The 144,179-nt window shown below is 39.5% G+C and overlaps 4 protein-coding genes and 1 long non-coding RNA gene across 18 annotated transcripts in view; 3 read left to right on the forward strand and 2 right to left on the reverse strand.

Annotated features, from left to right (window-relative positions):
- Positions 1-2,882: 2,882 nt before the first annotated feature.
- Positions 2,883-80,541, reverse strand: PIKFYVE (phosphoinositide kinase, FYVE-type zinc finger containing). Of its 12 annotated transcripts, none has more exons than XM_027122683.1 (43): positions 79,970-80,524; positions 76,754-76,934; positions 74,823-74,972; positions 74,537-74,569; positions 71,708-71,826; positions 70,661-70,832; positions 64,259-64,466; positions 62,365-62,454; positions 55,414-55,552; positions 54,110-54,267; positions 52,864-52,975; positions 51,741-51,888; positions 51,035-51,202; positions 45,264-45,323; positions 43,512-43,641; positions 42,904-43,084; positions 42,218-42,292; positions 39,041-39,148; positions 35,519-35,659; positions 34,721-34,847; positions 33,325-34,484; positions 31,278-31,378; positions 30,014-30,085; positions 29,171-29,342; positions 26,984-27,162; positions 25,238-25,351; positions 24,740-24,848; positions 24,481-24,635; positions 23,495-23,585; positions 20,019-20,079; positions 19,002-19,139; positions 18,054-18,174; positions 17,175-17,270; positions 15,541-15,624; positions 14,681-14,778; positions 12,876-13,040; positions 11,405-11,464; positions 10,542-10,718; positions 9,650-9,753; positions 8,620-8,748; positions 7,262-7,523; positions 6,765-6,839; positions 2,883-6,191 (listed from the first exon to the last, which is right to left on the reverse strand). In XM_027122683.1, the coding sequence occupies exons 2-43, from the start codon at positions 76,923-76,925 to the stop codon at positions 6,076-6,078; spliced, it is 6,330 nt and encodes a 2,109-aa protein (XP_026978484.1). In that variant the 5' UTR covers positions 76,926-76,934; positions 79,970-80,524; the 3' UTR covers positions 2,883-6,075. The 12 variants fall into 12 exon arrangements, with proteins under 12 accessions (XP_026978484.1, XP_026978473.1, XP_026978477.1 ...); XM_027122672.1 differs by having other exon boundaries at positions 74,537-74,572; XM_027122676.1 differs by having other exon boundaries at positions 74,537-74,572; positions 80,396-80,522.
- A 1,497-nt stretch (positions 80,542-82,038) lies between these two features.
- On the reverse strand, positions 82,039-84,405 carry LOC113628843 (uncharacterized). The gene is made up of 3 exons (XR_003436272.1): positions 83,990-84,405; positions 83,199-83,306; positions 82,039-82,088 (listed from the first exon to the last, which is right to left on the reverse strand). It is a non-coding gene; the product is annotated as an uncharacterized LOC113628843 (long non-coding RNA).
- Positions 84,406-84,546: 141 nt separating this feature from the next.
- Positions 84,547-104,092, forward strand: IDH1 (isocitrate dehydrogenase (NADP(+)) 1). 3 transcript variants are annotated; one of them, XM_027122781.1, is made up of 10 exons: positions 84,547-84,659; positions 85,675-85,740; positions 88,080-88,217; positions 91,572-91,863; positions 94,487-94,592; positions 95,875-96,052; positions 97,390-97,541; positions 99,970-100,051; positions 100,498-100,638; positions 101,333-101,449. In XM_027122781.1, exons 3-10 carry the CDS (start codon positions 88,096-88,098, stop codon positions 101,373-101,375), a joined length of 1,116 nt encoding a protein of 371 aa, XP_026978582.1. In that variant the 5' UTR covers positions 84,547-84,659; positions 85,675-85,740; positions 88,080-88,095; the 3' UTR covers positions 101,376-101,449. The 3 variants fall into 3 exon arrangements, with proteins under 3 accessions (XP_026978582.1, XP_026978566.1, XP_026978574.1); XM_027122765.1 differs by lacking the exon at positions 99,970-100,051 and adding an exon at positions 103,153-104,091 and having other exon boundaries at positions 84,551-84,659; positions 101,333-101,495; XM_027122773.1 differs by lacking the exons at positions 84,547-84,659; positions 99,970-100,051 and adding exons at positions 84,781-84,814; positions 103,153-104,092 and having other exon boundaries at positions 101,333-101,495.
- A 17,544-nt stretch (positions 104,093-121,636) lies between these two features.
- CUNH2orf80 (chromosome unknown C2orf80 homolog) lies at positions 121,637-134,161 on the forward strand. The gene is made up of 7 exons (XM_027114658.1): positions 121,637-121,677; positions 123,660-123,741; positions 125,862-125,944; positions 127,254-127,341; positions 127,730-127,801; positions 133,669-133,756; positions 134,045-134,161. Exons 1-7 carry the CDS (start codon positions 121,637-121,639, stop codon positions 134,128-134,130), a joined length of 540 nt encoding a protein of 179 aa, XP_026970459.1. The 3' UTR covers positions 134,131-134,161.
- A 7,072-nt stretch (positions 134,162-141,233) lies between these two features.
- LOC113624713 (gamma-crystallin A-like) overlaps positions 141,234-144,179 on the forward strand; it is a 3,178-nt gene continuing 232 nt past the window's right edge. The window contains exons 1-2 of the mRNA XM_027114671.1: positions 141,234-141,242; positions 142,302-142,544. Coding sequence (XP_026970472.1) covers positions 141,234-141,242; positions 142,302-142,544 — 252 coding nt within the window. The remainder of the gene's footprint in view (positions 141,243-142,301; positions 142,545-144,179) is intronic.

The raw sequence follows: 144,179 nt of genomic DNA on the forward strand, positions 1-144,179 counted from the left end.
AAGGCACATTGAAAAGGAAGAAGTAAAATGATCTCTGTTTGCAAATGAAATGTATACAAAAAACCTTAAAGAGTACACACAAAATAGTTAGAAGTAATAAATTCAGCAAAGTTGCAGATACAGAATCAACACAGAAAAATCAGTTGTGGTTCTATACACTAATAATGAACAATCCAAAAAGAAAATTAACAAAACAATTCAATTTATAATAGCATCAAAAAGAATAAAATACTTAGGAATAAACCTAACCAAAAGGTGAAAGACTTGTACTCTGAAAACTACAAAACATTGCTGAAAGAAATTAAAGAAAGAGCAAAAATGGAAAAGCATCTTATGTTCATGAATTGGAAAATTTAATATTGTTAGTATGTCCATATTACTAACACAATCTACAGATTAAACACAATCCCTATCAACATGCCAAAGACATTTTTTGCAGACATAGAAAAATTCACCCTAAAACACCTCTACAATCTCAAAGGACCCAAAATGGCCAAAACAATTTTGGAAAAGAAAAATGAAGTTGGAGATCTCACACTTCCTTATTTTAAAACATACTACGAAGCTATAATAATCAAAATAACATGGTACTGGCATAAAGACAGATATACAGACCAGTGGGATAGAATACAGAACTCAGAAATAAACCCTTGTTTATAGTCAAATGATCTTTGATAAGGACCACTCAACTGGGAAAGGACAGTATCTTTACCAAATGGTGTTAGGAAAACTGGATATCCAAGTGCCAAAGAATGAAGTTGGACCCTTATTTTACCCCACATACAAAAATTAGCTCAAAAGGGGATAAAGACCTAAATGTAAGACCTAAAACTATAAAATTCCTAGAAGAAAACAGGGGAAAAGTTTCAAGACATGAGATTTGGCAATGATTTCTGGATATGACACCAAAAGCACAGGCAACAAAAGTAAAAGTAGACCAATGGCACTACATCAAACTTAAAAACGTTTGTGCATCAGAGGATACAATCAATAGAATCAAAAGGCAACCAATGGAATGAGAGAAAATATCAGCAAATCATATACCTGATAAGGTGTTAATATCAAGAATATATAAAGAACTCCTACAATTCAACAACAAAAAAATCAAGTAACCCGATTAAAAAGTGGCCAAAACATTTGAACATTTCTCCAAAGATAATATTTAAATGACCAACAAGCATATGAAAATACACTCAACGTCACTAGTCATCAGAGAAATGCAAATCAATACCACAATATTATGTCACGCTCATCAGGATGCCTACCATCAAAATAAATAAATAAATAGATAAGCATTGGAGAGGATGTGGAGAAATTGGAACACTTGTGCACTGTTGATGGGATTGTAAAATAGTGCAACTACTGTGGAAAACAGTATGAAGTTTCCTCAAAACGTTAAAAAATAGAACCACCATATGATCCAGCAATCCCACTTCTCTGTATTTACCCAAAAGAATTTTTAAAGGAATTTGAAGACATATTTGCACTACCATGTTCATAGAAGCATTATTCGTAATAGCCAGGAGGTGGAAGTAATCTAAATGTCCACTGATGAATAAATAAAGAAAATGTAGCAACATACACACAACGGAATACCTTTCAACCTTAAAAAAAAGTAAGGAAATGCTACAACATGGATGAACGTTGAGGACATTATGCTAAGGGGCCAAATCCAGTTACAAAAAGACAAATACTGCATGATTTCACTTATAAGGATGAATCTAAAGTAGTCAAATTCATGGTAATGGAAAGTAGACTGTGGTGGTTACCACGAGCTAGGGTGAGGGGGAAAAAAGAGTTAATGGGTATAGTTTCAGTGTTTGCCAGAAGAAAAAGTTCTGGAGATGTATTGTGCCATGTAACAGTTCTGAAGTATATGCTTAAAAACAATTAAGATGATAATTTTTAAGTTCTTTTCTGTAATTAAAAAAAATAGGTTTAGGGACTTCCCTGGTGGCACAGTGGTTAAGAATCCACCTGCCAACGCAGGGGATGTTCAAGCCCTGGTTCGGGAGGATCCCACATGCTGCGGAGCAACTAAGCCCGTGCGCCACAACTACTGACCCCGCATGCCACAACTACTGAGCCCGCGCACCTAGAGCCCGCGCTCTGCAACAAGAGAAGCCACCGCAATGAGAAGCCTTAGCACCGCAATGAAGAGTAGCCCCCACTCGCCGCAACTAGAGAAAGCCTGCCTGCAGCAACGAAGACCCAACGCAGCCAAAAATAAATAAATTAATTGAAAAAAATAGTTTTAAAAACAGTCTCTTTTAGCGTTAACCCAGGAATTTTATAAGTAATTAATTTCTGACACGAGACTTCAAGATAGTGGGGACAGAAAACTGGTACTATGCATACGCCTTTTCCACCACTGTTGGGGGTTGAGAGGGAGCAGAGCCAGGCCACCTGGGCATCCCTGGGCACAGGGACCATCCCCTCCGTCCAGCGGTTCTCACTTTCGCCCTGTGAGTCTGGGCATGGTGAGTGGGAGTCGCTGTGCTTACAGCTGCGGGTTGCAGCACATTGGATCCACTTCAGGGATCCTGTGAAGGGTGGGAACAACTAACAGTGGAGGCTGCCCTCCAGGTGGACTCAGCCATTCCCCGATGGGCAAGGCCAAGCTTTCTAGAGCGCCCCATAAGGAAAGCAGAAACAGAATTGAAGAGAGGCGGGAGGACAGAAAAGGCCAGGCCCATACGGGGCAAAGTGAACCCAAGGATTTAGCACCCCCTTTCTGAGACCTAAAGAGGAGAGTTATTTACTGGAGAAAGACTTCAATTCTCCCGTCGGAAGGGGGAGAGAATGAACAGAAGACAACACTGCTGGGCCGGGGGCACCAACTCCATCTCCTCTTAATTTCCTCAAGCAGATTCAAAACAAAGTGAAGTTGATTCTCAGTTTATTGTAAGTCCTCTTTTTACAGTATAAGTCTCCAAAAGGTCAAAGCAGTTTTATCTCATAAATAACATGTCAATCATATAAAACAGCTGGAACCAAAGTAGAGAAATATATACAATATAATACATTAAGTATTTTCAATATTGTTAATTGAATTTTTCATATTAAATTAAAAGAGGCTATTTTGATTTACAATGTCATTTCTCTAGTTAAAATTAAACCTGTCAAAGACGTAATATACATTTCTTACAAAACAAGCAGAGCAGCATTAATAAAACTGCTCATGATTGTAATTTTTATTTTTCTATAATACAACTGCACCCGTGTTACAAAAACAAACAAAAAAGGCATTGCACTAGATGGTTTGAATACTGCTTAAGTCAGTATGTTAACACTTGAGGAATAATGAATGGCCTGATCTGTTTCACCACCAGGCTCATCCGCCAGCTAAGCAAACTTTCTATACAGGTAGATTATTTTCCTCAGCAGTTTTATACAAGCCCACGACACTAATGGGTAAAAAGCCAAGGAGAAGCTGATGCCACAAAAAACAATACAACCCTACTATTTACAATACCCAATAAAGGCCAAAGCCAGAAAACCACTCACTGCTGGATCAAGGAAAAAATTATAAGTAGGACATTCTGTAGGAAAATTTGAATATCTATAAATTTAAAATATTCAATAGACTACAAAAGGGCTTGCAACAGCTTATTCCCCTTATTTTTCTTAGGCTTGGGTAAGAAAAAAGTGAATCTTTTTTATTTTTAAATAAAGTTTTGATGGCATCAAAACACTTCACATTTATAAATAAGATTTTTATACAATGCAACATGTTCACATAGCTTTTTTGTGCTATCAATTATTCTCAGAATTCATTTTTTTATTCTAAAGAAGAAAGTATTAAGATTTCTTCCTCGTTCTTAACTTATCACCATCAAGGTTCTCCAGGCCTCAATGGGGAATTCAAGAGAGGTAAACAGCCATTCAGTGCCTGACACTGAGTACACAGTATTTGAAAAGCCTTATGTATCTGGTAGTGGCCTAAACAAGAGCAGCAAGAGGCCGGGTATATAGTTCTACCACTCAAAACAAATTAAATTTTATATTTCCCCTCCATTAAGACAGTTTTAAAAGGACAGATCACCCTTGCAAGGCAACAAGTATTGTTTCAGATTATATCATATGGGAATTTTTTTTAGCCACAAAATTACCTAAGCAGCAGCAGTACTTTAAAAAAAATCGGTTCTTCAAGTCATGGGCAAGGAAAACAAAATCAACATGACACATTATTGTCAAGAGCTATTCCAATGGAGCATTCAAGCTATACACGTGGTACTGAGACTGAAACAAAGAAACAACGTGATTACAGCTGCGGGAAGACACCTGCCCCTGGAAGTGCTCCTGACTGGGGTGAGGGAAATGGACAGGATAAATAACCCCAAGCCTCCTGACAGAAAAAATAAACAGATGCAAAATATGTTTGCATTCAATATGAGATGCAAAATCCATGTTCCTGACACATGAGAAGTGAATAATGTTCCACATCTTTCAGCCCTGTACAACTCCTTTACTGGCCTTTGATATCAAAACTAAAATCGTCATTGTTTTGTACGTTTTCAAAAGGCACATCACATGTTAAAAAAGAAAAAAGTGCTTATCATCAGATCAGTAGTAAGTCCTTGGTCAGTTTGTTTCTAGTACAGAACAAATCATGTTTCTAATAAGCACCAAACACCAAACTAATGCTTTTGTTTTCTCGAGCAAACTTTCCAAAATGTTCCTATTTTACATACTTAAGTCTCTGTAATTGGAATGTAACCAGATTTTCTTATTATGTGAAAGGTGCAATAGAAACGTGCTACTACAGGAAGCCTGAAAAGAGTGGAACCCTTAAAATTTTACAAACCCCAAATTATCCTTATTTGGGGTATTATCCGTAATAATAATCCTTATTACGGGAAAGAAACCAAGAGAAAATATTCGGGGTTGTGTTATTTCCTCAAAGACAGTTTAGTATACTTCTGATCACTTTTTAAATAAACAAAAACTCTAGTAAACAATAAGTTTCTCACTAAGAATATCTTAACTGTTAACATTTCTCAATAGTCAGAACTGGCCTAGAAACTGGTACAGAAAGTTAGAAAACAGGGATGTCCATACTGGAAACTTCTTAATTTTATAGATGCCACATAAATTGCTAGTTATATTGAAAAGGATACTTTACCTTTATAAAAAATAAAGCAAGTGCTTCCCTCACCCAATTTATTGGATCAGGCCTAATTTGTTTTTTATATTAAAAAAAAAACCTTCATTAATAATTATCCCTTTGGGGATTTAGTCACCGTAGACTAATTTACTAATGTTTCCCTGAAAGTGGGAGAAAAACCTAGAGTATGAGCATGTGTAGACAAGTGCAGTTCAGCATATTACTTGCTCAAAAGCTGTAAATAAGCTTAAAAAAACAGCTCCAGGAAAAGGCTTAAAGTTAATGGCTGTAGCCTCCTGTCACCCACAGACAAGTAGAGACAGAACTTGAAAAATATCAAACACACTTGAAAACAGGGAAAGATACAGAACATGACACGATTCTCAATTTAAGTCAAATTCCTCAGCAAAACAAGAATAGATTGTATCAATCTGTTTAACTGGCCATTAATAAAATAATTCAGAATTTTTTTAAGGTTTCAGAAATTCTGATAAGAGGTAACATTAAATTGTTACATAAGAAACACAAAACAAATTCACCAGCTCTACAAATGCTTTCTAGGTAAAGAATCTGTCCAATATGATGCCAGGAGAGTCATAATCTATGAGACACTGTTTTCTCAACAGGATTGTTAGCCAATATGACAACCGATTTTTTCACCGTATCTCATCTCTAACCATACATTTCTCCTCAGCCCTTTGAAATGTGCCTAGATTTCAGCTTAAGTGAACAAAATGTTCATGCAACGTCCCAGCCTATGGATAGCTCATTTGTAGGTTTCAAAAACCAAAGTGCAAATCCGCAGAGTTTTAACCCTTCAGGCTACAGATGGCCTCCACAGCCGCAGAACTGAAAGGGCTTTGCATACAGTGGTGAATGTGATGAAGGAATAAAACATGTAGCTTATTTTTGGTCCTTGGTTCCAGGCCCCTTTTCTTCCTGGTCCATTTCAAAATATGTGCTTTGTTTCAGCAGTTCAGACCCAAGCCTGTCCAGTGGTCTGGTACCATCAGGAAATACTTGTCCATTGCTTCACAAAATCTGGTCCTATACAACTCTGGAGAGACCACAGTCGGCATTTTACCTAGGATTATGAAAGCGAAGAGGGAAAAGGAAGCCGTTACATAATTGATAAGACAACTGACTTCAACGGCTATGTTCTTTCATGTCAACAGACATAAAATGCCATGGTCTGTAAGCAAACACACCACGGCGGGCTCAGAAAGGAGGGAGGGTGTTCACTGTGCCACATGACAAGGGACAGGTCCTTCTTGGTAGGAGGTTTTTTTTTTTTTATTTTAAAAGACGCTCTTGCTTAGAGATGAGAGAAGTCTAAAAGCACAAATGGCGCTGGCAGCTCTCAGAGAACTTAGAGGATTTCAAGTGTTAATTCAGGACAACCTCCTGTTCAGAACTTCTGGCCTTTTTAACTTACCATTTTGAGAACCTCTGGCATCTTAACACAAATTTAAAACCCCATATCTCCCCACCTAAACAATTCCCCTTATTATTTGATCACCTTGGAAATGATGATAAAATCAAAGACAACCACTTATGTTTTAGAATTTTTTTTAAAGTATCCATTTAGTATATGTTAACTGATGAGGAAGATAATGAGAACAGTTTAAAGAGTAAACAGAACAAAAATTCTGCTCACCTTGTCCTCCTAAAATTCCTGTTGATTTCACAACCATCTCAAGCTTTTTGTCCCATGTAAATGTTCGGATATAATCTGTTGCAGGGGGCGAGATTAGCAGTAAAGGTTCTCTTAATAAATATAAGCAGATGACAACCGCAATTACCATTACTATTACTTCTACAATAGCTATTGAGTGCTGGCAATACTGCAGGTACGGACAATATGCCATGGACTGTCCTAAGGGTTTTTACCATATTAATTCATTTAATCCTCATAACAACCTCATAGGGCTTCATCTTCAAGTGACTTTTGAATACAGATATTTTTGGTAAAAATAATGAAAATGGAAATGAGGAACCTGAATAAAAGGTACCAGAACAGAAAAACTATTATTTTTAAAATTTCAAATGAAAGTTTGTGAAATTATTCAATAAGCTATTACTACACCAGATAGTCTTCAAATTTTACTCTGGCTTAAATCATGAACTATACATAAGGCATGCTCATCAACTTACCTATAATTCCAACTACCAGCTCATTGCTGGTATCATCTCGCCCAACCAGCAAAGAATAATCTATAATGAGGTGGCTAGAAAGGAAGTGGGAGTCGCTACGGATTGAGGCTCTCAGCACAGCTTTGGAATGAGAACGGATATACAGAGGGTTGTCTCGAACCATTTTTAAGAGATTTTCATCCAGCAGGACTACATCACAACTCTCTTTCCCGGTATCGGTTTTTACATTTCGATTCCTAAGTGAACCCTTCAAATCAAAAACCTAGCAGAAAGAAAACTCTCTGTCATTTATGTGTGAGCTGTTACAAATGGTTAATTAAATTAAAAAGGCAGAAAGCTTCCTTGTAGCCACTACAGTTATAAACACTTTAAAATTTAATTTTAAAACCTAATAACTTATATGTCACTAAATGCATACATTGTAATTGTATAATACATAAAACACATGGTGATGTAATTGTATCATGAAATTAATAGCTAGGTACTCATTTATTGAAATATTTCAGAAATATACTGACCCATTTAATCAACTCTAAGAAACATTAACAAGTAACTCCAAAAATATATTGTTGAATCATAAAGCAGTTTAAAAAACAGATGCAAACATTCAGAGGAAACTTTTAAGTACTGATACCAAAACTGTGCAATTACTTAGGACAATGTAGAAGCAACAGCGTATCTCTAGGAATTTCTGGGCATTAGGAAAAGCAACGCACTCAAAGGTCAGGGACCTGGGTACTAGACCAGTGCGACCTGAAGTGTTATTCAACAGACCACTGCTAGACAGGCTTTCCTGGTTCATGATGACAGAGAGGCTAGTGCCAGAATGTAAATCAGTTACATCATTAAACCCACAATTTAGTACAGCAGGTGCTTCTGCCATAGCAAGACACTCTCGATGAAGAAAGCAGTGCATTAAATTACATTCTATTGATTAGTACAAGCTCTTATCTCACCACGGACTGGAAACAGTTCAAGGACCAGCACACTGAAGAGTACTGTTCTAGAATCTAGACCAACCTGAGTTCTAGGCATAGCTGTGTGACTTTGATAAAGTACTCAATGTCTCTGAGCCTCAGTTTCTTCATCTTTAAAACTGTTACGTTGCATCTGCCTTCTTTTTCTATAATTCTGTGTTTCTAGGATGTTGGATATGTTAAATTTTAGGACCAGTCCACAATATTCCTCTTTATTCTTTCCTACAGGGTTCAATAACTCAAAAGTTAAATTTTGCCTATTAACCAAAGTTTAATATTTACTCTCAAATATCATGTTACTCTCTGACTCATTATGTTCAGGAAGCAGAAATACAAAGGGTAAATGCTAGCTAAATGCTTTGCATAGTCCAGTATCCTTACCTGTGCCATCTTTCTCCCATAGAAAAGATTTTCCATGACAAGGAGATCTAGCTTCTTCTCAGTGTTGTTCTGGGAATTCTTATAACCAATTCTGTAAACTCCAAGAATCTTGGCCAATGCAGTGGGCCTCTAATCAAGAAAAAAGTAAACGCTTATCAAAAAGGACTATGTATGAATATTATGCTTAGTGAAATAAGTCAGTGAAAGATAAATACTGTATGATATCACTTATATGTGCAATCTAAAAGTAATACAAATGAATGTACACGCAAAACAGAAACAGACTTAGATATAGAAAACAAGCTTGTGGTTACCAAAAGGGAAAGGGAATGGGGGAGGGACAAATTTTTTATATGAGATTAATAAACTACTCTGTATCAAACAGATAAGCAATAAGGATATATTATATACACAGGGAATTATAGCCATTATCTTGTAACAACTTACAATGAAGTATAATCTGCAAAAATACCAAATCACTATGCTGTACACTTGAAACTAATATTGTAAATCAACTATACTTCAATTTTTCAAAAGGATTATTTATAATTTAATACCAATATCTGGATTATTCATGTATTACCCAAACATGATTTTCTATTAATATGATCAGTCAGAGGACCTTAAAACAAACTCAAACCTTTGAATCTATGAAGTAAAGCAGCAATGCCAACAAAATTATTAGATCTTTAACATTCTCCCAAGGGGTAATCGTTCTCAATTTCTCAAACTCACAAATTTTATTATGACATAATTCCTCCAATAACAGGCAATAAACTCATAAATGGAAAAAAAATCTATGTGACTCTTTCATACTCACGGGAGGCTCACTGCTTCATGACAAGTGGGTAATCTCTCTATATATATGTAGGAAAAAGAGTTTGAAATCCCTGCATTCTACCACACCTCAATAGCACAGCAGAGATCTAGTCATGTTCTGTTCACATATTACCACGGAGAAAACTGCCATTAGGACTCTCAGGATGTGAAAAAGCCCAGTAGACTTACAGATCAAGGTTTGGGTTTCTACCTTTTGTTGAACGGCATTTGTAATGTAATTGAAGTAGTGTGGTGCAAAGTCAAGGAAAGACTGGACTTCCAGACGAGGCATTTGCTTCAAAATGAATCTATCATCTAAAAGGCAAAAATTTCATGTTTATTCAATTGCAATATTTACTGAGGTATTCCAAAATAAATCATTCTAAAAATCCCAAATGATCTGTTTGCTTCACATTTTTAAGGGATATTTTCTGACACCACTGAGAAGATTTTGACCAGAACACAGTTCTTAAGTAATTGAAGGTTTGGAAGGGCTTCTGAGGATTTATATAGTCAAGAAACCTCTACTTTCGACAGTACCACACCTGAAATCATAGCTAAATGATCTATTTTTTTTTAACTACCAAGTAAAATGCTATAAATTCCTTTGTTAACAATCCAATAAGTAACAGTTATGAAAGTTCTTATCTAGCACGTCTTTCCTGATGCATTTTCTCAAATAATTTCGCTTTCAGTGAGTATGGAAAATGGAATGTGAAATAAAAATGCTCATGATCTTCTGTAAAACTTTGTAGGTTAAGAACTTGGCCTTCTGGTTTTCAGGTCAAATGTTTCTATTTTTATCTTTCTCTCATGAGCTCTGAGGTACCTTTTGAGTCTTCTAGAAGTTCTCTGTTATTATTTACATTTGGAAAACTCAGGACTAGAAAGAATTTAATAAGGATTTGATCAATATTTGTCTCTCATTACACACCGTACACCATATATTCTTTTAAATGTGCTTCTTTCATCCTCTCAAGCATAAAGAGAAAAACATGTTTGCAAAAAGACAATATCGTATTACCTCAGTTCAAGGGATTCAGAAATTATCCGAGGGAAAAAGATGGATACCGCTTAATTAGTAAATGATTAAAAAGACTTACCTTCAGTCGCGTAAAAGGCAGCTCCTGATTTGCCTCCTCGGGCCTGCCACGGAGAAGAGTGAGAAAGGGAACGAATAAAATCTTCTTCGCTGCTGCCCAGAATCACTTCTCGCATCTTATGAAACTCTCCCGCATAGTAGAGACGACAGTAAAACTTGGCGTTGGCATCGGAAAATTCTATAAACAGAAGTGTTTTTTTAAAAAAAAGCTCCTCTGGATCAGAAATACCTTTTCCTTTTCCTTCTTGCTCACTCCCCACCCCCACCAAATGCAATCATTTAAGTTTCTCCACGATAGTATTTTTCACATTAAGTCTACTACATCCCTGTTTATCACAATTCAGTTAAAGTTATCTTCAGGAAGGATTAAAGAGCATCTTATGACCACCCTTCATATTTCTAGAAAAATCAAACAGAAAATAAGACCCATTTCTAATTTTATGCTGGTCACTGTATTTTCATCATTGTACTTTTACATCTTAAATTTTTCTACAGTGTTATAATGCTGGATAATAAATTTTTGGCACTCACATGTACACACACAATTCTAGATGCCTTACTAAGGCTCTGTGGCTCTAGATTACACAAAAAGTAATTATTTAAACATCAGACATTGCATTAAATTATAATTTATAAATTAAATTATAATTTTAATTAAATTTATAAATAAATTTCCTTCTAAATTAAATAATGTATATTTTATAAACTAAATTTAGACTAAACAAATGTTCATCAGTACACAGACTTAATATTCATTTCAAGAAGTAGAATATTTATCTAGTGAGAAGCTAGAAGCTTCAAATAATGGAGTTTGCTCAATTATAGTCCTGGTCCCCAAACCAAAGGTATTTATCTCATACTTACGGAGCTCCACATGAGGATTTGTGAGTTGTTTCTTCTGTGTATCTCCTCCATCTACTTCATCTAAAAGATTTAACATCATTAGTAAAGCCAAAGTTTTAGATAGTTATCAGGTCATTTTGTCTGTTCTTTTTCCCCTGATATAATACTAAAAACAAGTCAATTCATGTTATCCTAGTCAAGTCACTCTCAAGCAAGCATCATGTATACAATTAACTGTGTAAATTACAATAAAAATCTATGTACCTTTTGAAAGATCAATTTTTAGATTAAAATCAGAGAATTCAGATTGAAGAATAATTTTTCTTATAGTTAAGTAATCTCTATGATAGCAATAAAATAACTCGGCTCTAACATCACGACTTTCTGTGGCTTCTTTATCAGAGTTTATGACCAGTTTTCCCTGTGTATGGAATAATGCTTCCCCAATAGTCTGAGATGCTTTCTTTATCATATACTAAGATATATGTGCAATATAGAAAATATACTAGTGTCTACTTCAGAGCTATTTTTTTTATTTGACTGATTTGTCTGGCAAACCTACTGCCAGATCCACTCTAATTATTGCAGAGTTGTGATACATTTTAATATCTAGAAGAACAAGTCATCCACTAAGTTTCACATTTCAAAATTATTTTTTTCAAAGCACCAATGCCTTCCAAGGATCACAGCCCAATAGCAGCCTATAGAATACTTAACGCATATCTTAATTACTGATGAAAACTTACCATGCAGTTCCTATTTTTTAAACTAATAATTCATGATCTAACCCAGGGGTTGCCAAACTATTCCTGTAAAGGGCCAGATGGTAAGTATTTTACTCAGTTGCAACTACTCAACTTGCCAATATAATGCAAAACCAGCCAGACAGTAAGTAAATGAAAGGGTGTGCCTGTGTTCCAACAAAACTTTATTAACAAAGACAGGTCAGCATAGTTTGCCAACTCCTGGTCTACTAGCCCCGTATTCAAACACAATCAGGTAGATATATTTTTTAAATATCCAAATGAAGGTGGGTATCAACAGCTTCCACCTTACAGAGACTGGAAAAGAAAGGAAACGTCTGAGGGGGTAGTGGGATGAAAACATTTGAATATATACTGTGAGCTACATAGTGAGACAGATGTTTTACATGTATAATGTCACTTAGTCCTCAGTAAAACTTAGTCCTCAGTAAACCCTAGTCCTCAGTAAACCCAGTAAACCTTGGAAGACACTGCTTTTCCAGTTTACGAGTACAGAAAGTAAGGATTTCTAATTCCACCACACAGTAAGTGATAGCAATGACATCTGAAACCAGTTGGATCCTCCAAGCACCATGCTTTTCCCACTCTACCCCCACCAAGATGTGAGAAGAGAGGGAATGCCCTGGTCTCAGCAACAGAAGCATCTACTTCAAGCTATAAGGAACATAACCAACTGAAATAAGTAAATCGAAACCTAGAATAAGCACATTTGGTCTCCTTTAACACACCTTGAGGCTCAATGCCTTGATTCTCCGTTCCCTCCTTGCCCGTCTGCCCAACCTGGTAGTAAGCACTATCTGCTCCACGTAAGGTCTCTCTCTTCTGGGAAGAGAGATCAGGGCTTTTCCCTGCTGTCCCTCGGAAGAAGGACAACATTCCAGAAGCCTTTTTGGCTAAAAATAAGAGGTAACATATTAAGTACAGGTCACTGCAAGTAGAAAAATAAAAATTTTCAACTCATTCCTTTCTTAGCAGTAACCATTATATGAGAGTAATAAATATGAGTAACACTGATAGTCTTATTTACACAGATTATTATTCCACATGTTTTATGGGATCTTTAGGGGGGCAGTCAAGCACTCTTATTATCAGAAACATGAAAGAAGAGCAATGTTCAGATAGCTATATATCAAAATGTGAGAAATTATATAGAAAGCCTTTTAAAAATATCTTTCCAAGGCTGTCAGAATATCTTAAGCAACAAGATTAAGTTAAGGCTGTGTTCTTACAGTATCACAGTATAGTTAATTAAACTAATACAAAACAGTATTCCAAGCTACAATGCGTCAAAGTTAAAGGTTTTTATATCATCTGTCTTCCTACACTTCAACAGAGCAAAATATACAATTTTAGTTTTAGCATTTTTCAAAAATAAGTAGTACAGGATGACCAAAACTATCACTAAAGCTTGCTCTATACTTTTATTCTTAGTTTTGAGCTTCATCATATCACTAATACACATGATCCTAATCTTGTACATTTACCATTAACAAAATCCACATCAAATGTCGATCATGAAGTGCTTATTCAGGGCAGCAGACACCATTATGGCCTTAATATCCTTAATATCCAATCCCACCTTGTTCCTTGCTAACAGAACTCCAATTTTGTTTGAGGCAGCAATGTGTAGAGTCCCAGGAAATGAATCATGATTTATGTAAGCCAACCAGGACAATGCTGCTTACCACATTATAAGTCTCCTTTGCAGGAAAGGGTGGCCATGAGACTCACTTCTAACCAATGAGATTGAAGGGGGAAGGGAATTTCCCAATAAAAGAGAACAGTTGCAGCTTGTACCTCCCTTCCTTCTGCCTCAAATGCAGACATTAAGTGGGACATTTTTGACCATGAGTAAAACAAGAGAATCAAACAGAAACTACCCCTATGTTGTCATTACAATGCTGAGTAGCTGAACCAATGCTAGCAACTGTCTACCTGCAGTTGCTATCTTAGAAAAATAAACTGTCATTCAAGACCCAACAGTCACTTGAGTTTTCTGCTACTCGCAGTGAATATTCCTGACTGACAAAGTCAAAGAGATCCAAGTTCAAATCGCAGCTCCCCATTACTTGTGTAACCTTCAGCAAATTGCATTATCTAAGTCTTAACTTACTTTCTGAAAAATGGAGATATGTCAAATAACTCTTACGGGGTTATTATGGGAATTAAAGGAGACAATACATGAAAAGTTCTTTTCACAATGCCAACAATGCTGCAAAAACAAACAAGCAAAAACTGCTGTTATATTTCTTCAGTTATATGCTTTAAACTGAAAGCTCTAGCCAGGAAGGCAGATTTTTGCATAGACCTATGAGTTTCTAGGAGTTTCAAACTCAATAAACTTAAGGTAAGAATCAAAGAAAAGTGAAATATGTACAAAAGAAGATATACAAAAAATTTTACATCCATACTGTATTTCAAAGACCAGAAGTAATATATCCTTGCCAGATGGCATTTCTTATTTAATGTGTTTTCTTCTTCAAACCACAATTACAAACAAAACTAGGAATTACTTCTCCATTTGTAATCTTACTTGGTTGTGGTTCTACTTCTGCTGTACGGTTTGTCTGTCCTCCACTGATCTCAGGTAATCTAATAGGGCTGCTACTCTTTGGTCTGCTGTCTAAAGTACTAAAATGAAAAACAAAAGGAAAGTTGGTTTTATATGATTCAGACACAAAATAGCAAGTACTCTAATTCCTGTATTAATCTACCCCCCACCTAACCCCACCCACAATATCAGAAATCTGATTCATAATTTATATAAACACAGGTTAGCATGGAAGAAAAAGGCTTGAAATGTCTACTGGGCTTAAGAAAAAGCAAAATGATAAAGCTATAAAAGCATATGGAAAAATATATGAAAGTATATAGGCTCTTATAATATTTTTCACAAGTCTATCAGAGCTATATTAGCATCCATAAGTCCAACAATGACGACAATTTCTGTCTCAAATGTCTAAAATACTGAACACACTTAAAGAACTGGTTTGGTGGGGGGCTGTTTTATTTTTTAACTGTTAAGATCTTTAATTATTATGGAAAATTCATAAATACTTTAAATTACAAAATCAAGCAGTAGTTTACTAATTTCAGAGTTATTATTTTTTAAATGAAAACAATAAAGAGAACTTAAAATGTTAAAAGTTTAAATCTGCAATACACAATGAACTTCTATGACAAATTGTCAGAAAACTGTATCCTAAAAGACTTCTTAAGGTCTTTTGCTATACCTGAATTTTGTTCTATCAACTATTGGCTAAAGGATGAGTGCCACTGACTATATTCTAGAACTTTTATATTGACAATAAGCTAAAATAAAATTGGAGTGGGAGCACCTAGAAAATGATGACGTAGCTCAATGAAAATAGATTTTAATCAATCGCAGATCACCTGTTTGTTGAAAGCCCTTCTTCAGCACTGTTCCGCAGAGTCACTTTGGACAATTCCTCTAAGGCATTCCGGTATTCTTTACAACTTAGGGTAGAAATAGGTTGAAAAATGTTAAACATTATGGTCTTCTTTTAAAGTAAATCATATGCTTTAGAATAAGCTTTGCATTGTAGAAACACAATCATTGTAAGCATCCATAATTAAACAAACACAAGTTAACTAACAAAAGTTATCAAGTACAAGCTTCATGAAGAAGGTCAATGTCTTCACAAAAAATAATACAAAATATGACCCAACACACCAACCAGGCTCAATATCCTAAATATGATTGTCAAGGCCTCCACACTAACATTTAGATCAAATGCCTTCAGGGGTTGAACAGCTAACTGAACAGCATGAAACTTCACTGTTTAGTATAATAGAGAGGAAAGGAACTTAGAGTACTTTTCAACTTAAAGGTATTGAACTTTAAGAAAAAGCATATTTTTTTAGTTTGCCTTGGCCAAAAACATCCAACTCTTGGACTAGCAGTCTGGAAGCACTGATTTAGATAAATCAGATGTTAGGGAACAAGGGAAGCATCTTAGCATGTTATTATTTTTCCAAGACATTAGAAAAAGGTGACCTCAGCTAGAAAACTTGCTTCCTCATAGTACAAAATATATGTTTTTCTTGGTTGACTTTCTTGCCTTTCTTATCTATTAATGTAGTATGTCTAACCAATAAAAGGAGAAGCAAATACTATCTTCATAAACGTCAAAAGGCAAAGATAAAAAATTTATCATATGGAATCTTCTAAAGGAAAAAAATTCTTCATTATCCAAATAGTAACTCTAAACTACATAAATGCTGAAGCCTATAAATCTCTCTTGTTTACCCCTGTATACCCAGTACCTAGTATACCACACATTGCAGACATTCAAATATTTGTTGATAAATGGACAACTTGTAACCAATATTAAAAATAAAATTTTAATTTCAATGTCTTCCAAGAGGAAAAAATTTTTATTAAACATCTTAGATTCTACTTAAACTAGGTTCTACCACTACCAAGATACCATTAAGATTAAAAAGCTTTATTCTTTTAGACATGATATATAAATATTTTTAAAGAGGGGTCCTTCTTTAAGGCACATGATAACTGTGGGCATGTAAATGGGTTAAGGCATAGGAACAGCATTACTCTAAGTAAGGAAACTTTACCTGCTATGTGTGGGAAGCAGGAAGGAAATGAATGAAGAATACAAAAAAGACATTCAGATGATATAAGGCAGATATGTTCCAAGTATTATGTCAATAAATAAAGCAAAGGAAAGGATGGATACAATGGATACATATTATAATACAGAGAATGGTTAAAGGATATTAAGGATTAGTAAATAACTTGCCTAGTTAATTTAATTATTAGGAGCTTAAGAATCATCCTGTTATTATTTGGGTAAAGCGTACATTATCAGATACAAAAAGAATAAGCTGTCACATCCAAAGAATACATTCTTTTACTTATATTTAATATTTTACATTTACTTATATTTTGCTCTACTCTATGTAACAGAACTCAAAATACAGCGATTAATAAATACACATAAAATATAAAGATACAACCATAGGTGGAAAAGCCCCATGAATAATACCTGAGAGCAAAAGCAATGATGGAGCTGGGCTCCTTCTCACAGACTGCAATGGGCACTCGTTCATGTTCATACATTAAGTAGTGTTTATCTGGATCACTGTTCAAAATTTTTAAATACATAAATCAGAACAAAATTAGCAGAAAATCACATATACAAACCATTAGCACTACTACAAGTAAATCTCAGGACAATTTTAAGTTAACTAAATAATGCACAATTACAAGAATATAATTAAGCCAAAATGTATGCAGAACTTGAACAAACAGCCAAGGAAAATACATCAACAGAGAGTTTTTGAAGACAACTGAAAATTATCAGAATTCTTTTTCAAATGAGAGAGTTCTGGAATCATCACTCCAAACAAAGCTTTCCACACTGGCAGTGTAGAAAGCCAGCCCTATGTTTTTCCCCACTCTGAGTAAGTCCAGTACAAACAAAATCACACGAAAACTTGTATAGCCATTGCAATTCATCATCACTATTAAAAAAGCATCACGTCCCAGTAAATTACTGGGTCAGTAATATCCTCATATACAATCAGTAATATGTTTTTATGAGATCAATGGATGTAGCAGTATATCTTAATAATATATATATATAAGCAATTCTTTTCAGAATCAGTACTCTTAAGCATTAAGTAATGTTAGTTAATGCTTTTTTAATCCACTCATTTACTATATAATGATTACATGTTCTACAAATTATATTATACCAAAAGATATCTTTTTTACTATGATGAAGTATAATTTTGGATTGAGAAATACATATATGCAGTTAAATAAACATATTTAAATATGTAGAGAGTATATCTATCGAGAGATTTTTTAAATGAAGTAAAAATAAAACCACCCAACAGCCACTGGCTTTTATAATACTTACAAAGGAAACGGAATAGGGTTATAGCTGTTTCCTGGAAGCAAATTTGCAAAGATGGCTTTCATGGTTGATTTTTCCTTCACCTGGCTGTCTGCGGATCCCAGCAAATGTCCATCAAATACATCTAGAATGAAAAATATTCTACTTATACATTAATATTCAGAAAGAGTAAAAGAAAGTATAAAGCGTCAACTATATTTCATTTCCTCTTTGGAACACAGACATGTGCACACCATAATTACCAATTATGGTGTAAAATTTTTGATCTAGGAATAATGACTATCAAACAGGAAGCAACAGTGAAGCATACATAGCACTGACCCCAAGTGGTTTCCAAGTTTTTTTTTTTTTTTTACATTTCAACATGTTTGAAGTTGAGATCATCCTGCAACCGATGGCCTCTTATCATCACAGGGCCAGGCGGCAGCCATGACATAATTACTGGCCAAGCATGCGTGAACTCAGTCACAGCTGTTCCTGTTGCCACTTCAAATCAGTTATGCACACTGTGGCTATTACATCTGAGTTTAATTGCAATTTAAAAGATATTTTTTAAGTTTACGCTACAATTAAGTAGTTGGTGCTTAAACAGAAAGCAAGGAAAGAAAGAAAAAAGGTATAAATTTGCTATTAGTGAAACAAATATTTGTTGTTAGACAAAGGCTGCAATTTCTCTTTCCTTCTTACAAGGCAAAAATCATGGGCTTTAATGAGACTTAAGAAAGTAATATCCCCAGAAAGTAGATGAAGCTGAAATAACATTTTGTTACTGAGATATTTACATGTCAAGCAGTGCAACTGAAGAAGGGATATGGTAAAAAGCTACATCTGAAAGAGCCCTTTCAATAGTAAAAACTTTAAATCCTAAAGGGCTAAGAAAGAATTGTGTCACAGCACTCAGAGTGTTTGTCTCTATTGGACGAAGTGCAGTAAAAGTGACTTGACCTGTACCTTCGGAACTGCTGGTGGTATCAAGTTCTGGGGGCCCTCCCACGGCCTGCTCAGGCACGCCTTCGGGAGGAGTGGGCAGCTGGAGGTGGGGGGAACTGGTGGAGCTCTGACTGGACAGGGTAGCTAAGAAGCGGTCCTCTAAAGAAAAACAGAGTGCAAATGAGTCACTTTAAAACATTATGTCCATTTCTATCTAACAGCAATGTTTTTAAAATGCCAACTCCTATTTCTACTTCATAAACCAAAGAATTTTAGCTTCTTAAAAGTTACATAGGCCATTTCAGTGCGTATTTTAGAAATGGATACAAAAATCCAGACAGGTTATATGACTTGACCCCAATCAGATCTTAGTGACAGCACTGTGACTGGTAACCAGTTCTGGCTCCTATGCCATATTCTTTGCACTAGACCACAATGCCTACCTAAATATTAGTTCATTCAATTTAATAGAGAATGCAATTATGACACTACTGGGGGGAAAAAATCACATGCTTATTCTCAGGGGGGAAATTCACTTACTTATGATAGAAAAATGCCAAGAATTCTGAGTTGAGCTCTTGTTCTACAAAGATAGTCTAAGTAAATTTCCCTACCAATTTTCTAGGATAGCACCTAGAAAAGTTACTCTACGAAATACTGAGGAAAAATTAAGTCTGGAAAGGATTTTAGTGATACAAAAATATAAATTAAACTTTATAAGTTTTTTTTCCATGAAACCTGGCAGTTGACTTTATAACAATCCAGACAGAAATTCAGTTTCCTTTTGTCTTTTTGTTCTTTCCCTAAAAGCAATCTTCTCTATTTATCATGTATTTCTATATCCTAACTTATCTTATGCAATGTACTTTATGACAATCTTAAACTTAGAGTGCTACAAACGTTTTACAGGAAGGAAAAAAAAGTCTATGTCCAATTGCATCAGAAAAAAATTCTCAATATTTAGTAGTTAAAAATAACTTATAGACTAAGAAATGTCTTAAATTCAATGACAGGTGATCACCAGACTCAAGGACCAACCTTTTTCCCCATTTTGAAGTCCTGGAGAAGCATTCCGTGGAGATGCATCCATTGCACTTATCTGTAGAGAACAAAATACTTTATTCTTAAGGAAACATTAAATTTAAAATTTTAAATTTAAAAAAAAATTTTTTTAACCCAGTGAATCTTAACCATTTTGTCCTCAAGACCCTTTCAACCTCTTAAGAATCATTAAGACACTCAGATAGCTTTTGTTTATGTGGGTTATATCTTCCAATTTTTCCTTATTAGAAAATCAAAACTGAAAAAGTTATAGAACGTACGTTTATTAATTTATTTAAAAATAACAATAATAAACCCATTACATATTAACATAAAAACATATTTTAATTAAAAATAGATTTTTTTAAAAAAAATTAAGAGTGGCATTGTTTTACACTTTTACAATTACTTTAATGCCTAGCTTAACAGAAGACAGTTAAATTCCTCTCCGACTTCTGCATTTAACCTGTTGAGCTATATTATTATGATTGAAGTATATAAAGAAAATCTAGCCTCACACAGATATACAGTTGAAAAAGAGAAGGCTTCCCCGGTGGCACAGTGGTTAAGAATCCTCCTGGCAATTCAGGGGACACGGGTTCGATCCCTGGTCCGGGAAGATCCCACATGCTGCGGAGCAACTAAGCCCATGAGCCACACTACTGAGCCCGCGTGCCACAACTACTGAAGCCCGTGCGCCCAAAGCCCATGCTCCGCAACAAGAAGCCACAGCAATGAGAAGCCCGTGCACTGCAGCAAAGAGTAGCCCCTGCTCGCCACAACTAGAGAAAGCCGGTGCGCAGCAACGAAGACCCAACACAGCCATAAATTAATTAATTAATTAATTAAAAAAGAAAAAGAGGAACCTTGTGGAGCCCTTGAAAGGGTCTTGGACCCCCAGGATCCTTGAACCATACTTTGAGAATACTGTTCTAAACAATAGCTCACAGACCCATTAAAGCATCTAGGAACTACTTATGATTATCCATTAAGCCTAGTAATCTTTGATTACCCACTGGACTTTCACAAGTCCCATTATCCATAGATAAGATACATTTTAAATGACTATCAGCCCTGAGTACAATTTCATTACAAAGTCATGTCTTAGACTGCTACTTAAAATGTTCTTTGATTTGTTCACCATACCAGAGAGACCTCCCTGGGCACCCTATGTAAAATAACTCACCATCACCTACTCCCCTAGCAATACTCTCCATTTCTTTCAATTTTTTTCTTCATAGCCTTGTTTCCATTTGTTTTTTAAATGTTTATTGGTTCATCTGTTTATTGTCAGTCTCATTAGACAAACGTTCCATAGGGACAATAACTATGGCCTTCATTCACAAACGTGAATTCCTTGCACTCAGAACGGTGCCTAAAAGCACTCAAGAACTATTTATCAAATGAATGAATACAAAGGCAGTGCTACAGATTTTCAATTCAACTTTTGATCTTTCAAAAAGATAATCATCGGGGCTTCCCTGGTGGCGCAGTGGTTGAGGGTCTGCCTGCCGATGCAGGGGACACGGGTTCGTGCCCCGGTCCGGGAAGATCCCACATGCCACGGAGCGGCTGGGCCCGTGAGCCATGGCCGCTGAGCCTGCGCGTCTGGACCCTGTGCTCCGCAACGGGAGAGGCCACAACAGTGAGAGGCCCGCGTATCGCACAAGAAAAAAAAGATAATCATCTACTGACTGATTTTGTATTTTCAATTCTATGTCTCAATATTATAATTAGAGGTCTTACACCACTAGCTTCACTGTTTCATCAGTAGGCAAACAGGCCACTAGCAGTTTGTGATAGCCGTTAATTGTCCTTAACTACTTGGCAAATACTAATAAATCATCTTCAGTAATTCTTATTCTTACTCTCACCTAAACTTTAAGGAAAAGTGATTCCTACACAGTTATTCATGAGACAAAAAGGAGGAATTCAGTTACACAGTGTTACTAAATAACACAAAGATCCAAGGCACTTGAACCCATCATTCCATGAAAATACTCTGCTACAAATACTACACACTTGTACAAAAAGATATTCTCTCAAAAGCCCTCATGATAACAGAATATTAAGCCCTTATAATATACTGACATTAATTCATCTGTTCATGGTTAGCATGGTAAGTAGAATTCTGTGATGGCCCCCAAGAACTCCACCCCCTGGCATACACACACACAGTTATTCAACCAAACATTAATCCAGATACTGTTGTGAAGGGATTTTACCACGTATGTAAGGTCCCAAAATCAGTTAACCTTAAACTACAGAGATTAACCAGGTAGGCCTGACCTAATCACATGTGTCCTTTAAATCTGTGTCCAGAGGTCAGATACAGCAGAAGAATTCAGAGATTTGAAACATGAAAGGATTCAGTCCACTGCTGTTGGCTTTGAAGATGAACAGAGCCACATGCAAGGAATCAGGCAGCCTCTAGGAGTTGAGAATCGCCTCTAGTCAACTGCCAGCAACAAATGGGGGACCTCAGTCCTATAACCACTAGGAATTCAACTCTGCCAACAACCTAGATGAGCTTGGAAGAAGATCCTGAGCCTCAGGTAACAGCCCTGGCCAAAACCTTCATCTCAGTTCTGTGAGCAGAGAACCCAGCCACACTGTGCCAGAGTCCTGACACACTGTGAGATAATAAATTTATGTTTTAGGTCACTAAGTTTGGGGTAATGTGCTGTGCAGCAAGAGAAAACTAATACAGTTAGAAAAGGTTAATTAAATCAACATGTAGAACTAACCTGGTGCAGACCCCTTAAGAAAAGCTTCTCACTTAAACACAGAGATAAGAACACCCAAAACTCACAGTAAAGTGAATTAGGACTCTATTATACACTCAGCACATCCACACCTTCTCCTTTATAGCATTTACTGCCTCTTTGATACTATCCTCAGTGATGCCAGTAGACAGTAGCTTTTGATAAATGTTTCCAATAAATGAATTATAATGTATTTTATTTCAGGCTAAGATAAAAAAAATTAATCCAGGTCACATCACCAAGAAACCTCATAACTTCAAAACTAAAAACTCCTACTATTATTAATAAAGTATATATTAAGCTACCACTTTATTTTTTTTTGGCTGCATTGGGTCTTCATTGCTGCACGTGGGCTTTTCTAGTTGCAACGAGCGGGGGCTACTCTTCGTTGTGGTGCGCGGGCTTCTCACTGCAGTGGCTTCTCTTGTTGTGGAGCACGGGCTCTAGGTGCGCGGGCTTCAGTAGTTGTGGCTCGTGGGCTCTAGAGCACAGGCTCAGTAGTTGTGGCACACGGGCTTAGTTGCTCCATGGCATGTGGGATCTTCCCGGACCAGGGATCGAACCCGTGTCCCTTGCGTTGGCAGGTGGATTCTTAACCAATGCACCACCAGGGAAGTCCCTAAACTACCACTTCTAAGTGTCATAAGAGAAATTAATTATATCTATACCAATATACATAGGCTCAAAGACAAAACTACATTTCATTACCTTGCTTTCTTCCCCTTGCCTCAGTCTTCCAGGACTTGGAGGAACTGAAGGCCGCTTTCTACCCTTTTCTTGCTGGAAAAGGTCCTGCAACCTATAGTTAATGAAAAAAAGGAAAAGAGAAAAGAAGAATATGATTTTCCTTCTAATATCCTGAATAATGTTTACACATATTCTCCTTATAGCTTTGAAACCACAAGAATTATATTTTCCTATTTCGAATGCAATAGATTTTAAAGCTGTACATAACTAAGACTAAATTTTTGTTTTCTTTCTAATCAGTTAATCACTTGTTACTGATATGACTATAGTAATAAAAGAATAGCAAGTTATAATGAGACAATACAAGATAACGTAAAAAATACGGGTGTTAAAGACCAACAGACCTGGGCTCAAAGCCGAGCTCTGACAATTAACAGCTATATAACTTGGGCAAATCCCTTAGTCTCGTACAGCCACAGTTTCCTCTGTAAAATGCAATCAGTATATATACATTGTAGGACTCAAAATCAAATAAAAGAGTGCATGTCCATCTACTGCCTTACTTAGTGCCTAGCGTGGTCCAAGTGCTCAATAAATGCTATAATAATCTAACTGAACTTTTCAATAACCATTAAAGGGAAATATTTCCCCAAATAAATATTTAAATAAAGGTACAAGATACACAAAATAATAGAGTTGAAAGTAATGGCCTGAAACCCAATAATCACTCCATGACATACTAATACAGATAAATTAGGTTCATTAAGCACACACACTGTATTTGCAACAGCAACGAAGGCTATTCTCATCTTTGTTTTTTTTAACTTCACAACCTACACTTTAAAGGATGAAAGAGGTGAAGGGTGGTAGTGGCAATAAAAATAAAGCTCCTACAACTTGAGAGTAAAAGGAAACATCCAAATTAATAAGGACATTTACATCAAAAACATGATAGCAGAGCAAATTTTGCAATAATGTAAAAGAAACACCGGACTGCAAAGTCACACCTGTTATTCCAAGCCTGCAGCACTTCGCAGAGGCTTTGCTTCTTGGCGATGAGTGACTCAAAGACCGACTGCAGTTGCTGAGGGGTCTCCACAGAGGAAGACAGGAGCCGTGCTTGCATCTTCTCAGTCCAGCTCTTGAACTCGCTTTCTTCCATCTACGAGGAACAGAAACCACTCCAGCAATCTGAGACACACCCCAAAAGGAACCTCTAACAAGTTCACAGCTAACATTTGGGTTTCTGTCAGAAAAATGAATTACCTCTTTTTGTGCAAAGATATCTTCCATTTTCTCCTCTCTTGTTTTGCTAAATGTATCAGTTTTCAAAGATGCGAGTCTTTCATCCACAGCAAGATATACCTGTGAAACTCTAACAATATAAACATAAACAATATTGAACACTTTAGAAAAGTCAGAATCAAATTGTCTAATCTCACACAAGTAGAAAAAAGATGTACACACAAAACTTTAACTAGGTCTTATCTAATTAAGAATCACATACAATTTTGCAGAACAAAAAAGGACGTATATCAAAATTTTAATAGTTGTTATGCCTGAGAGCGTTTGACTTCTTTGTTAGTACTTTTATGAACCGTCTACACTTTTCCTTTTTTACATCAGGCATATATAACATACAATTAGAAAAACAGGTTATTTCTGTTTTCGAAGAAAGCTAAAGGAACAAACACGGTATTTAAAATAGTTTAGATTTCAGGCAGTACTAAACAAAAACAGATGACCAAAGAAAATAAAACTTACTTTTGAAAGAAGTCCTTCAGATCCTGAAGAAGGGCCACTTTTAGTGGGACCTGACGTTTAATGAATATTTTGGGAAGTGGAACACACACTTCAAGAAGCCGAATGGGAGAATAACTGAGAGGAAAAAATACAAGTAATAGTAGAAAAGTGAAAAATATTTTAATATTTTGAGTAGAGATGCCAACTAAGTCCTATGAGGTGCAAGAGATCATAAAGTTTCTATGAAATGGCATTTTTAAAACAATCAAAAATACTGAAGGCAACTTTCAGCCATTACAAATACCCTCCCCAGTTTTAAAAAGATTTTGTTTTATTTTTCCCCTGCATTGTGATGTCATCTTTTATCCCCCGAGGCCATCCTCATGTGCTTTAAAAACAAATGACCGGGATATAAACCTCCATGAATGAGCAGAGGGACTCCTTCCTACAATTAGCTTAGACACACAGGTATTCACTACCTTCTCAGTTCCCAAGGATTCTTTGCGAGTTTCCTTTCCACCTGAAGTTCACGATGTCTAGTAAATGCTATATCTCACCTAGGCCCTAGGTTCATGGTTAATAGCTCTTGCTTAAAAAAGGAAATAGGGTTCAATTACAAGTATTTCCTATTTGTGTACCTATTTGTGCCTATTATGTGTCAGATGTTGTTTTCGGTGCTGAGATACAGCATGGAGTAAGGGCCAAAATTCTTGCTCTCGTGATTCAGGAATAATAAGGCTTGGGCGATAAACAAAAACAAATACTTAAAACATATCTTACGCCAGATAGTAGGTGCTACAGGGCGAAATAAAGCAGGAAAGGGAAGCAAGGAGTGCCAGGAGTGAGAGGGAGTCAGGGCAGGTGAAATCTGAACAAAGACCTGCAGGAAATAAGGAAAAGTAGGCAGATATCTGGGAGCAGGCAGCTCAGAGACGGAAGAGCAAGTGCAGGGCTCCCAGGTAGGAGCCTACCTGACATAGCTGAGGTCCAGCCAGGAGGCCAGTGAGGCTAAAGTATGGTGAGCGAGGGGGGCTGTAGTAGGGGGTGAGAAGCCAGAGCATGTAGGGGCTCACAGGCTCATAAATGGACTCTGGCCTTCACTCAGGGTGAAACAGACACCCACTGGAGGCTCTAGAGCACATGAGTGGCCTGAGTTGATTTTCATATAACAGGACCACTCTGACTGCTGTGTTGAGAACAGGCTGCAGCGGGTAAGGCCAAAAGGAAACTGATTGAGGTTAGTGCAATAATCTAGTAAAAGACAACAGAGGTTCAGTCCAGAGTGGTAGTGGTGGAGGTGGTGACACATGTTCTGGGTATATTCTGAAGGCACAGCCCAAAGGCTTTCTCAAATCATTTAAGAACAAGTATAAACACCCATTCTTTGAACTAGTGATTTTAGCTCTATCCGGAATATCCGATTACCCTTATGGCTAAGTAATGTCTTAGCAAAAATTCTGATAAGCTCTCAGATGCAAAAACAATGGTTAAGAGTAACAACTGCAGTAGTAAGAATCATGGATCATGACTTGCTAGCTCTATCTGTCAGCTATAAGCTAAGTTAGGGTGATAATAATACATATTTCTTAAAGGATTAAATAAAATAGTAACACTGAAAGCTCTTCACAGAGTATGGCCCTCTGCCTTTGCAAGAGTGGGAATGGGGAACAACACACACCAAAAATTAATTCAATCTAGTAATACTGGAAATGTTATAAAGCCTTCCAGGGAGTATGTGATTGTGACAAGGTCGCTCAGACTTCTTACCTGAAAGATGCCACCATCTGGTTATAGGAGAAATACTGGTGATAATCATGGTGGATGGAGTGACCACACGGCTCAGCATTGGCTCTACGGGTGTACTGGTGCCCATAAAACCTAAGTTCAAGGTATTTTGCAAATGACATGGACCAGGACTCATTGGAAAGAGCAACAACTGGTGTTACCTGAAATTCAGCATAAATTGTTATCTAATCACATATTGAGAATCTCTTTTTTAAAAAACAATGTATTTTCTTCTCTAGTACAAATCTAGTATATTCTGACTACAGAAAACTAGAAGAAGAAAAAAATGCTTCAAGGTGGGTGGAGTTAGGGATGGCTGGGGAAAACTCTCTTGCCAGTAATCCCACTACCACCATCAATATGCTAGTATGTTTGCTTTCTTTCTATACATGAATACATATATGCTTAGCTGGGATGTTTATAAATAAAAACTGTTCCCTATAATTAGCTTCATAACCTTTTTTTTATTAGCAATATATCATATTTTCCCACATAGAATATTCTTATACAATTTGATTTTTAATGGCTGCAGAGTATCCCATAATATGGAATTATTTAACCAATCCCTATTGATGTGCATTTAAGACATTACAAGTTTTTCACTATTTTGATGAACTTCCCTATTGTGTGTGTATGTATGTATGTATATATATACATATATATGTATATATATATATACACTTATAAATATGCATAATTATTATTTCCTTGGAATAAATTAACGAAAATGGAAATCGGTAGGTCAAAGGGCATGGACATTTATATGGTCTTTGATACTTTCTGCCACATTGTGTAAACCAGTACACCTGTTTTGGGAGACAATCTCCAACAGTATCTGAGAATATCAATTTCCCTACTTTCTTACCAATCTCAGGAATTATAAATCTTTGAAATGTACCTTCTTTAAAAACTAACTAAATAAAAACACATTCCATTTATTTTATTTATTTATACTTCTTTGATTATTACTAATGAGTAAAATGTATTTGCACATGTCTACTGGCCATTTGTATTAAATTGCTTTGTCACACCCCTTGCCCATTTTTCTATTATCATGGCTTACAGAAATTTAATAGTAAGTATACTAATATTTGGTCATATATAACTTTTTTGGACACCTAAAAGTTTTCATTTCTGTGTAACAAAAACTGTTTACCTTTTCCTTTCTAACATAACCCCAAAGGCAGAAGTTTTTGTTTTAAAATAAAGTGCATACACCAAACATGCAAGATATAAGGATCGAATTAAGTTATTCATTTAGTTCACTGGTCAATCTACAGAAGTTCACAACAAAATATTGCCAGCTGTCTAACAGCAAACTAAAGGCCTAGAAGAACAAGTATAAAAAGACCAATCATTGCAAGAAATGATCTCATGGCTCTTTGTTCCTACCGAAGAAGGCACTACCTTTGACTTTGCCCTCCTCAACCTCTGATACTGAAATGGGTTGCTCTATTATTTTATCTATAATTCCCATATGTGCCTCCAAACATACACTCCAAAATAAGCCAATTAAGATAACAATGAAGTTAAATTTGGCATATGCTCACTGTTAACAATTTGAATAAAAAGTATATATTAAAAACATAATATTGGCACCAAATATTCTCTGCAGAGTTAGAAAAACACACAGAAGAAGTAAAACACATGGTTCTTTCCTCAAGAATGTATATGAAAACCAGCAGAGATCAATTAAACATGGTCTCACATCTGTACGTCTTAAGATAGAAATGTTGACATAGACTTAAACTTACACAAGCATTCTAGCACACTGTAATCACTGTAAGTCTGTCTCCCCCGCTAGAGGACAGGAGCCTGACCTTCTTCTTCCTTCTTTCCTAGGGCCTAGCACAGTACCTGGCACCTAGGTGGTGCTCAATAAGCATTTACTGAATGAATAAACACACATAATGGAGAACTGTCAAGATCTATTTTACTGGGCATGGTACCCTATGTTTTATATAATGACTGATAAATCCTAAAATGGAATCTTTAGGAAACAAACATTAAAGGGAACATTCAGCACTAGAAGGTAAAATAAATAAGAGCCCAAAGACAAATACTAAATCCAAAAAAACAGAGGCCACCCTCCCCCCCCCAAAAAAGAACTATATAAATACAGAAATAAAAGATACTATGTGATATATTATAGCAACAGGGTACACTTACCTGTTTGCAGATTCTGCACCAGGAATAGGTGAGAATTGTATGCTGATATCCAGGTACTGGAGAATCCAACTCCTTCAGGATTATCTGCACACAGCCTTGGCCATGGACAAAGCGTCGAATGTGATGCACCATGGGGGTATCACAGAACATGCTAGGACACTGATAGGAAGGCCTTTGACAAAAAGAAAGTCCTCACATTAACCACGAAACCGAGGAGCAGTGTATAGTGAATCCTGGCTAATCAGGACCACTGTAGAGAAAGTGCAGCATCCTGTCAAGAGTAAGGACGACTGGTGGATGATCTGCTCGGGGTACCACTCATCCTGCTCAGAGCCTGCAGCTGAACATCCTGCCTTCAACCACATCACAGTGATAGGTTCCACTTGTTAAGCACCTTCTATTTGCCAAGTATTTCTAAAACATCATCTCATTTTACCTATTAAAACTCCTGACATTTGTGGAGTTTGTTAATACCTATAAAGGGGGCTGGTAAAGATTAAACTACTTGTTCTTTGTCATATTAAGTGGCAGGTGATAGCTCTAAGACTTAAACTGAGGTCCTTAGCTTCTCTTGCCTCCCAGTTGAATCACTGTAAAAACAGACATCCGAAAAAAAGTCTGTGGGATTGCAGGGCAATTAGATGGGCAAAGATCTGAGGAATGAACTGGAGAAGGCATGCTGGGTTGAAATATGAAAGGATTACTTCTCTGTATAGTAAACCCTGGCATGTGGCATGAACAGGAAGGTCACACAACAGTGCTCCAACTCATGTTTATATTTAGGTTGAAATTCTGGGCATCAAAAAAGCATAAATGGAACATAAGGAGAAAATTGGTTCTTACCGGAAACAGTATCTCTCTAAAAATATTCCTAATGTAAGATCATTTTTTCCATAAAATTCCATTGTTACAATCCTAAAAGAAAAGATTTCTTAGAAACATATCATATGAATTACCACCCAGCAAAAGATATTTCATGAGACTCCAAACTGATACCTGTTAGATCTGCTTATAATACAGTATTAAAACAGGTACTATGCTTTTGTTGTTACAGAACAGGTTTTACCTCATCTGATAAAACAGGTTTGTACTAGCCACACTACAGCATCATATCCATTCCCAGTCCATTAGTATCCTATGAAACTATTTAATCAGGATGCACAAACTGTAATATTAAATGAGTAAAACTGATTTGAGTTAGGAAGAAGTAGAAGTTTCCTTTACAAAGCCGTAAGCCCGGTCAGTATAAAATGGGACTCCTGTCTCTGCTCTCTAGTCCACACCATTACTGAGCACAAAGAGCAGCAGCTCACATTCCTCCAGGAAAGCCAATTCTTAACTTTATACCCAACTTATAAATGCCCACAAATAAGAGAGTTCAGCTATACATACCCTGTTGAAACCCACATCTTATATCAAGCCTTGACCTAAACTCCCAGAGAAAATCCCCATGGGCTCACCCAGCCCCAAGTCAGACTGCTAGAGCTCTACTGATGCTGGAAGAATCCCTGATCTCACTGGTAGAAATAAGTGTTTCTGGTGTCCAAAATTAAAATACGGAACACATTTTGTCATGGAAAGTACTCCAAAAACAAGCAGTTATGTTCTTTAGTACTTTTAAAACTGAACTATGTAATAACTAGGCTTTTGTGACTATCACTGGAAATAAATTATAACATTATAAAATGTCTTTCTATCAATCTACTTCGAATTAAGTTTTAGAATAAAACTTAAGACAAAAGACTGACCGCTTTTATGAAAGCGATGCCTAAAGAAAACCTGCCTGATTTGTACATGTTATCAAAATGCTTAAATCTAGCTTTTATGTATCAACTTTCTCACTTTTATAACTACAAATTTCTCTTCCATCCCTCACATCCGTTTTCACTCTCACTAAAGGTACTTTCATTTACTTCTACCCATGAACAAATACAAATTTCATACGTAATTCACAAGTTCAAAAGTTCCATCAATTCACATATGACCAGCAGCATGCCATGCACCTAAAAACAGAGCCTAATGGCTGAATTGTTTTCAGACTTGCTGGAATTCTATCCTCAAGTACAATAGTGGGAGGGTGCGGGGGGGGGTGGGCAAGGAATCCTACCACGGACTGACACAGGCACTGGGAGCGTTGCTGGACTGGGCAGAAGAGCTGCTGAAGAGCACGCACAGTCTCTGGTGGTTGGCAGGGTTCAGACAGTCCACCTGGAAGAGAAGGAACATCCAGATGAGCACCGCAAGTCATAACGCACTCCAACCCCAGGCCTGGCTCCAACATCCAACACACTCCACTCGATCTGTAAAGCCTCCGTCATCACTACAGGGGTTTCAGTGAAGATTCAAAACTACAAGACACTAAATATAAGGAAGAAGAGCAGTTAGTTTTTGAGGTAAAACAATCCAAAAAGTTTAAGTGAAACGTAAAAATACCAATAGATGTCTAAATAGCTTGTTTTCTTAAATACTCTTATTTTTACAAAACTACATTAAATTATCTTGGAAGTAAATAGTTAATTAAATATGAAATAGTCTGAATTGATAGCTGGCTATAACATCAACCTGTGATACACAGAAATCTAAATCCTGAGGTATTTATTTATTTGTACTTTATACCTGTTTTTGATCATAACAAAGGTAACACCTGTCTCTGCTGAAATTCAAACAGTACAGAGGTATATGAAGAAGTTCATGAAGTACTTAAAGCCTCTCCTCCTTTGATGCTGCCCTACCTCCCAAATTGACAAATTTGACTGTATGTTTAAAAACCATGTACTTTCGCTAGCTCATACACATAAACACACAAAAACACTCACTTAAGTATACACAGGTGATTTTGGTTTTTTACAAAAATGGTTTGATGCTACATATATTAAAACACAATTTGCTTTTTTTTTTTTTTTGTGGTGCGCGGGCCTCTCACTGTTGTGGCCTCTCCTGTAAGGAGCACAGGCTCCGGACGCGCAGGCCCAGTGGCCATGGCATGCAGGATCCTCCCGGACCGGTGCACGAACCCGTGTCCCCTGCATCCGCAGGCGGACTCCCAACCACTGCACCACCAGGAAAGCCCCAATTTGCTTTTTAACACTAGAAAATATATCATGGGTTCTCTCTGGGTCATTAAACGAGATCCAACTCATCCTTTTAACAGCAAACAATTAGAAATAATGCTTCAGTAAACACCCTTGTACATATATTATAATAAAATGTAAGCATCCTTATACCAAATGCTTACTTATCTGCAGAAATAAGTTATAAAAGATGGGAATCCTAAATCAAAAATATATATGTACTCATGTAAATTTAAAAGACCACCCTATCACTTTTAATAAGTTTACATAAATGTATATAAACATAAATTTATTTAGTTTATTATAAGTATTTTTCCATACCTCATTAGCCATGTCTCTTATCACATTCTTTTTTGCCAATTTCATGTATTAAAAACGGTGTACCATTATTAATCATTCCCAGACTTGTGAAAGCAAACATCTTTTTGTTTTATTAAAAAACTGTATTTCCTCATCTAGAGATAAATTTGTTCATTAGTTTTATTACCACCATTATCAATAATGTATCCATGAATAAAGCTTCCTTATTTTTTTAAAACACATCCGTTTCCTACAATAAACTTCCAACCCTTACTGTCCTGCTCACTGCCATTAAAAGGATCAAGGACACATCACACTAAACCCGAGTCATCATGCCAGAAATTTTAAGCAGCTCCACGCCGCCGCCCTACCTCAGAGCTCCTCCTGAGTTTACTGTGAACTTAGCCTGAAACCCTCAAAATCCAGTTTCATTACATTACACTCCTATTTCATACATTTTAAAGCAACACATAAGCTGAAACACCTAGACAAAAAAAGCATAGAGGAAATATTTAATAAATCTGCATGCAATTTGTCATATTTGATTATTTTTACCCTGCCATAGCAGAGATTTTCAACACATTTTTTTTAAAGACATGTATGTTACGTAGATTTATTTATTTATTTGGCCGCACCTCAAGGCATGTGAGATCTTAAGTTACCCGACCAGGGATAGAACCTGCGCCCCCTGCAGTGGGAGCGCGAGGTCTTAACCACTGGACGGCCAGGAAAGCCCCCAACACATTTTAAATTTACACAAGCACACAAAGTGGACTTGCTCACCTTTGTTGACCACACTGCATCACTTGTAATCAACCCTTTCTCTTCGTCACCTTCACTTTTGCTTCCGGATTTGCCACTTGAAGTACCTGATGCATCCTTAGAATAAGCGAAAGGGTCTGAATTTTTTTGCTGAATTCTTCCTCCTCTGGCCCGATAATCGGCCAGCATTCTCCCCAGGCTCTGGCTATCACCCAGGTGCTCGGCAATTCTGGTGCTCACTAGCTCGTGTGAGGGCAGGACTTGAATAGACTTGGCCTGAACACTTCCATTCATGCCCTGAAGGCCAGAGAGATCCCTGAGCATCTGTTTCTTCCGCCTGCTCTCCATTTCTTTGAACTCTTTATTGAGGAGAGGAGACCAGTAAACCTGCTCCGCAAAATAATCTCGGGTAGAGCATCTCATCCCCTTTTCAGTTAAAAGGAAGGGCTCCCTGAATGTGATTACTGGGGAGATACAGAGGATCACATCTTTCAATTCCTGTTTAAAGGTCAAAGAATAAGTCTTTCGTTTATCTTCAGAGGAGGTAACTTCCTCAGTAATATACAGGCCAGTGTCATCCTGTAGAGGGTCTCTAAAGGCTCTCATCTGGCTTTTGGGATCCTGTAGCTCCTCTGCTTGCTGCAAAGCCTCTGGCTGCTCACTGCCTATGGCATCCTGTTGGTCATCTATATGGAGCGGCAGCAATGATTCCGGTACCGATGGAAAGAGAGCACAGGGGGCACCTGCTGGGCAAGCTGCTGTGGCATGCTCTTGATGCTTCGAAGAGGCAACATCCTGTGGCACACTTTTAGTTTCCTGATCACCCTTCTCAAACAGAATCCTTGATTCTAGCAAACTGCTATCATCAGAGGGCAGAAAGTCCGGAGGGAAGTCAGGCTCCCGGGGGAGGGGACTTCCGCTGAATGGCTCTTGTGCAGCCCCTTCATCCTCCTGTCCCTCAATCAGAGAATGGAAGGAGGGGTTTGGTGTTAATGTAGGAGGCATAGCAAATTCATCCATGAGGAAGGAGATTTCTAGTTGAGAATGATAAGCTACACAGATCATAAATATTAGGATCTCCTTAACTCGAGCCAGCTCGTAATCAGAGCCTCCTCTAAGCTTGATTGTACAGCCCAAGTGCTGTGGACAGCCTTCAAAAAACATCAGTGTTTTGGTTTGTTCTACAAATAAACAAACACAAGGTTAAGAAGGCTTAGGTGGCAATCCAGAAGTCCAGACAGAATTCACCATCTTAACATCTACCAGAGAAAAACCCTTAAGTAAAACAACAGTTGCCTGTCCTCATTTAACCACTGCTAATAGCTATTTCCTACTAAGTCACCCTTGTAGTACTGATGAATTTACTCATGTCCTCAGGTCCCCAATTCCAGGTAAATCTATACTAGAGATCACTCACCATTAGGCAACTGAAACATCTGCATGTAAAATTTGTGACAGGTGCCCAGGTGAGGTTTTGTAAGCAGCTGGTCCATCGACATCACCAAATCACCTTGGGTCATCCGACTGATTCGTTCTAAAACTTGCTAGAACACAGAACAACATTATATTACAAAATTTGACAGAGAAGAATAAAATTCTTAGAAAATTTAATATGAAAAAATAATAGGAACATATGAAAATGCCCTCGCAATGAATTTCCTTGATTTTAATAATTAAATGACTTTTACTGACTCTAGATTAGTCTACACTTAGAAATCAATATAAGCCTACTAAAATAAACCATACTCATATTAATGACATTATCAAAACACATTTAAGCATCATGCACTGGCAAAAGGTACTGATTCAGGAGCGGAGGGTGGGAAGCTTCCAGGAGGGTGGGAAACCTCCAGAACTGACCTCTATTCTGAAGAGGGTAACTTTTCAAGGGAGAGAACATTTTCTACTACAAAATGAAGTCTCCACAAATACTACTTATTAACTAATGTCTATTACACCTTTGGTCTTGTAGAACCTATGATGAGCATTATATAACTCGTATGAGTGCTATATGAATCGTACTTTCTTCCAGGCTGAGTTCCTCCAGTCTTATAAATAATGAAATCACTGCCATGCCTGTCCTACTTTCAATATATATGGCACAGCAAAGAAATAAATAATTAAAGATCCCTGCATATCTACCACACATGCATATAAATTTACAAGCCGTGATTATTTTTAAATGATATAAAAATAGAAAAATAAGAACACTCACTGATTTTACATTAATGACCAAAGTAATGCCATGTTCCAGTAACATATCCTGGGCAATTCGAGATACCGTTTTCTCAACTAAAACCAATGTGGGCCGAACATCAACTATTCGCTGAACGTAGTTCTTCAAGAATTCCCTTTCCTAAGTAAGATAAATCAAAAATATTATGTGTGGTACAATTCAAGATCTAGACATGTAAAAATATCAGGATAGTTTGACTATTAATATCAAACTCAGCCTAAGTTTTCTTTGCCCACAAACCACTACTAATAAATATTTCCTACTAAGTAAACACTGCAGTACTGATGTGTTAACTCATTTCTCAGGTCGCCAATCTCAGGTGAAACTATGCTAAAGATCACTTACCACTGCTATAAGCAAATTAACTCAAACACAACCAAGAATATTTTTCATCACTCTAATCTGCCGATTATGCTGAAAAGAGTTTCAGGAGAAATTTCATTCTCCAACTCACTACCTTTACTTTGAAGGATTTTGAATTCTTAATAACCTATGACATAAAAGCCAAGAATCCAATTAGCTAGCTCTCAAAGGTTATAAATAAATAAAAACCCTAACCCTAAATGAAGGCAATTTCTAAACATTTTTAATATAGTTATGAATTCCCCCTTTCACATTCTGAAACTAACCAGAATATCTCTTCTTTTGGGTATCTGAATAAATAACTCTCTAACAGATGCTATTTCAGCTACTTCCTAATTTCAATCTCCGAACAGATAATATTCTATCTAGAACAGCTATAGTTAAAAATTAAATCATTTTTAATACAATTTCATGACAAAGGCTTACTTTCAAAGCAAATGAATATTGTAAATAACAACCAGAGTTAAAACAATATAATTAATTAATTGTTTCATAAAATTTCTGGGCTCAGAGAGGTGACAATGGAATGCGGGAGCACGTCTGTCACTTCTGCTCCCTATGCCCAGTGCTTTCTGAGTAAGACTGTATTCATGGTCAGTGCCACCAGCAATGGACGAGCCTATCCCCTGCAATGAACCTGCCCTGTTAGATGGAGTATATTTCTTCTCACCCTTCTCTGTTTTACTGATAGAAATTGTACATTTTCAAATTCTCCCATTATTAACAAAATGGAATTTTTTTCCTTGAAACGTGTTAATTTCCTTCTCTGCTTAATAAATTGTTATTTAATGACATTTTAAATGATTTTATTTGTGCAGCTCTAATAAAGAATAACTAAAATAGGGCTTCCCTGGTGGCGCAGTGGTTGAGAGCCCGCCTGCCGATGCAGGGGACACGGTTTCGTGCCCCTGTCCGGGAAGATCCCACATGCCACGGAGCGGCTGAGCCCGTAAGCCACGGCCGCTGAGCCTGCGCGTCCAGAGCCTGTGCTCCGCAACAGGAGAAGCCACAACAGTGAGAGGCCCAAGTACCGCAAAAAAAAAAAAAAAAAAAAGAATAACTAAAATAAGTTGATTTTTTTTTAAGTTTCTGGCCTCTGATATAGGGATAGCAAATACATTTCCTCTCAGTTCCAGCTCCAGTCAACTATTATGATTATACATGAAGCACCATGCTAAAAAGGGGTCCTGAGAGAGGCTCAGCAAGGAAAGAGTATCAGAACGTAGGCCAGGAACACAATGGAGCAGTGGCAGACCAACAGATCTTGAGGGCTGACCTTGCGAAGACAGTATGGCACCACAGGCTAATGATCTCTTTGCCCACTGTTTCTCATCCTCCTTTTTTATTTACCTTTCAGCTTGTTCTTTGATTGGTTATTCCACAATGAGTGGACCAAAAAAAAAAGGATTAAAAAAAAAAAGTCATATCAATTGATACTTTCTATCAATTCAAACTAAAAACTTTAATAGGTCACTTAAAGATATAATAAACTATGTTTTATAGCACTGATGAACCAGATGCTTTACATTATATGAATTAAATTTAATGTTTACTAATATACATTGCCCAGAGCATACTTCTCTAACATAAAGTTTTTAGTCTGTTAACCTGGTTCTAAGGATGGAGTTAAAATAAAGCAGATAAACTTAAGTATAACTTTTTTGTAACTAAGTATCTATGGATTCTGATTACTAGTTCATCAACTCCAAGACATGAAATTGTACACATTTTAACATCTCTGCAATTAGGATGCATCTTGCAATCCATGTGGTTGTGATCTAAACCTAGAAAAGTCTTTCACTGACACCTTCAGTGAGATCAAGAAAAGTCCCAGCATCACAGTACCTTAGATTCCACGAACGATAATTGTGTTTCCCCTTTTTCCTTATTTTAGTTGTCACTGAAAAGTCATAGTAAATAAGAGCTAGAAGGAATGGTATAAATCTAGCTGAAACCCCTCACTTTTACTGATACATAGCTGAATTCCAAAAAGAAAACAGTCCTAGTTAACAGAGTTCCTTAAGCAATAGAGCAGAGTTTCATGACCCGTGGTGCCTTTCACCACAATTAAGTTTTTTCTGTTGCTGTCTATGAATTCAGAACAAAAGTGATTGCTCTTACCACTCTTGAGAAAATGTACCTATCACCTATGAATTTTCAAGCAATGCTTTTCCTAAATGTTTCTGGAACTGAATGTGTTTCTGCTATAATAGGAATACACATTCCTGAAAACTTCGCATTTTGAACAACTACAAATTAATTAATAGCATTTATGGGAGAAAAGAGGTTGGGGCAGACAACTTAAAACCTATGTAACTTCATATTCAGAGCACTAACAAGAATAAAAATTGGTACCTTGACAGAGAACTTGGGACAGCCCAGACAGGCAGCTCAGTGTAGCTGGAGGTGGCCTCAAGGGAAATTTAAAATGTACAAAAGCAAGTGCAACAGTACAATTGGAAATGGAACTCTGAACAGTGAACGCCTAAGAGCCATCCAGGACCAGGGGTTGCATCTCTCTAGGGAGAGAACTCTTCGAAGAGGAGCTCACTTCTAATTTCTTAAAATAGAACTAAAAGGGTTCCTGCCTTTATAGGAGCTGAGCTGAGGCTGATTTTCTTTCCAGCTGAGGGTTATAATCCTACCACAGTTATTCTGGGCCTCCTCACTTAAGCAAAACCAGACAGAAACTGACACAACTTCCATTGGATGTTATTGTCTTTTACCAACTGTGTGTAAGCTACTCAGTGTTCTAGAAACACGTGTTTTAGTAGAACAGACCGTATTAAAAAATCAGGTATTATCATTGTGAACCTGATAAAGTTAGAGAAATCCTTAAAGTAAATCCATGACCCAGATGGGAAGGAAAAACAGGATTTGGATTGTCACATTTTCTTCATATATTCCCAAAAAGTCATGTGTTGCCTTTAACACTTTGAAACTAAAACTAGTGACAGAGGTTTTGGTAAGCTTCTAAAGTGTGATACATAAAAGCACCTTTTATAATAAATTTTTTAAATGAAACAACAGCAATTAAGTTTGTCTGTCAAATTTAAGCAGCTGGAATGCGTTATAAGAGCTGGCAAGCATCATAGTACCCAAACATCCCTCCAGATTACTGTTTCAGTAAGTTCTTACCTGAAGCACAATAGGATCGATGCAAGTAAATTTAGTTTCTTCTCTGTAGAGATACTCAATGGAACACTTCAACAGAAGAATTTTGGGGTTTTTAATAGAAGAATTCATCTAAAAAATAAACGAACAGTTTGTTAAAACTCTGAAGTTTGCACCTTATAGTCCTCCTTTAAGCACAACTTTAAATTCACACTGTTCATAATTCCTCTTAAATAGATGATCTCATTACATTCATATTAAAATACTCTCATTTAGTTCTTTTGTGGTATTCTCTTACTTTTTTTCAAAGCAAATTAGTAGTTTAGGGCTATGCAAAATTCTTCAAAAATTGGCTTCTTTTCTACTAATGCTATTTTACCTAATCTTCTATACTCTTAAGTATTTTTTTTTTTAATTTCTAATGTTGCAAGAAAAGCTATCCAGCCCTGGGTAGGGCAGAGAGGGGCTTAAAGACAGTCTACTCCACAAACTCCCACAAATCAGCAACTCTGAAGGCAGAATTTAACTTTTCTGAAATTCAAGAAGGGTAGATGAGGGAGAAAAGATTTAAAACACCTGCTGAATATATTTTTAATGGAATAAATTTCCAAACAGTCATAAATTTGCAAGCCAAATTGGGTAATAAGAAGTTAAAACAGAAAACCTTAAAGCATATCCTGAAGCAGTGACTCAAATAATATATCCTAACCATGCAGCTAAAGCCACAAGCAGAACAGCCAGGGTCTTGCAATCGAAGTTTCCGACTGACCAAGCTTATCAGGGCCAAACCGGTAAATGGTCCTGAAAACAGTGACTCATCAGCTGGGAAACTACATTCAGGGCTCTTTTAGCAACTACAAATTAAACACTACCTCTAAATATGGTCAGTGGAGCAAGACAGTCATTCATGCATATGTGTCTACCACACCCACATAACAGTTTTTAATTCCGGAGATGAGCACAACATACCTACCTCTGAATTCAACAAAGACCATTTAATTTGATTTAAAGTACTACTTTGGGGACTTCCCTGGTGGTCCAGTGGTAAAGAATCCACCTTGCAATACAGGGAACTTGATCCCTGGTCAGGGAACTAAGATCCCACGTGCCGCAGGGCAACTAAGCCCGCGCGCCACAACTACTGAGTTTGCTGCCTCAACTAGAGCCCGAGTGCCGCAAACTACAGAGCCCATATGCTCTGGAGCCCATGCACCACAACTGGAGAAGAGAAAACCTGCATGACACAACAAAGATCCCGTGTGCTGCAACTAAGACCCGACACAGCCAAAAATAAAAAAAAACTTTTTTAAAAAATATAAATAAAATAAAAAATAAATAAATCTTTAAAAAAATAAAGTACTACTTTGATGGGTAAAATGTTTTAATAAGACTCTATGTAGAAATATGAACTCTGCATCATTGCCATAATATCAAATCCAAACATACTTTTATTTCTCTTTGGTCACTAACAACTTTCAGGAGGCTTAATGACTTACAAAAAAAAATTATTAGACTCTGCTTAGAAAAGAGTGAAAACAGGACTGCAGTTTCTCCATCTAGTTGTTCAGGCTTGAGATCTGCCTGAGGTCTCACTGTAACCAAATCAGGTGGGGCCAGGGTGTCTCTATGTTTAATAAGTTCCCTTAGTGATTCTGAAGCACAGCAAGGTTTGAGAACACTGTACAGATCAATGGTTTCTCAAAACGTGAGAACCCATAAACGACACTGGAAACACCCACAGTGCCTCCATTAAAAGCAGTCCCAGCCAAATGTGAATTGGGGCAGCCACTATGGAAAGCAGTATGGAGGTTCCTTAAAAAACTAAAAACAGAGTTACCACATGACCCGCAATCCCACTCCTGAGGATACTTCCAGAGAAAACTCTAATTTGAAAAGATACATGCACCCCAATGTTCATAGCAGCACTATTTACAATAGCCAAGACACAGAAGCAAACTAAACATCTATTGACAGATGAATGGATAAAGAAAATGTGGTACATATATACACAATGGAGTACTACTCAGCCATAAAAAGGAATGAAATAATGCCATTTGCAACAACGAGGATGGATCTAGAGATTACCATACTAAGTGAAGTCAGACAGAGAAAGACAAATATTACATAATATCACTTATATGTGGAATCTAAAATATGACACAAATGAACTTATATACAAAACAGAAACAGGCTCACAGACATAGAAAACAAACTTATGGTTACCAAAGGGGAAAGTAGTGCAGGGAGGGATAAATTGGGAGTTTGGGAATGGTAGATGCAAGCCACTGTGTATAAAATAAACAAACAACAAGGTCCTACTGTACAGCACAGGGAACTATATTCAATATCCTGTAATAAACTATAATGGAAAAGAATATGAAAAAAATATATATATGTGTATAAAAAACTGAATCACTTTGCTGTACACTGGAAACTAACATAACATTGTAAAGTAACTAAACTTCCTTAAAAAAAATTTTTTTAAGTAGTCCCACCCTTCCCGTACTCACCCCCCAATTCCCACCCCGCTAAACCTACTGAATGAGAATTTCCAGGGTTTGGACTTGGGGATCTACATTTTTAACAAGGTCCACAGGTGATCCTGATGCACACTACACTTCGCTAATCAGTAGCCTTCAGAATAAAGTGAGATACAAAGCCTCTGCCTGCTTCCTCGAGCCCCATCTCCTGCCATTTCCCATCTTGCACCTTAGGATCTCAGAGTTTCCTTAGTCCACCAGGTTATTTCACCCTACTCTCTGTGCTAGTGCTAGAAAGAGCCTCAAGGTTGAAGGTAGAGATAAAAGGGGAGAAGGATAACAGAATTCCAGTGATAATTCTGAGCTCAGCCCAAGAACAAAGTTGTCAAATGGTAGGCCTCTGGAAGGACTCCAGTCTGTTAGAAAATCCTGTCTCCCTGAGATGCGGTGGGATGAAGGGAGAAATGATATCAGTGTCCTGTCAGCCTGCTGGTTGGGAAGCCTTCTTCTGTCTGATGAGTTCCCACTGTACAAGTCCCCATCATCATCGGCTCTGGGAGACTCTACCTCAACCCCCAAAATTTCACCCCTATGGGACACACTGCTAGTCACCCCTCAATGTCCAATCTCCTTTTCTTCCATGATTAAGGTACCCCCAGCTTGTTAGCTTGGCACACAGTCATAGTTTGCTGAACTTCACTGTTGAACTGAATCACATTACCTTTTTATGTGCAATATTCTTGGTACAAACAAACCCATTGACAACCACAGAATCAAACTTCTTTCCACCTGGGATCTAATGAAACAATTAAGAAAACAACAAAATTCAATGATACATCCTTAGAATCCAGTCAAATGAATTCTATTATTTATTATTTATTTCCAAATAAGTACAAAAAGTTCCAGGATGCATTTCTTCCTTTCAACCAATAATCAAAGGCCTCTTAGCATGATCATCAACACTCTAACATACTACCTGGTACTTGATGCCAGATGTCAATTAAGACCACTATTAAGTTACATATCATAGGCAAAAAATACAGGCAAAACTCCACTACACTCTAAATAAAGCAATTACCCACTGCTTTTACTCAGAACACTGACAGTAATCTGTAGGAAGAGGACTTCTCATAGATGACACATCAAGAAGAGGAAGCACGAAAGTTTGGGTTCGCAACTCATTGCAAGCCCAACTTACCCCCCACCCCCATTCACCTCTCACTTCCTAACAGTGGCTTCTATGACCCTTAAGTGCACTGCTAACAAATAGAGCAGGCAGAAAAACTTCCCCCTCCTCACCTAGCACCCCTCCTGGTAATGACCCTTTCAGATTACCATTAAGAGACAAATTATTATCAGGCCCATCTCATCAATTCCTAGCATTAGGAAAGCATTAGCAGAGCTCACTTTTTTGATGTGGACAAACTGACGGACATCCATGTCATCATCCCGGTTCTTGACATCAGGTCGGACTGTCTGAACAACCTGGCAGACTAGTGATACAATGATGTCCCTCCAAGATGGTGACAATGACTCACTATGGAGCAACTGCTGAAGTAGTGCCATCATGTGGTTGTGATTAGCTGAGCTACAAAAATGTTACAGGAAAGAAGTCTGCATAGTTAATACTGCCAGAGACAACAGTTTTGAAGATACAACACAGTCTACAAAGAAATAAGCACACTAATTATGGCTCACAGATGAGATTTTCTTGGTCAATTTTATTCTTTCTGCATATCTGCACCTTAATGATTTTTCACATAAAGAAAATCTGTGAATATTCTCAACTAAGATGACCCATTTAATTTGATTAAACTTTAACACATAAATGACAATGGGGACAGACAAGGACAATTTAGGACACTTTGTTTTATAAGAAATTTCATCAGAACAGGCTTTATTTCCTAAGTAATGTTAGTATTTTTGACTTTCTAAGGAAGAACTATGCACATGCCTATCAAGTCATTGAAGATTATAAAAATGGAGAATTAAAATTAAAAAGCTCACTGCCTTACAGCAACCTCTCCATGGCTTGTTTCTCTCCATTCTCCTCCCTCAGCAGCTCCAGGTTGTTATGATGCCAACCCAAAGGTGTGAAAGGCAGCTCTTTGGATTTTTCCTCAACTCGACGGTTAAATAAGGATTCTAAGTGTAAAATAAGAAATTATACTTCATTGTCACGTTTTATACCATCTACTCGTAGATTTAGAAATTGCCAACTTAACGTTTTTACATTTTTTAAGTTAGCCAATTCAATTGTTGGTGTAAAAAAAGCAAGGACATGTTTAAATTCGTAAATAAAAAAATGAACTCTGAGTTAGATCATCAATATTCTCAACAGACAAAATCAGAGACAGAAGTGTGAAAAGTAAATTTACATAAGCAACCAGGACTCTCAAGAAAATAATTATAAATACAGCTTCTGAAAAGCAAATGAGATTTTTTTTACACTCTTTTTATTTATTTGGGGACATTAACAAAACGAGGTGGTTTATTTTTCCTATAAAATCACAAACTGAAAACTGCATTCAATAGAAGTCGGAATGCAAGCAGAACACGTGATAGTGTGGGTGCTGAACTTTAAAGAGAAAAGCTCAGCCCTTATATGTCTGAACCAGTACATGACAGTATAGAAAGTCTACTCAGACAATCCTTTTAGTGTTTCTTTTTCAATACAGGAACAAAAGGCTTTCTTTTTAATTGGCAAAACTTTTACAAGTCAGACCTAAAAATTAACTGTAAAGAAACTAAAACACGGTAAATAACAATTTATGTAAAATTTTGTTAATGGATCGAGACCAAAAAAATAATAGATAATACTACATGCTTTGCAAAAAAAGATGCTCACTAAATGTTGAAAAATGTGATTGAATAAATGGAAAGAAAAGAGGTGAGAAATGCTTACAGAAATGTCAAATCTTTCCCCTCTTAAAGCAAACTAAACAAACAAAAAAACTTTCAACTAAACATTCCAGCAGCTTACACAGTAAAGCAAGTGTCCATGACAAGTGAAGTACAAAAATGGCACATTTCAATTATTTAAACCCCTGGTCTATAAACATCTAGTTGAATCACATGCTTGGAGGTGGATTTAGAAACACTGCTAAGTTATGACAGCTGCAAGTGGCTGCCTTTGTACCAGTTTGCCCTACCTTCTCTCTTTTATGTGAAACCCTCCCATTATCTGAGGCCTAAGCTGTAGAGTGTTATGGACCAATTAAGTAAGTGTGTCTTCACTCCACAGCAAGCTAAGTAGGGTCACGGTTAGAAAAGGCTTGTACTTTCTCTTGTCTCCAGGGAAATGATCAGCAGAATTAGTTCTTTATCTCTTTATCTCTTCTGTCCACTTGTCTTCCCAACTCCCCAGGGCAAGCAGCATCCTCAATTGGATGAGATCTGCCTGTAGGCTTTTTGATAAGCTTGACAATCACTGATGATACGTATATCAATACTTAATACTATACTCATGATATAGGAAAGCATAAGCTATTCATGCCTTTAAATGAATAAAATTCAAAATCTATTTAAAAGCTTTTAAACAATTACTTTTCAGATCAGAGACCTTCTTTCAAACCAAGTCCAAGTTTACATTTTTGGTTCTCAACACTCTCAAAGTTACTACACATATTAAAACCTGTGTTCCCATGATACTAAAATAATCAAATACATTGTCAGTACCTAGTCTGCACCTATCAATGTGCTAAGCCTCAAGTATATCCCCATGAACAAAGAGACACCATCCCATGTATAGCTTTTGATAAAATTACCTTTGATGAAGGCGTCACTTATTGAGAGCTGTTGTCCTCCGTTGTCAGAAATCAAATACTCTGCATAGCAGGGAGAGAGGAGAGAGAGGAGGAAGGAAAGGAGAAGCTTATGACTATAACATGCCAGCATAATTATACAGAAAACACACCCACACACGAAGTATTACCCATACTAAACCCATCAGTACACAGCCAAGTCACAAAAACTTTGGGCTAAAATGATGCTTTATAACTTGTTCTGCACACTTCATACTAAACTTGGTAGACTTAAATTAATAACTCAACAGAACCTTGAAACAGTAATGACAGATAATCTTTAACATATCATTTTTCCCTTATCAAAACTGAACTTGTTTATGAAAACTGAGATTGTCAGTAATTTTCATGACAAGCCTAAAAAGTTACTTTTTCTCATGTACAACTGTATTATTTAACAAACAATGAGTTCAGATAGAGAAGCCACCTCATAACACAATATAAGGTGGGGTTTTTTAAATTTCAGAATATAAGCTATAAAATAAATTAATACAAAAGTGACAATGGCAGGGAATAAAGATGTAACTCGTAAGGATTTATATTAGTTTTTAGAGTTTTAATTTTCAAAAATTCTAACCAAATACTTCCAAATAGTTGCTGAAAGGTAACTTCTGAACACACTGTGAATGTGTTCTTTTAGAACTTTTAGAATAGTAAATATATTTCTTACAAGTGAAACTTACTCTTTACTTCCCCATGACCTTTTCTCTAGGTCTGTGACCAAGCATAGCTCAAATGAGGTTCTTTCTACCGTGCAAATTTAACCACAATGCATTTTAAGCCCTTTAAGGTAAAGGTGCTCCACAAAATTCTTTGCAGGTAGAGTTTATTTATAAACAAATAGGCTTCAAAAGTCAATGTGTCTATAAGCCAATATGCTCATTCTTCAAACAAGAAAGTGGAGGAAAAAATTTAGAAAGTTGAAGTGTGCCATGTCAAATACAATAAAATCAAGTATTATATGGACCAGTGAAAACAGATGTTATACTTTATTCCTATACCTCCCGCACAGAAATTAATGTTCAACTAATGTAGAGGCTTTACAAGCTTTACTCTTCATACTAAAGGATATATATATATATATATATATAGATATATATATATAAAATTCCAGAAGCGATGGATTTTCCCCATTTTATTATGAAAAAATTTCAAACATACAGAAAATCCTGTATACCCTCCACCTAGACTGAACAATTGTTAATGATTTGCCACAGCTGATTTCTCTCTATATGTGTGCTTTTTTCCAGACCATTTGAAATTATACATATCATGACATTTTACCACTAATACTTCAGCATGCATCTCTTAAAAATAAGGGCATTCTCCTCTATAGCCGTAACATTTACACACTTAAGAAAACTGACAATTTCTTAATATCATTGAGTTAGTCCATATTCAAATTTATCTAACTGTTCCCAAAATGCTTTAATAAATGTTTTTATTCCCCCTCAAACCTGGATCCATTAAGGTTCATACATTACATTCTCTTTATTCTCTTTTAGTCCAAAGTAGACTTCCTACTTTTTTTTTTTTTCATGATATTGCATTTTGAAAGAACCCAGGCCAAATGTCCTGGTGAACATCCCACATTCTGGATTTGATGGATTGTTTCCTCATGGTGCTGTTTAAATTGCTTATACCCCCTGTTTCCCTATAAATCGGAAATTAGGTCTAGAGGTTTGCGGAAGCCACGATTTTCACCTTCTTCTCTAGGTTCTACTTGCTAACTTTCCAAGAATGGTTCAGAATCCTGCATCCAACACAGAATAAAATATATTTTAATTGCATAACTCTCCAAGACAATAATGAAAAATTAATCAAACCAGAAGATCGCACTGTCTCAGTTTTACAAGTTTCTGAAAATGAGGGGTTTGCTTATGTAACATAAAAAACATGACCGGTTTTTTGTTTGTTTTTGCGGTACGCGGGCCTCTCACTGCTGCGGCCCCTCCCACCGTGGAGCACAGGCTCCGGACGCACAGGCCCAGCGGCCATGGCTCACGGGCCCAGCCACTCCGCGGCATGTGGGATCCTCCTGGACCGGGGCACGAACCCGTGTCCCCTGCATCGGCAGGCGGACTCCCAACCACTGCACCACCAGGGAAGCCCGACCAGTTTTTTTTTAAGTATAGCTATTACAATCAATTTTATAAATTCAAATTTCCTCAGCCTTAAAAGCTAGCAGATGATCCCAAAGAAAAGATTTAATAATACCTTTAACTTTAATGGAAAGATAAAAAGCACCCATTCTCATTTTTATTTAAGAGAAATGAAAACCAGAAGCAGAGGAAGTCTTTCACTTCCCTAACTAGGTCACTCTGACGACCTTTATTTTCTGGCAACCAGTGTTCCTTGTAATTACAGTGAAGAAAAAAATAATTTATTGTATCTCAACTTCACAAGAAAAATTCCTGTTAGTACGCTAAAAACTAACAAGAGAGAACTGTGAAAGCCAGAAATGTTTATTAAGGGATTTATACGGTCCTCAAATACAGGCTCTCAAGGTTGCAAATGACCTAAGAGGTCAATCTAATAATTACCTTCTTTCTGGGGTAGGTGGGTATGTGAGTGTGAGTGTGAGTGTGTGTGTGTGTGTGTGTGTATGTGTGTGTGTGTGTACACATATACAACGTAATAGTACTCAGCCACAAGAAAGAATAAAATCTTGCCATTTCTGAAAACATGGGTGGAACTAGAGGGTATTATGTTAGGTGAAATGAGTCAGAGAAAGACAAATTCTGTATGATTTCACTTATTTGTGCAATCTCAAAAACAAAACAAATGAAGAAACAGAACAGAAAAGAAAGAGAGTTACAGATACAGAGAACAAACAGGGGTTGCCAGAGGGGAGGGGGGTGGAAGGAGAAAAGAAATAGGTAAGGAAGATTAGGGGTACAAACTTTCAGTTGCAAAATAACTAAGTCATGGGTGTAAAATATACAAGGTGGGGCATATAGTCAATAACTATGTAATATCTTTGTACGGTGACATACTGTAACTAGACTTAACTGGTGATCATTTCAAAATGTATAGAAATATGGAATCACTATGATGTGTAACAGTTGGAGGTCAATTATACTTCAAAAACAAACTCAGAAAAAGAGATCAGATTGGCAGTTACTAGAGGAAGGGGGTGGGGAAGGGGAAATTAGACGAAGGCAGTCAAAAGGTAGAAACTTCCAGTACTAGGGACAACACAGTAAATACAATTTACAGTATTGTATTTACAATATTTACTGTATTTACAATACAATACAAAAACACAGTACAACACAATAAATACAATTAACACTGCTGTATGTCATATATGAAAGTTGTCAAGAGAGTAAATTCTAAGAGTTCTCATCACAAAGAAAAGAATTTTTCCTATTTCTTTAATTTTCTATCTATATGAGATGATGGATGTTCACTAAACTTATGCCGCACACGTTAAACTTACACAGTGCTTTATGTCAATTATATCTCAGTAAAACTAGAAGGGAAAAAAAACAACAAGGCATTCTCTAACTCTTCATTATTTTGGACTTCACGTCCTCTTAACAGAGAGTGTTCTTTCCTGGTTAAGATTATCTTGACAGAGGTTAAAAAAAAAAAAAGGTCAATTAATATTGTATCAACTTCTCCAAATAACTGGCCTAATTTTTCTTTCTTTGCATCACAATTTAAAAAATCTTTCCCAAGATATCCTTGGCATTTCCTCCAATCTTCAGTGCAGTCTGGACTTCTGCTATCCTGCCACTTTTCTAAAAGCACTGGGCCCTCTTTCAGACTGATCCTCATATGAAGGTTTCCTCTCACAATTTTTCTAGAAAAAAATTTTTAAAGGTTGAGATCAGAAAGTTGCCAGAGGAGTCATGATGGGTTTTTTTTCAACTGCAGGTGCTGCCCCTTTAATTTTCCTTATAAATGCAGTTTGAGGTTGTACTGTAAAAACGTCATTATCGGAGCCTTCTATTCCCATTCTTCCCCCAACATTATGAAGTTAGGTTTCCTAAAGCAAGTGCCTGACTGTGCTCAGCAGTCCACCTTTTGCTATTATCAGCTGCGTGATGACAGGTCACTTTCTTCATGATTTTCAAAAGTTCCTTAACTTTACAAGAGATGAAATCACCAGCAAGTCAAAAATGTATTTCACACTCTTCTTTCAGCACAATGAAATTGCCAACAGAAGTGTCCAGAGAACAGATATCCTCCACAGATCATCCCACCTCTGAACCACATGTCATTTATATTACAAAAATCCAATATCCTCCATGTGACCACAGTCTACAGTTAATTCTCCCACAAGTGCCACGTCTGCTTCACTGTCCTTTCATACTCACCCAAATGTCTGCCATCATTTTTCCAATTTCTGCTTTGAGGATTCCCATAAAGATGTGTCTCTTACTTGTGCTCAATGCTAGTCAGGTCTCCTCTTTTCTCACACCCTCTCTAAGTTTCTATTCTTAAATAAGATATACCTTTTTATTACTATAACCCTTAAATGCCATTTTACCACATCTTGATGATAGTGGCTAATATCAACAATTATGAGAAATCTGTTGTAGAAATGTGAATTTGTTTCCAATTATTTTAGCATAGAAGTTTACATTCAAAAGCTTCTATCTTCTGATAATATTCTGAGGCTCAAAGTAGGCAGCAGCAAAGAATTACGCAGGAATTTCAGATCTAAGTAAGGAGACAATTCAAATTTAGAGGGCTAAATATTAAAAATTCAAAGTACAGGTGAAATCATGGAATAAATTGCTTCATCTGTAGAATAATGTTTTTTCAGTTACTGTAACATAATGAAATGCCACAGTTACTTATTACTTATGTTTTTTTCCTGTTTTTGGCCGCACAGCATGTGGGACCTTAGTTCCCTGACCAGGGATCGAACCCGTGCCACCTGCGGTGAAGTGCAGGGTCCTAACCACTGGACCGCCAAGGAATTCCCAATTATGTATTTTTTATTTATTTACCTTTACTAATGCCACTTTAGAGCTAAAATTTAAATTTCCTTTTAATTATATCCAACAAAGTAAACATCATCAGCCATTTTTAAAGAAAGCATTTCATTTCTATGTACTGCTATGTTAGATTTTAGTAATGGTTTACCTTATTTTTCCTTTTATACCGAATGTCTTTGAATTATTATTTTTCAGTAGACTAAAGCCTCAAATAAGACAGCTAAAAGAATGAATTTGTTTTGCATTAAAGAAGAAACCTTTTTTATAAATATAGCATATGCACAATAAGCATTTTAAATTAGAGTAGAAAGATGTTTTGGAATGTGTGAATGTTTTTCACCAATCTAGTTCAAGCATCTGGAAAGGTTTAGTGGAATACTATGCTACTGGGTAATAGCATAAGCAAATAAGCTTTAAAATATTAAATGAAGAAAGAGAAATGAATAGAGCAGAACATCCATGTTATAAATGCAAAGAAATGCCACCTTGGAAGTTGCACATTATGCTAAGGGAAAAGCAGTCAGATGTAGTTTCCTTTTAAAGACTACAAGCTTTAAACTGGGTGTGGTGGTACTGAGGTAGAAAACAAAAAATAAAAGAAAACAGAACCAACCAAAAAAAAAAACAAACATGTGGGGAAGAGGTGTGGGGAAAATGAGAAGGGGTGGACCAAAACCCATACCAAATCCCCTCAGCCATAGGGGTCAGAGGAAGCCAGAAGGACAAGTTGGCTTGAGATCTCTCCAGCCTGTGTTTGGATTGCAGATGGTGACTACCTCCTACCTTTTTGGTCAGCAGGGTGAGGGGGCACATGTGGGTACTTGGAGGGCTTCTTGATATGGAAGTTCACGTTGTCCAGCTCCACGTTCAGGCTGATAGAAGCGGCTGAGTCACTGTCCACTGTGGACTGGAAACTGCTTACTGATGTGCGCTTGCTAGGACTGGCAGAATCTTTTAGTGTTGGGGAGGGGAAAGAAATATAGGGAGAGGAGGGGAGTAAAAATGGGTTTCATCAGGGTATTGGAGGAAAGGAGAAAAATGTTTTTTTTAATATACAAGCCCAATGTGCAATACCAAAATGGATACAGTATTTTCATGTACTTCTGTGTAGACTTAATAAAATTTGAGCAAGTTAAATATAAAATGAATTTTTAAAATGAAGAAATATGTTGGAGGTTCTGCAGAGAGAAGGTCTGATATCATAGTGAAGAGGTGAGAAAGTTGTCTACTGCAATATTAGCTTGGAGTTATTTTTAAGCTGCTGCAAACTAAAGACTACGGCAAAATCTGAAAACACCAGTAGCCTAACAAGTTGGTTTAAGAAAATACTGTATCTAGGACAAGGATTGCCATCAGATGTTGTTACATTTAGTTGGAGCCATAAATCTTAAAAGTAGGACTGTTTCAACTACATAAACAAAACACTCATTTTATCATACGTACACAGTAATGATTCATAAAAACTAAAATGTCAGAAAGTGAAACTCACTGGTCAAATTATCGTCACCTTCTTCAGCTATCTGCTCTGTGTCGCTGTCATCAAACTTTATGTCTTTAAACCAGGATGGCTCAGAGTGTCCTTCCACAGAGTTCACTGAGTCACTGTCCGGAGAAGGGGTCTCGGAAAATTCTGTACTCTGAAAGGGTCAAGACAGGATCCAAGCAATTGACCCTCAATGGCAACAATGTTGAAGCTGTCACACTACAAATAAATTCTAGCCCAATATTTGTACAAGGCTAACCACTAAATAAATTTATGTAAAAATAAGCAAATTAATAAAAGCTAAGTTGTAAACCAGCATCATGCTGGCAACTCCACTCTTACAATTATAATATTTATGAATCAGTAAGCTTAAAGGCAGCATATTACGAACAAAACATAATATACAGATTTTATAGTGTTTCATTTCATCTTTTATTCCTGAGAGTAAAGACAGCTTAGAATTTATCCTAACCCTGTGCCAACATCCTGGAAAACAACTGTTAGATTTTAACACATAACACCACACTAGTGTTTTGGGTCATTTGTCTTTTCTAATCAATCACTGATTTTTCAATTTTAGTTCACAAAGGTGTTACTGAATATTATTTATATCAAATTAACATAAACCAAAAGTGAAAGTATATCTTTTTTAAAAGTTCTATCTTTAAGTAATTTCCAATTTCCTAATTAAAGTAAAAAAATAAAAACCAGAAAAGAGAATATTCACCGTTTTACCATTACTATACATTTGAATACTGCTATAGAGTCAAAATCTACTGCAATGGTACCATTAAGTTTTTTCAATTATTTTACTATATATACTCCCTCTTAGTCCTAAAACTACAGACATAGTAAAACTGAAAACCACTGAAGATAAATGACAAGCAACTACAATATCACAAAGCCAAGCCTAAGAGAAGCCACACCAACTGAATAGTGTTTGATTCCAATGGGTTTTTTAATCACCACTACCTATCAAGTAAAAATGTTTAACTTTCCTCAAATGGCAGGGAAAACATGTTAGAAAAGTGTATCTTTGGGTAATTCAACTAGTTTTTATTCCCACTGATGAAGAAGACTTGGCAACAAAGCTCACTATACTCTCATTGGCGGTACCACTGAACACTACCTGCAGCGGTCTGTACAGCGCATACTCATCCCTGAAGAGCTGGTCGTGATGACTGACACAATCCAGCCAACGTCCATCCACCATTGCCTGTCCAATTGCTATAGCTTGTGCCCTGAATCAAGACCAAGAGAAAAGAAAACTTTTAAAAGTCAGTCAGAATAATTTTACAAGTACAAGATGAGACACAAACTGAATTTTTTTTCCATTCTAATCAGAGTTGGAATTTCAAATGGTCCTTGGATAGGTGAGGGATAAAACAAGAGAGACTTGAAGCTAAATTAAAAGATCTTCCCATGTACCATAGTAAAGGAGAACCAGTCCCAAGAAAACCTAATTTCAATTACACAAACATTTACAAGTACTCAGTGCATGCATACCCCTGTACTTACTAGGAGTAAAAAGTGTTGAGAATAGCATGGCTCCTGTCCTCAAGGAGCTTACAGTCTTTGATGAGAAGACAATACCAAATATTATAAATATAGATATAAAATGTATATCTATATATATACACGAAATAGACACTTATTAACACATTACATTTATATGGCAATGTACCAAACACATTAGCCCATATTATTTCATTCTCACAGCTTCTTCATAGGATCACAAATTGTCCTCATATTAGAGCTGAGAGGTCAAGTCTCTAAGAAATTGAATAACTTGACGAAGGGCACAAAACTAAAAAGAGATACAACCCAAACTGGAACCCAGGGCTTCACTGCTTACAGCTGTTTCTTCTCTTCCTACATACTTGTTTCTTCTAAGCAAGCAGAAAAGCCAGGTGACGCATTACCCTGAAAGGCAACAAGACCTGTCTGTCTCTTTCTCACAAAAGATTTGTGAGGCAGGGTAGGACACTCCAGGTGTGGTTAATGGACCCAATTCTCAAGACAGGTTGAAAGTTCAGATTAGGGAGCAGTAGCAGGAGAATCTACTGTGGCCTTAGGATCTAGCTGCATTCCCCAATCCGGCTTAACTAGAGAGCTCTGGGCTTTGGGAATTAACTGCACATTTCTGCTTTTAATAAATAATGTGAACTGTGACCCCATTTGGCTCCTTGCATCTATTCTTTACTCATTACAACTCAGAAGGGAGGAGGGTTGAGTAATTAGCACCCCAAACACCAAATGCAGAAAACAAGCAGCACCCCACTCACAAAGAAATTTGCTCCCTTTATATCTACATGATATGTCATTAAAAATAAATTCATAAATAATATCAAAAAGTCTTTCTTAAGCTCCATTACCTTGTAGCAATGTGTCCATTTCGGATTAACCAGTTGACTAACTCCTTTCCTACAATGCAGTTGGGATGAGTTCTCAGCCAGTAGCGGTGATCCTGAAACTCCATTCCGCTACTGTGATGGCAGATTTTTTTCCACAGGTCTTTTAACTGAACACTGTCCTGAAATCACATTATGAGGAAGTAATTACTCCTGAGAGGATGCTATATACCTTTTCAGACTGCTTCTTGTGATTTTTAGATTCATAAAAGGAAACTCAATTCAGATTTTTTTGTCATAGCTACCTGACATGATTTAATAGAAATGACACATGCATGGGGAACAGCTTGAACTCAGCTCATCTAATTGCAAACACAACTTTTTCTCTTGAGGAAAAAAAAAACAAAACTATCCCAAATAATTTTTTTTTTCAGTCAATGGCACATACTACAGTCTCCTGATTATCTAAACACAGAATGTCACACCCCTCTTTGGAGACAGAACAAAAGAGAAGGCGGGAACAGTGAATCACATTAATCTAAAGTAACTTTCTGTAGCTTTTACCCCACCCAGATTCTTACCATTCTCTCATATACCCAACTGCCAGGTGAATTTCCTAGAGAAAGGCCATCAACGAATTACTCCCTGCTCAAAAAAACCTCAACACTGCTCAGCACCTACAGGTTCAAATCTAAAACTTATAGAGACTGAATTCACCACCTTCCACCAAGTAGCCCCAAATAACTTTCCATTCTCATTGCCCACAGAATTGAACTTAATATCCCTCCCAACATCTCCCAATTAATAGACCTCACTTCAGTCCACAAAAAATGCCATGCTTATTCTCATCTCTATACCTTCTGAATTATAAACCTGAGGACAGAAGCCATATCTTCCATTTCTTTGAGTCACTCTTATGATTGAACACAGTATTTTACAAAGATAAATTCAATAAACAACTGATTACTACCTATTTAAACATATAATATTAAATCTCTGAAAAGTATTCCATGTATATAAGAAACATGTTCCAAAGTTTAAACAGCGATCTGGGACCTAACTCAAAGTTAAGCTCTAGTATTATGTAAGCATCTGAATTCTGATTTTGCCAGATGAAAGCAGTCAAGAAAATATTAATGTAGCATATGAGCATGGAATGCTTGACCAATTTCAGGTCATCCTAAGAAAAACTTAAGCAAATTATTTCCTCTATTTAATTTACATGATAACTGGCTATTTCATTTGTATTTGTCTTAAAAAAATAATTAGTGAGATAAACATTCTTTATGCTCAAAAGTTGCAATGGGTCAAAGACACTAGACCGGTACCAGAAGAATTTTGCGTTCATCCTCAGTGGTCTCTGTCCTAACATATGTTCGGTTAGCCTGGGGACTGACAGATGTCTCATATGATGGTACCATGGGAGACCCAGATCGATCCAGTGACAGGTTAGTAATGCTGGCTGATCTGGAAATAAAAACAGAAAGTGAAAACACAGTTGTAAGTTCTTCATCAATAAACAGGATTACAATGAAAGTTCATTTTTAAATAAATGGTTACTTGCCAATGTTAAGGGCACTTTTAAAAGTAGTTATGATGGTTATGTATGATACTATCATTGGGGAAGTTGGGACAAGAGTATCCAGAAATTCTCTGCACTATTATTTCCAACTTCTATGTTAGTCTGTAATTATTTCAAATTAAGTTTAAAAGAAAGTCATTATGGACCTAAGTGTCCATAGAGAGACGAATGGATAAAGAAGATATGGCATATATATACAATGGAATATTACTGAGCCACAAAAAGAAACGAAATTGAGTTATTTGTAGTGAGGTGGATGGACCTAGAGTCTGTCATACAGAGTAAAGTAAGTCAGAAAGAGAAAAACAAATACCATATGCTAACACATATATATGGAATCTAAAAAAAAAAAAAAAACGGTTCTGAAGAACCTACGGACAGGACAGGAATAAAGACGCAGACGTAGAGGATGGACTTGAGGACACGGGGAGGAGGAAGGGTAAGCTGGGACGAAGTGAGAGAGTGGCATGGACATATATACACTACCAAATGTAAAATAGATAGCTAGTGGGAAGCAGCTGCATAGCACAGGGAGATCAGCTCAGTGCTTTGTGACCACCTAGAGGGGTGGGATAAGGAGGGTGGGAGGGAGATGCAAGAGGGAGGAGATATAGGGATATATGTATATGTACAGCTGATTCACTTTGTTATAAAGCAGAAACTAACACATCACTCTAAAGCAATTATATCCCAATAAAGATGTTTAAAAAAAAGTCATCATGAAAAAACTACAGAAAAAAAATTATAGATTTAGTTCATACAGCAGTAATATCTCAAAGGAATAAATACAAACTCTTCTTAAAATGCTGAAAATTAGGGTGTTTTCTTTTTTTTTAATTGACAAATACAAAGCATCACAGTCTAAATGCAGAAAAAATCTTGCAGATCAGGCATGGGAAATTATGGCCCACAATCCAAAAACTTTTTGCATAACCACTGAACTAACGAGTTTTTTTTTAGTTGAACATCTATAATATTCTGATGACAAGAAACCCCCTAATTTTGAACCCCAACTCAGCAAAATCATCCCCCGAAAAAGAATTCCTTTCTTCTCATTAGTAGACCTATGTTAAAAATATTGTCCTCAATTATTATTTTGAATTTGATCAATAGAAAAAGTAGTGAAAATTTATTTCCTCTCTTGGTATATAAGTACTTACAAAATATCCTTTTTTTTTTAACACAGGAAAAATTGTATTTCTAAAGTTTACAGTCAATCATTAGGTAAGTGTAATATCAATAAGTTACCAGATAAGTGACTTGCAAATGAAATATCAACAGCAGCAAGCATTTACTTATAAATAAATTTTAACTAGAAATTTAGTTAGCTTCTACACAGAGAAAATGAAACCCAATTTAGCTTCTATATAAAGGATAAAAGGCAGAAGCATCTACAATGTGTTCAAGTCCCTCCCAGGATGTATTTTCCCTCATTTGGTCTCACAGAATCCTACTGAATATGTACAACTAGATCCATTCTACAGATAAAGAAATCAAGAGTCAGAGATTAAGGAATTTGTCTAACTCAGCTAATAAATAACAGGACTGCCATTCAAACCAGGTCTCAATTGAAAACCTATGTTCTCCTAGCATAAAGATACTCGTAAAATAATTTAAGAAATTATCCACAGGTCTGTAACAGGTTTAGGCAAAAAAATCATTCTTAATAAGAAACCCTGATATCAAATAAATATAGTCTATAAACAAGACTTTTTAAATAACCAGTTCTTCATGGGTTTTTTTCCTCTTTTTTTTTTTTCTTCTTCATGACTTGGCATGTTCTTTTAGTGAAAAGTTGCCACTATGTCTTATTCAACCAATTAAAGTCTCTTGTCCAATATGTGCTTTATCCATGCATTCTTCTTCTCTAAAAGTCCATCATCCCTACACATATTCTGATATAGTGGCAATGAAAGTAAAAGAAAATAAGTCAATTTTGTTGTCAAATATTCAAATAAGTAGCCTAGTGGTAAGAATGCTAGCTAAAATTTTATTTAGAGACAGTACTCACTGACTAAATTACATCTTTCCTAAAGACATACATCAATATTAGCACTAATTCAAAACACACAGAGATACACTGTAAACTAGCAGAGCTATCTCTACATTTGTATATGTGCCAACAGGAATCTTGGAAATTGTCCCATCTTTTAAAAAACTGTCTTGACTTCACATTCTTCTAGTGCATTCCCCTGCTTCAGTATAACAAAACTCGTCTCCAATTCTTCTTCCACTTTCGCCAGATCCCCGAACAACCCACTGAAATGGCCTATACCACTGTTATTGTTAAATCCCATAATCAGTTTTTACTCCTCATCTCATTTGACATATCAGCAGGATAACTCCCTCTTCCCTGAAATACAATACTTTCTTCACTTGGCTACTAAGACAACACACTCTCCTGACTCCCTTTCACCTTATCACTAGTCTCTCCTTCTCAGTCTCCTTTTCTGGTTCCTCCTCATTTCCCCAGTCTCAGTCCCTGGTCTGTACTTCCTCACTTTCCACACTCACTCTTTTGATTATCTCCACACAGGTTCATAGTTTTAAATACCATCCACATGATAACAACACCCAAGTTTATATCTCCGACTTATACTCCTCTCCTGAACTCTAGATGTATACCTCCAACTATTTGATATCTCAGTTGGATGTCTAGAAGGTATCTCAAATTCAACATGTCTAAATGTTCCTCCCCTCTTCCCCATATCAATAAATGGCAACTCTGTCAACTGCTCAGGCAGGAACAAGGCAAGGATGTCCTCTCTTAACACTTATTTTCAAAATCATACTGGAAGCACTAGCTAATGTAATAAGAAAAGGAAATAAAAGGAATACAGAATGGGAAGGAAGAATTAAAACTGTCTTTCTTCACAGACGGCATGGTCATCTGTGTAAAAATCTGAAAGAATCAACCAAAAAAACTCCCAGAACTATAGCAAGGTTGCATGATGCAAAGTTAATATACAAAAGTCAGTCACTTCCCTATATAACAGCAATGAATAAGTGAAGTTAAAAATTAAAACACAGGGCTTCCCTGGTGGCGCAGTGGTTGAGAGTCCGCCTGCTGATGCAGGGGACGCGGGTTTGTGCCCCGGTCCGGGAGGATCCCACATGCCGCAGAGCAGCTGGGCCCGTGAGCCATGGCCGCTGGGCCTGCGCGTCCAGAGCCTGTGCTCTGTGGCGGGAGAGGCTGCAGCAGTGAGAGGCCCGCGTACCGCAAAAAAAAAAAAAAAAAAATTAAAACACATTACCATTTACATCAGCACCCAAAAAAATGAAATACTTAGGTATAAATCTCACAAAATATATACAAGATCTGAATGAGGAAAACCACAAAACTCTGATGAAAGATATCAAAGAACTAAATTAATGGAGAAATAGTCATTGTTCATGGATAGGAAGACTCAATATTGTGAAGGTGTCAGTTCTTCTCAACCTGATCTACAGATTCAATACAATCTCAATCAAAATCCCAGCAGTTATTCTGTGGATGCTGACAAACTGATTCTAAGGTTTATATGTTGAGGCAAAAGACCCAGAATAGCCAGCATAATACTGAAGGAGAAGAACAAAGTCGGAGGACTGACACAAGTCTTTATGGTAAGTCTTTATTAAGACTTACCATAAAGCTACAGTAACCAAGACAATGTGGTACTGGTAAAAGAACAAATAGATCAATGGAACAAAACAGGGAGCCCAGAAACAGATCCACATAAATATAGTCACTAATCTCTGATGAAGGAGAAAAGGCAATACAATGGAGCAAAGACAGTCTTTTCAACAAATGGTGCTGGAACAACTGGACATACACATGCAAAAAAATTAACCTAGACACATACCTTCTACCTTTGTAAAAAATTAACTCCAAATGAATCACAGACCTAAATGTAAAACGTAAAACTAACTCCAGAAAATTACATAGGAGAAAATCTAGATGACCTAGGGTATGGAGATGACTTTTTGGATACAACACGAAAGCATAATCCATGAAAAATTGATAAGCTGTACTTCATTAAAATTAAAAACTTATGCTCTGCAAAAGACAACAGCAAGAGAGTCAGCAGACAAGCCAGAGACTGGGAGAAAATATCTGCGAAAGACCCATTTGACGAAGGACGGTTATCCAAAATATACAAAGAACTCTTAAAACTCAACAATAAGGAAACTCAGTTAAAAAATGGGCCAAAGCCTAGACAGACACGTCACCAAAGAATGTATACAGATGGAAAGGATGGAAGCATATGAAAAGATGTTCAACATCACATCGTTAGGTAAACGCAAATTATGAGACAGCATTATACACCTATTAGAATGGCCAAAATCCAGAATACAGATGACACCAAATACTGCCAAGGATATGTAACAACAGAACTCCCATTCATTGTTGGTGGGAATGCAAAATAGTACAGCCATTTTAGAAGAGAGTTTGGCAGTTTCTCACAAAACTAAACATACTCTTAACCACAGGATCCAGTGATCACAATCCTTGGTATTTACCCAAATGAATAAAAAACATATCCATACGAAAATCCGCACATGGATGTTTATGAAGCCTTATTCATAGTTGCCAAAACTTGGGAGCAACCAAGATGTCCTTCAATAGGTGAGTGGATAAATATAACCGTGGTACTTCCAGACAATGGAATATTCTTCATTGCTAAAAAGAAATGAGTTATCGAGCCATAAAAACACAAGAAGGAAACTAAAATGCATATTACTAAGTGAAAGGAATCAACCTGAAAAGATTATATACTGTATGACTCCAACTATATAACATTCTGGAAAAGGCAAAACTATGAAGACAGTAAAAAGATCAGTGGTTGCCACGGGTGAGGCAGGGAGGGAGGGATCAATAAGCAGAGCACAGAGGATTTTTAAAACACGGAAACTATTCTGTACTTTACTATAATGGTGAATATATGTCCTTATATATTTGTTTAAACCCACAAAATGTACAACACCAAGAGTGAACCCTAATGTAAGCTACAGACTTGGGTGACAATGCTGTGTCATTGCAGGTTCGTCAGCTTTAACAACATGCCTCTCTAGTGTGAGATGGTTATAGTGAGGGAGGCTGTGGGGAGCAGGGGGATATGGGAACTCTCTGTACTTTCCCGTCAATCCTGCTGTGAACCTAAAACTGCTCTACAAAGTGAAGTTTATAAGTTTTTTTTGAAGTAAAGGATGATGTCTGCAACTTACTCTCAAATAGTCTAGAAAAAAAAAGTAACAAAGCAAATGGGCAAAATGTAAATTAGTGAACCTTAATGAAGAATATGTGAAAACTTATTTAACTCTATTACTTGCGACTTTTTTGCAAGTATAAAATATTTTCAAAATAAATAAAAAATGAAACTCGCCAACGGCTTCCCATCTCACTCATTAAACGACAAAGCCCTTACAATGAATTGTAAGAAGGTTCTACTCCTGGCACACAGGACTCTTTGTTATTCCCTGCCAGGCATGTTCCCTCTCAGAAATTAGCGATTCCCTGTTTGCTTGGTAAACTCTTCTACAAAATTTCCACATGGCTTACTCCCTCATTTCCTCAAGTCTTTGCTTAAACATCACCATCTCTGAGGTCTTCACTGACCACACTATTCAAAATTCCAACCTTGGGACTTCCCTGGTGGTCCAATGGTTAAGACGTCACCTTCTAATGCCAGGTGGCGGTGCGGGGGGCGGGGGGGGTTCAACCCCTGGTCGAGGAGCTAAGATCCCACACACCTCACCACCAAAAATCCAAAACATAAAACAGAAGCAATATTGTAAAAAATTCAAAGACTTTAAAAATGGTCCACATCAAAAAAAAAATCTAAAAAAAAACATAAAAATTCCAACCTCCTCCCCTATTCCTTATGTTTTCATATGCTTTAAATTTTTGTTTATTTGATTCACTGTTATACAAGTACCTATTAATTAGTTGTTGAAGAATAAACTGAAAGTATGTTAAACCATGGTGAGTCAGATATCTAGTTCTTCAGGTTTATAACCACTTACCAATTGATTTTGTAATGACTATTTTTGGTGGGGAGGTGTGGATGTTAGTAACACTCTAGTAAGTTGAAAAGGAGAAGGAAGTGTGCAGGTATAGAACAGTTATGGGCTATTATTTCAAGGAATTTGCCTAAGAAAATAAATTGAGACTACAGATAACTAGAAGTAAAACACAAAGGAGGGGTTTTGTTTGTTTGTTTTTAATAGGTAAGACATGAGTTTGTTTAAATGCAGACAGTAAGGAGTCAGCAGAGAGAAGTGAAAGATAAGGAACACTAATAGAGTAACTAATAAAAACTAGTAAGGGATGAGAACCAGAACACAAGTGGAGAACCAGAAGTAAAGAGAAAGCATGAGCTGCAACTGTAATCAAGTTGGTAAGTGATGTTAAGAGTTGAGGACATCCTCGTCTGTTATCTCCCCTCTTTGCTGTGTAACTGAAAGAGAGGTCACCTGTTAAGCGTGAAGAAAGAAGGAATGAAGTTTCCGAGATCTGAAGCCAATAGAGAGTAGTAGAAATGGCCACTGAGAGAATGCAAGTGACAGCTAACTAGCAAAAAGGAAACGATAGTTTAGTTCAGCTTTTAGAGCTAAGAAAGTGTATAACAATCAATCCCCTCCATTTTATGTCTGTTCTTCTCATTACCATAAAAAAGAAAAACCAGACACAGAACAGTGTTTTCATTTGGCAGTTTACCTATTTCGAGCAGGAGATTTCCCAGCGTCCTCTTGAACAGATACAAGTCTTGTTGAAAGAGCATTATTTGAGGAGTCTGGATGAATCAAACTATAAAGAAAATAAGAAAATACTGAGATGATTTAAGAGAGTTACAGGCAAATCCAATTTCAATAAAATGCTTTAACATTTAAAAGCAGGTTGTTTTTCTGCAATAATGAGCTTATGGGTCATTTTTGTTCTCTTCTTTTAGTTGAAGTGGAAATAGGATGGTTTTTGTCTTAAGGATATCAAATACCAAAAAAGCGATAAAGAGAGTTATATTAAGTATAATGGGTGTCAATAAAATAATAAAATTGGCTGGATGAGTGACTTGTAGAACTCCTTCTCACATCACATATACAAAATTGAAGTGCTTTGAAGGGGGCCGGAATCCTGAGTTCAAATACGTTATTCTCAGTCCCCATAACTAGGTGGAATAGCACTGCAGAGTCACACAAACCTAGGTCCAAGTGCAGGCTCTACCTCTTACTAGTTGTGTGACCTTGGGCACGTTACTTAATCTCTCTGAACTTCAGCACCCACATCTGTCAAAAGGAGAAAGTAGTGCCTACCACAGAGATATGATGGCTAAAAGAGAATGAACATTAAACTATTAGCACAGAACCTAAAGTTATTCTGCCTTTGACATCTATCCGGCATCTCCCAGGAAGCTTTCAAACCTGGTTTGTTTTATTAAATCACACTTGCCAATTCTGGGCTCACACAACAGGGCCAGGCATCCACATGGCATTGCTTACTGAAGTAAGAAATGAAGAATCCCTCTCCTTTCTTTCTTGTTCATTAAATGCAGAGTCAATCTTTAAAACTTATAAAATATATGTAAGGTATAAAGAATCAGGATGCCACAAACACCAATGCACCCATGGAGCAATTTAAGAAAAAGAACATTACCATCGACTTTGAAGTGCTTGTTCCCCTGACCCAATCCCATTCCCTTCCCTGCCCTCAATGAAACTACTGTTGTAAATTTTATATTTATCATTCTCCTCCTTTTCTTTAAGTTTACCATGTTTGTATCCCTAGACAGTGTATTCATTTGTATATTTTTGAACTTTCTATAAATAATCACTGGCTATATCATATGTGACTTTCTTTTCTCCTCCACATTATATCCCCGAGATTCATACATGTTGAATGTAGGTATAATTCATTCATTTTTTACTTTTGTCTAAATTCATTGGTTACCTATTAATTCCTCACTCCATTAAGAGGTAACTGAGAAAATAACAGAAAGATGCTACTTAAAACTTCAAGCACTCTGACGTGGCCATATTTGGTACGATGCATGAGAAAATTATTTAGCTAACGAAAAACAACCAGAAACTGATGAATCTAGGATTCTAATTCAAACAGTTCCAGGTAAAGAAAGAGTAACATCCTCCACAACCAGACAGTGTAGCATATTTAGACATACAAGAAGAGATGAAATGTTCCTCAGGAAGGAAAAAAATCTAATTTCATTTGCAAATATTATGAACACAAATCTTATGAGCATCCTCCTTCTCAAAGAAGGCTACGTTAGAAATTATTAATGGAAATAACTTCTGTTGTTTATTCAACAAATATTATCAAGATCATATATAAGCCACACACTGTTCTTGGTGCCAGGTGTAGAAGAGCAAACAAGAAAAAGTCTCTCCTCTTGTGGAGCTAACATTCTAATTAGTCAACATTATCACTATCCATAAACATCTTCTGTGATCCTTCCTAAGGCAAGCTGAGAAAAAAGGAGAAAACGGTGTATTTTCAGGAAACAATTCAAAGAAGTTAAATGTTAACTTAAAGCACCCTTAGGTCACAAGACTATCAGTATTTATCAAATATAAATAAAATTACATGTAAGTGACAGTACCTTTGCCAGGCAAAATCATCCTCTAAAAATATGTTGCGGCTGGCTTTTCTACTCCCTACAGGTGTTCGGGGTTCACTCGGATCAAGTACAGACACAGAGGAAGGAGAATCTGAAAGAGCATTCAAGTCTTCACCAATGGAATTACTGTCTGTGGAATGAGCATAACTTAAGGCTATTTTTCTACAGTATGTACAGGCTCGGAGGTCCCCTAGGAGGAAAAAAAAAAAGAAAATTAAGTAAAAGATAACTAACATATTACTTACCAGAACACATTAAACCCTTGGGTTACTAGTTAATCTAATAACAGGAACCATCCTCAAGTAAAGACTACCAAAAAAGACATCTTTTAAAAGTAAAGTAACTTTGTTAGCTCTGTTATATATTTTAAAAACCATCATTATGCAAAATCCATCGAGGTATCCAAATTATCTCAAATATTTATAACAAGAAAATATGACTCAAGGTACTAGAAAACTCTGCTAAAAGAATATTCCTCAAGGTTCTAAAAATGAAGTAAGGGATCTATCAGAGACAGAATGTTCAAGAAAAAAAATTTTTTTAATTGAGTATATAAACCAATACAAATAGAAGTAACACTTTTTCCCTAAATAACAAGTAAGGAGGAAAATGTTATTTAGCTATCTATATGAAGCCATGAAGAGTGGTCTCCACAAGGGGGCACAGTTTTAAAAACAAACTAACAAAATTGGCTTACAAGCAATATGAAATATAGGGGGGGAAGTATAAAGGAAATTCTTATAGTGAAAGTAAGGGTGGAAATGAAATATTCTTGGGAAGACAAACAATAAGGCTATTTAATAATTTTAAATGCATCTTTTTTCAGGATGCAGTCCTGCCCAAATGTAAGTTTTCATTTCTACCCTTTTTCTGTTACAATTTTTGTGTGATTCTATAACAATTTAGTGTACTAAAAAAGGAGGTAAGATAATTAAACTTTACTAATAACATGTTACGTAACAATTCTACCATAATTCTTTTTACCATTAACATTTAGAGAACTGAAGTGACATGAACAAAAGACTTCTGAAAGTCAACTGTACTGTGTTTTTACCATAATTACTACCAAGTACAATAAAGGGTCTTTTATTTCTCATTTTAAGAAAACTATTACATAGTACTCAGCTTTATTAAATTATGCATGTATTTTAAGCAAAGTTACATATCACTTGTTGTGTTACTCATTTTTAACACCATGATTCAACAGATGAATCTAAAGAACGATATCTCCAATCAAGAGCCCCCCCAAAAAAATTGAATTCCAGTCCAGGATAAATGAGAGTGCTAGGACATACTACCACCGGCTGACCAAAGTAGAATTGTAGTAAGGAGATGAAATTACTTCCTGCAGAAAGGTTCTTAAGTTGCCATAACAAAGGCTTGGTTCTTACACTGTAAAGGAAATCTCCCTTCATCGTTCAGCTGTTAGAATGAAAATGATCAGATCAATAAAGGGAGCCAACCCAGACCAGAAAAGTTCTCATTTCCTGAAGAATCCTCACCAGCAAGGGCCTACTGAGCGCATGCCTAAATTAAAGGATGTGGTAAAAAGGTCGACGAGATACAGCCCTGCCATCAAAGAACTCAGTCCACTGGGGACAAGAGACACATATAATCAGAAAGTTGCACAGCAGATACAGAGATAGCACTGCTACACCACTATAACTTAACATTCATTGATCTGTTTCTATGTGCCTAGGTATTCTAGGTATTTATTCGCAGCCTGGATATACAATTGTGCCCAGAATTCATTGTCCCATCTGCAACAGTTAATTTTATGTGTCAACTTGGCAAGACTGATTATTTGGTCCAACAATGGTCTAGTTGTTACTGTGAAGGGTTTTTTTTTAAGACATGATTAATATTTACCATCTGCTGACTTTAACCAGATTACCCTCCATAATGTGGATGGATCTCATCCAATCATTTGAAGGCCTTATGATCAAAGACTGAGGATTCTTAAAAAAAGGAAAAAATTCTGTCTCAAGTCTTATTTATTTATTTATTTTTGGCTGCGCTGGGTCTTCGTTGCTGTGCACGGGCTTTCTCTAGTTGTGGCGAGCAGGGGCTACTCTTTGTTGCGGTGCACGGGCTTCTCGTTGCGGTGGCTTCTCTTGTTGCGGAGCACGGGCTCTAGGCACGTGGGCTTCAGTAGCTGTGGCGCGCAGGCTCAGTAGTTGTGGCGCACGGGCTTAGTTGCTCCATGGCATGTGGGACCTTCCCAGACCAGGGATCGAACCCGTGTCCCCTGAACTGGCAAGAGGATTCTTAACCACTGCGCCACCAGGGAAGTCCTGTCTCGAGTCTTTAAGACAGAAATTCTGCCTGAGTTTCCAGCCCGCTGGCCTATCCTAAGAATTTCAGACTTGCCAGCTCCCTTAATCACTTGAGCCAGTTCCTTAAAATAAATCTTTCTTTCTATATAAATGTGTGTGTGCTGGGGGGGTGGCGGGGAGGGGCGTAAATACCCTATTAGTTCTGTTTCTCTGGAGAACCCTAATACAAATTTTGGTACCAAGAGAAGTTCTAGAGCAACAAAATCTTAAGGTTGAATTTTCTGAATTCGTTTTTGGGTTTCTGGAATTGGTTCTCTAATTAGATTTAAAGGCAATAAGGACTCTATTTCCAGTGGTAAAGAGAATGCTGATAGTCCACGGTGTGATGGGGCAACAGAGTCACGTAAGTATCACCTATGGATACTCCTAATCAAATACTTATAAGAGGCAAAGACCTGACTTACCATGTACTGCACATCTTAGAACATTTTTGTCAAACTAATGAGTATGAGATCAGCTGCTCCTAATTGCACTGGACAAAAAGGGAAAAGAATGACATCAGGAATTCAGATTCCCAGCTCAAGAACTGTACAATGTACCTCAAAGTGTCTATGTCTTCCCTGAAAGAACCATACACAGCTGCAGAACTGAGACTGCTGAAAATCAAACCAAGAGTCTCATCACGCAAGTGACTGAACCACAACACACACTGAGTCACTTAACCTTACGGTGTGTCTATTAAAGTTAGGGCATTGATTAGAAAGGAACGAAATCCTGAAACCTGGAAGGGGATGTTTGGGGAAGCTGGGAACACTGAACTGCCAACTTCTACTTAGTCTTCTTTGCGAGTAGAAGTAGCCTTTCCACCCTGTCTGAGATTAACCCTGCTTTGCCTGAAAAATTCACAACGGCCTCCCATGAGTTAGCTGCCTTGCAAGACCCTGCTTATTCTCCTCAGGACCCACTCCCACTACCCTCTTTGCTTCTAGGCCTATAATAAGACTCAGGTCCCCTGAAAGGAGAGTTATAAAGTGTGACCCATGAGGAAGTACACCACACTCCAAAAGAACTACATGATTTTTCCAATGTAGACAAACAGAAATCCAGGGAATATGTGTGGGAATGGCTACCAAGGGTATAGAATAATACTGGAAAGAACATCAGATCAAACTGGATCTATTGATATGGACCCACTAAGCAGAGATTCTGGATTTAATGTTATAGCTCAAGGTGTTCAAAGGGGCTCTAACAGTCTGGTTAATTGGTTGGCTGGCTAAAACATGGACCAAAAGTGTCCTATACTAAATGAAGTTGAAATGCCAGAATTACCCTGGAATGCTATAAAGGAAGGGATCCAAAAGCTTAGGGAGACTGTTAAGAGCAGATTTACCAAGTAAGATCTGCTCGCTTGCCCCAGGAGGATCCAGGGGACATACCTTTCACCATGACTATGACAAAAAAAATTTGTGAGGGGAGCCCCAGCATCCCTGTAGAGCTTTGCAGTCACCCATTATAGTGGGAACTGCTGGTGCTAAACTGGGAAATCTAAATGCACTGGGGACCACTGGATCCCAGGTTGGCAGGGGCAGAGTGGTGGCATTTAATCGACAAAGACAAGGTAGGCATGTTACCAGAAGAGACATCAGAGTCAAAGCTGTAAGCAGAATAGTGTAACATATACAGAGATCTATGACACATCTGATCATGGTGTTCCTAAAAGTAAATGGGCAGTCTTCTAAACTCTTACTGGATTTGTATAAGAAAAAGAGTTCTAGATCAAGTGAACAAAACTCACACTTGAATCAAAAAGAGTCATGACCCCTCAACCAATTCTCAGACTTAAGCCATTTACAGACCCAGAATTCCTTGAATGAAGGGAGGCTGGGTCACCTTGAGGAAGGGCCCCACTACACTGCCAAAAAATATATACTGTTTATCTTCCTAAAAGGCTTCCCCAAAGGACCTAGAGCCTTTCACCAGAGTGACAGTGCATTGAGAAAAAGGTAATAGTCAAACTTTTAGGAGATGACTGGACTTTGGCACTGAATTAACACTAATTCCAAGAGGCACAAAATGTTACTATGGTTTTAAGTCAGAGCAGGGGCTTACAGAGGTCAGGTGATCAACAGAGTTCCAGCTTAGGTCCATCTTACAGTGGGTTCAGTGAGTCCCCGAACCCATTTGTGGTTATCCCTCAGTTCTAGAATATATAACTGGAATAAACATACTCAGCAAATGACAAATCCCTACATTTGTTCCTGACCAGTGGAATGAGGGCTATTATGGTAGTTCTGGCCTCCAGAACTGTGAGACAACAAATTTCTGTTTGTCCTAACCCATTCAGTTTGTGGTATTTTGTTAAGAAAGCCCTAGGGAATCCATACACCAACCATATTAACAAGATAGGATTTTATCCTATAGGTAATGAGAACTCTGAAAGGGTTTTATGCACGGGAATTTGACATGATCAAATTAGCATTTAATAGGATACTGACTAGAGTATGAAAAATGAATTCGAGATAGGGAAAAACTAAAGGTAAAAAAATCTTTTAAAAGCTGCAGCCATAATCTGGATGAAAGATAACTGGGGTCTGAACTCTGAAGCAGTTTAGGTTAAAAAAAAAATCTTTTTTTTTGAAGTAAGGCCAAAAGGAAGATCTACATGATAATAAAAATAACATGAGAGAGATACTAACAGTGTTCTCAGACTTCCCTGGTAGTTCAGTGGCTAAGACTCCGTGCTCCCAATGCAGGGGGCCTGGGTTCAATCCCTGGTCAGGGAGCTAGATTCCACGTGCTGCAACTAAGAGTTCACATGCCACAGCTAAAGATCCCACATGCCGCAAGTAAAAGATTCCCACATGCTGCAACTAAAGACCTGGTGCAGCCAACATAAATAAATAAAAATTTTTTTTAAATTATACACACACACACACACACACACACACACACACACACACACTTTAACAAAACAGAAGTGTTCTCTTTTTGGTAACTTCTGCCCACCTTCCACTTCCACTCCCTAATCACTACACACACCGTTTAGTTTTTTTCTGCTTCAACAAATAATTTTAAATCTCTGTATTACTAAAATTTAGGGAAGAATATGAGTAAATGCAATTTGCTAAAGCACACTGTCACATAACTCAAGGGATATCTGTATTTTGTAAAATAAAAACTCTCATAGGGCTTCCCTGGTGGCGCAGTGGTTGAGAGTCCGCCTGCCAATGCAGGGGACATGGGTTCGCGCCCCAGTCTGGGAAGATCCCACATGCCGCGGAGCGGCTGGGCCCGTGAGCCATGGCCGCTGAGCCTGCGCGTCCGGAGCCTGTGCTCCGCAACGGAAGAGGCCACAGCAGTGAGAGGCCCGTGTACCGCAAAAAAAAAAAAAAAAAAAAAAACCTCTCATAATAATATAAATTAGTGATCACTCCAACCAACTTGTCTAATAAACATTAATGGGGCTTACCTGGTGGCGCAGTGGTTAAGAATCCGCCTGTCAATGCAGAGGACACGGGTTCGAGCCCTGGCCCGGGAAGATCCCACATGCTGCGGAGCAACTAAGCCCATGCGCCACAACTACTGAGCTTGCGCTCTAGAGCCCACGAGCCACAACTACTGAGCCCACGTGCCACAACTACTGAAGCCTACGCGCCAAGAGCCCATGCTCCACAATAAGAGAAGCCACGACAATGAGAAGCCTGCGCACCACAACAAACAGTAGCCCCCACTCACTGCAACTAGAGAAAGCCCATGCACAGCAACGAAGACCCAACATAGCCACAAATAAATAAATAAATAAATAAATTTATTTTTTTAAAAATTTAAAGAAAAAAACAACAACAAAAAAACCATTAATGGTCCCATGGTTTTTTAGAATCTATGATACACTGTCTTTTACTCATGTTATTTATGAATATCCCCATCTACTTTATTATTTGACTATAAGGTCCTTAAAAGCAAAGCCATGTCTCCCTCATGTTTGTGCACCCCATAATTCACACATGATGTCCAAAATTAAAAAATGACTTAACATGGGTCCTGTATTATAACTATCTTATTGTTATGATCTTTAAAAATTGTAAACGTGTCAATACAGCCCATTTACCTGTATAACCCATAAATTTTCCAGGGATTTCTTGATTGCAGCAACGACTGCAGAAAATCTGCCCACACAGTCGGCAGTGGTGTCTGCGTCTAAAAGTGGTAAATTTCTCATTACAGTCATAGCACTCTTTACACTGGCTATCTGGCATCCAATATTGCTTCAGGTCACTATCCTGTAACAACAAAAATGTGTGAAGCCTTCTTGAAACTACTGATTATTAAAATGCAATGGCAAATGCATTGCTAATCAAAATCCTAGAAAATTTCTTTTGCAGAAATTAACAAGCTATTTCTAAAATTTATATGGGAACGCAAAAGGTCAAAATGACCAAGACAATCTTGAAGCAGAATAAACTGAAGGACGTGTAATGTCAGCCATTAAGATTTATTCCAAAGCTACAGTAATTTTAGACGGAGTATTAGTGGGAGGAAAAAACGGAGCTGTGGAAGAAAAAGGAGAGCCCTGGACATATATGGACTCACCCTCACACATATAAATGGATTTCTGACAAGATCTGTAATGCAGTCAGTGAAGGTTGTCTTTAAAAAAAAACGGTGCTGGGATTTCCCCGGTGGTACAGTGGTTAAGACTCTGAGCTTCCGCTGCAGGGGGCACGGGTTCGATCCATGGTCCAGGAACTAAGAACCCGCATGCCATGTGGCGCAGCCAATAAATAAATAAATAAATAAATTTTAAAAAATTAAAAAATGATACTGGGTCCAACTGGACATCCATGGGGAAAAAAGTGAATCTTTATCCATATACTTCACACAAATAATAAAGCTTCTTAAAGAAACCATGGGAGAATATTTACTACCCCGGGCTAGAAAAACATTTCTTAAACAGAACACAAAAAGCACAATCCATAAAATGAAAAAAATTGATAAACTAAAATTAGAAACTTATGAGTAAAAAATATGGTGTCCACAGGTGAAGTTAGTATTAACTGAACTTTCTTTCAAGTGGCATTGTACCATTTTTAGTGAGTACCACATGGTCCCCAGGTAAGTGCTTAATAAGTAATCTTCTAAAGCCTCTAGACAGTACCTGGCTCTTCCCCTCCATGATTTCCTTGAGGCGTTTTAATACTGTGCTGAGGCTTCGGAGCTGAACAGCTGTACGAGGGTCATGACCTCCAAAGGCAGGTTCTGCCTTCCTTCTGGTATCTGAGTCAGATTTACAAAACAAAAAACAAAAAACACTACCTTAATAGTCTCTAGTATCAATGCAAAGTTCCTCTTATTTTTAGCATATATCAATACTTACATTCTCCCAGCCAGTGACACAGACTGAGAGTTAAAACTAGCCTTTATAAGGGTAAGAGGCTGTTGAAAGTGTTTCTTATTACCATGTGAAACACTGCTTCACAAGCAAATGAGGGCTACCTGAGACAAACACTGTCTGTGACCACTGATGATTTTAAGGCCTGGATGGGAGCATCACTTAACATGGCCCAAAATTCATTAATGATTTCTTGGGCCCTTCGGTCCTGCTACAAATTCCTGCGAGAAATTTAACAGAAGGAAAAGCAATCCTTGTGTGTTACCTAGCCCAGTCTCTACAGTCAAACAGGTCAGCGACAGGGTTGAACAGTTCAGTTCAGTCTGCAGACCACAAACCCAAAGGCTCGTGGAGTAGATCATCAGAAAGGAATTTAATAGCCAACCCCACAGAGTCTGACAGACTTCAGAACATCCAGGATGGTAATTTATCCACAAACTTCCCTTCACCGATGTCCAAGCAGACTTCTCTTCCCCAAAGAATTGCTAGAACCCCAATGCAACCCTTCCCTGCCACCTCCCTACTCCTACAGTTCCAAACTAGACGGGATCACTTGCTCTTGAAACAGCAATACTGAAGCCAGTCCTGTCAATAATAAAACACACCCATGTTCCAGCTTTGTGTCCACCAAAGCTGTCATGTATCATTTCCTTATTTTAGAGCAAGATTACAACTGAAGTTTCTACCTATTCCTGGCTCCAGCAGTTACTAAACCTAAGGATGAAGTAGAGGTGGCTTGACGAAAAGGATGAACATCCTTATTAGCTTAAACTCATTACCCTAATAATCTATGGTAAAGCAAGATGGAAAATAGCTCTCTCTATATCCTTCCCAAACTCACTTGTTTGCTAGATTAGATTTAGGTGTTCTTTGTTTCGGTTGAGTGGGAAAGAAAAGATTACAAAAAAATGTGAAGTTGGTATAAATTGACGAAGAATTTTCCAAGATATTAATTACGGAAATAATTATCTAAACAGCACCTATGTTAGAAAACTTTGTTTCTATAAATAATATCTTAATTTCAGCAGATACCTCATGGGTTATTACTAGAATAAAAATGTATGTGTATTAGAATGAGCAAATTGTTCTTGAGTCTCTGTGATAAACCAACTCTCCATGATTTACGAATTGAAAAAGGAGACAGATGAAGCTGTTAGAACAGTAAGGCTGTGCTCCCATGCACAGGCAACAATTAGTTGTGAAGCCCCTTGCATTCAGCCACTTAGGAGTATGAGAAAGTAAAAACAGCATCATCCACAGAAAAAGCAGGAGCAAGACTGTTCCTGGAACCAACAGATGATGGTTTCATCATGGATGAAGATGAAAGAAACATGAGAGAAAATCTGGTCTAGCACTCTGCCCTCAAGCAAATCATCGTAGTTGCTTCTCTTGTAAAATGAATATTAGAAAATTAAATAACTTCCCAAGGTCACAGAGCTAGTAGACTGTGGAATCACAGCCTTTTAGTAGGAAAAGATTGGTAAAACAGTCCCAGGCTTGTGAAACTCAAATGCCTCTAGGAGCTAAGGCAAAATCAAAGAATCAAGTGGACTTGATAAAAGACAGTAAGGAATGGTGGGGATTGCAGCAAACTAGACATTACAAGCTCCACCTAGTGATATTTAAATTAAAGTTTATCAAAACATCAAGCCAAGGTTTGGTAGGCTGTCAGTTTGTAACCCCTAAATGATTAGACTCTAGTCCAACTCCTCAATTTTATAAACAAATAAATCCTATGCTTGACTCAGTATAGGATTTAGTCAAAAGAGCTCCCTTAACAAAAATAGGAGTGTTGCCACAGGCCAGGTTCAAGAGCTAAGGAGAGTTTAAGGTTAAAAGTGGGGATGGTCTCTTCCTTCCATCCATTTGGAGTAAAGAGCTCATTTCTCTCTTCCTACCTTCTGATTCTTCCTTCCAAACAGCTGATGTGACGCAGGCTGAGTCCCTTTGCCCTGGGAAACCTACAGAGGTGATATAGCCAGCTCCGCTCCAGTCCTTAGCGTGAAACTCTTCTTCTGCTTCGTTTCTCCTTCTCCTCTGACCCACCAGAAGAAGGTTCTGAGCCAAGTCTCAACTAGCAATAAAATATCCTTCTGCCAACAACCATTACCTGTGCCCGCCTACTTTTCACTCGAAGACCTCATGGGGAAGACTGGCCAGACAAGGCAGGATCTGACATTCACGGACACCTGATTTCCAATGCTACATCCTTTTCCCTCTCTTATGCCACCTCTCATTGCCTTTCTCCTGTCACCTTGAGTTGGGCAAACCACTGCACTGAGTTTAATAATCTAACAGAAATAAAACATAAAACAACTCACTTTATCTAGTCTGTGGATTCAGGCTGATCCCACTACAGCATGAAAATGAAGGACATGACCACGTAGCAGACCAGGATGGAGAACAAACAGGCAAGAGGAGCTCAGCTTATCCAGCCACAATGACAGCTTGCACCCCGACAAGGACAGAAGGCCAAGAGCAAGTGGCAGCCCGCTAATGGAACTGAGAGACTTCTGCAGCCAGAGGCATGCACATCACATTACACTGGCCACCCCAAGAACAGATGCAGCAGTCAGTCACAAAGCTGAAACTAACCTGTGTTCTCCTGGGGGTGTCGCAAACTGTCCTCTGCTGAAACCCAAGCAAGTAATTAATCAAAAAACAGTCAAAGAAAGCTCTGCCTTGCCTAAAGTTTAATGAAATGTTTAAGAACTCTTGTTTAGGTATCAACAGTTATCCAGGTAACAGTTTCATTAATTCTCAAGAGTACCTGACTATTCCAAATAGAAGAAAAGTTAAGTCAATAAACAACCTGCAAAACACAATGACTATGGGAAAAGTCTAATACACAGAGAGGAATGAAATGAGAACAGTGTCATACCTAACACTGAAGATCGCCGCTGGAGCTCCTCATTAAGCTGTTTTTTATAAGGTGTAGGTGATCTCACAGATTGTGTCCTTGAAGGGAGCTGGGGGCTGGTCCAACTTCCACTCAGAGATGGTTGCTCTCCCTGACCCCCTTCTCCTCTCTCTGCAGCAAACAAAAGCTTGGAATTATTGGAAAAACTAAGACTCAGAGTCCAGCAAAGAGAAGGAAATAGATGAGAAGTTTTTAGGAAAGAATGTGTACTTATATTACATGCCTAAGTAAACATTAGGGTTTTCTTAAAGAAAAAAGAGAGAGAAATTCAAAGAAGGTGGCAAAATTACATCCTTGGTATATGTGACCTTCAGTTTGTTTCACTTTTTTTTTTTTTAAATATTTATTTGGCTGAGCTGGGTCTTAGTTGCAGCATGTGGGATCTAGTTCCCTAACCAGGAATCAAACCCGGGCCCCCTGCACTGGGATCACAGAGTCTTAACCACTGGACCACCAGGGAAGTCCCTGTTTTACTTTTCATGAGAAATTTCTTGAGCATATTTAAGGAAACAGAATGCAAGCTCTACACAAAGGCAGTGATTTTTTTGTTGTTCTGCTTTATTTATGGGATAGATTCCTTGTACTATTAAAATAGTGCCCAGTGGATAGTAGGTGCTCAATAAACATATGCTAAATAAAAAAACTACTGTCATTTAATGGCTAAATGTAACGTATCCTAGACAGGATCCTGGAACAGAAAAAGGACATTAGGTAAAAACTGAAGAAATATGAATAAAATACTTACTTCAGTTACTAATAATGAATCAATAATAGTTCATTAATTGTAATAAATGTACTCTACCAATGTAAGATGTTAATAACACAGGAAACTGGGTGTAAGGGTATATAAAAACTTCCTGTATTATTTTCCTAATTTTTCCATAAATCCAAAACTATTCTAAAGAATAAGATTGTTGTGGTTTCTTTAAAAAAAAAAAGATTATTGTCTTCAAAATGGACTAACAGGTTTTACAGAGCTTTCAACATGACTGTTAATAAAAGTCAGTTAATACTATTAAAATTTCTACTGAGTTAATTAAACTATTAACCCCCAAATCCGTTACAACTAGAGGGATTACTTTCTAACACATTTCAAACAATACAGCTAAATATAAAGCAAAAGATGTAGGCCATGTTTTTTTTTTTAATTCTTCTAACAAGTAAAAAATATATTACTTAAAAAGAGCTCATTTTAAAAATATCTTTTCATTTGGTGTCATTAAATGTATACCTTAACAGGTCAACAACAAGCCTGCTGACAGCTTTCAATTTTTGAAAAATATGAACCCTTCCTCCCATGTGCTGGTCCTTTAGTTTCATTGCTTTAATTAAAATCTTTTGGGGGCTTCCCTGGTGGTGCGGTGGTTGAGAGTCCGCCTGTAGATGCAGGGGACACGGGTTTGTGCCCCAGTCCGGGAAGATCCCACATGCCGCGGAGTGACTGGGCCCATGAGCCATGGCTGCTGAGCCTGCGTGTCCGGAGCCTGTGCTCCTCAACGGGAGAGGCCACAACAATGAGAGGTCCACATACTGCAAAAAATAAAAATTTTTTGGCTATTAACCCCTAAAAGAGAAAAATCCATTCTATGAACTTAAGAAAACTGAGATATATTAAGAAAGGAAAAGAAAAAGAATGCTAACTTCTCTTTAAAAAGAGACCTCCTTGTAATATTTAGTTTTCAATTCTGATCTTCAGTTGCCAATAATTAATAAGATTAAAGTGAAAATTCTAGCTTTCTCTTCTTATGCAGTTAACTCCAGTGACCTATGATTATAAAGCTACCTCCTTGTTAATATTTCACTTTCTTGCAAAGACACAGCATGAAAGTTGAACAAGAGAATTTCAGAGAATCAAGATGGTAGGGTCTCTGATCTTTAAGAATAAGTCTTACCTTTGTTAAATCGAAAGAGATTTACAAAAGAACTATACGCGGATTTAAAAGGAGGTTCGTCCTGATCAGGAGTCAAAGGTTTAAAGTGTGTGAGGTGAGAAGGACTAGTAGGAGATCGAGGCAAATCATCAGCAGAGTCCAATGTAGGGGACGTCTTATCATCTGTGGCCATTTCATGAGTCTAATAACAAAAGAAATAAGCAAAAGTAAGTTCCTCAGGAAGCCCGAAGGTTGATTCCAAACAGCATCCAAATATCTAGAAATCTGACTTCAAAAATTCAGACCTAAACAAACCAAAGAGTAAATAAATCTAGCTCAGCATATACTCCAAATTAAGACTTGAAAACACTGAAGTCTAGATCATAAGGAAGAGTCTCAGTTATCTAAAACTAGGAACATATAGTCAATCTCATTTTCAAAATTACTATTCAAATACAGAAAAATACCAAAATTATTAAAAATTTGAAGGTAAGGCATAAATGTGAGCAGGCAAAAAGGAAAAAAGAGGATTTTCACATGATTTACATAGTTTTCATTTTAAGACTTTTTTGAAAAAATAGCTTTTTAAAGGGGAAAACTGGTTTTACACAAGCATACAAATTCCTCAAAGTTTTATTTTACTTATTTCAATGTTTTCTTTCAAAAAAATATAAAAAACGAATATTTCCAAGAACAGGAAACGAAATAGTCATCCCTTAACGACATTTCTATATAACCTCAAAGGTACCTCAAACTATGCCTCATCACCTATAAGAACTATCCAAATCCACAAGCTGACTGATCCCCATCATATGTCTTCCTAGGCACAGGAGCCTGGGTTTTCTCCTTTTAAGCCTCAATTCATATAGGCATTAAAATGAAGATCTTAACGGGCTTTTTTTTTTAATAACCAAAAATTATAATTCAACCAAAGCTTTAAAGCTAACCACATCATCAGATGCAGGTAACAGAAAAGCACTGATGTCTATTTTCTGCCATATTAATACTTCAAAGAGAAGACGATGAATTATGCATAACTCATTAAAATGCTATAGCTTGTAATCTAATTTATATTTACAAGGAGGACACTACACTCTTACAAAATGCTTTTTTCACTTTCAAAATCCTATCTACCATCTCATTTCATTTTTCTAAAAGCCTGAAAGATACAGAGCTGGGCTTATTACTACATTTTACCTCTGAAGCAACCAATGTACACTGAACCCAAAACAACTTTCTCGAGGGTCACGTAGCTAGTCAGTGGTAGAGCTGTAACTAGATGCCAAGTTTTACCCCAGAATTACTCTTTATTTATTCCTGCGGGCAGCATTTTATTTAATTATTTCTTCTTTTAATTAAAGAGATATTTCGAGTTTGCATCGGTTTTGAAGGCAGACACTCTTGGTTTCAAATTCTGACTCTGAAATATCTTCGCTGAGTAAATTTGGGTAAGAGCCCTGTGAGATATGTATTACCATCTTCATTTTACATAGTGGAAACTGAGTCTTAGTGTGATTAAGTGCGACAGTATATGTGAAGCACTTTTAGCAAAGTGCTTGCCCATAAGAGGCACAGAATTAGTCTTTAGAGCAAAATTATCTTGTAGCTCTTCCCAGACTTTCAATTCTGGTCTACCTGAATTCTAACTACTCAGGACACTGCCAAATTAAAACGTTAATTGATTATTAATTAAACAAAGCAAAAATAAAACCACTGATGAGGAGAATTTCGGCAACAAATGTTTATTGGAATGGAGGGAGGGGGAAGAAAAAGAGGAAGAAGAGGAAGGGGCAAAGGAAGAAGAGGAGGAAGCGGGGGGGAGAAGAGGAAGAAGGAAAGAGGGAAAGGACACGTCCTTCTAAAGTGTCTTGACAACCCATATACCAGCATAAAGGACTGGGAAATCAGCTGGTGATTGATCAAGTGTAAATTCAAAAAGGTAAAAAGAGGAAAAAAAAAAAAAAGAGGGTCCTGGAGAGAAAGAATAATGTGATAGCAGTAACAACCTGAAGGCCTCAGAGAACATCCTACATAATACTTTGACGCAAGTAAAATGAGGAGAGTTAGCAACCTTCCTAAAGAGTCTTAGCATCACACCTAAGGGTCACCCATGTAGAAACTTTTATTAGGTTTTGAAGATGTGAGGACAAAAATTACCAAGAAAACACTCACCAGTGTAGTTTCTAAAACAATACAATCACACAGTTAATATTAATAACTACATAATAATACCAGGACCCTGAAAAAACTATCTTACAACTCTTATTCTGTGGTAGCTTAATAACTAACTGTCTGTGATATAAACTAGGATTCTTTCCTATCTGAGAGGTAATTAGAAGCATTCACTTACTCATTCAAAGACCTCTCATATATCACCAGCACTCTGCCTCTTCTCACTTGAATGTGACTAGTATATGCAGACCCCCTCAGCACTATCAAAAGTCTTGTCAGGAACTGAAATTTAGAAAATAAGCCTGCTCTACCAGCCAAACCAAAATTTTAGCAAACAGAAAAATGCAAGTATCAGTTCAGTCATTTCTAAGTACAGTGTTTTTTTTTTTTAATACTCAAAATATATCTAACAATGCAGGACAGCTGAATAGTAGAAATGTTAGTTTCCATCTACAAAGACTTTTTTTTGTTCAATTTTTGATCAACGTACCAACAGATGGAGGTTTTCTAAAGGAAAACCATATGATCCATATTATTCTTCCCAGAAAGAAGAAAAAGGGAGGACACAGGAAAGTAGTCTTGCTCTGCCAAAGAAACTTAACCTGCCCTTCTCTGTCACAAACTCGAATCTAACGGAAAGAAACTAAGAACTTTTTTGTAATAATCCTGATAGTGGGAGTGCCAAAAAACAAGATTCAAATAAACCAGAAATAAGACACTACAATATACCAAGAGACCACCTCTACTGTCAAGGATGCACTGAATCAGTACGGGATAATATAATAAATACACCAGATAAACAGGAATAACTTGACTAAAACAGAATTCCAGCATTTCTCATATTTCTTGAATGCCTTAACAGTGACTTCTACATAGAACATAAGACCCCTAATTCCTAAAAATATTCCACTCTCATCCTTTTGTTGGGAACGTTCTAAACAAGGGGAAAATACTAACTGGGAAATCAAGTCTTCTCAAGAGACTCTTAAACATAGGTACAAATGGAATAGCCTCAAAGAGCAAAGGCAAGCATTTAAGGAAGTATATAAACCCTACTACCGGTACCGTTTCTGTAGATGAGCAACTTTCTTGTCCCGTCTATGTATACACCTCTGAAACACAGGCTCGGAGCTTATCCATCAGAGGGAGGAGGAACTGGACTATGCACCTCCGAAATAAGTTCAAGTATACGGGACGAGAGGAGCAAGAGAACTTCAAATGCTTCCAAGGAAACCTCTTCCAGAACAGCCCCACCCGGCTCCCTTCCCCACTCGCCAGACAAGGGGCAGCCGGGGAATCAAGGGAGCCGCCTGAATGCGGGCACAGGTTCTCTGCCCTTCCTTGCCGAGCCTCGGCCGCAGCCGCGGTTGCGAAGCCCCAGCTCTCGCCTTCACTTCAGACTTCCCCTCCGCTCCGGCCCCAGACCTTCCTAAACCCGCCTTCTTCCCCACTCTCAGGCCCAGCCGGCCGCGCGCCAGCCCCCTCCCTTACCTGCGCCTCCCGCCGCGGCCCCGCCGGCCACCCTCCACCCCAGCCCCCGCTTCACCGGGCCCAAGCGCAGGAAGGAAGCTTCAGAGCCCAGCGCCGCGATTCTCAGGCAGCCGGCGGTTGCGGCAGGAAGCAAGGCTGCTTACATGGTTGCTGCGGCTTCTCTCGTCCGCACCCCCCAGGCTCCGCCCTCTGTTCCTCCTCCCCTCCAATCCGTAACTCTCCCGGGCGCCGGCTCCGCCCTCCCTGCTCCGCCCGCACGACGTTCGGATCAGACGCTCAGGCAGAAGGAGTCCAACCCAGATAGAGTCGTGCTCAACACCTTGACCGAGATTAGGCCGCCTCAGCCTTCCTAGAGGAAGCCACGGCGACTGCGCGCGTGAGCGTCAAGTGTGCGGGGGTCACCGGATGGGTGAGGGCTGGACTGCGGTTACCGTATGTGTCCGATGATATGGGCACTGATAATATGTTACCGCGCTCAGCGTTCTTACGGACTGATACTCACTTGCATTAACACTTGTGCCTAAAGCGAATATTGTTATCAGACTTGGGTGACTACGCCAATAACTAGCCAAGTTACCTTAAATTACCAATTTCTTTAGGCTCCAGGCCTCTAATCTGTAAAACGGAGCTAATGATAGTACCCTTCACAGATAGTTTTTTGAAGATTAAGTAAAACATTGTACATAATGTTTGTAGACATTTGGCACAATGTCTAATCCGGAATAAGTGATGTTAGCTCTATAGCTATTTTTTTCACTCAAGTTTTGTGCTGCAAAGACTGGCACAAATAAAGTTACCAAGCCCCGTATTGCTCAGCCTGGCTAGCATTAGCCATCATTTTGTCCTGCTAGAGTGTTTTGCCATTAGCTGAAGAGAACATACCAAAACCTGCTGACAGGATTGTGGGATTTGGCAGGGGCAGTCAGAAAGGAAGTGAAACCCAAAGTGAGGTGCTGTTTTAACTAAATTCTGCAGACCCATTTCCCCCAAGAGTTTTGGCAAGTTCCCACCCATTTCTCCTTGAGCTGGGTCTTTTCAGCCACTGGAGAGTAGCATCGAAGCCTGAAGGCTGATAGCAGTATCAATGCCAGTCACCACTCTTAGCTGAGCCCCTCAGCAATCTTCCTAGGAGTCAGCAGTCAACTTCCTCTTCCATTCCTCACTACTGCTATTCCGCACCAACACCATCTTGACTATCGTTCTCAGCAAGAGAATCTCATCTACCTGAGTGAAATAGCCGAGGTGTTGGGTGCGATCCCTAACTACCTAACCACCCCAATCACATTTACCTGCATTCACATCCACCCTGGCCTGACTCCTGCCCTCATTTCTGGGAGAAAAGAGCCTCTTCTGCTCAGTCCTCCCAGCTCTCAATCCAGTCTCTCCTCTCTTCCCTGGGAGGGTCACCAAGTCCAAGCTCCAACTGCTGGCAGCGCGACAGGCCAATAAATTGAGAGATGAGGTGTTGGGGCAAGCGAGTTTATTCAGAAACCCAGCAAACCAAGAAGATGGTGAACTCGTGCCCCCAAAGAACCATCTTGCCTGAGTTAGAATTCAGGCTTCTTTTATACTAAAAGGGGAGGGAGTGAAGTCAAACATTTCCTGGTTCCAGTCAGCCTCCATAGAAGATGTGTTAATTTCTTCCTCCCTGCAGTCATCCACAGGTCCACCTGGTCAGGATGTTTCCTGTGAGCTAAACAAAGGTATTTTAGCTTAATGCTCATTACCTGGGAGGCAGGATTCCCAGAGATGGGCCATTATGTATAATTTAAGCTTACAGGCAACATTTCTTTAGTGATTAACTCATAATAGAGTACAAAGTGTCTTTAACTCATAATAGAGTACAAAGTGTCTTTCCTATTACAGAAGTTTGTGCCGTCTCTTCAACCTCTTTTTCCAATGACTCCTTCCTCCTTAACCCGTGAACGTGCTCAAGTCTATGCCTTCCAGAAACAAAAACAAAGACAAGCAAAAAAATTCCCCCCTCTTGTAGTTAGCCTGGTGATGTTAATATTTCATAAACATACAATAAAGTATAAATTAGACCAAGGGATCACATGAACAGAATAGATAGCCCAGTAAAGATCGCCCACTGTACAGCAAAGTGATTCAGTTATACAGGTGTATACATTCTTATTTATATTCTTTTCTAATCTGTTTTATCACAGGATATTGAATATAGTTCCCTGAGATATACAGTAGGACCTGGCTGTTTATCCATCCTATACATGATAGTTTGCATGTGCTAACCCAAAATTCCCAATCCCTTCCAACCCCACCCGCTCTCCCCCTTGGCAACCACAGGTCTGTTCTCTATGTCTGTGAGTCTGGAAGACTGGTGTTCTAAATGAATCCTCACATGGCATCCAGTGGAAAAGCCAAGCTAAATTCAAAAGAACCAGAATGTAAGCAGTGAGTTTTATATTCAAATTGCAAGCAGTAATTTAATTTCAGCCAAACATCGTTTGTTACATTTAATTAATGTTGACAATGGTAATATATTTTTTATAGTTTTGCTTGTAGTCATTTTGTCTATAAGTTTGTTATTTTATAGTTGTATGAGAGCTATCAGCATAAGGAGCATATATCTGTATATATTAGTATAAGTCACTGCTCGGGATCTACAAAAAAACTTTTCAGTTGAAAAGTACTTCCTACATTACTGACTTAGGAAACGCTGTTTTAGATTTTTAGAAAGGTAACGCTGTTACCTTTCCTCCCACATTGGCTTAGAGCCAAATTTGTAGCCCCCCTTTCGGCACTGTTTAGGATTTGATGGAATACATTTTGTGATTAAACTCACCTTGGTTCTGTACAATTTCCTGTATTTATTCTATCTTTTCCTCACCTATATTCAATGTCCTTTGTCGTGCTATACTGTATGTATCTTGAAGGTTGCTCTAAATCCTTTCTGGAACAAGAATGAATATAAATAATTTTAGCAGTGGACAAGGGGTAATAACGTGAGCCTGATATAATATAGAGTAAATTTACAATCTCAGGTGATTTGGAGTCTCAAATTAGAGATGAAAATACAAGACCATATACCTCTATAATCAGTTCTATAGGAATAAATGGAAGTGACCGCTACTTTCAGTTAATCCATCTCAATAATCAACAAGCGCGAGGCTGCGTATGCTTTCCTTCTTCCTTTTCTCTTGGGAAAAATACCAGTGCCCTCTAGTGACCAAAATGCACCTCGCATAGTACCCTTCATAAGAGTAATAATAATAACCCGATATTAGAGATAATTTTAAAAACTAAATTTGGGGGTATTGAATCCTGGACCAAGCATGCGATTATCCTACAAATCACGATCTAAAATACTCCTCCCCTGCCTTGCATGTTTTCAAGAATAAAGAATACACAAAAAATAATCCCCTGCAGAGGACAGAATTTTTTTTTTAATCCACTGTTCTCTAAGACTTCCGATCTTTATTTGAACTTCTCTGGAACCCAGATAATAATCTCATTATCCTTATCTTCTAATGCAGATGACGACTGCGTTTATTTATAGTACTCAGTAGTAATTGAAATTATAGATACCGAAGCTCTAAAGACTTAGTCATCGGCGTTGGCGGAAATTTACTGTACCATGCCTGCTTGTGCAACTGTTCAACCCTTTGCATTACAGCTGCGCGAAGCCCCCAAAGCGATGTCACGCTTGCCCACGGCACTTTTCCTTCTGTCCAAGCGCGTTCCAGTGTACCACACAGCCGGGGCGCGCAGGGAAGGGGATTGGTCCGAGCCGCGCCGTCCCCGGTTTGCCTTTATTGCAGAAGTGGAAACTCACTCCGCCGGGCCCTAGGTTGTCGGCGGAGGATTCAGAAGACCGGCCCAGGCGTGCCCTGCTCCCCAGCCTGCAGGTGGCAATCTCGTCCTTCTGCCGTAGAGCAGTGGCGGCCGACTCCAAAGGCGCTGCAAGCTCTTCCCTACCTTGAGCGCTTGGAATTCGCCGCGGAATTCGACCTAGCCTTCCGGGACCCGCCCCTGGCCCCTGGCCCCGCCCATCTCAGCGGGTCAGCGCGCGGCGATTGGCGGCGGGGCAGGGGCGGAGCTCCGGGAGGTGGGCTGAGGGGGCCGGGCCTGGGTCGGGACAAAAGCCTGGAAGCGGGGCCGTCCCAGCTCTCGGTTTCTGCGGAGGCCGTGTCAGAAGCCGAAACAGCTGGAGCACAGCTGGGATTGCCAGAGTGTGCGCTTGTGGGGTTAACCGTGTGAGGGCTGTGGCATTCCCGGGTCATCGCCAGCGTACCTTCTCCTGCAGGTAACCGCAGGCTTCGAAGGGCGTCTCCGGACCCTGGCTTTTGTGGGGAGGCTCTGTCAATAGCTGGAGTGGGAAAAAGGAAGGAAGCTCAGATCTTGGGTATGGTAGGGGCAACTTGGCGAGTCGTGGTCGCAAGGCAGGGGAAAGAAATCCAGGTATTGGGCGTGGTTTTGGAAATGGAGAGGAAGAAGGTGCTGGATGCCTGGATGTGTAGAAGGCCCGCTCTTAGTCAAGGGAGGACGAAAACCGGGCGGCGGAAGGTTGCATGCCATGACAAACGGAAGGCCAAGTCTGCAACAGAAAGGAAAATCGGGGTGGGAGGATGCAGGGACGCGTGGAAGTCGAAGTCTTGCGTTTACGGGGAAGAAACCGTGCGGCCTCGGGAGCTGGAGGACTTGGGAGTGTGCATCGACCTTGGGCTGCTGGGACTGGCGGTGCGGCGAGCTGGATGCGTCCGCCTGGGGAGCCTGAAGGGGGGCGGCGAGGGGCGTTCGCTAGGCCACCTGGTGGCGGTCGGGGGCGGAGTGAGGGTGGAGGAAACCACGCCGCCGCCGGCTTCTCGAGTTCTGGGGGAGGCGTCCTTCGGCCTGCTCCTGGCGCCCGGGTTTTAAAGGTCCCGGCACCTGGGAGGGAAGGGGCGGACGTGGAGACCTGGAAGGAGAAACCGAGCCAGATTCGGTTGCAGCCCTCTTGCACAGTGGCCACAAGGACGCATGCAGGCCATGAGCCCGCTGGTCACAGCGTCCCCTAAGGACGTGCAAACCACAAGACTAGCTAACGGACGACGAACCCGGGACTCCCCACGGACGCACCCTCCAGTGTGTGCAAAGATATTTACTTTATTTGAAAGGTGCCTGCGGACCTGAAACTGCCCTTTGCCCCGCCTGGGTACACTCAGCACTGTACTTTAAACCAGACAAACCGGGTTGCCTGGCCCGTATTGAAATCAGCTAAATTCTCCTGACAGCAGTGCCTTGTACCTTACCTTTCTCTTCCCTTTTTTGATTTGTTTTAGGAGATAAACTGCACTCAGCTGAGTCTGCAAGATTGAGAGGAGTTTGGGTGATTAGAAATTGTAAAGGTGAGAATTAGCAATTTTTCCCATTCTTTGATATGGCAATACTGCGTTTAATTGGTCTTGGAGGTCTTGGAAGTGGTCGCAGCCACTGCAAGGGAGTGAGTCAGGAATATTTCCAACAATAAATTGCACTTGCTTCCTTGTTTCTTTCAGTCTAGACTTCTCTGCAAGAGACTTTGGTTTTTGGGGGGGGGTTTCCCAGAAATTAATGTAGTTTATGAACTCAGCCTCCCAAAAAATGTGGCTAAAATTTTGGGAATAATGAAAATAAAATTAAACAGGGTGAGCAGCTCTTTTTTCTTAAACTACTTTGTATTAGTCCAGGTTTATTTTCTAGCATTGCACATGTGTGTCAGGAGATTGGAATTCAGCTGCTTTCAGAATAAATGAACTGGCTTGTTGGAAAAGGCCTTCCTTCTGAAGTCAGGGTTTGGGTGAAGACAGAAAATCTGAGGGACTAGGGTAGAAAGTGAATTCAGTGGTGTCTAATGCTCACTGCATGGAATTCAAATCTAGGAGAAATAAAATAGTGTCCTACATTGTAGTAAGCCAGGGTCTACAATAAAGCTTCACTCTTTTAGTGAAAAGATAGTAAAAATGTAATGGATAAGTAACGTGAAGAAAACATGAAATGTTTCAGTTATGCATTATGAAATATAGAAAGATTACTGCAGAAAGTGTTTGTTTCAATTGAGAAGAAAATAATTAACTAAAAAACATTGTCACTCATTATTGAAATTTCAAGTATGATGTATGACCTTTTATTAACTGTATTTGCCGTCAAAGAAAATTAGCCATCATAGCCCTTGCATAATACTATGTAGGAGTATGGCCTCAGGAATGTATCAAAACTAAGATAAGTTTGCTGCCTCTTTTTGTTTTGTTTTAAATACAAGGACAGATGTGACAGTGGGATCAGCATGACTAAATCATACACTTTAAGCTGTACTTCAAATTATACTTGAAATTACAAATGGGAAGTAGCTGACTCATTCACACCAGTTTGTTCACTTTTTTATTCTAGTTGAGTTCCAGATGGTTCCCCAGTGATGGTCTAGGGAACCTCTAGTAAGCAGGATCCCAGAGTTAGAAATTGGGAAGTGAAAATGGGCCTAGGGGTTAGGAATATGTCCTGGCTTGTGGTGAGGAACTGAAGCTCACAGTCTACTAATCATTACGTTTTAAAATTTAAAGACCAAGTTACTTTAGCTTAACTTTTTAAGAAATACTGTTTACAGGCCTCTTACTTCATATTTTTTTTAGTCAGTTCTCCTGACTTCCAGTCCTCAGCCATAACTTAAAAGAATAAAAGCAATCTGCAGTTATGTTGCCGGGGAGAAAAAAAGTTTCCATTAGAGCACCATGAAAGGGAACCTTTAGCAGGCTCAGGGCCTCCTCTGCCTCTCAGGAAACACGCCTTTCTTTAAGCCTCATCCAAAGGGTGTACCCCTGCCCTCTCTGGGAATCAGATTGACTTGAATCTGGCATCCCCCCACATCCCAAGAAGACACCTCTTCCTGGAACAATTCCAATCCCCTGTCCCACCCACTGGCAGCTTTGCCCACTAACCGCCAGAAGAACAGTCCAGGAGTTGGGATACCGAGGACAGGACAGGGGCTTGTCCTGGACAGTAGTCCTTCTCTATACGTACAGATTTCTCTGAGAAATCACTTTGTATTCAGTGTGACATCCCCGATATCCGTTATTGTCTCTAGGAAAATATAGTTCCACCTGGAATTCTTCATCTTTCACTTTGAAAAGGACTTAAAGTTTCTTTAAAATGGGTCGCTGGAACTTGTTGAATCTCCTCAAGGATAGTCGTTTTAACCAAAACAGCCTCTTAAAAGAGGGGAAATAGTAGTACACATCATTCTGCTCCTCTTGACGGCCCAGTAGAATGAGGAGTTGGATAGAGGTTTTCAAATAAACATGATATTGTGGAAATAATCTCATTTTATAGGACAAACCAACAGTCAAGAATAATGATTACATTATTAAGGGCATGTGACCGGCTCAGGCTCCCCCGACCTTCCAGCCAACCCTCCAGCCGGATGGCCTTGCGAAAGCTTTTTTTCTTTTAGCAAAGTAGAATGGAAAAATAATTTCCATCTTACAGGGTTGTTGTGAGTGTTGATTCAGAAACCACACAAGAAGCATGTAACACAATGCTTTATACAGCAAACGTATTCGATTCTAATGGTTAATGGAATTGTTATTATTAGCTGTTTATGCAGTCATGCTGTTATGAATTGTTCTTTTAGAAGTCACCAAATTGTATTTTGTTTTTACATGGTAATGAGGCAAATGATGAGATATGTGTCTTATCATTTTTCCTCTTGAAGGTTTATTGAAGTCAAAATGTCTCAAAAAATCCAAGGCGGTTCTGTAGTAGAGATGCAAGGAGATGAAATGACACGAATCATTTGGGAGTTGATTAAAGAGAAACTTATTTTTCCCTATGTGGAATTGGACCTGCACAGGTAAATGAATCACTCTGCCAAGCAGCAAAGTCAGAAAGCATGTGTGATTTCAGGTTATAAGTCGCTTTTTTACATAGATACCACTGTACCTTGTGTATAAAGCTTTTGGTGAGCTTATGAGCAAATGAATGTGTAACTGGTGTGCCCCTGGTGCAGAAAGCCAAACTCTGACAGTAGGTGTTTGCAGCAAAGTCAGGGGTTATTTGCAGGGCGCCAAGAAGGGAGTGGGAGACAAGCCTCAGATCCACTCCAAATTGGTCTTTGAGTTGGGGTTGTTTTTAAAGGGGAAGAACTGAGAAGCTTGTGAAATTTCTGTGACATTTCTTAAATGTTAGTTTCAGTGGGTCAGGATGTGTCCTGTTTACCTTCTCTGGCCAGATGGTTCATGGCTTGGGGGTCTGTTAGCTCATCTTGACCTGGAGAAACATTCCTTTTCATTCCTTGTCTTTTTCATTCCTTGTCTTTTACCCTTTTCATACAATTGTAGCACAGAAAGAATTCTTGACATTATCTAATACAACCCCGACCTTTCAGAAGTTCCGTAAATCATTTGTGTCCTGGAGATTGGAGCCTTTACCCTGTATTAAAAGTATCTGGGGGGCTTCCCCGGTGGCGCAGTGGTTGAGAGTCCGCCTGCCAGTGCAGGGGACACGGGTTTGTGCCCCGGTCCGGGAAGATCCCATATGCCACGGAGCGGCTGGGCCCGTGAGCCACGGCCGCTGAGCCTGCGCGTCCGGAGCCTGTGCTCCGCAACGGGAGAGGCCACAACAGTGAGAGGCCCGGGTATCGCAAAAAAAAAAAAAAAAGTATTTGGGGACAGATATGAAAATCTCTATGGAATTCTTTCATTTTTCTTCCCCCTATGTTTTTCATACATTTGCTCATGCTCTTTGTACATTTGGACTAGGTAGAGACAGAATTTTCACAGGGGTGGAGTGGCTGAAGACTGGCAGGGTAATATGTTGAACAACACATTTCAGCCAAACTATTGGCAACTGTAAGCGTGTTTGCCTTGACCCAGAATTATTCCTCAGACTGTCCTGAGGACCTGTTATTTGCTTGGGTGTAGACATTTAATTCACACGTTGTCATTAAATGCCCTTTTTAATTATTCTAAGCCTAAGGTGTGGATAATATCTATATTGCAGCCATGAGAGGGAGGGAGCAAATATCTGCAGAGGTCCACCAAACACACAGGAAATGACACTATAAAAACATCATCCAGGGACTTCCCTGGTGGTGCAGTGGTTAGGAATCCGCCTGCCAATGCAGGGGACACAGGTTCGATCCCTGGTCTGCAAAGATCCCACATGCCGCGGAGCAAATAAACCCGTGCGCCACAACTACTGAAGCCTGCGTGCCTAGAGCCCGTGCTTGGAACGAGAGAAGCCACTGCAATGAGAAGCCCCCGCACTGCAACTAAGCGGAACTAGAGAAAGCCCAGCCACGAAGACTCAATGCAGCCCTAATTAATTAATTAATTAAAGTTAAAAAAAAAATCATCCAAGTGGTTAAAGAAACATTTTACAAACACTTTACATGATAATAGGTGAATTTGCAGAGCTCTTCCCAGTATAGTAGCTGCAAAGGTGCTTTTGAGCTGCTTTAGTATAGAGGCATAAGGAGGTTTAAAGGACAGTTATTATGCCTAGAAGGCAAAGAGTCACTGGCTAAAGACTAAAGAATTTTTGGAGACTTAAACAAGTGTAAGTTGTTCCAAAATTGCTATTATTATTACATGATTGGTTCTTTTTGAGGGGAGTGGAGTGATTCGTTTTATTTTCTGTTGGCTAGGCAGTAATCGAGGCCATTTATTCATTCTTTTCGCTTAGAAATGTTAAGAAGAGAAGCAAAAAATCCACTAATTTGCTGGCAGGTTCTTCTGATGAAAAATGTTTCCTATGAACATAAATACTGCTGACCACATTGCTTGTTTGAGTTAGGAGTAGACATTTATAGATATTGAGCACTCCCTAAACCATAAGAAAGTCAGTGGCTTTGTAAGTGTCCATGAAAAAAAAATTAACCAATAATCGATCTAAGAAAGAAATGGAAAATTTTATTCATGCCAACTTGAGGATTATAACCCAGGAGACAGTTTTTCAGAAAGCTCTGAGGACTGTTCTGCCCACTAGAGGTGAAAGAGCAGTTAAGTAAAGGGTTGTATTGACCCAAATCATGTATTGACAGTTTACACACAATCCACATCTGTGTGTACAAAGCAAGTAGTGGGTCATCATGACCCCTTACAAGACTAAGAAGGAAGGATATCTCCTAAGGAGGTCTGGTTAATGCAAATGCACGATACACCCTCAAGGGGAGGGAGGAAGCCAAAACAGTCAAAGCAGTTTGGAATTATTATTTGGAAATACATTGTAAGATTGGATTCCCTTTTGCATTTCCGTCACAAGTTGGGATATCTAAGGAAAGGAAAATACAGGAACTGAAGCAAGAAATCTAGAGGCTTAATGGTTCAGCAAGTTTTGAAGGCTGAAAAAATTTGGAAAACTTTTAAAGCCTTGGAGAACAAAATAAACTGTTCATTACTGTTTTGTTTTTCCTGCTTTTGGCAAACTATTACATACTTTAAATAAAGCTTTACAGTCTTTTTCTATACTTCATGGACAACCAGCATTCTTTCCTGCTCTGAATAACCTGCAGTCTGGGTGTTGGTGTGTATTAAGCTATAATTCACTGGGTTCTATAAAACCACTGCTGGATTCCATTACTTATTCTATAAACTGCAGGCTTGTTTCCAGAAGAAAGAGATTTGCCCAAGATGTAGGGAAAGCTTCTTCATATGACTAATTGTCATTAATGAAGGGGTCATTAGCTTTTTTTGGCAGTGTCCGTCTCATCTGTAACTCCAACACTTCAGTGCCAAAATACTAGAAACCCTCTGACCCCTTTATTTTTAGAGCACAATATTTACTAAGGGAAAATTAATGTTTGGGCTTGCATTCTTATGTTAATCGTGCGGAAGGCAGTCTACAGAAAGGTTGCTGGTGTGCTATTATTATTGCCTCTATGGTGAAGAGCAGGCAGCAGGGCAGAGCGCAGTGGTTTCCATTTAGTTTCCTTCTAGACAGCTTCCCACACACAGGGAGGCATGCGTGGCCTAGCAGTCCAGCCTTTCTGGGTGCTTTTTTTTTAGTTGGCAGCCATCTTCTGTGTCTAGGATACACTAATGCTAAAACTTAGCGGATTTGGGTACATATGGAGTTTTCACTTTCTGCAGGGCAGGCCCTGCATGCCATCACCATGCACAGAGTGGTGCATGGGGATAGAATAGGAGTACCCTCAATCTCCTGTCGGTTTGCCTGGAAAGTTACGCTTACAATTTTTCCCTCCCAGCTATGATTTAGGCATAGAGAATCGCGATGCCACCAATGACCAGGTCACCAAGGACGCTGCAGAAGCTATAAAGAAATACAACGTTGGTGTCAAGTGTGCCACCATCACCCCCGATGAGAAGAGGGTAGAGGAGTTCAAGTTGAAACAAATGTGGAAATCACCAAATGGTACCATCCGAAATATTCTGGGTGGCACTGTGTTCAGAGAAGCTATTATCTGCAAAAATATCCCCCGGCTTGTGAGTGGTTGGGTAAAACCCATCATCATAGGTCGTCATGCTTATGGCGATCAAGTAAGTGGTGTTGGCATAACTTGATTTTCCATATTCTTTTTTTTTTTTTTACATCTTTATTGGAGTATAATTGCTTTACAATGGTGTGTTAGTTTCTGCTTTATAACAAAGTGAATCAGTTATACATATACATATGTTCCCATATCTCTTCCCTCTTGCGTCTCCCTCCCATCCTCCCTATCCCACCCCTCCAGGCGGTCACAAAGCATTAATCATTAGAGAAATGCAAATCAAAACTACAATGAGATATCATCTCACACCAGTCAGAATGGCCATCATCAAAAAATCCATATTATTTTTTCACGGGCTTTGACTGCCCAGCAGTTCTGATTTATATGTGCTTTATTCTTATCTTTATTTATCTTATCTACTCCCATTAAGTGAGGTACAGAATTGAGAAATGAATGTATCTATACATTTAGATAAAAGTAAATACAGATAAACTTACAGATGGGTACCTGTCTCCACACAAATGATGTTTTTCAGGCATGTTTTTTTCTTCCTTATCTTTTTATTAGATTAAACCATATGATGTAGACATTTTTATTTAGAGAATTTCCTGTGGTTCGGCCAAATCAGTGGTTCAGCCAACCCTGTGGCTGTACAGTAAGGTCCCTTTACAGGTTTTTTGGTGTTTGTTTTATTTTGCTTCGCGTTTTAAAAAAATTTTGTGTGTTTTAATTCCAGTGCCTGAGTCCCACCCTACACCAGCTAAATCTGAATTCCATGGCATTTTAAAGCTCCCCAGGAGATTCTAGTGTGCAGAGTTGAGAACTACCGAAGATTATGTTAAACATGATCGTTTCATGCATAAAAGGAATAACTGACTCAGTAGTTGAAAACAGTCTCTTTAAAACATTCCCTTCCTGCTTGGGAACAAAAAAGTACAGTTTCTATACTTCTATACAAGTAGGCTTGTTGCCAAATTAAACAAAAATTGCCAGCTAAACAAAATAAAAGTTCTGTGTTGAAACTGAAGTTTTAGACTTTCATAGAAAGCAGCGTATGTCTTAAAAGAGCCTTAAAAACAAGTCTCCCTGATGCTGACACCCAGAGGCTTTGATGTAGCCGTCCTTAAACACAGTATGGGTAGAGCAGACCACTCTCCGTTCCTGGGGGCAGGGTCACCAGGTCATCCTTGAGGGGTAGTTCACTTTGTTCTACCGTGTGGCTCAGACTATCCCTTCATTCTGGCCAGTCCCTTCACAGATACCTCTCAGAGGCCCAGGAGAGGGGATGTAGATGGGAGTGCTACAAGCTCACTAATCCTGGGATCACCACTCTTACGTTCTTACAAGTTCAGTGATGTCCTTTTCCTTTTTTTTTTTTTTAATTATTATTTTGGCATCAATCACCTGGAAGAATGGTCATTCTATTTATTAAAGTGTAGATTGAAAATTCCAAACCTCTAGAAAGCATTTATTGTACTTTGGTGCCTCGGTTTCTGCCTTTTGAGAAATGGGAATCAATTACCACCCATAGTGAAGGACTTTATATGTCAGAAATATTCTGCATAGAGTAGATATTTAATCTGTATCGTTATCGGACAGCTTTTCTACCAGCTGTTATTAGTATTATTCTACACAAAACAGACAAATAGATTTGGCTGGCATCGGCTGGTACCTGACCCTGAAAGTATCCTAATCTAAGCCATTGAAGAATATACAAGGCAGCAAAGATTGACATAAGCCTAGTGTGGGCTGGGCACATTTTCCATACCCAAGGTAGCAGTCCTCCACAGGCCCTTTCCTAAGGGTCGTCAGCCTGTTGCAGCTGCTTTCAGAATGATTGCTTCATGTGGACAGGTCCTGGGCTGGGCATTAGTAGCAGTGATTACCATGAAGAGACCGAGTCCTGAAGGTCCAAGGACCAGATCCCGAGTCTTTTGACCCTAGATGCATTATTTCCACTACATCACAGTTCCTCCCTTGTAAGATTGATGGAAGAATCAAATGAGGTAATAAGGGATACAAGTTGATCACTTAAAGTATGTCATATAGTGAGAACCAGGCATTAGCATTCTCATCATCATCTTCAGTGCTACAGCTAGTATATTATCTCCCTATAGGAAGACTTCCTTGACCTCCAGGTTATAGTCATTCATCTTCCTCTGTCTTCCAATAGCATCTTTTTTTTTTTTTTTTTTTTTTGTGGTACACGGGCCTCTCACTGTTGTGGCCTCTCCCGTTGCGGAGCACAGGCTCTGGACACGCAGGCTCAGCGGCCATGGCTCACGGGCCCAGCCGCTCCACGGCATGTGGGATCTTCCCAGACCGGGACACGAACCCGCGTCCCCTGCATCGGCAGGCGGACTCTCAACCACTGCGCCACCAGGGAAGCCCTCCAATAGCATTTTTTATCTGTGACTCTTTTTGACATTTGAAAGCTCTAATGTTACTTCTTTTTTTGTCTTTGTTAGGTCTTAAGCTTCATAAAGGGAAATACTTTGTTATTCTCTCTCATACCCATATCTGTACTCAGAAAACTGCCCTATGCATGGTAGGCCCCTGATAAATATTGATTTCTAATGTGTACTACCACTAACTAGCTAGGACAGTTTTGGGTTTTTGTGGGGGGTTTTTTTGTTTTTGTTTTTTTAATATACCTTTTTTCCCCCATACAGTACAAAGCAACTGATTTTGTTGTCCCGGGGCCTGGAAAAGTAGAGATATCCTACACGCCAAGCGATGGATCCCCCAAAACGACATTCCTGGTACATAACTTCACAGGTATGTGTAAGTCCACCATGAGCTACATCTTTCATTTTTTTAGCAGATCGTTTAGACAGCGTTATTACTGTTTTTTTTTTAAAGTTCTGTGAAAATTGTTTGGCTGCCTAAAAATACAACCTGAATCTACAACATTTCCATAGGACTCAAAATCAATGCCATGGCTTCCTGTGGCATTGCTAAAGGCATAAAAAGAACTAGCCACTTAATTGGAAATGCATATAGATAATTGGAAATGCAAGTAGATAATTATGCGTCTCTCTTAAAACATGGAGGGAAGGTTGACAGGAGTCTGTTGTGCACAAATTAAACATTAATAGCCCCAAATCGCCTGTCATGTAATCCTGCCCTTTGGCTCTGGTAGGGTTTGTATTTGAAAATGGCTGCATTATTTATTTGCTGAAGTTTTCTTCTTGTCCTTCTGAGTATTTGTTCTGTGAAAGTGGAAAGTTTGGTTTTATTGCCTCTTCTTCCCCCCCCCCCACCCCGTCCTGCTGCTTCTAAGGTCCATTATGGCAAATCCCTCCCAAAAGCTGTTGAAAGAAGAGGACCCTCTTTCTCCACTGTTAAGGTTGTTAAAAGCACTCACACAAACAAAACCTCAAAACTTACCTAGCTGTTGTTTTCCTTGACTCCTCTAAATCATATCATTTTAATGGACTCTAGTTCTGCCAGTTTCAGCAGCTCTAACATCCTCAGCCCAAGCTGGCCCTGGGCAGTGGCACAGATTCAAGTTCTAGCTTTCAGTAATAACAAAGTTCAAACAATAAGAGCTGTGAAACACCAGTGATTACATGGAGTGTAATTATTTCTATCAATGACAGAATGAACTTTCAGTATCCGCCAGGAAATTACAAGAATTTTCATCCAGTATTTGAAATGCAAAGTTTTCTCTGTAGCTAAGGATTGAGTTCACACTTAGAGTTTAAAAAACATGCTTGAAATTTTTAAAGTATGAAAAGAGACTTTAAAAATTATTCAACTCTTGAGTGTATTTCTGGTTCGTTTCAGTAGCTTTCGGTATTTCAAGAACTTTAGGATCCTAAAGACCATGTTTTTCTCATTTACGTTGCCCTTTCAGAGCAAGTTAGAATGTCCTTACCTAGAACTGACTTTCCTCTGATTATGTGTCTCAAGAACTCATGGAATATTGAAGTTTGAAGCCTGGACTCAGACATGAGAGCTGGGAATTGGTTGTTTCGGGGGTGGTGGGTGTATATAGACTTGTTACAACTATACCCTGTTTACCTTTCTTTTTTCCCTCATTGTTGTCCCCCCACAGAGGGTGGTGGTGTTGCCATGGGGATGTACAATCAAGATAAGGCAATCAAAGATTTTGCACACAGTTCCTTCCTGATGGCTCTGTCTAAGAATTGGCCTTTGTATCTGAGCACCAAAAACACTATTCTAAAGAAATATGATGGACGTTTTAAAGACATCTTTCAGGAGATATATGACAAGTAACTACAGTTCTTTTTCTTTTTTGTCACATAAGCTGGCATTTATAATATAGAATTTGTATGCTTATCCCTTTGATTGTGGGACAAATTGAGTGAAAACCATCACTATCCCATTCAGATAAGGACAAAACTGAGATTTAACAGGAGTGAAACGAAACTCTTGAATTGCTTTTAGAAGGGAAGTGTGTTCTCAGATAAAGGCCCCATGTTTATTTTCTTCGGGGCCAGAGTTATTTAATGTGTGAGTAAAGGTACCCTGTTAATGATAGAAAGTTCTGATTTTTCATGGGTGTGAGTTTGAGTTTGGGCCCATTTCCATTCTTTCTGAAGCCCACTGTTAAGATTTAAAACTGCTTTTGGCGGCTTCCCTGGTGGCGCAGTGGTTGAGAGTCCGCCTGCCGATGCAGGGGACACGGGTTCGTGCCCCGGTCCGGGAAGATCCCACATGCCGCGGAGCGGCTGGGCCCGTGAGCCATGGCCGCTGAGCCTGCGCGTCCGGAGCCTGTGCTCCGCAACGGGAGAGGCCACAACAGTGAGAGGCCCACGTACAGCAAATAAATAAATAAATAAATAAAACTCTGCTTTTGGGAATTCCCTAGTGGTCCAGTGGTTAGGACTCCACGCTTTTACTGCTTAGGGCATGGGTTCAATCCCTGGTCCAGGGAGTTAAGATCCCATAAGCCGTGGGCCAAAAAGTTTAAATTAATTAATTAATTGATTGATTTTATTAAAAATAAATAAATAAAAGTCTGCTCTAGTGGAGTCATTTGAACTTAAGTCTACATTTATAACAACCTTGAGTTCAACAATACCTGAGCACTTGTTGACTTTTAAGATGGCGTCCCTCCCGTTTAGATACGAGCATTCAGGCCACGGCTAGGATTTGAGGTATCTTTCCTGAAACATTTTAATTCCTCCTTCTACTATCTATCTATATCAAACCTAGAAGCTGTCCTAGTTTCCTGAATGATATTGAGCAGTAAAGTAGTCTTTTTCTCCCCGATTACATTCTTAGAGTAAGCTGAATCTCATGAATCTCATTAGTGGTGTATTGAAAACTGTAGAAGTAGTACTTGGAACACTCCACCGTCTGTTTAATTCTCACATCTCTGCAGAGTGGATGAAATCACCCTTACAGAAGGGGAAATTGGGGTTTCACAACTAGAAAATGAGTGGGCAGAGATTTGAGCCCATGTCTGTCTGGTTCCCAAATTTGTGTTGCTTCAACTAAAATGTGCTGCTTCCAGCCCCACCCCAGCTCCTTTGGAGAGGCACATGGTATCCCAACAAAGCCAGTTTTCTTTGTCTGTTGTTCTCTTTTCTTTCTTGTTTCTTAGGCAATACAAATCTCAGTTTGAAGCTCAGAATATCTGGTATGAGCACAGGCTCATCGATGACATGGTGGCCCAAGCTATGAAATCAGAAGGAGGCTTCATCTGGGCCTGTAAAAACTATGATGGGGATGTGCAGTCGGACTCCGTGGCCCAAGGTAAGGAGCTGGAGAACCAAGTGGAGGTGGGCTTGGCCTGCAGCAGACAGGTCGTGCCCTGCTAGCTCTCTGGTACGGGAAGGGGGATTCTGTAGTCCTTTGCTGCTAAAAGTCATGAAATGTTAACGCCGCAAGGCGTCCAGGTCCATCTTCTTAGCTGACAGATGAGGAGATTAAGCTCAGACTGGGCAGGCGACTTCTGGCAGGGACGCACAGGAATTAACTCGTGGCTTGAGACTCCCGGCTCCAGCCTCAGAGGCTGACATAGCTTATGTCTCAGCCCTTTCCCCGCTTGAAGCTTCCCTGCCTCCAATGGTAGCCCAGCGGCCCGATCTGAAAACCACCCCCCACCCTTATCTGCCTTCTGATGAGAACCTGAAAAGCTAGGGGACTCGGGCAAGGAGGGCCCAGGGTTGTCCCCTAAGCGAGGGGCCTCCCTCCGAGAGCCCATTCATCTGGAGACAGTTACAGATCATGCCCCTTTTGCCAGCCTTGACGGCTCTTCTGTCACCCTGTAAGACACATGTGTTTACTGCTTAGCTTGAAACACACAGAATTGAGCAAAGAAGCCCCAGGCTTTTCACAGAAATTCCAGGAATCAGGAGCTTCATGCCAGAGATAAGGACCAAATGAGCAAAAATGCTCCCTTCCCTGATTTCCTCAGCACCAAGTTGCCCTCCAACTTCAGTTACTCAGGGTAGCTGTGTAAACTGAATTTCCCCCCATGAATGTTTGTGGTAGCTTTAATTATGTTTGCTTTTCCCCAGGAAGTACTACTTTTTCTCTCTTATGAAAAGTTAATCATCTCCTATCAGTTTGAAAATCAGTAAATCTGCCTGGTTAAAGATAACTTTTATGTCAGATAAATGAGTTACCCAGTTCTCCTTCTTTACCCTCCTTCTGTTTCTCTTACGTCCTCACAATCGTTTATATTGAATGCAGCAGAGGAAGGAGTGTTGCTTTGTGGTGATTCTGTGGTGCGTAAAAAAGCTTCCTGGTAATCAGAATTCTTAGAAAGGAACCCAAATCATTCCATCATTTCTAAATGTCCTCATGGCAATAAGAAGAGGGTAAAAAAAAAAAAGAAGAGGGTATCTGGAGGGATATCTCCAATGTAATTGTCAAGTTATGGAGGTTCAAAGGATTTCAAAATAGGAATGTGGAATTGCAGTGTCCAGCAGTGCACCGATAAAGATACCTGGAACCAAGGCTCTGTGTCTGAGCAGTACCTGTAGATAAAGGTGACCTCAACGTAGCTAAACAGATTAAAAGGCAGCCAAGCTGTTCTTTTTTTTTTTTTTTTGGCAGTACGCGGGCCTCTCACTATTGTGGCCTCTCTCGTTGTGGAGCACAGGCTCTGGACGCACAGGCTCAGCAGCCATGGCTCATGGGCCCAGCCGCTCTGCGGCATGTGGGATCCTCCCAGACCGGGTCACGAACCCGTGTCCCCTGCATCGACAGATGGACTCTCAACCACTGCGCCACCAGGGAAGCCCCCAGCCGAGCTGTTCTTATGTTCATTCTTCTCTAGAGGCATGAACTACTTTAGACTCACACCAAACATTTTATTCCTGTCCTCAGTTTTGACAGTGGTACCAACTAGTGTCTCCTAATATAAATAGATAGACACATTCACCGTGGATATGGCCCTAAACGTCTCCAATCAATGAATATTTGAGACTCTACTAAAGCCTCATACCAACACAGTGATAGGAAAGGAGCTGCTAATTCAGCACAGAAATTGCCATTGTACTCAAAGATGAGTTTAAAAAGGGTTTATTTACTTACTCTCAAACAAACAAAGTAGCAGCCTATTATAAATTTGCATTATTAACTCCACAGGTGTTATTGGGAGGTAGCAAAAATGGAGAAAAGTGTTCTTGGAATTCGAGTGTAAAAAAAGAAAAAAGAAGAAAAGAAGAAAAATCAGTTGTATGGACTTAAAAGTTGTAATGTGGTTCTCTGAATAAGAAACCACAGAATAGAGTCGTTCTGGGGAGGCTGTGAAAGAGAGCAGGGGCGAGTGGGAGGTGCTTGGACCCATCCCATTCTGTGTTTTTTGTTGTTGCTTTTTAAAAATTTATTTATTTTTGGCTGCGTTGGGTCTTTGTTGCTGCGTGCAGGCTTTCTTTAGCTGTGGCAAGCGGGGGCTACTCTTCATTGCGGTGCGCAGGCTTCTCATTGCGGTGGCTTCTCTTGTTGCGGAGCACGGGCTGTAGGTGCGCAGGCTTCAGGAGTTGTGGCTCACGGGCTCTGGAGCGCAGGCTCAGTAGTTGTGGCACATGGGCTTAGTTGCTCCACAGCATGTGGAATCTTCCCGGACCAGGGCTTGAACCCGTGTCCCCTGCATTGCCAGGTGGATTCTTAACCACTGTGCCACCAGGGAAGCCCCATCCCATTCTGTTTTTAATCAGCTTTCTCTTCCCAGTCCCACATGAGCCTGTGAGCAGCTTGATGGCAGGAGACAACTCATTAATCTTTATTTTCCTGGAACAGCAGAGTATCTGCACGTAAGCATGACAGTAATATATTGAGCTCTTACTCTGTGGCGGGTACTAGTCTAAGGAATAGGACTATGTATTCTTTTCATATATATTCACGAACATATGCATATTCATCTCGTTCTCACAGCAACCCTATGAAATAGGTGTTTCTACTATTCCCATTTTACAGGTAAGAAAACTGAGCCACAGTAGTTAGGGAGTCACGGAACTAGGGTGGAATGCAGGCAGTCCGACCATGAGTTCTTCATCATGGAGCAGGTGCCTCTGAGGTAGATAAGTGAAGTAAAAGCACAGCCTTTTCTGAAAGGCAGAAGAATTATTGGTGACTCCATGTGCTCATGTTTATTTTGCTCACTGAGACCGGTCAAGACGAAGTCATTTTCTCTCATCTCTGGGAGACCCAGTGCTCTTCATGCAGTTGAATCCCATACTTCATGTTCTGCCACTCATAGGTTATGGCTCTCTTGGCATGATGACCAGTGTGCTGGTTTGTCCAGATGGCAAGACAGTAGAAGCAGAGGCTGCCCACGGGACTGTAACACGTCACTACCGAATGTACCAGAAAGGACAGGAGACATCCACCAATCCCATTGGTAAGATATTGTTTGCTGCTACATTGATTTCCAACCAGAGTAGAAATCTCCAAAGGGGCTCAGATGTGTTCCTTTGGCTGCCCAGTGCCTTGTGTATAAAATCATCACCAAACAGCTGATTTGCTCTACTCATAAGAACTGTTTTAATATGTTTCTTAAAATACACACAGTATATGCTTTTCCAGTTTGTGGGAGAATATTCATTACAGAGAAGAATGTTATCAACAAGCATTTTCCTTTTCCTCTGCTGCAGTGAAATGTCACATGTAGCTAAGAATCTAAAGCCACATTGTTAGATCCTTTTAACTAGGTTTTAGGGATAGCACTTTAAAACAGATTATAGCCTGGAAAGAGGAGAAGAGACCAATATAGACAAGAGGTAGAAGAGATTGTGACCTTTTCCAAATTCATAAATGCCTTAAGCGTCATGTATTCCTACCCTGAATATGTGCTTTCTTAAAGGTCTAACAAAATCCAAAACATTTCCTCTACAAAAGTGCAGGTTTTTTGAAAAGTTTCAATTTGGTAAAATGTTTCCAACTTTCCTAAAACTTACAGCTCATGCAGATAGCATCCAATGAAGTCAGTTACCTAAACAAACAAAAAAATGTTCTATTTTGGGGAACTGAGGCACTTGGGAATATTTCTAACCAGTGTGATTGAAGTGTGCCTTTTTTTTCTCCCTCTCTTTTAGCTTCCATTTTTGCCTGGACCAGAGGCTTAGCCCACAGAGCTAAACTTGATAACAATAAAGACCTCAGCTTCTTTGCAAAGGTTTTGGAAGAAGTCTGTATTGAGACCATTGAGGCTGGCTTCATGACCAAGGACTTGGCTGCTTGTATTAAAGGTTTACCCAAGTAAGTATAAGATGCCCTAAGCTCTGTGGTCAAATTACCATTTATCCTCACTGGACTCAAAATATCAAGTGCTTTTTGGAGTTGCATGAATTAGTATTTGTCATCTGGTTCAGGAGTCAGCAGACATCTGTAAATTGTCAGATAATAAACATTTCAGGCTTTGTGGAACATACGGCAATTATTAAACTTTGCCTCCATGGCAGGAAAGCAGTCAGTGGTGACACAAAAGCTAATGGGTGTGGCAGTGTTCCAATCAAGCCCTGTGTACAGAACTGGGCTGCAGCCCAGACTGGGTTCATGGGCCAAGCTGTAGTTTGCTCACCCCTGATCTAGTTACAGTCAAGTGGGTGGCAAGGTTCTGCTTAATTTAACAAGAAAATTATAGGCATTTAGAAACAAAGGGACCCCCAAGACTATTTTATTCTACCTCTTTATTTTCTTCAATTTACAGTAAGAAAAGTAAGCAGTGCAGGTATAAGATGTCCGGTTTATCATAGTCCCTTCCTTAAGTATCTGTAACCAGCAGTCAGATACTTGAGGGCCCCTGTATCGCCCAGGACTTTTTTGAGAACATGGTAGCCTGTATCCCAGCTGGATCAGCTGCTGCTCAGGGATTCCTCCCTCAATCAAAGTTGGCTACTATGACTCACATCAAGAAACAATACTAAAATTTAACACCAATCCCGTGTCCCATCCATGTGTCCTCAGAGATCTCTGTTAGGGTCAGTATACCTCAGTAATGGGGATACACGCCATCACTACGTCTTTCTTATCTTAAATTTCCAGCAAGAATACAGTGTTTGAAATGTTCCTATGGGTGTGTTACTTCCAAGCCGATTTGAATAGGCACCTATTAGCAGGATTAGATAGCCAGTCCATTGTCTTTTGCTTTTTAAGTAAGACAAAGGTAGAAATAAGAGCACTAAAGCTTTTCTTTTTCTTTTTAATGTGAAAAGAAGTGATGAAATTGTCTTTATTTTCAGGTTATAAATTATATATCTATAAAATTCAAACAATTCAACAAAAAAAGGCTAAGGTAGCTGGATACTAGATAAATAAGCAACAACAAAGTAGCTTTTCCTTACACCACCAATAAACAAAAATGGAAATGGAAGAACCATCACATTCACAGTGGGAGCAAAACTATTTTTTTTGAAATATTTGAAAAACATATTTGAAATATTCTATTTATGATAGCATCAAAAAGAATAAAATACTTAGGAATAAATTTTTTACTAAAGGTTTTTTTTGAGGACATGTGACATTTTGTGGGGATATGAGTAAAAGCATGACTGTACCTGGATATGTTCTATTATTTTTAAGAATGAGGAATAAGAAGTGGGATGATTTCAGTGTCCCAGGCATTAGTCTGAATGAAGCTCTGGGGCAGTTTCACCCTCAAAGCTACATGGCCAGGAACCTCCTGTGAGTGTGTGTGTGGCCCAGCCTCTGCTCAGACTGCCTGTAACCTGGGTTAGCCCCTTGAACCTTGAACGCAGTCATCGGCCATAAACTTATAGCTTGTTCACATTAATCAGTTTTCTTCTAGAAATAAATAGAATGTTACTTTAAGTAGCATGTCTAGGACTTTTCCTCTACCTGCCACCAGATCAAAGACAAACTAAATTTCCTTCTTTTCTTTTTCCTCTGCTATTAGTGTGCAGCGTTCTGACTACTTGAATACATTTGAGTTCATGGATAAACTCGGAGAAAACTTGAAGACAAAACTAGCTCAGGCCAAACTTTAAGGTCATCCCTCGTCTTTGGAGGATGTGTGTTTTTGGTAACTAGGTCCACTGGTTTACATTTTTCTCTATAACACTCAAGAGTAAAGGCAAAATCAATTCTGTAATTTGTTTAGAAGCCAGAGTTTATCTTTTCTATAAGTTTACAGCCTTTTTCTTATCCATACAGTTATGCCACCTTTGTGAACGTGGCAGGGGACTTTTTTTAAATTTTATTTTACTTTCTACTAGTAGCCTAGGGATTACTTTTAGTGTCCATTTGTACTCACTGTCAACTTTTCTTCATGTTCTGATATAAATGACCAAAATGAAGAGTGCTTGAAAGGGTAAACTATAGCCACAGTACTATTCCCTAAAATTGTATAAAGTAGAAATTCATTCCCTTTCCCACTTTTCATGGCCTGTGGCACTGGGTGGTTTTGATTTAACAGATGTCCCATTATGTGAGGTAGAAGCTGTACGTTAAACTTGTGCATGATTTGGAATGAAAAGCATGGCTGTAACTAAAAGGTGTTGAAGACACAGTCATCCTTGTACAGAGCTCTAGCTGAATGTTTCAAAAATACTACATATTTCTGAGCTCACTGAAGAATCCAGAATAAATACTAACTAGGGGTTTGTCCTCTGTATTTGTCTCCTCCTCCTTGCCCTGTGTGGCCTAAGTATTATGCTACCCTGAACAGCATATTTCATCCACGTGCAATACTACAAGCTGCACCTTTCTTGGACTTCTGCTGACCTGTTTTATTTCCTTTATATATATGTGATTTTTCAGAAGTTGATTGTAAACACTATTCTAGTCCTGTTCTTAATCGAAACTATCAATTTTAATTAAAATTAAGTGCTGATGACTAGTCTTCTGAGTTTTTATTTATCAAGTATACTTCAGTTGCCAGGCTAGGTCCTAGCCATAGGAATTTGATTTTAAAAAGTCTCTGTTGGGCTCCCCTGGTGGCGCAGTGGTTGAGAGTCCGCCTGCCGATGCAGGGGACACGGGTTCGTGCCCTGGTCGGAGCGGCTGGGCCTGTGAGCCATGGCCGCTGAGCCTGCGCGTCCGGAGCCTGTGCTCCGCAACGAGAGAGGCCACAACAGTGAGAGGCCCGCGTACCGCAAAAAATAAATAAATAAATAAAATAAAGCCTTCATAAAAAAAATTTAAAAAAAATAAAGAGGAGGATGATGATGAATTGCGAGTAATCCCTAACAGGTGCAATTTAAGGTGTATTACTTACTTTATGCCCCTTGTATTATTTACTTGAATTACTTGTATTATTTACGCCCCTTGTGTTATTTACTTTATGCCCCATCGGCAATTTTCATTTATAGAAAATTTCTCTGAGGTTCACTATCCAACCTGTTGTTTTCAACTTCCTTCCTTTCTTCCACTTCAGAACCCATAGGCTTTATCAAATACTTAAGCTAGGGTTGGTGTCACTGTCATTCTTTTAAGAACTCCCAGTGGTGAGGTCAGGAGAGTGTCAGGGCCAGCTGTGGTACTTTGTAAAACAGGTCATGTGTAAAGCAGGAGTTCTTGATTCTCTAGCTATTGAGATATTTGTCCTAGTTTTCAGGCAACTCTATGATATCTTCCCCAACATCTCCTGGATAAAATGCACATTTGCATTCAAAGCCACCTTGGATGTGAAAACCTTAATGATAAAGGCCATTAATCACAGATACATCAGGAGAGGTGCTATCACAACATTGTTACAACTGCAGCAGGGAAATATAGCTCAGGTTATATATATATATATATATATATATATATATATATATTTGTTTTTTTTTTTAGCTGTGGTTGCGTTACGCGGGCCTCTCACTGTTGTGGCCTCTCCCGTTGCGGAGCACAGGCTCCGGACACGCAGGCTCAGTGGCCATGGCTCACGGGCCCAGCCGCTCCGCGGCATGTGGGATCTTCCCGGCCCAGGGCACGAATCTGTGTCCCCTGCATCGCAGGCGTACTCTCAACCACTGCGCCACCAGGGAAGCCCTCAGGTTATATTTTAATGGTGTTTTGTGATAACTCAGATAAAGAGTTCAAATTGATGATGCAGAAACTGTTCCATCATCTGTGTGGGTGTGGGTGGGGGTGTGTCCCCAGCACACCTACCCTCCTCCCCCTCTCCCACACATCAAGTTTTTTTCCTCTCTCAGTTTTTTCTTTCTGTGTAGGGATTAAGTATTACAGACAAGGTTGACTGGGCTGAGTTAGTCATAGTGAATCCAGATTTCAGGACAACCTCCAAAAACACCCATACAGATCACAGGCAAGGACTAAAACCTAAGGATTAATGATTCAGCATTTTCCAAAGTCTGAAGTTCTAAGTATTTATCCAGATGCTGCCCAAGGGCTTCTATTGCTGCAGTGCATCCCTGCTCTGCCAGGCAGCTGTAGTCAGCACTTTTGGGTGAAATGGCCCCTCCTTGGTTTCCGACCAGGCACTAACTCTGGAGGGAAATTCAGACTCCTTGGGGGTGACCTCAGGACACCATGCTCCTCCGAATCAATTCTGCCTCCCTTCTGTCAATTCTTCCTTCCAAAGGTTGTCTGCTGTCCTGACCTGAAGGTGCAATAACTGTGGTCAGGAGGTAGGAGTAGGGTGGGAATTATAGGATAATTTGTTGTTTAATGGTGCACAGTGAAAAGAGGGCTTTGATTTAGCACACTCTGTGCTCAAACTGGGGAAAGGCAGAAGGCCTTTTTTTTTTTTTTTTTTTTTTGCGGTACGCAGGCCTCTCACTGTTGTGGCCTCTCCCGTTGCGGAGCACAGGCTCCGGACGCGCAGGCTCAGCGGCCATGGCTCACGGGCCCAGCCGCTCTGCGGCATGTGGGATCTTCCCGGACCGGGGCACGAACCCGTGTCCCCTGCATCGGCAGGCGGACTCTCAACCACTGCGCCACCAGGGGAGCCCGAGAAGGCCTTTTTTAATGCTGTGTATTACAAAGTGGGCTTCCAACTAGCTGAAATGTTGTTCAAGCAACAGACATTTTCCATAAAAGAATGTTCTTCGTCCCAGGGAGCAGATTAGCACCCACAAATACTTTTAACCCATATAGAACAAATAAGTTACTCCCTCTGGGGTTGAGGTAGAGGGGGGTAACTTAATAGAACCATCATTTATTTTTAGAATGTACACTTACCCCACAGGCAAACCACAGGGTAGAGGTCATACCAGGATGTGCTCAAGATAGAAGCCACTCCATTGCCAAGTTCTTGTGGCTTGCTCTCAATCTCTGGGGATAAGAGGGTACAAGTCATTTAGTGTCATTCTGGAATTGACCCAGACCTGAATGGGCTATTTAATATCTTGCTTGTCCTTTTGTTATAATTTGGATACACAGTAATAATAACTGGAGCTAACATTTATGAACCTCATTAAGCACTGCCCTAGATTCTTTACTCGGATTACTTGTTTCGTGCTTGCAATAAACTGTCGTGCAGGCACTATTACTTTTTCATAAGTAAATAAAAAACCTGGGGCACAGAGGTGCCCAGGTCACATTGATGGTATTCTGGTCATCTTTTGTCGCCTAATGAATTATCTCAAACCCTAGTGGCTTAAAGCAATAATATTACTTTACTGTTACCTCACTAGAGGTTGACTAGGCTCAGCTGGGCAGTTCTTATTTAGAGATTCTCACCTGGGGTCTCACACGCGGTTGCAGTCAGATGGCAGCTGTGGCTGTTTCCCCACTCATGTGTCTATTGACTGGGACCGCAGATGGGGCTGTCATGCAGAACCCCACAATAACCTCTCCATGTAGCCTGGACATACCTATAGCATCACAGCTGGGCTCCAAAAACAAGCATCCTGAAAGGACCAATGAAACCTGTACGACCTAAAATAACAAACAAAAAAAAACTTCTTATATTGAGTTAATTACAGACTAACAGGAAGTTGCAAATATAGTAATAGAGTCCCATGAACCCATCACTCAGCTTCCCCCAGTAGTGATCTTCTGTAACTGTAGGCCAATATCATAACCAGGAAATTAACAATACAATTAACTAGACTGTGAACTTACTCCATTTTACCAGTTATTACATGCCCTTATTTGTGTATGTGTGTGCCTGCGCCTGTGTTCTGTGCAATTCGATTTCATGTTAAGATGCATGTAATTGCCACCACAATCAACATACAAAACTGTTCCATCCAGGAACTCCCTTGTGCTATTTCTTTATAGTCATGCCCACTCCTCCCCACCCTGATACCTGTCCCTTGACAACAGCACACCTGTTCTTCAACTCTATAGCTTTATCATTTCAAGAATGTTACATAAATGGAATCACACAGTACGTAACCTTTTAAGATTGGCTTTTTTTTCACTACACATAATGCCCTTCAGATCCATCCACTTGTGCATGTATCAATTGTTAGTTCCTTGTGTTGCTGTGTAATGGTCCACATATGCCTTTTAAGACCTAGTCTTGAAAGTCACATAGTTTTACTTCTATGATAATTAGAGACCTGTCCAGATTCAAGGGGATAAATCTGCCCCCTACCTTGATAAAAGTGGAGTCAATATCCCCTTATAAGAAGAGCATAAGGGGGCTTCCCTGGTGGCGCAGTGGTTAAGAATCCACCTGCCAAAGCAGGGGACACAGGTTCGAGCCCTGGTCCGGGAAGATCCCACATGCCAAGGAGCAACTAAGCCCGTGCACTACAACTACTGAGCCTGCGCTCTAGAGTCCATGAGCCACAACTACTGAGCCCGCGTGCCACAACTACTGGAGCCTGTGCACCTAGAGCCGGTGCTCCGCAACAAGAGAAGCCACCGCAATGAGAAGCCTGTGCACCGCAATGAAGAGTTGCCCTTGCTCTCCGCAACTAGAGAAAGCCCGGGTGCAGCAATAAGACCCAACACAGCCAAAAATAAATAAATTTATAAGGGGAAAAAAAAAAAAAGAAGAGCAAGAGGAACAGGAGGACTGTGTGTCCATCTGGAAAAATGTAACCTGCCACAGATGGTAAGTGGCAAAGATGGGATTCAAACCCGGTAGTTTGACTCCAGGTCCCATATTTTTAGGGTGACAACATGGCCATTCTTGCCGCAACAAAGGGAATGAAATCATTACAAACTTAATTGAAGAACAGGCTGATAAGCATATTTTAAATATGCAACATTCGTTATATTTAATTTAAAGAATTCGGAGACAATTAGGAAAGGCTTAGCGACATTAGAATCCTATATGTTCACTGAAAAAAAAAATGATGATAAGAAACATTTAGGTAAGCATCCTGGAAGTAAAAAGACAGATATTATAATTCCTTTTTCATTTTTCAGAACTTCTGATCTCCTAGCTTTCTGTTGACTGGAAATACTCCATGAATGTTTACTACTTAGGAAGATCTCTAACAGAAGTTGGAACCTAAAAAGCCCTATCTTAGAGGTAGACTGTCCAGAATACTTTTCTGAGAGGAAAGAATTCTGGAACCACAGCACAGTTACTGCCCCAAATAAGTTAATCTTCTGTCCTCTCTAGGACTATCACTAGCCCATAGGCACCTCTGAGTGAATTAGGAGAAGACACCCCTTCCTCTGGGCAGAGGCAGCCTGGCACCAACTCTCATAGCTTAGCCTTTGTTGCTGTGAGATAATAGAAAATGTATATACTCATCTCTGCTCCCAGTTCCTGGCACAGAGCTCCTAAAACCCTTGTAGTTTCCTAAATAGATACACCAGGAGCATCTTTTATTCTAATATGGGTCTTTGACCCTGCATCCTGACACGAAGCTCCTAAGTCCCTTGGAATTTCCTGGATAATTGGAATGTATTTTGTTCTAATGAGGTGACTCTTGGTGGGCTGCTGGATGGGACTGGTCATCAGAAAGACCAAGCCATGATTAGAAGCTTGAAACTTTCACCTCCACCCACCCACCCAGTTCTCTGAAGAGAGGCTGGAAATTCAGTTAATGTTTGATCACGCCTATGTGATGAAACTTCCATAAAAATCCCAGTTGGCACTTTTATGCTCTGAATAAACATATCAGTTGAGCTCTACCTCCTGCCCTGCAGTGGGAAAGGGTAAACCTAGGATGATAATTCAAATCTCTGTTATTCCAGGGTTTGGGTTCATCACTAAGCTGCATCCATTTCTCTCTCCAAAAGACAAATAAAAGTACTCTCATTTTTATGGCTAAGTAATATTCCATTGTATATATGTACCACATGTTCTTCATCCATTCCTCTGTTGATGGACATTCATGTTGCTTCCATGTCTTGGTAATTGTAAATAGTACTGTAGTGAACATTGGGTTGCATGTATCAATATCTTTTCCAATTATGGTTTTCTCTGGATATATCCCATTTGCAGCAACATGGATTGACCTAGAGATTATCATACTAAATTAAGTCAGACAGAGAAAGACAAATATCATATGATATCGTTTATATGTGGAATCTAAAAAAATGATACAAATGAAGTTATTTACAAAACAGAAAGACTCAGAGACTTCAATAACAAATTTATGGTTACCAAAGGGGAAAGGAGGCAGGAGAGGGATAAATTAGGAGTTTGGGGATTAACATACACACACTACTATATATAAAATAGATAATCAACAAGGACCTACTGTATAGCACAGGAAACTCTACTCAATAATCTTTAATAACCTATATGGGAAAAGAATCTGAAAAGAATGGATATATGTATATGTATAACTGAATCACTTTGCTGTACACCTGAAACAAACACAACATTGTAAATCAACTATACTTTAACATAAAAAAAATTAAATTTAAGAAAGTACTCTTAAAAACAATCTACAGAACCTACCAACTTTTCACTTTAAGTTAGAACCTTGGAAGGAATGAGACTAAGCTCTGTTCAAATATGGTAACAAAAAAGTTGGATTTAATCAAATAAATCAGAGAAAGTAAGGAATTAGAAGTGAAAAGGAAAGTTCGAGAAAAAAGCCTTTCACTGATTTTTTTGGATTTCCCCTCAGATTGTCACTTGCATACTACTATGTTATACTGATTACCATAGTGGGTTCATTTATTCCAAATTCCGAGATGAAGAGTTTACAGTACAGTATTTGTCATCTTTGTCATCTTTCTGAATGACGTTCTTCATAGAACCCCCTTTCAGAGCATTTCTCAGCACAGTACATGCCTTTAGAATGTAGCATAAATTCTAAAAGAAATTGAGGAGGCAGGAATAGACTGGGATAGGACTCCTCATTATATAGAAAGACTTGTTTAAGCAACTATTGTCACTCAAAACCTAGAGCCCGTGTCCAGTCATTTACTCTAACAAATCCCACGCTGAAGAACATTCTCAGCACTGGCAGGGTGTCTGGGCACCCACCAAGCTAGACAAGGCTACAGCAACACTCCCAATCACCCCTGAGTTACAGCGAGTAGATGCAGAGTCCCTGGGCCCTCCTGGACCTTGGGTGCTACCAGGCTAAGAGCAGCCAGAAGTAAACCTGGCCAGGCAATCACAGAGGTTTCTTTTATGCAGAGGTGAATGCTAAAGAGGAACACCTTCCATAACAGCTCTGTTTGACACCCATATGACATTCCTGGCCTGACCCCGTGAGTCTGTGGCATCACCGCTTCTATACATCCAGAGCCGCCATTTTAAAATGTCTCGGTCTTGATGGTGTGCCAGTGGCATACAGCTGGGTGTCCACAGATGTCCTCAAACTTTTTTTTTTTTTTTTGTGGTACGTGGGCCTCTCACTGTTGTGGCCTCTCCCGTTGCGGAGCACAGGCTCCGGACGCGCAGGCTCAGCGGCCATGGCTCACGGGCCCAGCCGCTTCACGGCATGTGGGATCTTCCCGGACCGGGGCACGAACCCGCGTCCCCTGCATGGGCAGGCGGACTCTCAACCACTGAGCCACCAGGGAAGCCCTTTTTTTCTTTTCTTAATTTTTATTGGAGTATAGTTGCTTTACAGATGTTCTCAAACTTTGTAAAAGCACCATCTCCAAACATATTTCTCTATTAGTGCCTTTATCTTATCCTCAAGAATAGGAGGTTATCTTTGAATTCTGCAGAGAACCAAACAGTGCTTGTCATGAGGTAGCAAGTTTTGGCTGATTTACAACCCCGGCAGAACAAATTCTATATCTAATCACGGTTGGGCACGATTGCCTCCCCACCACCTTGCATATCCTTCCTTTAGAATAATTTTTGTATCTTCCAAGCTAACATCTGACAACTTTAAAACTAAGGAACATCTTCTTTGCATTATGTAAAACAAGATTGGCAATCTTTAACCTTGGTGTCCAAATTGGCCCATTGATTTAGGACACAGGTCATCAAAAACAGTCACATTCTCTCTAGAAACTACTATCAAAATCTAGGGCATATGTGAGAATATCACCAGGTGTGGGTCATGCTGCCTTGAGAGAAGCAGGGAAAGAGCTATAAAGAGAACCCAGAAACAAGGAAACGAACAATGGTAAGAGGGAGAGAGATTTTCACCTTTTCCTCTCCTCCACCCCTGCTCTTGGCTCTAGTAGGTTAGGGAGTCTTCTGTTGCCAGATTTAATAAATAAAAATACAGTCTGGGGCTTCCCTGGTGGCTCAGTGATTGAGAGTCCGCCTGCCCATGCAGGGGACGCGGGTTCGTGCCCCGGTCCGGGAAGATCCCACATGCCGCGAAGCGGCTGGGCCCGTGAGCCATGGCTGCTGGGCCTGTGCGTCCGGAGCCTGTGCTCCGCAACGGGAGAGGCCACAACAGTGAGAGGCCCGCGTACCGAAAAAAACAAAAAACAAACAAACAACAACAAAAAAAAATACAGTCTGTCTAGTTAAATTTCAGATAAATGATGAATAATTTTATAGTATAAGTATAACCCTGTGGAATATATGGGACATACTTATTCTAAAAAAAATTATTTACTCTAACTGAAATTCACATTTGACTGGAGCAAACTGTACTATGGTGAGAACAGCAAAGATTCTGAAACAAGGCGAACATAGATTTAAATCCTGCAAAATTGCTTATCATTCATGAGCCTCTGGCCATGTCATGTAGCTACTTTGAGCCTCAGTCTCCACATCTTCAGACGAAGAAATGACATTACTTCATAGAGTTGTCATGGGGATTAGAAATAAGCAAATGCTGCAGCTAGCGAGTGCTCAACAAGATGATGTCCTCTGGTTAATCCTCTTAAATTGTTGTTATACTTTCTGCTTCATTCTTCTTTCTACTTCTGATCTAAAATACATCTAAAATCCAAATATTTTTACAGCCTTCTTCTCCCCCCACCCATTACCACTCCACTTCATGTAATATGGAGAACACATATTAATTTTCCACAGCTTTTTCCCCCACTACAGATAATTTATTGTCATAGGAGCCATAAAGTGTCATAAAACTATGGCATTTTCATTTGCAGCAACATGGATGGGCCCAGAGATTATCATACTAAGTGAAGTAAGTCAGACAGAGAAAGACAAATACCATATGATATCACTTATATGTGGAATCTAAAATATGACAAAAATGAACTTATCTACGAAACAGACTCACAGACATAGAGAACGACTTGTGGTTGCCAAGGGGGAGGGAGGTGGGGGAGGGAAGGAGTGGGATTTCGGGGTTAGCAGATGCAAACTCTTATATACAGAATGGATAAGCAACAAGGTCCTATAGGGAACTATATTCAGTATCCTGGGATAAACCATAATGGAAAAGAATATGAAAAATAATGTATATTTATGTGTAACAGAATCTCTTCGCTGTACAGCAGAAATGAACACAACATTGTAAATCGACTGTACCTCAATAAAATAAACTAAAAAAAAAAAGACAACTATGGCATTTTAATTCCCTGGCTCAAGATAGGCCTGGAGGGTCCTGCAAAGTTGAGAGCTGGGACTATTGCAGGGACAAGAGAGCACAGTGTGATTAGAGGGGGTTACAGCACAGAATACCAGCTATCAGTGTTATTCCTTAACCACTGAACAATAAATGAAGCTATTCACTGGAGAGAAGCTAAGAGTTTAGTAGGTCTCTCTTCCTACGTAAGCTCTGGAAAAGCCAAAGGGAATGATTTTTAGGGTTAAAAAATGGTTTTGGCTTCTCCCCGCTGAGTCGTTTAGGAGGAGAGACAGGGTTGCAATCCAGATCAGATAATTACAACTGACCTACTGACAGCTGTAACCACACTTAGAACACAAACTGCTGCAGAGGGGAGGAAATGTGCTTGGAAAGTTTTATTAATAAAGCATAGCATTATGAAAGAAACCTCACAGACATGAAAAGAAATGCTTACCTCAGAAACCACAAGCATACAAATCCTGTCCTCCATCACCTACTGGAGCAAACTCTACAACCCAGGAATTGAAGGACTGCTTTCAATAGCTGAGGGGTCCAATGTACTCTGGAAAATTTTCCAAAATCTCTCTTTGTCTGCTCACACAAAATCCTGGTGATGCCCCATCATACAGGGAGACTCAGCTGACAGTGAGACTGATGACTCCACACAATGTTAGGGGGAAAGTAAATGGAGACAGCCATTCTATCAGCTTCTGTCAATATTTAAATGCACCTGTCCCTTAATTCAACAATTCCACTCTGAAAGATCTCTCTTAAGGACATGCTTATTCACAAAGTTAAATATGTATTTTTAGAAAACTGTCACTGCGAAATTGCTTATTGTAGCAAACAATTAGAAATATCCTAAATGTCTCTCAATAGAGGAACAAGTGAATGTATGACAGTGTAGTTTTACTGTGAAATATACACCACAGTTAAAAAGAATGAGATATGTTTATATATCCTAATAAAGAGAGCTTTCTAAGACATATTTTAAGAAGGTGGGAGAACTGCAAAAAACAGCAGTATAATCCAATTATATTAAAATAAACAAGTGTTTCTGTATTTACTTGTGTATGTAAAGGCTTAGTGTAGTGTCTTGAGTGATGTGATAGCACTTACAACTAGAGAACAAAGATTACTGGGGGAAATGGAGGGACGTCCCCACACATTGATTCAGTATACCTCTGTACCATTTGAGTTTTTAACAAGGTGTATTTGAGAATTAGTTGTATCATTTTAACTACTCACTCTTAAAAAGAAACGTAAAAAAAGTTAAATTAACTACTTTGAATATTCTCCCCAAATCTTATTTACTTACCTAAAAGCTCTACTTTTTGAAACGAATCACAGAGAAAATCTAAATTGTGTACCTGCGGCAAATTCACATGTATCTAGGATTTTCTGAGCATATTCGCCCAGGATTCTGGCATTTAATTGCTCCACAGGTGGAGGAGACTCAGAGAAAGAATTCACACCCTGGATCAAGTAAAAATACTCAGGCTTTGCTCAAGGATTCTGCAGAACCATCCAAAAAGAGGAGAGGGGTCGTTTGTGAGTACACATGGATAATCACGGGGCTCCTCAGATTGCCCTCAAACACAGGAAATTATAACAAAGTCATAGAGGAAGAAGGCTGTTTAAAACACTAACCAGGGCTTCCCTGGTGGTGCAGTGGTTGAGAGTCCGTCTGCCGATGCAGGGTACACGGGTTCGTGCCCCGGTCCGGGAAGAACCCACATGCCGCGGAGCGGCTGGGCCCGTGAGCCATGGCCGCTGAGCCTGCGCGTCCAGAGCCTGTGCTCTGCAACGGGAGAGGCCACAACAGTGAGAGGCCCGCATACCGCAAAAAAAAAAAAAAAAAAGTTTCCCTCAGATTAAAGGTTAGTGTAACTGCAATAATGGAGCATTACCTAGGATGTTCCTAGGTCTTTCACATGTTTCCCAACCTCATCTGCATATTATAGGAACCCCTGGAGAAATGTAAAGAATATGGATGGCTGAGTTCTACTCTCAAAGATTCTGAGTTAATTGTTCTGGGGAGTTTTAGAGGCACCTCAGGTGATTCTAAAGTACAGCCAATGTTGAGAACCACTGATGCAAATAGAATCTTGGTCTAACTCTGCAATCCCTGGTCCTCCAGACTTGCCCAGATATGCTCAGACTTGTCAAAATCCTAGGGTGAGCATAGTCATAGCTTTGTTACCCTTCAATGTCTGGTCTCTTGTGTTCACAGAGAGGATTACTAAAACTCATCTTATTTATTTATTTATTTATTTTATTTATTTGGCTGCACCGGGTCTTAGTTGCGGCACGTTGGAGCTTCGTTGCAGCATGTGGGATCTGTAGTCGCGGCATGCCAACTCTTCTTAGTGGAGGCATGCGGACTCTTAGTTGCAGCATGTAGGATCTTGTTCCCTAACCCAGGCCCCCTGCTTTGGGAGCGCGGTGCCTTAGCCACTGGACCACCAGGAAAGTCCCTTTTCTTTTTTTTTTTTTCATGTAAAACCTGTGAGCTATGCTCACATATGCTGGCTTACCATACACTATCTATATGTGCACGCAGGGTTTTTTCCCCCTACCAAATGCAAATGCTAAAAACACTACCATCTGGTCAACCCCTGCTGACCCCCCTAATTGTTCAACCAATAAGGGCAAGAACATTCCCAAAAATGAGAGCAGAGATTTTGTCTGTTAAATGTGTTTGGAGTTCTCATTACCTTCAGAACATAAAAATATTTCTCATTCCAGATAATGTTTAGTGAATGCATGATAAGCACAAAGTGTTATTATGCATCTTATTTGAGAAGCACAAAGATATTGATAGAAAACACGATGTTTACACTGTAGGAGCTTACCACTGAAATAAGGAGATTCAACATAAACCACTAAGAGAGTACTTTTAAAGAGCAAAGGATGAATAAATACAATTAAGATGCAAACACTACGATATTAATGACTACCATCTGTGAAAGACCTGTAAGTGTCTCAGGTCAAAATATTTTTTATATATAGAAAGTTTTTCTAATGTTTGGAACAACCTGTGAGGTAGATTCTCCCTGTGCTTTAAAGAACAGAGAAATAAAGTGCAGAAGTTAAGTAATTTACCCCAAATGACAGAGTTACTATTCCATTATCATACTATGTAGTAGTATTATTCTTCAGTAATTTTAATATACATTTTGATGAAGACAAAAAATTCATACCAACATTCTGTGAAAATGTAATTCCATTTCCACGGTATCAAGTCAATATATTACATGCAGCTATCATGACTATTTTAGGAATTTTAGAAAGTTTAAAGAAGACATTAAAATGTCTAGTGAAGATGCAGTGCTTGGGAAGTCAGAGCTGATAAAATGACTTCCCCCAGCAAACCATCCCCCTTTCCATCCGTGGTTTCCTTATGTATAAAACATGGATACTATTTTTACACCTGCCTCAAGGACATGCCATGAGAACAGATAATTTCCTCACTGAGGTGTAAGAGTGGTTTTGTTTTGATTTTAATGTCCTGAGATGAAGAAGTTTGAGAGGTGGGTTTTCTCTAAAAGCTAAAGCAGCCAAGGTGGAGGGTCTCACATTTTCCTGGGTTCTTCCAAGGCTGAATGTGTCCTCCATGGGGGTTGCGAGGAGGAGGCAGCAGCCTGGCCCCAGCCAGAGGTCACCCTCCGTGCCCGGCAGGTGGTCCTGGCATTGTGGCAGGACAGGCACACTGCTAGCATTGCCTTCACCAATGAGTCTTTTTTTTTAGAAGTAAAGAATGTCTGGGCTTTTTAAAATTATTATTTATTTTATCTATTCATTTTTGGCTGCGTTGGGTCTTTGTTGCTCTGCACGGGCTTTCTCTAGTTGCAGCGAGCAGGGGCTACTCTTCACTGCAGTGCCTGGGCTTCTCATTGCGGTGGCTTCTCTTGTTGCAGAGCACGGGCTCTAGGCACGTGAGCTTCAGTAGTTGTGGCACGAGGGCTCAGTAGTTGTGGTTCACAGGCTTAGTTGCTTCGCGGCATGTGGAATCATCCTGGGCCAGGGATCGAACGTGTGTCCCGTGCATTGGCAGGCAGATTCTTAACCACTGCGCCACCAGGGAAGTCCCACCAATGAGTCTTGGCAACAAGCAGCCACCAGGGAAGTCCCACCAATGAGTCTTGGCAACAAGCAGCCCATGACGGACCACTGAGCACCCGAACCTTCTCTCTGTCTCCAAGGATCAGAGCTGGGGAGGGGAACACTGAAGTTGACGAGTACTTGGCTGAGTTGGACAAGCTTCAGCAACCTCAGCTGGTGGGGGGGATGGAGGTGGGTGTGGGTGTGGGATTGAGGGGAGGGGGAGGGTAGGGGTGAAGAAGCCTAGCAAGGTCAAGGCTAAAGTCTTCCAGGAGTTGCCCTGAGGAAGGAGCATCTCCTGAGAAGGAAATTGTGGAAAACGTAATGAAGGAGACATTACCAACATGGAATCAATAAGCTGAAAAATAACTTTTAGTTTATTCTAATACTTTATAATTTCAAATAAGTTGTAAACAACTACACTAGAGGAAAGACAATTTTCTTTCCAATCTCTCTATAGAAAATAATTATTACAAAATCTTTGTCACATCAAGAGGTAATCAAAGAGTATGCAAGAATAAAAGATTTTAGGGTATGTTGGTGAGCTAATAAAGATAATATTAATACTGAGTTTTTTTCTTTATTTTTAATGTTTGTGGTATTTGTTACCTCTTTCAAATGTGTAACTTGTGGTGATTAATAGTCCTAAATAAACATTCAATCTTGTATTCACATTTTTGCATTCCTTGTCTTAAAGAGCGTCCCCAAATTGTATAAATTTCAGGCTCACAAAACTTGGAACGTTCTGAGTACAATATAAATTCAATATGGAGTGAACAACTAGCCTATAAAAATCCAAATCTAGAGTGTTACTGTCACTCATAGAACACCTGAGATATCAGGTAGATGAGAGACTTGGACGGTGGAGAGGGGTAGAAAAGAGAGTTAAGTGGTAATGATAACAGACACCCAGGACTAGATGGGGCAGAGTGACAGTCTGCCCCTGTCCAAGGGCATAGAGGACACTCACTCACAGGCCACGGTTAGGAGTTTAGATCTTACTCTAAGAGCAATGGGAAATCATCAGCAAGCTTTAAGCAAGGGAGGAAGTGTTAAGTGTGTGAGCAGGGAGACCAGTTAGCAGGAGAGAAATGGTGACAGTTGTTCAGGATTTCCCCTGCCCCATGTCTACGGTCACCAAGTAGAATCAGCCTACCTGTGAGGAGCCCGAGGTTCACTGGCTCCCCCAGAAATCCTCGCTTGGCCAGTTGACTCCTGAGTCTGCAGCCGAGCGCTACAAAAACCCCTGGGGGAGGTGAACGGCTCACACGCTCTCAGCTTTCCATGAATCATTTAGATGGGAAACTGAAGCCTGCTCGGATAAAAAAGATCTGTGAACTTCAGGTCGGGATCATACTCCTGTCCCAAATGTATGACTTTTTCTCCCCCTTCAGGGAGTGTGGGTGTATTTAAAAAACAAACTATTTTCATTCAGTCACCGTTTCCTAGCAACCAAAAAAAAAGCATCTATTTTCCGGATGCCTGTGAGCCCCAGCCCAGTGGATGCTCAAGCACGCCTCCAGAAGCACGGAGAGAACAGAAGCATTGGGATCACTCGGCTGGTGAGAGATTCTGAAAGGGGAATCTGTTAATAGAACACGGTCTGAAGGACCTGTACCATAGATGCCGGGGTGCAGAGCGGGGACCTGCAGGGAGTGTACAGATTTTCTTCAGGGCATGATATTCCTATAGAAAATGGGGGCTGTGACTTCTGGGGGGGGGTGGTTTCTATGAAACAGCTAATGCATGAGGCAGCTGACATCTTTCCAGCAGCTCTTTTATGTGTATTTCCAGCCAGAGTCTTGTTTTCATTAAAATTCTATAGACAGAACAGAGGGGCAACTGGCTGAATTCAAATCTAAGCTGAACAGAGTCTGTGCAAATGGTCCTCTTTCAACCAGGCACAGAGACTCAATGCATGGAAGTCACTGAACTGGACAGCTGGCAGAAACCTCTTCAATCATTCAGTGCTTTTTTTTACAGAGGAGGAAACACGAAAACACAGAGAGGAAAATGAACTCGTCCAAGGTAGCCTCAACAGGGTCTCCTAACCTCCAGCCTAGTGGGAATGGAAGATGCTCATATTTTAAAAATCTTTATGAGAATTCCCGGGCGGTCCCGTGGTTAGGACTCTGTGCTTTCACTGCTGAGGGTGCGGGTTCATTTGCTGGTCAGGGAACTAAGATCCCGCAAGCCGTGTGGTATGGCCGGAAAAAAAAAAAAAAAACTTTGCATATTATGCCACATTGAGTGGTAAGGGGGAGGAAGAATGGGTCTAAGAGGAAGCTGTCCCAACAACCAAGAGACTCACATTTTATAATTGGTGTTTCTGAAATTCAAAGGACTGGCTCAGAATTACAAAACAAGAATAGGTTAGAGCAAACGCTAAATCTTTTGCTTTTTAAAGAGAAATCTTGGGCTTCCCTGGTGGCGCAGTGGTTGAGAGTCCGCCTGCCGATGCAGGGGACACGGGTTTGTGTCCCGGTCCAGGAAGATCCCACGTGCCGCGGAGCGGCTGGGCCCGTGAGCCATGGCCGCTGAGCCTGCGCGTCCGGAGCCTGTGCTCCGCGACAGGAGAGGCCACGGCAGTGAGAGGCCCGCGTACCACAAAAAAAAAAAAAAAGTCATCTAAGCTAAGGAAGTGCCACTCCAGTCAAGGAAAGTGCCACACCCCAGTCAAGGAACTGAGGTAGGACAGATGTTCTACCAACAAATGTTTTTTAAATTTTTGAGTTAGAAGAATGATAACACATGCCAGCCTTTATGGAGTTGTGGAATGTTAGGGTGAAAGGCGCTCTGGGTGCTGTTAACCAGGCTCTTCACATTTTAGATCACACCTGAGACTGGGGTGCAGAAGAGCCAGGAGGCTTGGCCACGGCCATGGCCACAGCAGTCAGTGGTGGAATGGACTCCACATTCTGGCGTCTGGCCTCCCCAGGTGCAGCACTCTTCCTTGTCTAGGCCACCAGGCAACCTTTCTGGCTTGCGGTGTCCTCTCCCAACTGATTCTCCCGTAGGGCGCAACATTACTCTCTTTAGAGTTAATCCATTCCCATGGAATGCTCTGACTTTATTCCCATTTTTACGTCCCATCCAAGGCTTTAGCAGATGCAGCCACAGCAAGAATGGTCCAAAATAATTAAACCAATTCGGTGAAGAATTTATTTAAATCAGTGGCATCCTGTTTCCTCTCCGATTATTGTTGGAGAGCTGAATCGAATAAAGTTTAATGTTTATATGTTACAATTAAAAAAAAGTGTCTAGGGCTTCCCTGGTGGCACAGGGGTGGAGAGTCCGCCTGCTGATGCAGGGGACACGGGTTCGTGCCCCGGTCCGGGAAGATCCCACATGCCGTGGAGCAGCTGGGCCCGTGAGCCATGGCTGCTGAGCCTGCGCGTCCGGAGCCTGTGCTCCGCAACGGGAGAGGCCACAGCAGTGAGAGGCCCGCATACCGCAAAAAAAAGAAAAAAAAAGAAAAAAGAAAAGAGTTGCAATTCAAGTCTGAAGGCGGTCTGCTGGCAGAATTCCTTCTTGCTCAGGAAAGGTCAGCCTTTGTTCTTTTAAGGCCTTCAACTGATTGGATGAGGTCCACCCACATAATGGAGAGTAATCTGCTTTACTCAGAGTCTACTGATTTAAATGCTGATCTCATCCAGAAAACACCTTCACAAAAAGAATCAGAATAATGTTGGACCAAATATCTGGGCACAGTAGCCCAGCCAAGTTGACACATAAAATTAATTAACCATTACAACTTGCTTTAAATCTTTTTTAAGAAACAAAACATTGCAGGTAAAGTTGATATCCCGTTTATACCTCTCCCTGGGCACTCCATTCAATAGTGATGATTTCTAAAATTAGGTCCTTTTTGTGACTCCAGGCCCCCTTTGACCCCATCACCTGAACTTTAATTTCTGGTTCAATGTGGGGTTGAGAATTGAAGGTATGGCCTCACCTTTGCCATCACCACACGTTCTTACTGGGACCTGCTGGCCATAGGAAGTTGTACCTGGGTTCTATAGAAACCTCCATCATGAGCCAGGAACCAGGCAGGTTCACGGAGAGTCACTATGTTGAATGCACACAGAACTCAAACATAATCAGATCACAAGCCATCTTTGCTTGGATTTTTCTGTCTAGCTAGTCTCATCCACGATTACATAAGCTGTGTCTGTATCGATACTTGCAAGGTTATGGCAAGAATAAGTAAATGATGAATATTGGAAAAGTGTGGAAGGAATAAGAGGTGTCAGATCAACTCAAGGTACAGTGCGCTGGCCTCCAGACAGCTTTCTGACCTGGAACCTGCTGGATAAGAGGCCTGCACACTCTCGGATCCCTTCCAGAGCCTAGGACTCCATGACTGGTATTAGGAGTGATAGCATCCCTAACTCAAATTCTCTCTGATTTGCTGCTGTAGCTTCTAGGTTCAGAGAGGCTGGGTCTTTCCAAAGGAAAACAGGTGCAGTGTAGCTGCAGATACCTGCTCAGCTGGATAAGCCTTTAATCATGGAAAGAAGGCTACTAAAGAAGGAAATGAGAAAACTCCTGTAAGTCTGATTGAGAATAACTTACATTTACTGCACTGAGCATTTGGTGGGGTTTATGTCATAGATGGTCTGGATATTGGCAGTGGGGTAAAAACCTAAGGAAGAATCTGTTCCTGGGCTATAGGAGAAAGCCAGATGATCTGGCCTCTGTCTCCTGCCCAAGAGGCCTCACATGTGGTGCAAAGCAGGATGCTGAACCTCTTGGGAGGATGCTTCTGCCAGCAGCGTGCACATCCGAGGCATCCCCATTCTAGAGTCTAAGATCTGAGCCCACAGTCCCAGCCTGTGCTGGGCAGGGTATGCCTTTGAAAGGGCCCGACTGGTAAAAGATATAGGAGAGATTTCTGGAAAAATGTACCCAAGGGCCCAGCATTTAAATTGCAGACTCTGCTTCTTCTGTTGTCAGGCTTATTGATTAAATAATTTATCTCCATTTTCTGCCCTCCGAACTTTGTTTTAAACACATAAAGAAAACATTAAGTTTTCCCATGGAAATTTTTTTCCTCCTGTGGTAGCTTTTCTTTGACTTGGTACTTTGTTAAGAGGTTGGTGAAAATCACAGACCATATAAAAAGAGGAGAAAAAGGTTATTATGTTCTATTTCATGATTATAGGCACAACAATAATACCCTTTTATTAGAGCTCTTATCATAGTCTCCATTAAATGTCCTTTCTCTGCCTACTAAGATAATTATCTTTTAACAAGTTCTTTAAGAAATGCTGCAGTAGGGGCTTCCCTGGTGATGCAGTGGTTGAGAGTCTGCCTGCCGATGCAGGGGACATGGATTCGTGCCCTGGTCTGGGAGGATCCCACATGCCACGGAACGGCTGGGCCCGTGAGCCATGGCCGCTGAGCCTGCGCGTCCGGAGCCTGTGCTCCACAACGGGAGAGGCCACAACAGTGAGAGGCCCACGTACCGCAAAAAAAAAAAAAAAGAAATGCTGCAATAAAATATGTATGAATTCACACATGTTTACATGTATGTGCTTGGAGGTCAACATAATAAAGAACAAGCCATGATTAGGAATGCCAGTTCCTCTACATATCTCATCCAAAGAACTGGAATTTCAAAACTGAAATAAATATAATTTTTTATGTATATATAGTTTAATTTTACCCAAAGAATCTATTTAGGCTACTTTAAATAAAGTGTCTTGGAATTACAAAGCAAAATTTCAAGAACTTTTATCAGTCTAGAATAGCTTAATGACTCAGAAGAAGGGCTTTTAGAACCCTAAAGCAAATTTATCCCCAGCAGAGGAACTTGCCCAAAGTGTTTGGTAAAGACCTTGACAAAGAGAACTGTCCTTATGTAACATTGTGAGATCGACCTTGGAGACCCCAGAGTCCTTTTTCCTATATCCATTCCGTCTTCTTGACTTTCCCAGGGTAGTACTCCTTTCTATTCACCTCCCAGGGCGCTTATTCTACCCTCCCCTTATTAAAAGTCCGTTAGGAAAGGATCTGATAAGGATACACTAAAGTGGAATCACTAATGTTTTTACACATAACTCCTCCTAACGGTATTTGCATTCTAATGGGCAAAAAGCCTTCAGGCAAAAGAACACATCTGTATGGAATATCATATATCTGGAAGTTATCAACTTTGGACATCCTGCCTGAATTTAGCAAGGGCAGCAAGGGAATCTTTATTTTAAATAGTGGGTCTCAATCCTTTCGGTTTTGTAATATCTGTTCTGCCTTTGGGGATTTATCATACTCCCTGCTTTCCTAGAAATTCGGTTCTATGTGAGTTTAATTTTACGATAAATGTGATTTGTTCATGATGGTTAGACACTTTAAACCTGCAAGGTAGCAGAATGTCTGTTTAAATCAAAATGAATATTAACTCAGCTACCAGAGCCATTGGTGACTTCGCTTGTATTTGGTGGAGGAGGGAGGGATGGGGAAGGAATGTTCTTCTGCAGACCGTGCTCCCATGTCTTTCCCGCTGGTTCAATCCTGCTCTCTTGCTTTTAAGGGGAGATTATATTGGCATCAGACTTCGGGAAAATGAATTTGACCCAAAAGGAAGAAGGCAACTCACCTTTCTAGATGATATGGTAAAGAAAGGCATGCTGCCACGAGTCACATCTGTGTCATACGTGTATTATGGGGACAGAACGGGGATCTAATATCTATCGCAAGCAAGGCTAATCTTGATCCCCCCAGAATGTCCTCTTCCTCATCTTCTCAACCTAGGATTCTCCATGTGGTCTCTTCAACTCATTAAACTGAAAGCAAGAAGAATGAGAAAATTAAAGTCATGAGACTTTTGCTCTTTATTTACTATTAGGAGAGAAAAGATTTAAAAGCAAAACGAGTACAAGATTAAATGTGACAGACATGATGTTAAAAGCTTGTTGACGAGATTAACTGTCGTGTAGTTCTCAAATATAATTTTTTACCATTTATGGAGAAAATCAAATAATTGAATAATCCTAAAATCCTTTTTTATTATATTATACATGTTGAAACTCAGATTCATACTATGTAATCAAAGTTCACTTCACATAAATTAAGGAAGCTATGTAAAGATCTAATCCAAAAGAGATTAGTAAACCCTCAGCTTTTTATGCTACCCATTTACTATTCTTGCACTAATGAGGAAGAAGAAATTACCTGTCCCTCCCCACCCCCTCCCCTTCCCTGGCTGATTTCTCTGGAGCTGAATGAGCAGTTAAGGCTTGGTGTTCTAAACTACTTCTCTGTGCACATATTAAATGGAGAAATTAAATCAATTAGATAAGTGCTTCTCAAACTTTAATGAGGTCTTATTACAAGACCGTTTTGATTAAGGAGTTCAGGGGTGGGGCTGGAAATTTGCATTTCTAATGAACAAACAGGTGATGTCAGTGCTGCTGGTCCAGGCATCAATCTTTGTATTAGGTTTCAACAAGTGAGCATGGTCCTTCCTTCCTTCCTACCTTCCTTCTTTCTTTCCTCCTTTCTTTCTTTCTTTCCTCCTTTCTTTCTTTCCTCCTTTCTTTCCTTCCTTCCTTCCTTCGTTCGTTCCTTCCTTCCTCCTTTCTTTCTTTCCTTTCTTTCTTTCCTCCTTTCTTTCCTTCCTTCCTTCCTTCCTTCCTTCCTTCCTTCCTTCCTTCCTTCCTTCCTTTCTTTCTTTCTTTCTTTCTTTCTTTCTTTCTTTCTTTCTTTCTTTCTTTCTTTCTTTCTTTCTTTCTTTCTTTCTCTTTCTTTCCTCCCTCCCTTCCTTCCTTCCTTCCTTTTCACTTTGGTTCACTCCCTGAAAGAAATAATTACATTGTTATAATTACATTGTTTACACAATGTTACAGTTACATAGAGCCTTGGAACCCATCTACAAACACAGAAACAAAACTGACCTTCCTTTTACTGGGGCTGGAGGTGGGGAGGAGAAAAGGAATGTTTTGATAGACAAATGGCAAAGATGCTTAGAAATTATCAGGAAAAGGTAGTGGGGAGGATAGGAATGAACATGGAATTGGTCCTCAGCTTTTTACTGCATTTAAGACTCTTAGAAAGTCACTTGGTCTACCTCCAGTTCTCTGCTTCCGCTGGACCCTCCTCCTGGGAGGTGCTTCTCCACCTGTAGACATTCTCCTCATTCCCCAAGCCCCAGCTCCACTGATGCCTCCTCTCTGAAGCCTCCCGGGATTCCCCCAGCTCCTCAGATGGACACACCACCTCCCCTGTGACCCTGGGCACTCAGTTCTGATGTTCCACAGAATTAGAAATTGTTCTCTGTGTCCCTCTTCCTCTATCTTCCCCTTTTTCTATTTTAAAATTCAAGGAAACTGTGGCCCAGAGAACAGCAGTTGCTCACCCAAGGATATGGTACCATGAGTTGTTGGCAATACCTAGATTTGAACCCAGATTCCCTGATTTCCAGTTTAGTATTCCATGAATCTATCATTTCTGGCTCGCACGTGCGTTTGCATGCGCGCGCGCGCGCGCACACACACACACACACACACACACACACACACACACACTGCTCTAGTGTGAGGTAAATGTAATGCCTGAAGAACACTAGTTATTTCTGCCTAAGCATCAGGTTACTGGACACAGCTGGTGATCCTCACCTTTGTGGACATGACAAACGAGTAGAATAGGCTTAGCAGTGCCATTGCCATTGTGCCTAGCACGTGCTTCGGCCAATGTCTCAGCCCATTCCTTTGCTGTCTGTGCTTCCTGCTTCCAGGCACACTATGACTTGGCCATCAATGTTGCTCTGCAGTGGCTGGATCACTCAGAAGACTTAACTTGGCTGGAGTGGGAGAAAGTGTAAGTTGAATAGTTTTTTTTCTTTTTCTTTTAACTGTGAGTAATGACAGAGGAAGTTCACCGCAAGGCACTCAGATTTGAAAATACTATGGGGTACGTATCCCCCTCCAACTAGAAACCTGAAGAAACCCTGACAGTTGTCGATTCAAGGAAGTCATATACATGCTTACATATTTTGCATCTCTGTGAGTTGGTTTCTGTCTGATGCAGATCTTTCTTGCATAGAACGTTCTGCCTTAGAAATAAAACTGTGCTTTATTGTGTACATGCCTTGACTTTTTTAAAAAAAAGATCAGTTCTGTGGGTAAGGCTGCAATCTTTTCCTAAGAACTATTAAACGCAACTTCTTCAGCATTTAACCAGATGTGCACCTGAGCTGAGCGGCTTGAATCACCACAGTTTGAATCCTTGCCGGGATTACTGGCATCTTCTCCCATGTGTGCCGAGCAGACCCACTCAGTTAGGAAGAACATGCAGCTAATGAGGCCAGGATTGAACCGCGTGTCCTGGAGGCCAGCTGTTTTTTCTGCTCTGTGACTTTAGAACACACACCTGGTGCTGAATGGTTGTATCAGTATTTAGTTGTAATAAGCAGAAAATCCGGTTTAAACGGACTTAAGCAAAAAAATAAATAAATTTTAAAAAGGAGAGAGGGAGGAGAGATTTATTGCCTCTGTATCTGGAAAGTCCACGGCTAGGTCCTCGTTAGGCATGGCTTAATTCAAAACTCAAACCAGGTCATCAGGATCTACCTCTTGGCTATTTCCTCTGCATGGACGCTATTCCTAGTTTCGGCCCACTTTATCACAACATTCAGGCCAGGGGAGAATGGACTTTTTAAAAATCACAGAATTGTGTCTCAATGGCTCTGTTTGCTCTGACTTATCTGGGGGTGCTAGCTAATTTAGGCCACAGTGTGTTTTCCATCCTTGGAATCTAGGGGTGTCATCAGCTTCCCTGGAAGTTACAGGCTTACAGGGGGTTAAGGCAGTTACCCCCAAGCAAACTGCCACAAGAAGGGGAAAGGATATAGGTTGGTGAAACCACAATTTTCCACCATAGTGGCCAGTCCGCCAGGATTTGATAGCTGCGGAAATGTGGATAGATGAGGGCAAATTCGTCACCACTGTTGGATGATTCAAAATTCAAAGTGTACACTTTACTGATGATGGATTAATCATATCAATTTTGTGAATAGCAAAGCACACAGCCATTGGTAATTACTTATTACTTATTGTCACAACCTTAGCAGGTGTCAAACAAAACAAGAATAAACCCTCCATTCTTATTCATTCATATTCCCCCTTAGGAAAATGCCATTTCGGGGCAGACCCATATATCCAAACCACAGAGAACGAGAAGCAATGATTTTATCGTCTTATGCTGGAATCTTAATGGTAAGGAAAAGAACATTATTGGCATACATGGGGATTTTGTATCTACAATGTGCATTTTCATATTAATGAATATTTATTTTACTTTTTCAACCAATGTTTCTAAATATGTAGAATTTACTAATATTAAATTTTTATTTTTAAAGATTAATAAAAAGATTGACTTCTATATTGTATTGTGAAAACATTTATTTAAGGGGAAAAAATAACACATAGATAATTGGTATTAGGATACTCTGATTTATCCATTTGTTTAAAAGACATTTATTTGGTGCCCACGGTCTCCAGGCATGGTACTGGATATATGGGAGCTATAATAGCTTTGTTTTGTAATAAAAGAAAAGCCATGGTATGATAATACATCTTTGTTATTGTCGTTGTTGTTTAACAGAACAGTATCCCAATTGAGGAAGTCTTTAAAATTTATGGGGCTGATTCTTCTACCAATTCTGGTGCTACCAAGGTAGGGATGACCTGAGACTATCAATATAAGGGATCTTTAGAGAGAATTTCTTTATTTTATGAATTCATAATGTTGCATTTCCAGGCATGAAATAACAGTTTTATATCATGATGGATAAAACCAGATGTAGCCATATCTTACTTGGGTAATAAATGTAAGATGCTTTCCTTAGGTAGAGGACTATATTCACAATACCAAATGCAGTTTATGGAAGGCCAAACAGAGGCAGCCAATAGAGCACCAGGCTTAGAGTCTAGATTCTGCCTCTGTCTCTGACTAACAGAATTTCTCACTTACACCTTTCATAATGTGGATCTGGTAAGTCCAAGCGCTCCTCTTGTATGATGTACTATAACTTCTAGCACTAGGACAAGATCTACAACATTCATTCTCATGAGAAATTATCTAGTTTACTGCTGCCACATTTCTCCTGCCCACAAGACTACTTGGAAGTCAGTCTAATAGAAGCACTAACGATCTGGGAGTCCAGAGACCCAGGGTGAGTTCTGACTGGGTCCCTTTCCTTCTTTGGGCTTCCGTATACTAATCTTAAAAAAACAAAAACAGAAACGGAGTATTCTGAATGATCTTTACAGTCAGTTTTGCTGTTTATGAATGTATGAACCTTTAGTAAACATTTAACATATGGGCTTCTATTTAGAGGTGAACTACCAATCCCTTTAGATACTTCTAGAAAAGGGAAGAAGAAAGGGCAGATGGGGTGGGGTTGGCAGGGATGCGTAGTGGGAGGGAGTCAGGGAGGGAAGCAGGGAGAACCCACACCCTCACATGAGGACTTCTACTCACACAGCTGCTTTCAATGCCCCCCACCAGGATTTGGAAGGGAGGCGAGGTCAGGGGCAGGGCTACGGCCACAGGAATTCCTGCATCCTTTGTTCTCTTACCTGCAGACCATACTGCAGACAGTGGGATCCTATAAAGTAAAAAGTTCACCAGGGCCAGCTTAGGAGTCGAGCATTTCCTCAGAAGTGTTGTAACTGAATCCAATGGCCCTCTCACCTTAATCCGTATGTAAGCTGGCCTGGTCCTGAGACCCAAGTTCCCTTGATTACAGAGGAAATCAGCACCTCCTCTCTGATCACTCTGGTTTCAACTCTATCCATTCATCCATTCACTCACTCATTCATTCAATATAGTTGTAGGTGCAGGGATACAAGGGTGGGTGAGTCAGAAAAGATGACTTTCTCATGGATCTCATATCTTGGAGCTGACGTTCTACCTTGGCTGAGGTATAAGCCACACCAGACTCAGTGCTCCTCAGAGACCCAAGCTGTTCCTGGCTTTTAAAGAAAGCCCAGCTCTTCTGTGTTCTTACAGAGACAAGCAAACCATGCTGCTTCATTCCTGTTCGTTTTTTCCGCAGCTTTCTCCCTTCCAGGCTGCCCTCTTCTCCCCTTTCCTCAAACCCTCCCCGCCAACACATACATATAAATATCTGAGCCCAAGCTCCTCTGCTTCAGACATTGTGTTTTCTCCCCCTTCATCTTCTGTGCCTGGGAGAGGTCTAGAGCAGGCCGTAGGCACCTCTGGTTGGTTGGTCTCAGCTCAAGTGGCCAGAGAGCAAATACAGAAAATCACATCCTGGAGGGAATGGCACTGTGAACCCCTCCAGTCTTAGCTGGGTTATCCATCAAGAAGGTTTGCAAACATGGGTGTCAGAGTAGCTCAGATGAGCCAGGTTCATTAAAGGGGCCAGAACAGGAGCGGGCTGGCCAGTCTCTATCCATCCATCCGGCCTTTCATTCATTCATTAAAGAGCCTTTATTCAGCACCTTCTCTGTTCTTCACAGTCTCTGTCTTCACAATCAGTTACCAATAACAAAAAGTCCAGATGTACAGGTAGACTACATAATGACCAGTTCTGCAGGGAAACAAATCGTACCTCAGAGAGGGGGTGTTCTCGAACTGAAGTTCACATGCCTGATGCACAGTGAGACCAAATGACCGAAACGTCTAAGTTTGGAGCAGAGCAAAGTTTATTGCAGGGCTGAGCAAAGAGAACGGGGCAGCGTAGGCTCAAAAGACCCGAGCTCCCTGATGGGTTTCAGGGAAGACGTTTTTATAGGCAAAATTTGGGGGGAGGGCTGCAGAGTATGTAACCCTCCTCTGATTGGTTGGTGATGAGGTAACTGGGTGGTGTTCTGGGAATCTCATTCATCAGCCTTCTGGTTCCAACCAGTCTGAGGTCCGTGTGCTTGTGCTCAGCCTGAAGTGACCTCCTCCACCAGGGTGGGAGCCTTAGTTCCCATAGAAGAACTCAGAGATACGTATCAGATTGCCATGCACATCCCCTGAAGAGGAACCAGGACCAGCCCCCATCTCTGCACTACTGCTCTCTCTCTGCGTTCAGTCACTCCCCTAATTGGTAACTGTTTGAATCTGCCCTTTGGAACTCAGGGAATGTCTGATGTTTTTTTCCTACAAACAAAAAATGGGGGACATGGAAAGGCTTTGGTGTCCAGGAGGGCTCCACAGGGTCCTGCTCGGTTTCAGTCCCCCCTTTTCTTTGATACTCCTCAATCTTGAGGGGAACAGGTGTTGGACAAGAAACAGAATAATGTTTTGGATAGAGAGGTTAATCATAACTCAGCAGAGGAACTTGGTTTTAGGGGGACTGGGTTTCAGGGGCTTTCCTTCAAAGACCTGAGTTTGTTTATTGTTACAGAATATGAGTGTCCTGTACTTGACAGGCCATTTGTGTAAGGGTTAAGCATGAGAATCCTAGAGCCAGGTAGCCTGGGTTCGAACCCCAGCTCTACCAGCTATCAGCAGATTAATCCTGGGCAAGGATTAATCTAAGCTCTATCCGCCTTGATTTCATTTGTAAAAACAGGGACCAGAAGATGAGTTTCTGTGGGAAATGAGGTGAGTTGTATCAGTAAAGTCCTTCGTGCTTGGCACATGGTAACCTCAAAATAATAGCTATGGTTAAGGTTCTGGTACCCAGGGGGAAGGGGGTGTATCTGATTTCCTCTATATTCCTCTAAATCAGGGCTTCTCAACATTTTGGGTCAGATAATTCTTTGTTGTGTGTGTAGGGGGTGGAGTCAGGGCTGTCCAGTGCATTGTGGGATGTAGCATCCCACAGCATCCCTGGCCTCTACCCATTAGATGCCAATAGCTTCCCACTCCTGCCCCGTTATGTGCCAACTAAAAATGTCTTTCAACGTTGTCAAATGTCCACTAAGAGGCAAAATCACAGCTAATTAAGAACCATTTCTCTAAATATTCAAAAATTAAATAGCTCATCAAGCATCCATTGTATTATTAATACATTATAAACCTTGCCTATTTTAGATAGCAAGTTCTCACAAAGGGTATGAGATGATGTGAGATACAGACATAAGCATCTGAGGATCATCTACCCCTGCGGACCTCACAAGCTCCTCACTGACTCAAGGATGCCAGCTCAGGCCTTTCTCTTGTGGCTACACGTCGGCTCTACTCAGGCACCCCCTCCACATCTTAACTTAGCAGGACCTCTTAATGGAAACGGAGCATTTCAAAGATTAAATTGTAAGAGCTATTTTAAAACAGTCCTTTGGGATTTAACATAACTTCAAAAAAATGGTTTTAACTAGGAGGTGTGGTTGTTCAAAAAAAAAAAGTTATTGACAAAGGTTCCTCTCTAACTGCTGCGTGTATATGAATCGCTTTTGATTCCTTCGGATAAAATGTCTCCTAAGCAACAGCTAAAATCCTTCCCACACAAGAGCTTAAAGCGCTGTTGAATACTAATCAGATTATGTAGCATTTCTGGCCGCTGGAACTGGCCACTTTGGTACCACATGGGTACTGTGTGTGGGCTTGATGGCTTTCCTCAGGGCTATTTGCTGCCACCTAGTGACAGAAAGGCCTCCTGGACTCAGAATTGTTCAAGTCTGTTACGCTTCGCGTTCTACTCCCGATAAGGGAGCTGGTTTGGGCTGACAGGGAGCCATTTTTCTGCTGAGGAACATGGACCCATAGGGAAAAAAAATGTAACTAAGAACTTCACACAAGTGAGGGTAAAAGGAGCATAAGTGAAGTAAAAGGAGCATAAATCTTCCTTCAACAAATAAAGCAAACAATAAAAATATTCTTCAGCTCCCTTTGACAGAGAAAGAGGGGAAAAGGAAAGGGGGGCAGAGAGAGTGAAAACTGGTGTAACAGAGAGAGGAAAAAGACCAAGGCAGGTAACTAGAGAACATCAGAATCTCTTCTTTCCACATCCTAGTGTCTGACCATCCATCATTTCACTCTATCCAGACTTACATCCAAAGCAAACTCTTCAGAGGCCAACAGACTGGTGTCTAGTCCCAGCTCTGTCACTTGCTAGCTGTGTGGTACACTGAAGATCTCAGTAAGGAACTTTGAAGTAAAAAAAGAGCACATGATTAACTCTAGCTTTAGGATTTCAATGTCATCCTACTTGAAAAATAATTTTTCTTGTAAACCACGCAGGAAGCCATATTAATTGCTTGCATGAATCATCAGATTATCAGGAGTCATAGAACATGTGAGCTGGAAGTGACTTTAAACTCCTCGGGTTCTCTCTTCTCCAGTGGACAGGGAAAAGCCTGTCTTTTTTTTTTTTTTTCTTTTTGGCCATGCCACGCGGCTTGTGGGATCTTAGTTCCCTGGAACCCAGGCCACAGCAGTGAAAGTGCCAAGTCCTAACCACTGGACCACCAGGGAATTCCACTGCAAAAGCCTGTCTTGAGTCTTCTAAGGGTAGAAAATGCATCAGGGATGCCATACGAGCTGGTTCTCTTTCTTACACGTGGCACGTATCACGCTGCAGGGCTGTTATCATAGCCACCCTTGCTCCACACAGATACAAAGCCTCCTTGTAATTACTTTCTGTGTTTTAGGGTCATCTTTCTGAATAGATTACGTGCTTCTTGAGGTCAGAAGCCACCATTCATGCTTATGTTTAATTCTTTACAATGCTGGATATGACACAAACTCTCAATAAATATGTTTGCCATTTGAATAAAAGGCTGAGGTCAAATCTAGACGTGCCCTGCTGAGGTGGCTATAAGCTGTCCTGTCTATAAAGACAGCACGACTTCATTTATTGTTTAATCCAAATTTTCTGTCCTTTCTGTGTGAGGTGGCAGTTGCCCAGTAACTTGCTAGCACGTTCTCTGGTTTAGTTGATTAAACTTATCACAGTGTGTGGGTACCCTGATTGCCTAATAGTTTATTGGTTTTTTCTCCTCACTCAGCACTGGAAAGGCAAGAACCTTGTCTGTCTTACCAACCACAGCTCCTAAAACAGGGCCTGACCCACAGTAGTGCTCACTGGAAACTTGTTGAATGAATGAAAGGTTGAAGAGACAGACAGTCCTAACCTTGAGGAAGTTTCCGGTGCAATGCAGCAGACAGCAGGTTATAACTATTGCACACTGGGGGTGTTCTACGTGACGACGTGTTTTGAGTTCACAGAGGAGTGAGTCAATAATTTGGCCTTAGGATGGGATTGGGGGGTGGGGTGCCAGCGCCCGAGAGGGGAGGTGGGGAGACATCGGGGTCAGTTTCTCAGAAAAGGTGATGTATGAGCCACATCTTAAAGGAAAAGTAGGAGCCTCTAGGCAGAAGAGGAGGAAAAAGCTATTCCAGGTAAAGGGAACCATGTGAAGAGCATCATTGTGTGAAAGAACATTCTAGGCAAAGAACGGCAACAAAAGGCAGCGTGGGAAAGTTCATGACCCATGAAACATGATCCTCAACTGCTAGTAACAACGTGTCAGGACAACGGGTTGGGGAAACAGGCCGAGCCCTGAAACAAGTGCTATAACCAGCAGCTGTGGACAGCACGAAGTGGGTGCAGCTTTTAAAAGTAGAACTGTTTTTTTTTTCAGGTTCCCAGAGCTCCACCCTTCCACCTCTCCTTGCACCCTTTTGCCATGTTAACAGCACCCAAAGCAGCAGAATATGCCCGCAAACAGAGTAAGCCTGTTTACTTCCATTGCTTAGAAAAATTTAAGTAAAACTAGGAGATGTACTTACAAAGTAAGGTCAAAGTTGTTATGGTAACATCTTTCTGTCTGGTGGAACTTAAAAGAATCAGGAGCATTTATGACTTGATTTCCCTCCATCATTGAAATCAGGGAAGTCATTTCTCAGAAATTTTGGTGATGGAAGCAAAGCACCCTAGAAGGGAAGGATGTAAAACTGAGGTGGACTCATTTTAAAAAATGCTTTTTATACAGACATGATGACTACATGTGTCTCTAGGTGTCAAGTTAAGAAGGGGAGCAACGAATCAAAATGCCACCAGCAGCTCTACAAAGGAAGCAAATGTCACAGAATGGAAACCATAAAATAATTTATCTTTGGACACACAGCCAAAGAACAAAGTAGGTCTAAAAATGCAAACTGAACCCAACTGATACCAGGTGTTTGGGGAGTACTTTACTTATATTGTGGCTAAAAGTCTAGCCTTTGGGAGTTAGATACTCTGGGTTTGAAACTAAAGCCCGCTGTGTAATATACCAGCTGTATGACTTTGGGCAAGTTGCTTAACCTCTCCTCCTCTGCAAAATGGGAAGAATAATGGTACTTATCTCTTAAGGTCGTTGAAATGATTAACTGATATTATGCATGTTAAGAGATTAGAACAAAAAAAAAAAGAGGGCTTCCCTGGTGGCGCAGTGGTTGAGAGTCTGCCTGCCGATGCAGGGGACACGGGTTCGTGTCCCGGTCCGGGAAGATCCCACATGCCACGGAGCGGCTGGGCCCGTGAGCCATGGCCGCAGAGCCTGTGCGTCGGGAGCCTGTGCTCTGCAACGGGAGAGGCCACAACAGTGAGAGGCCAGCGTACAGCAAAAAAAAAAAAAAAAAAAAAAGAGAGAGAGAGATGAGAACAGAGTAAATCCTAAATAAATATTGACCATTATTATCTTTATAGCATTTGAGAAATACTATCTACAGTTAATCAGCTATTATTCTGTTGATTCAAATAAGTGTGTTGAGGAGAGGATTTGTATTAATATCTGTGTCAAACGTTCCTATTCTCGGTCCCTTTCTCACTAATGAAAATTTTATCTTTGTCTGTTTTGCATCTCTGTTGCTTCTGCCCTGCCCATCTAATTCCTTTGACATTTATGCTTCAGAATTCAGAGAATGGTCAGAGATGGACAGGGCTGGAACGTAAGGAGAAAGAAAGGAGGGTTCTTTGCCGTTCCAGCTCTGCGTTCTCAATTGCAATGTGCAAAGTGAAAAGGAAATTTTAAAAGTCAGAGAGACCAAAGCTGAGCAGGGAAAGAATCAGAAAAGTGGTACAGACTGGCTGGCTGGGATATTTTAGGGTTTTGTTGAATAAGAGACTCTGGGTCAGCTGGAGGGTTGTAAGGTAGGAAAGGGAAAGGGGAATTTTGAAAACAGAACCACTGGGTTATGAATTGGGTTTGCTTCAAGAAACACAAGTGAAAACTGAAATTCCTTTTTATGTAGTTCGGTTGCTATACTATGCATTTTTAAAATGTGAATCTCTGAATAGACTGGGTCACACAGGGCTCAGGGTTTATTCAGATTTTCTGAGGCAAACTACTGACTGATTAGAAATGTAACCTTATCATAGCAAATGCTTTAAGAACTGCCTGAAATCTTTAGTCACATCAGGGCTTTAATACGTGTTATTCTAGTAACAAAACTCATGCTATTAGGAAATATTTATGATATTGAGTTTTCTTTTAAAGGTCTTTGTTATAATGAGATTTGAAGGTATAGCTTTTCTAGAACTATATCTTTGTTACTTAAGATCCTTTTGAGTAAGATGATGTTAATTTTTAAGATGTCAGTTTGGGGATAGCAAGCTTTAGAAAGTAAAACAGACAGCAGAAAATCAAAAAACAGTAATAACTCCAGAAATAACATATACGTACATCCACACACATACACACATACACTGATAATCTACACCTTAAACTTAATCATGAAAAAATAGATCTCTGAGACAGAGGTTCATAGCCCCTTGAGGCTCATCTATGCACCTATGTACTGAAAATCTGGCTCTCAAGATTGCTCATTGGTATGTTATTTTGAACGTATAATTTCATTCCTTGTATGTTTTTTTCCATAACCGTTGAAGACTGTTGGCTTCTTGATGGAAGCAGATCTTTTATTTCCTTATTATTTCCTACATGTGTATAAAATGCTTTGCAGGCAGTAATATTCAGTAATTATTACTGATTAGTGAATTGGCAGTAAGTGAATGGTCCTTAGGTGAGTGCTTTCAAACCACTGTGCCCTACCCATACTGCCTGAGAGGCTCGTTTTAGGGACCAACCATTTCAATAGGCTAATCGATACTTGTAAGCCCAGGAGTGTCAAAAGAATAAGTGCCCATTTTGCAATAGGATCAGATCCTGACATGAATCCCTCTCATAAGGCCCCTTCTTGACAATCAAACAGCAGAAACCACATTCGTGAGGGTTTTTCATGCTTTATTATTTGTGTACTTTAGGCATCTCTTCCAACTCTTGAGGAATGTACTTAATAAAGTAGCTTTTCTTTTTCTTTTTTTTAAATTTTTATTGGGGTATAGTTGCTTTACAATGTTGTGTTAGTTTCTATTGTACAGCAAAGTGAATCAGCCATATGTATACATATATCCCCTCTTTTTTTGGATTTCCTTCCCATTTAGGTCACCAAAGGGCACTAAATAGAGTTCCCTGCGCTACACAGCAGGTTCTCATTAACTATCTATTATATACATATTAGTATGTATATGTCAATCCCAATCTCCCAATTCATCCCATACCTCCTTTCCCCGCTTGGTGTCCATACGTTTGTTCTCTATGTCTGTGTCTCTATTTCTGCCTTGCAAACCGGTTCATCTGTACCATTTTTCTAGATTCCACATATATGCGTTAATATATGGTATTTGTCTTTCTCTTTCTGACTTACTTCACTCTGTATGACAGTCTCTAGGTCCATCCACATCTCTCTAAATGACCCAATTTCATTCCTTTTTATGGCTGAGTAACATGCCATTGTATATATGTACCACATCTTCTTTATCCATTCATCAATCTACGGACACTTAGGTTGCTTCCATGACCTGGCTATTGTAAATAGTGCTGCAATGAACATTGGGGTGCATGTGTCTTTTTGAATTATGGTTTTCTCCAGGTATATGCCCAATAGTGGGATTGCTGGGTTATTTGGTAATTCTATTTTTAGTTTTTTTAAGGAACCTCCATACTGTTCTCCATAGTGGCTGTATCAATTTACATTCCTATCAACAGTGCAAGAGGGTTCCCTTTTCTTTGCACCCTCTCCAGCATTTATTGTTTGTAGATTTTTTGATGATGGCCATTCTGACCGGTGTGAGGTGATACCTCGTTGTAGTTTTGATTTGCATTTCTCTAATAATTAGTGATGTTGAGCAGCTTTTCATGTGCCTCTTGGCCATCTGTATGTCTTCTTTGGAGAAATGTCTATTTAGTTCTTCCGCCCATTTTTTGATCGGGTTGTAAAGTAGTTTTTCAACTATAATAGTAATACATGCTTACAGTAAAAATTTCAAAAGTACAAAATATAGATAATGAAAAGTAAAAGAATCCTCACTTTCCCATATCCTTGTCCTACTCCTCAGAAATAACAACTATTAATAATTTTCAATTCAAATATTTGCCATACATGTACATATACATACACGCACATCTATCTAGTTTGTTAGAAATAACAAATAAATAAATTAAATAGTTTATTAAATGTATGAAAAATACACTTTCACAGTTTATTGTTTGAAGAAATTTTTCATTTATATGTTTAAGCTTCTTAGTCTTTTCTTTTTTTTGTTATTTCTAACATTTTTTTTTGTGGTACGCGGGCCTCTCACTGTTGTGGCCTCTCCCGTTGCGGAGCACAGGCTCCGGACGCGCAGGCTCAGCGGCCATGGCTCACGGGCCCAGCCGCTCCGCGGCATGTGGGATCTTCCCGGACCGGGGCACGAACCCGTGTCCCCTGCATCAGCAGGCGGACTCTCAACCACTGTGCCACCAGGGAAGCCCTTAGTCTTTTCTTTTGTGGCTTATGGATATTGTATCATGTCTTTTAGCTGATGAACATTTTTTTTAACTGCAAGATATCAATGCCTTATTCAGAAATTTCAATTCCAGTCACTGAATTTCTTCAATAAGGGAAAAAGAGAAATTATTTTTTAACAATCCAGGTATTCTAGAAAACAATTTTCAAGATTTCTTTTGTACTGTATTGGTATTAGTAGCTCATTTATTAGTCAAAATGGGTATGAGCAACGCCATATCCTTGGAAAGGCAGAAAAAGAGTGAAAGACAAATAAGAACAAGGGCAACAAATAGAAAACATTAACAACTAAGATAGATATTAATTCTACTATATCAGTAATCATTTTGATCATCAAAGGTCTAAATGCACCAATTAAAAGACAGAACTCAATAGCCACAGACTACTGTATCTGGACAGCACAGAGCATTCCCATCACTGCAGATGTGTTAAAGATGTATGTTAAAGAAAATATAGCAAATATGGCAAACTTTTAAATTGAAGTACAGCTGATTTACAATGTTGTGTTAGTGTACAGCAAAGAGATTCAGTTAGACATATATGCAGCAAACTCTTAACTGCAGAATCCAGGTGGTGGGCATATGTATCTTCATTGTACAATTCTTTCAACGTTTCTGTATGAAAATTTTTATAATACAATTATGAAGAAGAAAAAAAAAAAAGACAGAAATTGTCAGAGTGGATCAAAAAACAAGACCCAATTATATGGTGCCTATAAGGCACCCTCTTAACATAAAGACATATATAGATTAAAAGTAAATGGATGTAGGGAATTCCCTGGCAGTCCAGTGGTTAGGATTTGGTGCTTTGACTGAGGTGGCCTGGGTTCAATCCCTGGTCAGGGAACTAAGATCTTGCGAGCTACACAGCACAGCAAAAAAAAAAAAAAAAAGTAAATGGATGGAGAACAATAAATCACGCTAGAACTAATTTAAAAAAGAAAATTAGCTATATTAGTTTCAGACAAAGCTGACTTAGAAGCAAGGAAAGTTATTAGGGATAAAGAAGGGCATTACATAATGATAAAGGGGTCAATTCTCCAAGAAGACGTAACAATCCTTAACGTGTGCGCATCAAACAACAGAACATCCAACTATGTGAGGTAAAAACTATTAGAATTGCAGAGAGAAATCAATGATTCCATTTTCATAGTTGGAGACTAACACTTCTCTATCAGAAATGGAAAGAGGGCAACATAAGTTTAAATTCAAAGCAATATATAAGAAATTCAAAATAGTATAGTGCAGGCACAATACACAACTGCTGAGGGGCAAAGAAATGATTTGCTTTGGTCATGGTTAGTGAAAAGAAGTATTATTTTTATTATTTTTTTAATTTGGAAATAATTGCAAGCTTAGAGAAAAGTTGCAAAAATAGTACCAAGAGCTCTCATATACATTTTACTCACCTTTGCTAATTGTTACCATAACATTTTGCTTCATTATCTTTACCATTTTTCTCTCTCTGTCTCTGTCCCACTCTTTTATTCTCTTCTCTCTTTGTTTCTCTTTCTCTCAGTATATATTTCATTTTATTTATTTATTTATTTATTGCGGTACGCGGGCCTCTCACTGTTGTGGCCTCTTCCGTTGCGGAGCACAGGCTCCGGACGTGCAGGCTTAGTGGCCATGGCTCACGGGCCCAGCTGCTCTGCGGCATGTGGGATCTTCCCGGACCGGGGCATGAACCCATGTTCCCTGCATCGGCAGGCCGACTCTCAACCACTGTGCCACCAGGGAAGCCCCTCAGTATACATTTTATACTGAGTATATAAAACTTTTTCTAAGCCATCTGAAGTTATATACACCATATCACTTTACCCCTATATACTTCAGAGTGTATTTCCTAAGAATAAAGTCACTCTCTTAAATAACTACAGGATGGTTATCAACTTCAGAAAATTTAACATTGATACTTTACCATCTAGGTATCAATTTTGTCAATTGACCAATACTGTCCTTTTTTATATATTTTTCCCTGTGTGGGATCATATATTGTATTTAATTGAGAAATATAACTCAATTTCCAGATGTCTGAGAAAAATTCCATGGAAATTCTTTTGCACCCACTTTTATTTTAATTCATCTTTGTCAGTAATTTGGTATCTGATATTTGACCTTAACTCCCTATAGATTGAAAGCTAATATCTGTGTCCATGTTAAATTGATGTGCTTGATACAAAAATTATCTTTTTATTCTACAGGTCACTTAGAAACTTGGAATTGCACCATGGGAGTTCGTAATAAAGTCTCTGGGAGAAGAAAAGTCTCTGCATCATCTTAATATTGCAACTCTTGCTGGCATATTTTTCTTTGCAATTAGCTTTTGATACAAAGTGCATTGAAGTGTTTTTTCGGGTGTTAAGCTTTCTTAGAATCACATTGTTTGGCCATATTGTGGTTAAAAAAACAAGTATGTATCTTATGCTACTTCATTATGACTAGAAGATTGTTGGTTGGAGGATTTGGAGAATATATACTATTTCTGTGTCAGAGCAGACTGGCTTTGTAGGACATTTTACAAATGTTTAGCACTGAACATTTCAGAATGGTGGAGTAGGAGGCAATTTTCCAAAGTTTCAATCCGAATTAAATTAACCTGTCATCGATTGCCCTTACTATGTTCTCACATGGAAATATTTAAACTCATTTCAATAAAGCCTTAAAAGAAAAACAGGTCCGGGCTTTCTTTCAGTAGAATATAAGGACTACTAGGAAATGAAAATGATCTGGTCTTTCAACACATTTCCAAAATTCTGATTAGGCACATAGTTGAGCTTATAAATACATGTAGTAACAATTTGACCAAGTGAATGTAAGTATAAATTATACCACCTTATGGTTTTGATGTGTCACCTTTCTGCAGAACAGTTTCCTTTAACATGTGCCACAACTGGTGTGTGATTTGTTGACTTTTGCTGAAAATGGTGGTGTATTCCGATGTGGTTTTGTAGCTGGGGAGACCAATGCAGCCTTTCCCACACTGGTTCAATTACAGCTGTAACTGAAGTTTACCAGTACACCTGCCACATTAGGTATATCCTCTGGTCCCTGGGTATACTGTCTAACTTCATAGGACTCTGCCCAGTTTTCTTTTGTCTAGCTCTGCTACTTGCAGGGGAACACTTTTTCTTTGTGGCTATTAATTTCTCTCCTCTTAGCATCTGCACATTTTCTTTACATGCTGCCTGAGGACTTTTACAAATGCATTGTGGACATATTGCCAGCTGTAGGTGGATGTCCCTCCCTGGGTCATGAACCATGAAGGTGTTTGATTTCATCTTTCTACATACACACGGGATGAGTTGGGGATTGGGGTCATCCTCTACCCCTAAATATCTGAAGAGCGCTTCTAAATCAATAGGTTGGCAGCGATGGGAAAAGCTTTCAAGCAGTCACCTGGGTCCTATGAAACAGTGTTGCTTCAGGGAGGGAAAACTCAGGAAGATCACGATGCTAGTTTTTTTTTTTAACATCTTTATTGAAGCATAATTGCTTTACAATGGTGTGTTAGTTTCTGCTGTATAACAAAGTGAATCAGCTATACATATACATATATCCCCATATCCCCTCCCTCTTGTGTCTCCCTCCCACCCTCCCTACCCCACCCCTCTAGGTGGTCACAAATCACCGAGCTGATCTCCCTGTGCTATGTGGCTGCTTCCCACTAGCTATCTGTTTTACATTTGGTAGTGTATATATGTTCATGCCTCTCTCTCACTTTGTCCCAGTTTACCCTTCCCCCCCCCCCACCGTGTCCTCAAGTCCATTCTCTATGTCTGCGTCTTTATTCCTGTCCTGCCCCTAGGTTCTTCAGAACGATTTTTTTCTTTTCTTTTTTTTTTTTTTAGATTCCATATATATGTGTTAGCATACGGTATTTGTTTTTCTCTTTCTGACTTACCTCACTCTGTATGACAGACTCTAGGTCCACATGATGCTAGTTTTGAAAACAAAAAGCATCCCTAGAAGCTGGGTTGAGGGGAGAGGGGAATGGGAGGATTCTGTATATTTTCCTACTCCTGGAGCGTCTCAGAGAGTCTTGGGAGACCTCTTGCTTTTTAGCCCAAGGAGAAGTGTTTAATCTCAAGACAAAATGTGGCTATTTAAAAAATTTGCTGCTTTTCACCAGTAACTCAGAGTTATACATTTACAAATCGATTTTATTTTTTCATCTCATGAAAGTAATATATATTTATATAACAACAAATTAAAGCAATTGAAAACAACAAAAAGGAGAAATAAAAACATAAAATTAAGACCTATAATCTTGCCATTCATTGATAACCATGATTGACATTTGGGCTTATACATACACCGTTATAATCTTTTTTTTCCTACATAAACATACGCCACAGCGTGTCTGCTGGGTGTCTACTGTGGGGTGGGGGGGATGTACCTCCCAGCTGACTCCCTGCTGTCACCTTGCTTTCCACCTGCAGATCACCATCTACGAGGACTGGGGCTTCCAGGGCCGCCGCTACGAGTGCAGCAGCGACTGCCCCAACCTGCAGCCCTACTTCAGCCGCTGCAACTCCATCCGGGTGGACAGCAGCTGCTGGATGCTCTACGAGCACCCCAACTACCAGGGCCACCAGTACTTCCTGCGGCGCGGCGACTACCCCAACTACCAGCAGTGGATGGGCCTCAACGACTCCGTCCGCCCCTGCCACACAATTCCTTACGTGAGTCTTAGTTCAACACGACTCATGTGAAAGCATCACTGATCCATGGCCATAAATTCCTGTTCACAAAAGTCAGTTTGTTTCAACTCAGGACTAGTGTTCACGGTGAAATAGCAAAGCCCAACTCTCAAGCATTTAACAAAAAGTTGATTGCCTTTACTATGCTCTCATATGGAAACATTAAAACTCATTTCAATAAAGCATTAAAAATGGGCAGCTTGTTTTTAGGCACAAGAAATCACAACAATATAGCTTCTAAAGTTGAATTTGGAAGTATCTAGCTGATCCCTAATTTCTAAATAAAAACTACCTTGTTCAGTAAAGAAAAAAAATCTATCTAGATCATTATTTCTTAATGAACACTGACAGACTATGGGAGAACAACATAAGTATAATGTATTCTGACTGTATTGGCGATTATTTTCAATACCTTCTTTATGACCTACGGATCTAGAAACTAGAACAGTTCGCTTGCAGGTGGCTCCTTGTATTCAGCAGTCATTATCAACTAGTTTTTTACAAGGGTCAGAAAAAGATCATTAATTAGGATTTCATGGGACATGGTCCTCACCAAAATGCTGCTTAATGTTTTTCAATCATGTGGAATTTGTATTTCTACATTCTGATGACACCAAATTACGTGTCATGACAAGCAGATTCAAGAAGTGAAACCAAAATTCGGCTGCAGAAATTTGCAGATGCAAAAAGAGGTACAAATAAGATAGAAATTTCTTTGAGGCAAGAAACTCAACTTACAAGTGACTTGGCAAAATGTTGGACATGTGGACTCAGAGTAAATATGAATTGTTGTACATGATGAGTACAAAAGTGACTTAAAAACAAGTTTGAGGGGCTTCCCTGGTGGCACAGTGGTTGAGAATCTGCCTGCCAATGCAGGGGACACGGGTTCTAGCCCTGGTCTGGGAAGATCCCACATGCTGCAGAGCCGTTAAACCCAACTACTAAGCCTGCGCTCTAGAGCCCTTGAGCCACAACTACTGAGCCCACGTGCCACAACTACTGAAGCCCGCATGCCTAGAGGTGCCCCTGCTCACCGCAACTAGAGAAAGCCCTCGCGCAGCAATGAAGACCCAACACAGCCAAAAATAAATAAATTCCAAAATAAAAATATTTAAAAACAAGCTTGAGGAGCTCAGCTCAGTGCTCTGTGATGACCTAGAGGGGTGGGATGGCGGGAGGAGAGAGGCTCAGGAGGGAGGGGATATATGTATACATATAGTTGATTCACTTTTTTCTACAGCAGAAACTAACACAACGTTGTAAAGCAATTATACTCCAATCAAAAAAAAATACAAAAAAAACAAGAAAACCAAAACCAAGCTTGATAGGATTCAGTGATACACAGTCATAATGGTAAAGGGAGTTAAAATCCTCTCTGCAGACTCAACTAAATACAGTTGTGACAGTTGTTTTTTTTTTTTAGAAAGGAATCCCTTTTATTGACTTTATTTCAATTCTTGTTTCTTCCACAGGATAGACCCCTGGTCAGGTCAGTTTTATTTTAATACTCTCCCTAATTTGTTAGAACAACCATGTAAGGAAAGGATACATATATGACAGGATGGTTTGAAAACTCTGCTTCATGAAGCTGCAGGCTGATTGAGTCACTTTTAC

The sequence above is a fragment of the Aethalodelphis obliquidens genome, unplaced genomic scaffold (assembly GCF_003676395.1).
Source record: "Aethalodelphis obliquidens isolate GAN/ISIS:26980383/991018 unplaced genomic scaffold, ASM367639v1 scaffold2, whole genome shotgun sequence".
Taxonomy (NCBI): Eukaryota; Metazoa; Chordata; class Mammalia; order Artiodactyla; family Delphinidae; genus Aethalodelphis; species Aethalodelphis obliquidens.

Excerpts from the sequence above, each read along its gene's own strand:
- PIKFYVE (XM_027122672.1), bottom strand. The coding sequence starts at position 76,925 with ATGGCCACAGATGATAAGACGTCCCCTACATTGGACTCTGCTGATGAT. Across the intron at positions 51,889-52,863 it reads CGCTGTACAGACCGCTGCAG|AGTACAGAATTTTCCGAGAC; the intron begins GTAGTGTTCAGT and ends TGACCCTTTCAG. Across the intron at positions 25,352-26,983 it reads CAGATGGTGGCATCTTTCAG|TTATTCTCCCATTCGGCTTC; the intron begins GTAAGAAGTCTG and ends TTTTCCTCTCAG.
- CUNH2orf80 (XM_027114658.1), top strand. The coding sequence starts at position 121,637 with ATGGAAAGAAGGCTACTAAAGAAGGAAATGAGAAAACTCCT. Across the intron at positions 125,945-127,253 it reads TGGCTGGAGTGGGAGAAAGT|GAAAATGCCATTTCGGGGCA; the intron begins GTAAGTTGAATA and ends ATTCCCCCTTAG. Across the intron at positions 127,802-133,668 it reads CCAATTCTGGTGCTACCAAG|GTTCCCAGAGCTCCACCCTT; the intron begins GTAGGGATGACC and ends TTTTTTTTTCAG.
- IDH1 (XM_027122765.1), top strand. The coding sequence starts at position 88,096 with ATGTCTCAAAAAATCCAAGGCGGTTCTGTAGTAGAGATGCAAGGAGAT. Across the intron at positions 88,218-91,571 it reads GTGGAATTGGACCTGCACAG|CTATGATTTAGGCATAGAGA; the intron begins GTAAATGAATCA and ends TTTCCCTCCCAG. Across the intron at positions 91,864-94,486 it reads GTCATGCTTATGGCGATCAA|TACAAAGCAACTGATTTTGT; the intron begins GTAAGTGGTGTT and ends TCCCCCATACAG.